This window comes from Chlorocebus sabaeus, chromosome 21, assembly GCF_047675955.1.
Source record: "Chlorocebus sabaeus isolate Y175 chromosome 21, mChlSab1.0.hap1, whole genome shotgun sequence".
NCBI lineage: Eukaryota > Metazoa > Chordata > Mammalia > Primates > Cercopithecidae > Chlorocebus > Chlorocebus sabaeus.
This window is the reverse complement of record NC_132924.1, coordinates 121,474,529-121,600,750: the sequence shown is the minus strand read 5'-3', so window position 1 is coordinate 121,600,750 and position 126,222 is coordinate 121,474,529. Positions and strand designations below refer to the sequence as shown.

Here is a 126,222-nt window from a genome sequence, read left to right as displayed (position 1 = left end):
CAAAAGCTCATTATACTTCGAAGAAAATAAATATTGAATGAATAAATTCTAGGCTTACCTTTATGTTTATAAATATCTGTAGGTATATTCTTCATTGTAAGTGTGAATTATCAAAGATATCCAGCAAGGTATATAAGGTACTCAAGTCAATATCAAAATGTCAAGCCTGAACTAAAAATTAGAAGTACTCAAGCCAAAATTGGCAAATGGGATCTAATTAAACTGAAGAGCTTCTGCACAGCAAAAGAAACTATTATCAGAGTGAACAGGCAACCTACAGAATGGGAGAAAATTGTTGCAATCTACCCATCTGACAAGGGTATAATATGCAGAATTTGCAAGGAGCTTAAACATATTTACAAGAAAAAAGAAACAACCCCATCGAAAAGTGAGCAAAGACGATGAACAGACACTTTTCAAAAGAAGACATTTACACGGCCAACAAACATATGAAAAGAAACTCAACATCACTGATCATCAGAGAAATGCAAATCAAAACCACAAGGAGGTACCATCTCACGCCAGTCAGAATGGCGATTATTAAAAAGTCAGGAAACAACAGATGCTGGAGAGGATGTGGAGAAATAGGAACGCTTTTACACTGTTGGTGGGAATGTAAATTAGTTCAACCATTGTGGAAGACAGTATGGCGGTTCCTCAAGGATCTAGAACCAGAAATACCATTTGACCCAGCCATTATTGGGTATATACCCAAAGGAATATAAATCATTCTACTATAAAGACACATGCACACGTATGTTTCTTGCAGCACTATTTACAATAGCCAAGACATGGAGCCAACCCAAATGCCCATCAATGATAGACTGGATAGAGAAAGTGTGGCACATATACACCATGGAATACTATGCAGCCATAAAAAGGAATGAGATTGTGTCCTTTGTAGGTACATGGATGAAGCTGGAAACCATCATCCTCAGCAAACTAACACAGGAACAGGAAACCAAGCACCTTATGTTCTCACTCATAAGTGGGAGTTGAACATTGAGAACACATGGATACAGAGAAGGGAGCAACTTACACCAGGGCCTGTTGGAGGTGGGGGGTGAGGGGAAGGAACTTAGAGGATGGGTCAGTAGGTACAGCAAACCACCATGGCACACGTATACCTATGTAACAAACCTGCACGTTCTGCACATGTATCCCTTTTTTTTTTTTTAGAAGACATAAAGAAAAAAAAGAATTAGAAGCACTCATAAATTATCCCAGGTACTCATTTACCAAACTAGACAACTAATTACAATTATGCTCATCAATGCATATAAAATAAGTAGTTCAACATAAAAATGAATCTATAAAAAGGTGCATCAATAATCATAAATGCAAGATATCATTACACCCCATTCTGGTAATCATCTGAGATAACTACAATTTTGAAATCTGAAATTTCACCTTGAAAGGTGAGATAAATACAGTTGAATATATTTTCAGGTGTGTCTGTTCCTAAGTGCAATGTTCAGTCTTACTGAAGAAAATGAAGGCAGAATTCAGAAAATGAAATAAAGCAGTGTTCATTTTTGTACGAAAACAGGCAGTGAAAATTTTATTGGCATTTTCCTAACCGTATGAAAGTTAGTAAAACACTTCATGCTTTAAGAAACATTTCTGTTGTTGATAAAAATTTAGGGCTTAAATGCTTATCTTTGGTAAATTACTTTTACCGTCTGATGATGATGACAGATCTCTCACAGCTTAAACCAGAACTCGTCTCTATTTACTTAGGTCTTTGATTTTATAACAAAGTGCAGGCTGAATATAAATATTCTTACATGTCCCCCTTTCTCTGGGGAAGCAAAGGAGAATGAATTATAGGGGAGAAACATGGAAGTATAAATATTACTCTGTCTAAATTATTGGGCAGTTATGCTAGTCTGTATTTTGAAAACCTAAAAAAAGTAAACATTCAAGTTTGTTCCTCAGTACATGAATTTTGAAGCAAAATGTATAGTTTTTTTTTTCCACAGAGAACCACGCATGATGTATCTGTTAAATTTTTTTATGTAGTTATTCAGAAATATTGGAGAAATAGACCAGGCAAACAAGTATAGGCAATTCTATAATTTATGTAATCATAATGTAATTATAAATATTAAGTCAGATTAGAAATATTTCAGAAACAGATTTTCTCTTTCAGTTCAAAAATATTTCTATAAGCATATATTAATGGAATATGTCATAATTGAATAAATATAGGTCCTACTTTAATGAAATTCATTTTATATACTTCCTACAGGGAGAAGTAAAAAAGAGAAGAATGAGAATCAGCGAACGGACTGAAATGAAAAGAGAGCCACACTCTAAGTGTGAAAAAATACTTTTCCACCAAGAGAAGCAAAAACCAGAAATTTCATGAAAGGAGAATTAAATGAACCCAAGAGAAGTTTCCAAATTTATTTAGTAGACCTTACTAAAAAAAAAAGAAAAAAAAGAAATGAAATGAGGTGGCTTCATTGTCTGGGGTAAATACGCAGGGTTTGTCATCTCCCAAGGAGAGGATTAACAACAGGGACATATGCGGGTGGGTTAAGGAGCGAAAAGTTTAATAGGCAGAAGAAAGGAGAGAGGGGGGCAGTTCTCTCTCTCTTTTGAGAAAGGCATCTGAAAGGGAAAAGCTGACCTGTGGTGGAACGCAGCAGGTTTTTTAGGCAAGCTTGAGGAGGTGGCGTCTGATTTACATAGGGCCCCCAGATTGGTTCGACCAGGTGTGATATTTACATAGTGGCAGGGAAGGCTGGTTGCCTCACCCTAATCTTATTATGCAAATAAACTTTCCACTTGGCCAGCGCCATCTTGTCTACTCCATACTGTACACGTGGCTGACAAAAAGAGAAGATGGAGCTGCCCTTTTGAACTTGCTTAGTCCCAGGTAGCGTTTTTCCACTGGGGCAACTGCTGGCATTCACTTGTGCAAGCTTCCAGCTTGCTTGCCTATGTTTGCAGCTCGATTTTACAGGCTGGTCTTTGTTAGAAAAGTAAATGATTTGGGGGCTGCTATTCATTAAAAGGAAAACTTTAGCAAGGACTCCCATACCCTATCTGCCTAACTTTTTAACTCCTGTATCAGAAATAATATGAATATATGATGAATTCACTTTCAGATTTTTTTTTTTTTTTTTTTTTTTTTTGAGACAGTCTGGCTCTGTCACCCAGGCTGGAGTACAGTCTTATAATCTCAGCTCACTGCAACCTCCACCTCCCGGGTTCCAGTGATCCTCCTGCCTCAGCCTCCAGAGTAGCTGGGACTACAGGTGTGCCCTACCACACTCGGCTAATTTTTGTATTTTTAGTAGAGACAGGGTTTCACCATGTTGGCCAGGCTTGTCTCGAACCCCCAGCCTCAAGCTCACCGGCCTTGGCCTCCCGAACTGCTGGGATTACAGGCATGAGCCACGGCATCTGGCCCCAGAAATGTTTTTCTGATCTTTTGCAATGCTGGGGATGGTAGTTAAACTGGTCGTGCCCTCCATACAGTGACTTACCTAGCTGGTGTAGACATCTTCCCAGCTGTTCTGATTTTGTGTTTGTTTTTATCTTTTAATTTAACTTCACTTAGCAGCAATAAAGACATTCTTCTATGTTATATTTTAGAAGTTTTATAGTTTTTCTCTTCATCTTTAGGTCTTTACTTCCTTTTGAATTGATTTTGGTATGCAATCTATTTTTGTATAGGGGTCCAGTTGCCCCAGGATTATCTGTTGAAAAATCTTTTTTTCCTGTCTGCCATTCTGTCCCTGATTGAAAACATCTTTGTAAAATTATGACTGAGACAGTGAAAGAGAGCTAACCTGACCAACTCCATCTTGGTTCTAACCTTTAGGCTGTCCTCGTTCCTTCCTGGGCATAGGCTGAACTAACTTTGGGAGGAACTTAGTTTGTAGTTTATAGTTTAAAACAGATGATAACAGCCCTTTCCCAAAACAAACCTCCTTCTTGCCTGGGGACTAGACTGCCTTTGTAGGACTAACAAATTAGCCACAAGATTAGAAATTATAGTTTAATCATCATTATGGATAATCAGAAATTACCATTTAGCTGGAGACTATAAGATTCTGACCCTCCCTAAACTGCTTTTAAGATCAGTGCTTGAGGTATTTTGCAGACTCTATACTTGATGGATCAGCTGGCACCACCCAGATTGATAAATTGGCCCACCTGATTTTGTGGGCCCCACCCAGGAACTGACTCAGTGCAAGAGGACAGCTTCAACTTCCCATGATTTCATCTCCTACCTAATCAATTAGCATTCCTGTCTCACTGACTTCCAGCTTCCCCCCACCCACCAAGTTGTCTGTAAAAACTCTGCTCCCTGAATGCTCAGTGAGACTGGTTTGAGTAATAACAAAACTCCTGTCTCCAACACAGCTGGCTCTGAGTGAATTACACTTTCTCTATTGCAATTCCCCTGTCTTGATAAATTGGCTTTATCTAGGCAATAGGCAAGGTGAACCCATTGGGCAGTTTTATTACCAATTCTCTGTAAGTATGGGGGTCTGTTTCTGCCTTCTGATCTGTTTTATTACTGTGTGTGTCTCTGAGCCAATGCCACACTAGTTTAATTCTCAAAGCTTTGTAATATGTTTGGAAAGCTGATAAAAGCAAATCTTTCCATGTTTCTTTCCTACATCTTAAAGAGTGAATTGGCTATTCTTGGACATTTGTATTTACACAAACATTTTAGAATCAGTTTGTCAGTTTTTACAAAAGCAAAAAGCTGCCGTGATTTCATTTAGAGTTACATAAAATCTATCAATCAATTTAGGGATTAAACTGGAATATTGAGTCTTAACAATTCTTGAACACAGTGCTCTGCATTTTAAAAAGTCTTTTTCAATGTCTCTCAAAACAAACTTAATTTTCTCTGTAGAGGTCTCACACATCTTTATATCTAGAAGTGTCATTGTTTTTCATATTATTATAAGTGATGTCTAAAATTTAATTTTCTGATTATTTGCTACTTATAAATTGGACTACAATTCATTTTTGTATGTTGATTTTGTGTCCAGCCAAATATATAAATTCTGTTATTAATTGTAGTAATTTATCAGTGGGTAAATTTGGACTTAAGTACATAGTTTTAGTGTAAATCATCTGGAAGTTTTCCCTTTCTTTTCAATGTCTTTTTCTTGCTTTATCATGTTAGCTAGAATGTCCAGTATAGAGTTGATTAGAAGAGTTGATAACAAGCAGCCTTGTTATGTGCTGATCCTAAAGGCTGTCAGTGTTTCAACTGTAAGCATGATATTTACTGTAAATTTTTTTGTAGATGCCCTTATCAGATTAAGGTTCATTGTATTCCTAATTTGCTATGGATTTTAAGCATAGAGATTAACTTTGGTCCAGTACAGCGGCTCTCGCCTCTAATTCCAACATGTTGGGAGGCCGAGGCAGGCAGATCACTTGAGGCCAGGAGTTGGAGACCAGCCTGGCTAACATGGTGAAACCCCATCATTACTAAAAATACAAAAATTAGCCACGTGTGGTAGCCCACACCTGTAATCCCAGCTATTTGAGAGGCTGAAGTGGGAGGATCGCTTGAACCTGGGAGGTGAAGGTTGCAGTGAGCTGAGATTGTGCCACTGCACTCCAGCCTGGGCAACAGAGTGAGACTGTCTCAAAAAGAAAAAAAAAAAAAAAAGAGAGAGAGATTGATTTTGATTTTGATCAAAGCTGTTTTTCTGTATTTATTTATGGACATTTTTCTTCTTTAACCTGTTAGTGTTTACATGAATTTTGCAATGTTAAATCAACCTTCAATTCCTGGGATAAACCCAGTTTAATTTTTATATATTTATTTTTTCTCATTTTATTTTGAGACAGAGTTTTGTTCTGTTGCCCAAGCTGGAGTGCAGTGGCATGATTACAGCTCACTGCAGCCTCGACCTCTGGGGCTCACTTGATCTTCCCACTTCAGCCTCCTGAGTAGCTGGGACTACAGGCATGAGTTACTGTGCCTGGCCATATTTACATATTTTTAATATATTAATGAATTCTGTCTGTTAACTTTGTTTTTCAGGATTTTTTAAATCTATGTTCAAGAATGAAATTGGCATCAAACTTTCCTTTCTTGCACTATCTTCACTGAGTTTTATGTTGAGGTTATGCTAGTGTCATGAAAATTTATTTAAAGACTTGGGGATTGTGCCCCCTTCCTCATTTATAAATCTCTAGAAGAGTTTGTGTAATACCACAAATATCCTTTCTTGACAATTTGTTAGAACTCATGGTTGCCGTGAGTTGGGTGCCTGGCTAATTTTTGTGTTTTTAGTAGAGGTGGGTTTTTGCCATGTTGGCCCGCCTGGTCTCGAACTTCTGACCTCAAGTGATCCGCCCACCTCGGCCTCCCGAAATGCTGGGATTACAGGCATGAGCCACCACAACCAGCCTTGGTTAGACATTAGTCTTACCAATTTACATAGTATTACCTAATCAATATTCATGGACAATCAGCTACAGATGATCTCTTTCTTTCTTCTTTGTTCTTCATACCCTTCAGACCACCTGTCTTGAGTCCCTTTCTCTCTGCCTGAGTATATCCTTTAGTAATTCACTTAGGGTCTGGAAAAAAAACCAAATTCTGATAGTTGGGTTAATTAGGATCCACCACCTGAGATGGGAATGGAATAAGGACCCTGAGTTCTAGAAGGGGCACTATTTTACTCTACTCAAAGTTGAAATCATGGTCTCTACACTTTGCATTTTCCCAGTGTCTGAGGGAGCATGGCCCTGGGAGAAGAGGAGAATGGAATGGTGGTTCAGATCTGCTTCTTGGTGTAGCTGTGGTCAGTCACTGGGGACAACAACAGGTAGGTGGATTTCTGCTCCTCTGAGATGGATCCATCACTGACTATTGAGCTTGTTTTCTCATTGGCTGAACTTAAGAAGGCTCTAGACGTGAGACAAGAGTTCAGAAATACATTGATCTGAATGAGGTGAACTTCTGAGATATGCTTTTATTTTGGAGAACAGTGTACATATTCGACTTCTATTTTCAGTGTAGAAAAAAATGTCTACCATGGTTTTTGTCACTCTTATTAAACAAAGAAAGGGTAAAATGCAGTTATGGTTATAGGTTCTCAGTTATGCCTGAGAAAACAAAAACTGAAGTAAAATTTGTCTTATCAAAAATGATGAGGAAATCTTCCCACTACCATATAGGATCAAGGGCGTGAAACAACCAAAACCAAAGAGCAGCTGGAGACCACTTGCCAGTGATTAGCACAAGGTAAGCTGCAAAGAACTTTGAATTAGGTCAGTATGAACAATAGGGCCTTATTCAAATCCTTGCCTTGGGAAGGTCAGGAACACGCGGTGAATAATTGGGATTACCTTTGTCTCACTAAGAGCCAAACCCCAGCTGTTGTAAGGCTACAAAGATATCTCATTGTCTTCCTGTATTGTCTAACCCTGAGATCCTCTGTGACATTTTAAATTGCTTATGTAGCAAAGCAAATGGAGTACAGTATTCAAACATAGTTTTGTGTTTGTAGAGAACATAAGAAGCTGAAAATATGAATGGATTCAAAGTTCATGTAGAAAAAAATGTGTCTGCTATCTTTGTGATTTGTTGCTAAGGGAATGTTTCATAGAGTATTAGTACTGGGCGAGCCCAAAGAAATAATAATATGAAGCTATGTGATATTTGGGACCCACTTATACTAAAAATTATTGTTTATTACATTTACATTATATTATTTGTTCTTTATCTGAAATCCAAATTTATCAGAGCATCCGGTATTTTTATTTGCTAAACCTGGCACCCCTATTGAAAAACCTGCTTCCCAGGCTTCGGCAATATCTCACTACGTAGAAAAAGTTAGGTTAAAGTTGAATTGTCTGCTATTTTAGAATATCTAAATATATTCAGAAGGCAAACTATTAGGAGATTTTTTTTTAAAAGCTCATTTTATATTCAAAACTTAGGAATAAGGCTCAAGGAGGCAGGCGTGTCCTTCCAATGTCACTTTGGAGCATTGTTGAACAGGTCTATCTGAAAATTATTTAAATATTTAGGGCAATGTTCTTGTTTGTCTTACGATCTATTAATGATTAAAGCACCCACGTCTGTGAAGTTACATGTTATTGTGAGTTATTTGTCTGGCAGTGATGCAAATCAATTCTGTCTAGTAGAAAAGATAACCTAAAAGGTTATAATTACTACTTTAGTGTGTTGCAGGACAGTAACCCGTTTTATATAACCTAGAGCTCTTATGCTAATATTTTTTTCATTTTTTAAAATAAAATCTTTAGAACTTTGGAACAGTTTTTTTGTAAATCTAAAACAGTTTTAGATTTACAAAATTTGTGACGATAGTACATGACAAAGCAAGAATATCGCCATCTTGGACAAGCACTATCATTTTAAGTTTACCTTGATCAAAAACTGCCTAAATCCAAAGGGGATCAGCCTAATGGCTAAGGTCAGCATGACTGTAAACCACAAATGACATCTCTGACCAGAAACATTCCAAATCCCTCCCTGACCAGAGATGTGTGCCTGCCCTGAGACAACCTTCCCACTGGCCAGAAAGATGTCAGCCCCAAAGATAACCTTCCCTCTACCCAGGGGCATTCCAACCCGCCATAAACTTCTCCCCTACACAGACACATTCCAAGCTTGTGATAAACCCCCTCACCCTAAAACCAATATATACTCTTAGTCTGTAAGAGAGAGTGGTCCTGACTGAAACTGACCAGAAGCCCCTCTCAGGTTTATTCCACAAAAATAAACCTATCTTTGACTGTTAAGCCATGTTTCATGTTTCTTTCTTCTTTCTTTAACTCTTACAGTACAGAGGGTTGCTACTTGCGTCTTCCCCACTTTTTCCTAATATTAAACTTATGTTAATATGGTGCGTTTGTCACAATTGACGAACATTGATATATTATTATTAACTAAAACCCATACTTTATTCAGATTTCCTAATGTCCTTTTTCTGTTCCAAGATCCCATCCAAGTTACTACATTATAAATAATAGTCACTATTGCAGTGGTTCACACCTGTAATCCCAGCACTTTGGGAGGCCAAGATGGGCAGAGAACCTAAGGTCAAGAGTTTGAGACCAGCTTGGACAACATGGTGAAACACTGTCTTTACTACAAATACAAAAAATTAGCCAGGTGTGGTGGCACATGCCTGTAATCCCCACTACTTGGGAGGTTGAGGCAGGAGAATTGCTTGAACCTGGAAGGTGGAGGTTGCACTGAGCCAAGATCATGCCACTGCACTCTAGCCTGGGTGACAGAGCGAGCTCTGTATATATATATATAAAAAAAATAGTAGTCACTAACATTCTTTTCTCAAATACCTATAAATACCCATTTCCTCAAATGTTCCTTGAGCCAGTTTTGCCATCTTGCTAGTTCTCTTATTAATGAGTAGAAATTTTTTTTTGACATGCATTCATTCTCTACCTTATGCATAAATTACATTTTTAACCTTTTGAAAAGTTAACTTTGGTACCTTCTTATAAGAAAGGGAGGCATGATGCCTATGGTTATGCATCATGACACTATTTTGACTTTCCAGCATAATCTAGGCTGCAGGAGAAAGACAGGATTGTGGAGCAAAATCCAGTTTCTTTTTCTTGCAGAAAAATGCAGCTGATCAGGTTGTAGGCAAGAACTAAGCTCACATAACTGAGTAGGAATGTCTGATTGTCAGAAGTCAATAACAACGGATGATTGAAGTCTTCTTAATGTCTTCATATATTTTCTAGATGTATACAAAACCATTCTATTTATGATAAAAAAATATGTAATTAAAAAATTACATCTCAAAAAGCCTTCTAGGAATGTTTTCAAGGCTCGGATTTTCAAACTGTGAAGCACCAGTAATTAGGAGGAAGAGTTAAAAGTTTATTTTAAAACTGCAGGAGAAACCAGAGTGATAATAATCTATGATTAATCTGTGATTATAACAGTTGAAAATTTGTTAGAATACCTGAACATATTTTGGCATCTGTATTTCATTAATGTTTTCTATAAAGGAAATGTTGTTTATTATTGGTAAAGCAAAATTTGTTTCTGTTAATTTTGGACTGCTAATTTTTTTCTAAAAAGTATAATTGAATGCCATTACGGCCTCTCCTATACTGTTATCCACCTCTGAGAAAGCTTAACAATTTAGATCATGAAGTCCATAGGAAAAGAATACTGTTCAATTGTTGGCAACCATCAGCATTTCATAAATAGCTCCAAAACTGAAACTGTCTTTGCAAAATTATGACTCAGACAGTGAAAGAGATCTAACTTAATCGACTTCCTCTTGCTTCTAACCTCCAAGCTGTCCTTGTTTGTTCCTGGGAATAGGCTGAATTAACTTTAGAAGAAACTTAGTTTATAGTGTAAGATAAAGATGATAACAGCCCTTTCCCAAAGCAGATCTCCTTCTTGCCTGGGGTCTAGATTGCCTTTATAGGACTAACATTAGCCACAAGATTAGAAATTATGGTTTAGGAGTCATGCAGCTGGAGACTACAAGATTCTGACCCTCCCTAAGCTGCTCCTAAGATCAGTGCTTGAGATATTTTGCAGACCCTGCACTTGATGGATCAGCTGGCACCACCAAGATTGGTAAACTGACTCATCTGATCTTATGGCCCCACCTGGGAACTGAATTAGCACAAGAAAAGAGCTTCGACTCTGATTTCATCCCTGGCCAATCAGCACTCCTGGCTCACTGGCTTCCTCCCACCCACCAAGTTGTCCTTAAAAACTCTGTTCCCCAAATGCTCGGGGAGACTAATTTGTCTCTTCTGACTGTGTTTTTTTGCTTTTAAACATGCCTTGTAATTTTTTTGATGATACCCAGTTATGATGTATCGGTACAAGGAACTGAAGTAGGAACTGGGACTTTCGGTTTTATGAACTGAGGTAGGAACTGGGACTTTCGATTTTATGAAACTCTGGCTAGAAGTTGGCTATGTTTGTTGTTTGCTTCTAGTTGGAAGTGTCAGAGGTTAAAATAATCTCTAATAATCTTATTTTTGTCTCTCCTATTGTCTTTGGGTTTCCTCAGGGACTTTTTCCTAAATAGGGTCTGAGGCTTGTAATTCTTTCATCTGCTGTCTCCTATATAGGAGCCCTGCTGATGTGATGGGAAGGTGTGGGGGAGGGGAGTTGTTCTATCTGTTTAGGATTAAGCCTTGGCCTTTCAGTGAGCCTGTGCCCCTGTGCTGTCTTCTCAGCGCCCCTTCACCCTCCCTTTCCCCTTCAGGCAAGAGAGGAAGGCGAGAGGGGGCTGGAGTTGGGTATTTCCCTTCCCTCAGGTTGATTAGACTCTGGTAAAACCCAAATGGGCTGGGCTCTGGAAAGGTAGTTTTCCTTGAGGGCAGGGTTTTGTTAAGGAGAACAGAATCTCCTGGGCATACAGTTGATTCTTGCTTAGGGGCACTGACAGCCCTCTTCCCCCTGCACAGTCAAAAATTCAAGCATAAGTTTTGACTCCTCCACAACTTAACTACTAATAGGTTACTGTTGAATGGAAGCCGGGCTGATAACATAAACAGTTGATTAACAAATATTTTGTACATTATATGTATTATATGCTATATTCTTACAATAAAGTAAGATAGAGGTGAGAAAATATTATTAAGAAAATCACTGCTGGGTACAGTGGCTGACACCTGTGATCCCAGCACTTTGGGAGACCAAGGCAGGTGGATTGCTAGATCCCAGGAGTTCAAGACCAGCCTCGGCAACATGGTGAAACCCTGTCTCTAAAAAAAATACAAAAATTAGCTGGACGTGATGATGTGTGCCTATAGTCTCAGCTACTCAGGAGGCTGAGGCAGGAGGATTGATTGAGGCTTGGAGGTCAAGGCTGCAGTGAGCTGTGATCAGCACCACTGCACTCCAGCCTGGGCAATAGAGCAAGACCCTGTCTCAATAATGATAATAATAATAATAATAATAATAATAGAAAGAAAACTGGGAGTGGATCATCATAAAAGTCTTCATCTTCTAAGTCTTCATGTTTAGCAGACCAAGGAGGGGAAACAGGATGGTGATATGGTTTGTGTACCCACCCAAATCTCATCTCAAACTGTAATCCCCAGATGTTGGAGAAGGGGCCTGGTGGGAGGTGACTGGATCATGGAGGCAGATTTCCTCCTTGCTCTTCTCGGGATAGTGAGTGAGTTCTCATGAGATCTGGTGGTTTTAAAGTGTGTCACTTCTCTCCTCACTCTTGGAAGATGTGGTTGCTTTCCCTTCACTTTCCACCATGACTGTAAATTTCCTGAGGCCTTCCAGCCATGCTTCTGTACAGCCTGTGCAACTATGTCAATTAAACCTCTTTTCTTCATAAATTACCCAGTCTCAGGTAGTTCTTTATAACAGTATGAGAACAGGCTAATAGAGAAGGGTTGGTCTTGCTGTCTCAGGAGTAGTAGAGGAGGAAGAAAATCTGTATATAAGTGAACCCTTGCAGTTCAAACCTGTGTTGTTCAAGGTCAACTGTATTTCAAATTGTTACTTTTTCCCCTCCCCTGACTGAAGTTATAAGGGACTTTTACCTGATCTTCACTGTGAGAGCCTAGAGGAACTCCTGGAGGTGAAACTCATGAAAATGTCCTCCCCACCCCGAGACTGAGCTTCCAGAGTTTTAACTCTCCTGTGAGTTCATACTGAGTCTCCAGAAGTTTATCAATTGCAGTTCGAGTGCTCCTACCAGCACTGGCTGCAGTCGAGGGCTCCTGCTCCTGGACTTCTGCTCCTGCTAAGCTGAGACTCTTAGTATTCTCTTCACTTTCCAGCTTCTGGACCAGCAGTTTGCCCTGTGATGTCTGTTCTCTGATGACTCTAAAAGGGGTTGTTGGTTTTCATTTTGTTCAGCTTTTTTTTCTTGTGAGAATGGCGGTGATGACTTCTAAGTCCTTATATGTGGAAGAAAGTAGGAAGCCCTTGTGGTTCTGTTAGGTCTGCTGTCCTGGAACTCTGTGAAATGGATTGTGGGTCCTTCACATTTGCAACCTGAATGTTTGAATGGCTTCTTTCTTTGTAATGACATGCAAAATATGATATGAATGATACAAATTAACTTTTGTTCCTCCTATTTTTTGGAACATTAGAAACAACCCCAAAGGCCACGATGCAAATGGTAAAATAACTTATAGGAAATCACACACAATTTGTATGTGGCAGGTCTAGGATTCAAATCTGGTCAGTCTGACTCCAGAGTCCAGGCAGTTAATCAGGAAGTATCGAATCTCCTAAATATAACTCAACTACCTTATCTTTTAGTTAGAGCTGGGAATATACATGTAGTGTTGTCTTGTCTGTTGTTGGTGATAACTTTGATCACTTGATTAAGGTGGTTCTACCAGATTTCTCTAGTCATTGTTTTTTGAAATATTTATTCCCATATTTGATTATATATGTATATATATGTATATATATGCATTTACACATATACATATATATAGTTTTTTTTCCTTCTGGCCCTCCTATTAAGACTCTATTGCTTTACTTCTGTATCTTTAGTTCTTTCTTTGTAGTTTAAAGCTCTATTTTTCTCTGTTGCTTTATCAAATTGTTAAATATGTCTAATCTGATCTTTCAATTTACTAATTTGTTCTTCAGTAGTAAGCATCCAACTCTTTATCACATCTATTGTTTTTGTTACTTAAAATATTATTTTTATACATAATATTTCTGGTTGATTCTGTTTTCCTTGCTTCTTATTTTTATATCATATTAGTAATATCATCACTTACAGGGCTACCACACTGTACAACAGCATCATTCTCTGGGAATGCAGTGTGACTGGTGCCTCAGGAGTTGTGCAATGAGGTAGCTCTGAGTCCCTGATATCCTTAAGCATTTTTATCATGCTTATTTACATTTCTCGGCCTACCTTTAGATGAAACATGTTGTTTCATCTGTCGTCTTTCTTTTATTGTTGTACTTAGGGAAGCAATTACTTTGGCTGAGGGTTTTTTTTTCTTCCTCTGGAATTATCAACTACTCTTTCAGGTAATATGTGTGACTCTAGTCTGTATCAAGATAAGTCATAATACAGTAGGAGTGTGGAGAGAAAGAGACTGGAAGGGTGATTTCCTCCTGTTTGGTCACTACAGTATGAACATCACTGTGGCCTAAGCTGTGCTCACCAATATCTGTAAAGAAGGGTTAGACATGATGGTCCCAAAGCATTTAGAGAGAGAGGCAAGAATGGAACATGGAAAGTTGTTCTCCAACCTGTCCTCCCACTGTTTCTTCCAATGCACTCTGCCTCCTCAGACCTCTGTCATATACATTGATTCAAGACTAAGTTCAGTGGTTTCTCTTATGTTTTTTTTTTCCTTCTGTAGCACATGTTTCTGTAACTTCTCCAGGGTTAATTTTGGGGGAGAGAGCCAGCACTTAGCTAAATATATCTGAGTTTTCCATCTTAGTAGGATATAAACTCACATATCTAGTTCAAGAAATGATTTGATAAGTTCCTAAAAAATTTCTGTATACCGTAAATAAAATGGACACAAATACTGAGATTTTGGTAGGCAGAATTTCAAAGATGTGCCCTCAAGATTTCTGTTCCCTTGTTATTCAATCAAACCCTAATCTAGGCACTGGTATGAAGGGGCTTTGCTGACGTAATTAAGGTTACTAATCAGTTGACTTTAAAATAGTGAGACTATCCTGGATTATTCAGGCTGGCCAAATGTCAGTGTATGAGCCTTAAAAGCAGAAGAGGAAGGAGGAACAGTAGGTTAGAGAGATACAACAGGAAGAAGAGGTGAAGGGAGATTAGGTTAGAGAGATACAAAACATGAGAAGGATATGACCTACCAACGTTGGCTTTGAAGATGGATGAATGGGGCTGTGAGCCAGGGAATGTGGTGGTCTTTTGAATGACTGGGAGCATGACTTCCAGCCAACAGCCAGCAAGGAAATGGAGACCTCAGTCCTACAATCACAATGAACTGAATTCAACCAACAACCTGAATGAGCTTGAAACAGATTTATTTCCAGAGCCTCCAGATAAGAGCCCCACTGGCTGACACCTTGGCTTTAGCTTTGTAATACCTGAAGCAGGAAAACCAGCTGAATTCACCCAGATTTCTGACCTACAGAATTGTGAGATAATACATTTATATTTTAAGCTGCTAAATTTGTGAAAATTTGTTATAGCAGCCATAGAAAACCAAAACAAAGATTTACATGTAATGGAGTGCCCTGGCTGAAATCTTACTTCGATGTTTTTGAAACCTTCAAGTGAGTTGGAACCCTCCCCCCCGCACCAAACAACCTAATGAAAAACAGTGTCATAGTGCAACAGGGCTTGCTCATCCCTGCCTCTTCCAGCACAAACAGAGGTGGCAGGCAGTCATAAAGATAGCTCAGCAAAGACAAATGCACAATTAAGAATAACCAAACTTTGAGATGAGCCCCATGATAAAAGAGAAAAAACAAATTCAGCCAATATAGACTTATCCCTAAAAAGCAAAATTAATGAAGCAAACAGAATAGGACTTTTCATATATCTCATATAGCCAGAGAGGTAAGAGAAAGTTTTGTGTTACGAAAATAGTATCACGTGATTATGAAACAAGGACATTTCAGTAAGGAAAATATAGTCAGTTCTGCTATAAAGTGACATATGCACTCCTAAAAAATCAAAGTACTATGTAAAATCATGTAACAAAAGCCACCAGGCTTATGGGAAAAAGGGAATAGGGCACAATACTAAAAATGTTGACCCTTAAAAATGCTCCTATCTAAAAAAAGATAGAACCCCCAAGAAAAAAATGGTGACACAGTTTTACACATGTTAACTTGTTAAGAAATATATAAATACCACAACAAATATGGCACGTTACTTTAAAAAAGACCTAAAGGTTGTGTGAGGAAGTGGGCATTGGAAAGGATGTGAGTGGTGTAAGGAGGGTTATTTGAATTAGGATGGAAAGTTGTAACACCAGCTGTGGATGGATGTGGCTTATAACACATGTGGTATACTAAGGTAGCTGGTTGATGTTTGAGATAGGTGTGTGCACATGAATTTTGTGCATTACTATGTAGGTTAGTTGGATGCATTTTTTACGGTTCAGTTTGTGTATTTTGTAGACTAAATCCCACATCAGCACGTACATCACATTATGTCTAATTGGTCTTTAATATGTCAATTGTATCAGAACAAACTCACATTTTTTAAAAAGTGTTAAAGCAGAATAACTGTAACTTAAACAAAACTCTTTAACCAGTTAATTCAAGAGTTAAGAGTTAAAACAACAACAAAATATATTTAGTAATTTGAGAGCTCAGACAATTTATAATTTTTAGACATTCATTGAAAGAATTCTTAGGGCTCCAATAAGAAGAATAATGAATCCAGGGGAAAATAGTGAGATGCAGGAAATTATTGGTGAATGAAAACAACAATAACAAAACCAAAAAGCCCCAAAACCCACAACTTTTTAAAATTAAATACGATTTTATTATTTATAAATTGAAAAAAAAATTGAACCTAACACCTAACATCCCAGACCACATCAGTATGAAAGTCACAGGAAATGAAGGTAATGGAGAAGGGCCAGGGAAGGTAGAACAAAAGCAAACTGATTCTCTTCTTGCCTGGAGGTTGGAGGTAGAGTGAAATAGAAATTAATTGACTGTAGGTTTTGCTATAGAATATTAAATTTAAGGATAACCTGAGAAAAATAGTAAAATAATACAAACTAATCAATAATGAAAAAAATAAAAAAGAACAAAGGAAAACTAATTAAAAGCAGGAAAGAAGAGTATAAAAAAAGAACGCACTCCCCACCTTTTCTTCCCAACATGGATTGGAAGCTTTCAGCATGCCTCAGCCACTTGGAAATAGCAAGATCGTGCACCAAAATCAACTCTGTGAGTTTAATTCAAGAAGAAAAATGGAAATCCATCAGAATCATGAAGGCGACCCCAGATCCTGTGGAAGAGAATGCTGGTAAACAGCCTCCATAATGGCATCCCATTGATTAAAGTTAGTGAAGCCCCCATGTGAAAGAGAGGCAGAGAGCCTCCCTCTGTGACTCACCTTTCCACCGGGGATCTGAGCAATCCAGGCTGAGGGAGAGCACTTTCATTCTTCCAAGTCCTGGAGCTGATGTGGGGACAGTGTTGTAGATGCTGAGGACAGACACCAGACAAAGCTATAGACATTTTTCCAGACCCAGGATCAAGAGCAGGACACAATTTTTAATCTGGAGGTATACAAAGTCAGCCATTGTTTGGCGACCTAACAGCATAGCCATGCAGGAATTTTAGTCTTGGACCAGAGATTGGAGAACCTCCTGTAGAGCAGGGTAGGAACCTCTACAGTCAGAACTGTGGAAAGCTCCTCAGCAGTAGGTGCTGGGATTGTACTCTCTTCCAACACAAGTCTGTGGTGGGAGGAGAGCTTCTACAGCTGTAGTTTCTCCTGGGCAGTGAGACTTGTAGCTAGGGCCAGCTTAGTGACCACCTTGGTGGTCTGTGTGTGCCATTACTGTGTGCCCCAACTGCTCCTTTGAGATCATGGTGCAGTGGGGCCCTCTTTGCTTCACTCCCAGGCAGAAATCCAGGCACTTGGAGCACCTGCTTGTCTGGATCAACCTAAGCTACACTACCCTTTATGGGCAGAAACCCTGGTACAGGGGGGCCCTCTCTGCTCCACACCCAGGCAGATCTCCAGGCATCTGGAGCACCCACTCTCCTGGATTAGGAATTTAGGCTCCCTCCATCTTTGTGCAGAGAACTTGGGGCCAAGGAAGTTTCCCAACTCCCTGCCTAGGCACACCTTTGGGCCCTTGGCGACAGCCCACTGGATTCTCAGTTAGCACTGGTGCTTGTGCCTGCCACCAGGGACTGTAGGTGGACCTGCCTGGTCTGGCTTCACCAATGTTGGCCCCCTACCCCCGCCCATGAAGGGACTGAGCAGGGAGTCAGACCATTGTGCACTCCACAAATCAGCCCATTACCTGAGGCAACAGAGAACTTCTCCCAGTAAACGAGGATCAAGTATATACCCAGTCATGTTGGCAGCAACAGGCTCTTACCTCTAAGTGCCATCTACAGCTTGTAGGTCGAACTGCATAGTCCAATATAAAACCTGCTGACAGAAATGCATAGGGCTATAGAAGCAAAGCCAAATGATCCCACCAAGCATTCTCTATAGTCACACCCACTAAAGAGTGGAGGGTGGGGGAGAAAGAAAGAAAAGAGTAGTAACAACAAAAAAATTACATCATGGGTAGGGGGAAAGAAAAAAAAACCCTACTTGCTTGAAAATAATTACAAAAATTAGAAGTGCCAGCTCCTCTAGATAAGGAATCAATATAAGAATTCTGGCACCATGAAAAATCTGAATGTAGTGACATCACCAAAGGATCACACTAGTTCTCCAGCGATGATCCCTAACTAAAATGGAAACGAAGAAATGATAGCTAATAAATTCAAAGCATGGATTACAAGGAAGCTCAATGAGACCCAAGACAAGGTTGATAATCAATATGAAGAAACTTCTAAAGCAATCCAGTAAATGATGGAAGAGGTAAATATCCTAAAAGGAAATCAGAGCTTCTTCTGGAATTGAAAAACTCACTTAAGGAATTTCAAAATACAGTGGAAAACTTTGTCAATAGACTGGACTGAGTAGAAGAATTTCAGAACTTGAAGACCAGTCTTTCAAATTAATTCAGTCAGACAAAAATAAAGAAAAAAGAATGTTAAAAAATGAACAATGTTCAAGAAATATGGGATTTTGTAAAGCAACCAAACTATAAATTATTGGCCTTCCTGAGAGAGAAGAAGAAAAAGCAAACAACCTGGAAAACACATTTGAGGGAATAATTAAAGGAAGATTTTCTCATTTTGTTAGAGAGGTTGATATCCAGATACCAGAAATTCAGAGAGCACCTGCGAGGTACTGTACAAAATGAACAGCACCAAGGCATAGTCACCAGACTGTCCAGAGACAATACTAAAGAAAAAATTCGTAAAGACAGCTAGATAAAAAGGTTAGGTCACATACAAAAGAAACCCCATCAGGCTAATAGCAAACTTCTCAGCAGAAGCTCACAAGCCAGGAGAGGTTGGGAACCTATATTCAGCATTCTTAAAGACTAGAAATTTCAAAAAAGAATTTCATATATTGCTAAACTAAGCTTCATAAATGAAGGATAAATAAAATATTTTCCAGACAAGCAAGCCCTGAGGGAATTTGTGACCACTAGGCCAGCATCACAGAGGTCCTTAAGGGAGTTGTAAATGTGAAAATGAAAGAATGGGTGGGGCATGGTGGCTCATGCCTATAATCCCAGCACTTTGGGAGGCCAAGGCAGATGAATCACTTGAGGTCAGGAGTTCAGGATCAGCCCGGCCAACACAGTAAAACCTTGTCTCTACTAAAAATACAAAAATTATCTAGGCATGGTGGTGTGTGCCTGTAGTCCCAGCTACTTGAGAGGCTGAAGCATGATAATCGTTTCAACCCACGAGGCAGAGGTTGCAGTGAGCTGAGATGGCACCACTGCACTTCAGCCTGGGTGACAGAGCAAGACTCTGTCTCCAAAAAAAAAAAAAAAAAAAAAAAGAAAAGAAAATGAAGGAATGCTACCTGTTACCACAAAAACACACTTAGGTACGTAGCCCACAGACCCTAGAAAGCAACTACATGATAGAAATTACAAAGCAAGCCAGATAACAACTTCACAATAGGATCAAAACCTCAGATATCAGTATTAACCTAGAATGTAAATGGTCTAAATGCCCCACTTAAAAGGCACCGAGTGGCAAGCTGGATAAAAAACAAGACCATCCATCCATCTGCTGTTTTCTTTTTTTTTTTTCTTTTTTTTTTCCTAGATGGAGTCTTGCTCTGTCGCCCAGGCTGGAGTGCAGTGGCGTGATCTTGGCTCACTGCAACCTCCACCTCCTGGGCTCAAGCAATTCTCCTGCCTCAGCTTCCCGAGTAGCTGAGATTACAGGTGTGCACCACCGTGCTTGGTTAATTTTTGTATTTTTAGTAGAGATGGGGTTTCACCATGTTGGCCAGGCTGCTTTCCAACTGGCTGGTCTCCAACTCCTGACTTTGTGATCTGCCCACCTTAGCCTCCCAAAGCGCTGGGATTACAGGTGTGAGCCACCAGGCCCGACCACCATCTACTGTTTTCAACAGACTCATCTCACATGTAATGACACCCATAGGCTCCAAGTAAAGGATTGGAGAAAGGTCTACCATGCAAATAGAAAACAAAAAAGAGCAGAGATCGCTATTCTTATATCAGATAAAACAGACTTTAAACCAACAACAGTAAAAAAGGACAAAAAGAAGGTCATTATATAATGATGAAGCATTCAATTCAGCAAGAAGACTTAGCTATTCTAAATATATTTGCACCCAACATTGTTGTACCCAGATTTATAAAACAACTACATCTAAACCTATGAAAAGACTTAGCCACACAATATTAGAGGGGGGCTTCAATACCTCTCTGACAGTGTTAGAAAGATCACTGAGGTAGAAAACTAACAAATAAATTCTAGACTTATTAAATTTTACACTTGACCAGTTGTACCTAATAGACATCTACAGAATACTTCACTCATAAACCACAGAACACATATTCTTCTCATCTGGGCACAGAACATACTCCAAGATTGACCACATGCTTGGTCATAAAGCAAGTCTCAATCAATTAAAAAAAACTGAAACCATACCAATTGTACACTTGAACCACAGTGGAATAAAAATAGATATCAATACCAAGGAGATATCTCAAAAGCAGAATTACATGGAAATTAAACAAATTGCTAATATTTGACTTTTGGGTAAAAACAAAATTAAACAGAAATAAAAAATTTATTTGAAATAAATGAAAACAGAGACACAACATACCAAAATCTCTGGAATGCAGCAAAAGCAGTGTTAAGAGGAAAGTTTATAGTGCTAAACGCCTAACTCAAAAAGTTAGAAACATCTCAAATTAATAACCTAACATCACACCAGTGGAGCTGGAAAGGTAAGAACAAACTAACCCCAAAGTTAGCAGAAGAAAAGAAATAACTAAAATCAGAGCACCACTGAATGAAATTGAGACCCCAAAATCCATCCAAAGAATCCATGAAACCAAAAATTAGTTTTTTCAAAGGATAAGCAAGATTGACAGACTATTAGCCAAAGAAGAAAAAAGAGAGAAGATCCACATAAGCAAAATTGGGAATGACAAAGCTGACATTACAACTGATCCCACAGAAATGTAAAAGATCCTCAGAGACTATTATGAACACCAATGTGATCACAAACTAGAAAATCTAGAGGCAATGGATTAATTCCTGCAAACATACAACCTTCCAGTTTTAGGAAGAAATTGAAGCCATGAACAAAATATTGACTTCTGAAACTGAAGCAGTAATAAAAAACCTACCAATCAAAAAATAAAAAAAATAAATAAAAAAAAAATAAAAGGCCCCAGACCACATCAATTCACAGCCCAATTCTACCAGACATACAAAGAAAAACTAGTTCCAATTCTACTGAAACTATTCCAAAAAATTGAGGAGGAGGGACTCCTCCCTAACTCATTCTACAAAACCAGCATCACCCTGATACCAAAACCTGGCAAAGACACAACAAAAAGAGAAAGCTACAGGCCAATATCTCTGATGAACATACATGGAAAGATCCTCAACAAAATACTGTAAACTGAATCTATCAAAAAGTTAATTTGTGCTGCTTAATGTCTTTAACTGGTGGGTGATTAAGAGTGGAAGTGGTCCAGATATTCTAAAATTTGCTAATTATTAGGAGAGAAATGAGAGAAGGCACAATAAGAGTTGCCTTTATGTTCTTTTATTCTGCAAATGTGTATCAAATTCTCCCTGTGTGCTAGGCACTGTGGTAGGACTTTAAGTTTGTTCTTCATTCACCATAAAAACAACTTCCTAAAAAAAGAATTAATTCATTATGATGAAGTACACTTCATTTCTGGGATGCAAGTTGGGTTCAACATATGTAAATCAAGAAATGTGATTAACCACATAAAATTAAAAATGAAAAATCCATGTGATCATCTCAGTAGATGCACAAGAAGCTTTTGATAAAGTCTAATATCCCTTCATGATGGAAATCCTCAAGAAACTAGGTATTGAAGGAATATGCCTCAAAATAATAAGAGCTGTCTATGACAAACCCACTGTCAACATCATACGAAATGGGCAAAATCTGGAAGCATTTCCCTTGAGAACTGAAACAAATCAAAGATGCCCACTCTCGCCACTCCTATTCGACACAATACTGGAAGTGCTAGCCAGAGCAATCAGGCAAGAGAAAGAAATAAAAAGCACCCAAATAGAAAGTAAGTCAAACTATCTCTCTTGGTAGATGATATGATCCTATACCTAGAAAACCCTAAAGACAGTACCAAAAGGCCCCTGGAACTGATAAACGACTTCAGCAAAGTTTCAGGATACAAAATCAATGTACAAAGATTTGTAGCATTTCTATACACCAGTAACATTTAAGCTGAGAGCCAAATCCAGAACACAATTCCATTTACAATAGCCACAAAAAATAAAATACTTAGCAATAGATCTAACCAAGGAGGTGGAAGATTTCTACAAGGAGAACTACAAAGCCCTGCTAAAAGAAATCACAGATGACACAAACAAATAGAAAAATAGACACAAACAAAATAGAAAATCCATGCTCATGGATTAGAAGAATTAATATTGTTAAAATGACCATAAGTGCCCAAAGCAGTTTACAAATTCAATATTATTCATATCAAACTACCAATGTCATTTTTCCACAAACCTAAAAGAAAACTAGTCTAAAATTCATATGGAACCAAAAAAGAGGCTGAATGGCCAAAGCAATCCTAAGCAAAAAGAACAAAGCCAGAGCTATCACATTACCCAACTTTATACTGTAAGGCTACAGTAATGAAAACAGCATGGTACTGGTACAAAAACAGACACATACACCAATGGAACAGAATAGAGAACCTAGAAATAAAGTTGCACACCTACAGCCATCTGATCTTTGGCAGCTGACAATGACAAACAATGGGGAGAGCACTCCCTGTTGAATAAATGGTGCTGGGGTAGCTGGCTATTCATATACAGAAGATTCAAACTAGACCCCTACCTTTCACTATATACAAAAATTAACTCAAGATGGATTAAAAATTTAAATGTTAGACCTCAAACTATAGGAATCCTAGAAGGAAAACTGGGAAACACCATTCTGGACATCAGCCTTGGGAAATAATTTATAGCTATGTCCTCAAAAGCAATTGCAACAAAGACAACATTTGACGAGTGAGATCTGATTAAACAGTTTCTGCACAGCAACAGAAACTATCAACAGAGTAAGTAGACACCCTACAGAATGGGAGAAAATGTTTGCCAACTACATATCCCACAAAGGCCTAATATCCAGAATCTATGAGGAACTTAAACAATTGAACAAGCAAAAAACAAAACCACATCAAAAAATGGGCAAAGAACTTGAATAGATACTTCTTAAGAGAAGACATACAAGCAGCCAACAAACATATGAAAAAAACACTCCATATCACAAATCATCAGAGAAATGCAAATCAAAACCACAGTGAGATCCACTTCACATCAATCAGAATAGCTATGATTAAAAAGTCAAAAAACAACAGATGCTGACAAGGTTGTGGAGAAAAGGGAGCCCATAGACACTGTTGGTGGGAATGTAAATTAGTTCAGCCAATGTGAAAAGTAGTTTGGAGATTTCTCAAAACCTTAAAACAGAACTACCATTTGATCCAGCAATCCCATTACTGGTTATATATCCAAAAGAAAACAAATCATTCTACCAAAGAGACACATGCACTGGTATGTTTGTTGCAGCACTATTCACAATAGCAAAGACATGAAACCAACCTAAGTGCCCATGAAAGATAATGAAATCGTGTCCTTTGAAGCAATATGGATGCAGCTGGAGGCTATTATCTGAAGTTAATTCATGAAGGAACAGAAAACCAAATACTATGTGTTCTCACTTATAAGTGGGAGCTAAACATTGGGTATGCAGAGACATAAAGATGGCAACAATAGAAACTGGGGACTACCGGAGGGGAATGGGAGTGAGCAGGGCAAGGGTTGCAAAACTAACTCTTGGGTACTGTGCTCAGTACCTGGGTGCCAGGATCATTCATACCCCAGACCTCAGCATCATGCAATATATCCAGGTGACAAACCTGCACATGTACTGGCTGAATCTAAAATAAAAGTTGGGACAAAAAAATCACTTGCTATATGAAAAAAAAAAGGTACTAAAAATAGGAAATGCAAAATAGGATTAGAAGGAGCAAAATCCTAGTAAATAACAAATCAATATATTGGTTAAAAATATGAATGCGATCATTATGCCTATGAAAGGCAAAGAGTCTCAGATAAATAAAAAATAACCATGTGGCATTTAGAAATAATACTCTTAACGAAGGTGACATAGGAAGACTGAAAATAAGGAGCAGAAAAATAATGAAAATATTACCAAGATGAAAAGTCACATAGATATATTGGTATCAGATATAATTAAAGCAAAAAAGGACAAGGAGGAATATTTCATACTGATGAGAGAGGCAATCTAACAAGAAGATATAACAATCATAAACATTTATGTACTCAATAACATAGCTTCAAAGTAGAGAAAGGAAAAAGTGATGGAACTACCAGGAGAAATTGACAGAGCCAATGAAAATATTTAATAGTGCTCTCAGAAACTGATAAATCATGCAAGCCAAACATCAATGAGTATATAGAGAATTTAAGTAATACAAACAACAAGCCTGGTCAAATAAGGTTCTCTGTACCCAGCAAACAGAGAATACACATTCTTATCAAATACAAAAAGTAGTTACAAATATTGACCATGTATTAGGCCACAAAAATAGTCAACAAATTCCAAAAATTGATATTATATATCCCATACAGCCTGAACTCAGGGGGGAAGGCTGAGTACATGGGTACAGCTGTAATGAAAGTAGTTTGCAGGTGTTGTATTCTTTAAAATCTGTTTTATATTTTATTTTAAATTTCCTTACAGTAAAATTCACTGTTTGTGATGTGCAGTTTTGTAGGTTTTGACAGTGAGGTGCCCACCATCACAGTCATGCTGAAGAACAGTTCCATCACTCCAAAAATTCTATCATGCTATCCCTTTGACGTCATCCTCTTCCCCAACTCCAATCCCTGGTAACCATTGATCTAAGCTCCCATCTAATGGAATAGTTTTGGCTTTTCCAGGATGTCATATCAAGAAAATCATAAAATATGTAGCCTTTGGATCTGACTTCTTTTCTTTAACTAAATGCATTTGAGATTCCCTGTTGTTGCATGAATAGTCTGTTCTTTGTATTGCTGAGTAGTATCTTATGAAATAGATGTGCCATAGTTTTGTTAATGAAAGACATCTTGGTTGCTTCCAGTTTTTAGTGATAATGGATAAAACTGATACAAACGTTTACCTATAGGTTCTTGTGTTAACATACATTTCTATTTCTCTTAGGATACTTTGGAGTGGGATTGTTGAGTCATATGGTAAGTGTATGCTTAACTTTATAAAAAACTACAAAACCAGACTGATATCCCAGGTGTGGTGCCATTTTGCATTTTCACTAGTAACGTTTGATTTCCAGTTGTTCTACATCCTGGTCAGCACTAGCTGTCATTTATTTCCATAGTCATTCTAGTAGGTGTGTAGTGATATCTCATGATTTTAATTTGCATTTCCCTAATGATTATACTGAATATCTTTTCATTTGCTTATTTGCCATTCATATATTTTCACGGTGAAGAGTACCTTTAGGTTTTTTGCCCATTTAAAAAAGAACTTTAGGTGTTCTCTTATTGTTGAGTTCTGAGAGAGTTCCTTTTTGGGGTACAAGTCCTCTGCGGGAAATGGATGTTTCACTCTGACGGCTGCAATTTTCTCAGAGCAGTATGAAGCAAGAGTAAGGATGAGGTAGGAAGTATAGGAAGTTTAAGGAAAAAGAAAAAAAGATAAAATAGCCTCCTGAAGCAGAAGGGAAGTGAACTGATTAGGGATGCACGCTATGATTGCCTGGTGGCATCAGGGCCCTCTTGAGCCTTGTGGTCATGTAGTTAAGCTGGGACCAGTCACCGTGGGTATTTTTTTTTTCAGCCATGATTAGTTGCACGAGTGGAGGGATGAAATAGGTGGAGGAGCAATTTTAATTAGGGCTTTAGTTTTGCCAAGTAGGTATAAGAAAACAGAAGTGGAGGAAGGGAGTTGAAGGGACATGCAAGGAATAAATTACAGTGACTGACCATGGAATCTAAGTGAAGTCAGAATGGAAGAGAACAAGGATGAGGGACAGTGAAAAGGGGTTAGGATCAATAGATTGGAGGTTCTAGCATAGCCAAAGGATTGTGGGGGTTGGGCACAAGAGGGAGGGAAACCGGGAGGCAGAAGACAGTTGTCTGAGGGAGAATGCTTGCTATCCAGGAAATGTCAAGGTTACAGTTCCCAGTAATGATTGGGGCATGGTCATAGATATGAGTGTGCCTGAGTTGGGTAGGAAATTCCAATGGGAAAAAAAATTACTGGAAGAAGACAGTTCAAGGAACTGTGAGGCCAGAGTCACTACTACAGGGTAGTAGTGAAGAGAGTGGCAGTGAGCCAAGAGCTAAGTTAAGGGAGTGACCTCAAGGTCAGTAGGTGACAGTGGCAATAGATGAAGTGGAAGGCTTATCTGATGATATGAAAGTCAAAACTTTTTTTTTTTTTTTGAGATGGAGTTTCGCTCTTGTTGCCCAGGCTTGAGTGCAATGTCATGATCTCGGCTCACCACAACCTTGACCTCCTGCCTCAGCCTCCTGAGTAGCTGGGATTACAGGCATGTGCTACCATGCCTGGCTAATTTTGTATTTTTAGTAGAGACAGGGTTTCTCCATGTTGGTCAGGCTGGTCTCAAACTCCCGACCTCAGGCAATCCACCCACCTCGGCCTCCCAAAGTGCTGGGATTACAGGCGTGAGCCCCTGCACCCAGCCAACTTTTTTTTTTTTTTTTTTAATGGAAGAGGAAGAGAGAATGATCTAGAAGCTGCTATGAAAAGGAGAAAAGCAGCTACTCTACCTCCAGGGGCACTGAATGTATGTGAGAAGAAGCTGAGCTTGGATCAAGTGATGTGGTTAGGAGAGGAAAGGAAGCTACTAGGACCCCAGAAAGCTGGCCTGGGATTGGAATCCTAGGAGGGGAAGAGGTTGACTTCTGGCTACAGAGGGACATACAGAGAGGTGTTTTTTGAAGGACTCCATGGATTTATCTAGAACTGTGCGGCTCAATGCAGCAGCCACTGGCCACATGTGGCTAACTTAAATTTAAACTCATTAAAATAAAAAGTAAATAAATAAAAGTAAAATTCAGTTCCTCCGTCATAGTAGCCACAGTACAATGCTCAGTAGCCACAGTCGTGGTCAGTGGCTCTTGTACTGAACAGTGCGGATGTAGAACATTTCCATCACTGCCAAACGTTCCGATAGCCACAGTGACATTAGGGCCATGGGCTCTGAGAGTGGCCGCACCTATCTTCTCTCATCCCTAGACCTTTCTGTAGAAATATGAAGAGCAACCACAGTGCTCAGCCATGCTGTGAGGAATTAACAGAAGGGACTGTACTGAGTTTAGAAAGAGATGGAAAGGGAAGGGCAGTGGCTCCTCCCTTGGCGGTGGCCGCCATCCTGGAGCTGCAGGAAGGGAGCTGTAGTCAAAGCGAACGGGCCGAGAAGGGAGCTGAAGAGCTCGAGTGGAGGTCAGGTTTCTGAGCCTCCTGGAGGCTGCACCTTCAGATGATCAGATATGTGGCAGGAGTGGGAAGGGGACACAGAATGAAGGGGGATCCGTTTCTCTAATCCAGCGAGTGGGGATTACACTGTGGTTTCATTTTATACCCAAAGCTGGGAAGGCCTGAGCATGCTGGTTACATAGATAGAAAAGTCATTTGTATTCATTTCTGTAGAATGTATTTATCTTTGGCTGCTCCCCAGGTGTGTGCTTCTTAAGGGGTCACGTGGGTAATGTGCGTGGTAAATAATCAGTGCTGCTTGAACATTTATGCCTCTTCCTCTCTGTCTTGTGTGTGAAGGGACACATCTGACACGCTGACCTCAGGGATATGTCGCTGCCATAAGATTTTAACCCTGATATATGAAATTTGACAATTGAGAGGCACAGAATAGAATCATGCTTAGTTTTTGAGAGTCCATAATCATTGAAGAGTAACATTATTTACTTTCACCGCCCCCAAAAGGAAAGCTCTCTGAAAATTAAATGACTAGTTTTACATTTTTAAAGTGTATATAATTGGTAAAATGGTCTCATTTCTTGCTTCCCCCAACTCAAAAGGGACAAAGTGATAAATTCATAAGTAAAAACATTTTTTTTTTTGGTGAAGATCTGGAGACTTTAATATGGGATTTATGATGGTTAAAGAGCATTACCTATCTAAGAGCAGCCTGTAATCCAGGGAGGAAGTTATGAGTTTTTGGTTCATTTTGTGGTCAACCTCATTCCTTCTAGTTTTGTCTCTGGCCTAAACTGTGAGAGAAAATAATTGGAAATGCTATGATGAAAATAATAGAACGATTCCTCTTGTTGCCATGGTGACAAGAATAAATTGAATCCATTGCTCTGAAAAATTGCCCAAAAGTGTACTTTAGCATTCCACAGTGGGTGTATTTGTTGAGAATTTTAATCTGTCAGCTTCCATCAAAATGGTGCAGCACTCAGAGAAATGTTTCACATCTATACTTTTAGCTGGGTTTTGTTATTTGTTTTATTTTTTAAAATTTTATAGATCTGGGGGTACTTGTGCAGGTTTGCTGTGTGGGTATATTACATAATGGTAAGGGTTAGGCTTCTAGTCTACCCATCACCCAATTATTGTAAAAGAAAGCAACCATCATTATATTGAAAATTTAAATAATTTTCTAAAAGCATCCTGCCAGGTACAAATCTAAAAGCAGATTACAGTTTTGTTTCCACTGTCATGGAAAATGTCATTGTCAGCACCAACCGAGTTTTGGATGATTTTTCAGGTCATTGACAATCATTGGTATGGCACAGGACTCAAAAGATCTGGTTGCGAAACCAAAGGATGTGGATTCCCAATCTCATTCAGTGTAAAACAGTCATGTAGGATTACAAGAAGAAATAAACCCTAGTGCCTCAGTTTTTCTGTTTAATTTTTGGTAATGAGCATTTTAATAATAGTGATAGTTAGCATGTACAAGATGCACCAAGCATCTTGTGGAAGTTGTCCATGCTCTTAACAGCAACTCTTAACATGTAAGTATTATCATGGTAAAGCAACTTGCTTAAGGTCACACAGCAAAGTGGAGAGCTGGGATTTAAGCCCGACTGCATCTTGGCTCTAGACTCCGTGCCTCCCGACAGTGCTGGTTGCTCCTAACTTGCAGTAACACTGTTGACTTCTAAATATCTGAGCATCTATCCTGAGCAGTATATGCAAAAGAGTTAACACTGGCCTGAAAGGCCTTTGCCAGGGTGGGGAGGGAAGCGTGTATCTAGCACTCTGTCTGTTTATTTTTTTTCTGAGGCAGAGTCTCCCTCCGTTGCCCAGGCTGGAGTGCAGTGGCATGATCTCGGCTCACTGCAATCTCCATCTCCCTGGTTCAAGCAATTCTTCTGCCTCTGCCTCCCAAGTAGCTGGGACTACAGGCCTGCACCACCATGACCAGCTAACTTTTTTGTATTTTTGGAAGAGATAGGGTTTTGTCATATTGGCCAGGCTGGTCTTGAACTCTTGACCTCAAGTGATCTGCCCACCTCAGCCTCCCAAAGTGCTGGAATTACAGGCATGAGCACTGCGTCTGGCTGCACTCTGGTTTTGATCATTTATTTTGCTGTCTTTAGGATTTTGTTTTCTCATTTTAAAAACAGTTGATCTTCTGTGAAGAAAAACTTTTGGCCGGCCGTGGTGGCTCACGCTTGTAATCCCAGCACTTTGGGGGCCCAGGCGGGTGGATCACGAGGTCAGGAGATCAAGACCATCCTGGCTAACATGGTAAAACCCCGTCTCTACTAAAAATACAAAAAATTAGCCAGGCATGGAGGTGGGCGCCTGTGGTCTCAGCTACTCGGGAGGCTGAGGCAGGAGAATGAGCTTGCAGTGAGCCGAGATTGCATCACTGCACTCCAGCCTGGGTGACAATGTGAGACTCTGTCTTAAAAAAAAAGAAAAAAGAAAAGAAAAACTTTTGGGTAAGAACCAAGAACCTGTTTCTACCTTGTGTTTCTAAGAAGTGCCCTTCCTGTGGTGTCTTCCCAAGCAACCAGGAGACAGGTGGCTATTCTGTTACCTTCTGAAGTCAAACCCCTGAATGAATGCAGAGAATCTCTGAGTACCCGCAAATCCTGATTCAAAATCCTGATTCATATGCACCTAATGTGATCCTGAGGCCTGATTCATAAGGCATGAATACTGTGTGTGTGTATTGCTGAATATGGTTAAAACTTCCTCTCCTCCCTCCCCTTATTTCTCCAAGAAACTGACTTTTTCCTCCCCATAGTCCACTTGAAATTCCAGGAAAAGGAACCGATATGCAAAGGAATTGTGGCCTGGAGAAACATAGTGTATTTAGATAATTGCATGTAAACGGATAAATAGGTGTAGGAGGAGAAGCTGAAAGACATTGTCCTAAATTTTATTCCATAAAACACTAGTTCTGTGAGACACTCTATGGAAATTGGTCCCATGATCAGTATGTTTGGGGCATACTGTGTGTTATATTCTCTGTTGTCTTAGACTGGATTTCCGGGAAACAGACTCTGAGGTGGAGACTTATGTGCAGAAGGTCTCTTGGCAAATGCTCCAGGGAGGCGTGCGTGTAAGGAAGTGAGACAGACCTACCTCAGGCCCCTGGGACTTCCACTGACCAGGCACCCTGTGCCTACTTGTGTCATGGGACGCAGGGCCCATCTCTTCCCAACTCCACACTCAGTGACCACACGCTAGTAGCTTGAAATCAGCCATGGTGCAATGATTGGCATTACAAAAATGGACATATGCTTCAAATTGGGGCCTGACTTACTGTTTTGTTGATTGCCAGGCTTAAAAAAGTGATGGAAAGGATGCTAGTAATGCATATTAAACCAAAAAAGTGTGTCACATCTGTAGCTGTGATGTTGTGAATAGCACAAAAATTGTGAACACATGCTTCTGATACTTGAAAACCCTTATCGGATTCAACAAAGAATTCACTCATGTCATTGTCTATCAGGTGAAGCTCTGATGCACGTTTTTTGCTTTCACTTTTGCCTTATTCATTAATATAAACGAAATGTCAATCAACCTTCATGTTGTGTCTACACTCAATCATCCCTGATGACCCTACGCTGACTACAGACGCAGAATTCAGCAAAAACCAATGAAAGCATTCGGTGAGAATCAATGGCTATATGGAGCTTACAGTAAACCGTATTGTGTATTTTATTATTATGTATACATTGTGTGTTACAAGTCCGTTATATCAGCACCATTTATAGTAAACTCATGTAGTTGGTGAACCTTTACCAGCACATCACTGGGGCTGGTGGAGTCTGGGTGGGAGCATCTGAGATTGCTTGAGCCAAATTGGAGAATGCTTGAGCCAAAGTCTGCTGGCAAAGACGTCCCGTGCCTCCCAGGACTGGCAGTAGCCCACTGTAGACATGGCCTCAGTGTACACATAGACAGGTTTCGGAACATGGGGCCCTGGGTCACTCATGCTCCCTGTAGTTGGAATTCTACCAGGCATATTCCACAGCCTCCACACTGATACCTGATGTGGTTGGAGCTGAGGTCTCAGATTATCCTCCAGAGAGCATTAGGGTTGGGATGGCCTTTCAGAGATGTCCCAAATTGACGCAAGAGGGTCAGGCCTTTAGATCACCAGTCACTGATACCCAAAGCACATCCTTGGTTAAGACAGTGCTCTGTGGCTAAGGACAAATCCCAGTGAGAGGCAGAGCTCCGGATGGTGGCCTGTGAATGGTCAGTGGCCGATATTCCCGGAAGCTGGAGGATAGGTTTTTCTACCCTGAGGAGGAAAGTTGGCTGGAGTACTGCAGTGTTTATTAGACCCTCTTGGAAATTCATAATGTTTATTAGCATTTAAAAGGCTCTGAAGAATCCTGCAGTTAGCTTTATCCTGCTAGCACTACCTCAATTTATTTCACCAAGAAACCATTTTGTGTGTCTGTGTCTGTAACATCCCTTTGAATTAGTATTCTACAGAACACATTCGGGAAAAGCTGGGTCAGAGAGAAAGGCAAGGTCAGACTGTAAAGGGCTGAGCCTGCCTGGCTAGGCAGTTTTGATTTTATGCTGTGGACACTGGGGAGCTATTCTGATTCGACTTGCATTTTGGAGAAAGCACTTTGGAAGTGTGTGTAGGATTGATTGGTGTGGGAGAGATGGAGGAGCAAGTCTATTTAAGAGGCTGCCACGTCTTCCAAGGGACAGATGATATGGGCCTGGATTTGGATGACAGAGAGAAGAGGCAAATCAGAGGAATGTTGAAGAGATAGAATCAATAGTGTTTAGTGATAAGTTATTTTCCCATTACCCTGTAATCTAGCTCAGTGTTATTTACATCTTCTTCTCATTTCCAAATAGGTTTCCTTCCCTTCCCTTTCCTTTTCCTTTTCCTTCCTTCTTTCCTTCCTTCCTTCCTTCCTTCCTTCCTTCCTTCCTTCCTTCCTTCCTTCCTTCCTTCCTTCCTTCCTTCCTTTTCCTTTAATTATCTTCTCCTTCTATTATTTATGTGTCCCTGAAATGGTGTATTGAACAACTTCACCTACAGAAAAGGTTTTGTATACTCATCTTTCCAGGCTCCATTTGGTTTGCATCCATTTCATCCTCTTGTGTTCTGGGATGAAAAAAATGAGGATGAACTGGGCAGCATCCTGTGACCATTTCACAGTTGTTGTTTTAGAATTTAGTGTTCTGATGGCTTTTCCAATGTGTGCGAAATTGCTTTAAGTCTATAGTACAAATAAGTAGGAAATGAGGGGGATGCAAACATATTCTCACACATTTAACGCAGGATTGATTTGTTCCTGTACACTTCAGTTTTTATTACTATTGGAAGAATATGATTTCTTTTTTTTTTTTTTTTTTTTTTTTTTTTTTGAGACGGAGTCTCGCTCTGTCGCCCAGGCTGGAGTGCAGTGGCCAGATCTCAGCTCACTGCAAGCTCCGCCTCCTGGGTTTACGCCATTCTCCTGCCTCAGCCTCCCGAGTAGCTGGGACTACAGGCGCCCGCCACCTCGCCCGGCTAGTTTTTTGTATTTTTTAGTAGAGACGGGGTTTCACCGTGTTAGCCAGGATGGTCTCGATCTCCTGGCCTTGTGATCCGCCCGTCTCGGCCTCCCAAAGTGCTGGGATTACAGACTTGAGCCACCGCGCCCGGCCGGAAGAATATGATTTCTTTGTAAGAAACTGATCTCTTTTTATCAGCTCTAGAGGAGGGAGGGGTTGACTTAGTTTCTAGACACTGTCTACCCTACTTTCTCACTTCATGTTATTTTATTGGCAAAGAATCTCTCTATTTAGGGTATTTAAAAACATGGAATCAACTCTGATGCTCTTTCTCTTTACACTTTTCGCAGGAAAAGAAGTTTAAATCAATAACTGAAATCAGTTTTCATGGTACCCAGAGATTTCACTTCCTGATAGCCAGCCTTATGTGAATTAACGTGTACAATTGAAGGTAATTCTAGTGGAGATAATGAATTAATCTCCAGAAAGGGAGCTTCCCTTCTTTTGGGGTACTGAGGGCACTCACAGAAAATAACAGACCAGGGTTTTTTCTTCACCTCTAGAATTGCAATTATTTTAATTTTATTTATTTATTTATTTTGAGAGAGTTTTGCTCTTGTCACTCCAGTGCAATGGCACGATCTCCCTCACTGCAACCTCTGCCTCCCAGATTCAAGAGATTCTTCTGCCTCAGCCTCCCCCAGTAGCTGGGATAACAGGCTTGTGTTATCCCACACACCCGGCTGATTTTTGTATGTTTAGTAGAGACAGGGTTTCACCATGTTGGCCAGGCTGGCCTTGAACTGCTGACCTCAGGTGATCCATCCACCTCAGCCTTGCAAAGTGCTGGGATTACAGGTATGAGCCACCGTGCCCAGCCACGGTGAATTTAAAAATTCAGTAGAATTTTTAAATAGTTGGACCAGAGAAGAAGCATTTTTTCAAACATGCCGACAGAATCAATTTTGGATTTTTAATTTGGGGAATTTTCTCAGATCTGGAAAAGTTATTGTAAATCAAGGTTGAAGTCAAGTTGGTTTACATATTTGACATATTTATCTTTTGGAAAACACAATTTAGGACTTTATGTTCACGTCTTTGTTTTCATACTGACAAAGGGGCTGTTTCCAAGACCTCAGTACCCCACACATTGCAGGGGTGTTGCTGGGCTGTCTTTCGCTGCATTGTGAGAGGCCTCTTTAGGGAGCATGGAGAGCTGTTGGGCCTTGAAAAAGCCCAGCCAGCTGCTAAAAAGCTCAGCTGAGACATCACTGGAGAGGCTGTGCCTGAGCAGCCAAAGGCTACTTGCTGAGCAGAAGCTTCTGGACGCCGACCAGCTGGACGCTGACCACACAGAAGAGAAGTGGTCATTAGGGTCCTCAGCCTCCCTGGACCAACCAGCTCTGGTGCTGAGTGGGCAGGAGGCAGCCTGTGGGAACTGAGAACTGCTGAGGTGATGCTGAGAACTGTTGCTGAAGAAGGGACAATGGAAACCCTTGCCCATGATTCTGTCTCCAGACGGCAGACCCAGAATTCTAGGTTTGATTACCAGCACCATAGATGGAATGGTCACAGGCCTTCTATGCATCTGTACTGGCCCAGTAGGAAAACTAAGCTTGGCCCTGGCTGCACCCTGCAACCTCAGCACCCAGGAATCTGCTACTCTGAGCTCAGTCACCAGACTTGGTACTCGGGGCGTGAATCTTTTTGAGACAGGATTCCTAAAAAGGGATCCTCTTCTAGGAGTTCCAGAGCAATTATTTGTAACACATAGAATGGACAAAAGATTAGAATCCAGAATACATAAAAAAGATTCTTACCAATCTGTAAGAAAAAAAAAATTTTTTTAATAAATGAAAAAATCAATCACTAAGAAAAAGACATTAAAAAACAGGCAAAAGACATGAATGAACATGTCACAGAAGAAAAAACATAAATGGCCAATAAGTTTATGAAAAAATGTTCCACCTCGTTAACAAGAGGGAAAATATAAATTTTAAACCAACTGGCCTGGCGAGGTGGCTCATGCCTGTAATCTCAGTGCTTTGGGAGACCGAGATGGGAGGATCACTTGAGGCCAGGAATTGAAGGTTGCAGTGAGCTATGGAGATGCCACTGCACTCCAGCCTGGATGGCAGAGCAAGACCCTGTCTCAAACAATAAAATAAAACAAAACCCACTCAATTGGCAAAAAATAAAGTAAAATAATACAAAGTGTTGCTGAGGCTGTGAAGCAGAGGCCTCTCCCACAATGCTGTTAGGAGCATGAATAGGCATAACTGCATCAGAAGACAATTTCACATCAATGAACAAAGTTGAATCTTCTAGCACCTCTGCAATTACACTGAGGAATGTATTACAAGGACTATAATTGGCAGGAATATGCATAGTATCATTAGTTATAACAGTAAAAATATAAAACAACCCAATATGTCCATTAACAGTGGTGGATAGGTACATTTCGGCCTATTCATACAGCAGAATACTATGCACAGTGAAAACGGAGAAAGTACACTTCCAAGAATCAATACTGGTGAATCTTAAAAACAAAGTAAAAACAACAACAAAAGAGCAAGTCATAGTAGAACGCATCCAGTATGGTTCAATTTACATGGAGTCGAAAAACAGACGAAAGTCAATAATGTGTTGCTTAGAGATATGGGGTAGAATTGAAAGGAAAGTAAAAGATTAAATCATGTGAAAATCAGATAGTGGCTACCTATGGTGGAAGATGGAGAGTGAGGGGGTGTGATGGACATGCGTTCGAAGAGAGTGTCCCCATCATTGATGGATGGTGGTCCATTACCTAAGCTGGGTAGTGGCTATGTAGGTGTTTGCTTTATTATTATTTAAACTATATATTAGACTATACATTATTTAAACTATATATGTCTGTATGCAATTACTCTGCATGATATATTTTATAATTTTTAAAGAAAAGGGAAGAAGGAGGAGGAGGAAGAAAGGAAGATGATGACTATGATGACAAAGGAGACAGCAAGTAATGCTTTGGGTCCCCGTGTGAGGCACATTCAGCACTGTGTGAATGGTTATCTGGGGGAAGTCATAGGTATGTCCTCACCATTTCTATAGTCTCTGATCTCCAAATGTATCCTTGATCAGATTGGATCTTTGTGGTGCTTCACCGAGACTACACACCTGTCCAAACTGTAGGTTCGGGGATGGCTTCCTAGAGAAGCTAATGCTTGAGTTGAAGCCTAAGGGCACAGAGACATATATGATGATATATAGCATGATTGTCATTCATTTAACAAATATTTATTGAGGTTCTATTGATAAAAAAAGGAACAGGGAGATAGAAAGTTGTATCTAAAAACAGTGTCGTGAGTTTGCATCAGTGAAGAAACTGATGTTAGAAAGATATCATTTTTAGTTGTAATAGGATCAGGAGAATCTTAGAGTCATAGAAGTTCATAGCTGAGAAGAGAAAGAAGAAACAGCTACTGAGCATTACTAGAGTTGGGCATTGTGTTAGGTGTTTTAGCTCTGCAGGTGGGTGAAAAGGGCATTCTGGGTGAACAGAAGGCCTCTGCAAAGGACAGAGGAGGGAATGACAGGGTATATTGAAAAAATGGTGAGTAATATGGCTTGAGTGGAATACACTAACGAGTTAGCATTTATTGCAGGGGTTGGACAATTTTTTTTTGGTAAAGGGCCAGATGGTAAATATTTTAGGCTTTGTGGACAATACGGTCTCTATTGCAATGACTTAACTCTGCTGCTATAGCAGGAGAGAAGCCATAGATCATACAGGTGTGGCTGTGTTCCAATAAAACTTTACTTATAAAAACAGGTGGTGGGCTGAATTTGGTCCACAGACCAGAGTTTACAAACCCCTGGTTTATTGAATGCTTTGTTATGTGACCAGCTTGGGCTAAGCACTTCATATGCATGATCTCAATTCTGAAAACAATCATGGAAGCAGGGCACTATTTATTACCATTGCCTTCTATTTACAGACATAGAGGCCAAGGCTCAGAGAAGTGAAGGTCACATAGAGGTAGGATTTGAGTCAGAGAGTCTTACCCCCATGGTTCACTCTTAATCACTGTGCTGTCCTGGTAATTAGAGGGATGGGTTACAGAGGACGGGCTGTCGCAGAGATTCCTGATGTCAGACGAAGAGTCATCTTGGTTAGATAATGGAGGGCCATGGAGGGTTATGAAAGAGACTGACATAATCAGGGTTCTCCCACTCCCTGTTCTTCCCGGCCTTGTTCTCCCTCACTGGGGTGTGACCTGTAGAGCTGCTCTCACTCAGGCTCTCACAAGCAGAACATCAAAGACAGAGTCTAAGATCATTTGGGATCAGCCTTGCCAAGAGGGCAGCATGGCATGGAGGGAGTGGTCCAATGCCATGGGGAGGGGGGCGACTGTTGAGTGCAGGCTGGGCCTCTTCCTTGACAGACTGGGAGCACATGGCCTGCAGTAGAAGCTGAATGGCTTCAGGGGAACGTTAGGGACCGGTTTTCTGTGCTGGCCACAGAAAAAAGTCCTTGTTGACTCCTGGGTGTCTTGTTCAAATTGGGGAGCTGGTGCTGACACCGTCAGCAGCCTGCCCTGTGGCAGCCTTCTCGCTTCAAAGCAGTCTGTCAAGCTCACTTTTCCACTTTCTAAGCCTTCCCAAACACAAGGATCGTGCCACTTCTGTGTGGAGAGATGACACGATTTTAATTTCACCAGGAGGCAGTCACTTGCTCATTTCCCCCTGACCCGGCGGATGAGAACGGATGAGAAAGGGTCCACACAACCATGTTCGAAAATGGGCCAGACAGAGGATGGGAACCAATCCCTAGTTGTGTCATATCCTAATTCACACCATCATGGCTGGAAAGGGCGTTTCAGGGCCAGATCTTGATCTTTATGCTATATTGTAGATCAGCGTCCTCTGAAGTATGCTCCATAGGAGCATAAGAGCCCTACTCTTACAATATGCTCTTTATTTATTTATTTATTTATTTATTGAGACAGAGTTTTGCTCTTGTTGCCCAGGCTGGAGTGCAGTGGCTCGATCTTGGCTCATTGCAACCTCTGCCTCCCAGGTTCACGCCATTCTCCTGCCTCAGCCTCCCAAGTAGCTGGGATTACAGGCACGCGCCACCACACCCAGCTAATCTTGTATTTTTAGTAGAGACAGGGTTTCGTCATGTTGGCCAGGCTTGTCTCAAACTCCTGATCTCAGATGATCCACCCGCCTCAGCTTCCCAAAGTGCAGGGCTTACAGGCATGAGCCCCTGCACCCGGCCTACGATATACTTTTTAAAAAGAGTTCCAGAATGGATACATTTGGAAATCCCCAAGTGCTCCACCCCATCTCTTGGAGCTACATGATACACGAGAGCACTTTAAAGGCTCGGACACGTTTTTATTTTACTTTTTATATTTTAAGACAGAGTCTCAATCTGTCGCCCAGGCTGGAGTGCAGTGGCGTGATCTCAGCTCATTGGAACCTCTACTTCCCGGTTCAAGCGATTCTCCTGCCTCAGTCTCCCGAGTAGCTGGGATTACAGGCATGCACCATCATGCCTGGCTAATTTTTGTATTTTAGTAGAGATGGGGTTTTGCCATGTTGGCCAGACTGGTCTTGAACTCCTGCCTGTCTTGGCCTCCCAACGTGCTGGGATTACTGGTGTAAGCCACCGTGCCCGGCTGGCACATTTTATAATAAAGAATCATAAACCCATCCTTTAACTTGGCAGTCCTAAATGTAGTTTACCAAACAAAACCCTTGCTTCCAGTAATACCTGTAAAAATCCTGTAGTGCTAGTGTTCCCTAGGTCTCATTTTGGAAAATAATGTTGCCGGTAATTACAGGTGATTAGGGTCAAGGTTTTTCTTTTTCTTTTTCTTTTTTAAGTGGGATCACTGGATAATCTGTGATTTAGAAAAATAACCCAGGCAGCAGGTTAAAAGCTGAGTTAAAGAGAGTTAGACTCAGGTTAGGTAAAAGGATCTAACTAAAGTCAAGAAAACTAGTCCAAGAAAAATGATGGCACAAAGTATTGATAGTGATCATGAGGGTGGAAAGGGATGGATTTTTGTCTCAACACTTTTCTGAGATGGGATTGAAAGACTGTGTGATGGATTGAACATGTAAGGCGAAGGAGAGGCAAAGATCAAGGTTGTCCCTGCATTTTCCAGCATGGTTGACCAGATGGATGGCTATGCTGTTAACCAGGACTGGAAACACAGAGGGAGAACTTGCAACATGGTTGCCTTTTAAAACAGCAAGTGTCAGAGCTGGTTCTACCCCGTGTGAGTCCATACAGTTGATGTCACAGAGCAAGTATAGGCAAGAGCAGCACTGCCCCCCAGGCTCTGGCAGAGATGGACAGTTTCTATATCTGACAGGCTCCTCTGCTGCGCTCCAGCTTCCCTGTTCAGTTTCTGTCTTCAGCTCCGGGTGTGAAACCTAGCAGGGTACATTGGCTGGGAAGTAAACAAGTCTCTTTCCCGTCAAAATGCTTAATTACAGCAATACATTATGACACAATTGGCCAGCCTGGTCTCTCGGAAAGGCTCACAAACAAGAACGATTGTTTTTGAGTGGGAGTTTCCAAGCTATTTGTCAGAGACTTTAGGGAAGTCAAAGTGGCGATAGTTTGTCAGAAGCAGCAATTAAAAATTGCCTCTGGATGTGTGTGAGACTGAAAGATATTTAAAAGCAGCGTAAATACTAGACTGTTATCCCCTCAGTATTGGAAGAAATTGTAACAAAAATTACAGCATTGTCCTATGTTGCAAACAAATGAAAACTGAAAAGTATGAAGAAAAGTACCGCATGACATAAAACATCAAAATGTGAAGACTGTGGTTTCCTGGGAAGGTCACGAGAGAGGTCAGTTTATTAATATTATGACCTTATGTTCTACTGACAGGAAATTAAGGTTCATTTCTAGAACCACCATTCTGTAATTTATAACTGCTTCCGCAAAGTTCTTCTGTAGTCCACATTCTACCACATCAATTTAGACACCGTTAACTTAGTTACATGTTCATATTTTAGCTTCACATTTATTGAGGGTCAATGTTAGAAAGAGCTACAGGAAGAACATTTCTACATCTTCTGCAAAACTCTTGACGATACTTTTTTGGGGACTTTGTTTCTCCATAGAAGGATTCACACACTCAAGTTTTAAAAGAATTTGGCACAAGAGAAAAGAAAATTGTTGTTTCCATTTCTTGTTGTATTTCTTTTTTTGTTTGTTTTAGCTGTGTAGAAAATGACAGTAAATGTAACAATAAATCGTGTAGATGCTCTGTTTCCTATATCACCACTGCCTTGTGTGAGTTCCATGAAACACAGCTCTGCAAGGTACTCTGTGCTTGAATACAATTGGGAAATACTGGTGTACAACATTTCTCTTGGAGATTCATGAACGTATTAGTATACTAAAGGCTCAGAGAGTCTGGAGAAAAGATCCCTATGTTATTTTTAATTTAATGTTATTTTTATTTTTTGATGGAATCTCACTCTATTGCCCAGGCTGGAGTGCAGTGGCATGATCTCGGCTCACTGCAACCTCTGCCTCCCAAATTCAAGCGATTCTTCTGCCTCAGCCTCCAGAGTAGCTGAGACTACAGGCGCATACCACCATGCCTGGCTAATTTTTGTATTTTTAGTAGAGACGAAGTTTTACCATGTTGGCCAGGCTGGTCACAAACTTCTGACCTCTGGTGTTCCACCTGCCTCGGCCTCCCAAGGTGCTGGGATTACAGGTGTGAGCCACTGCGTCCAGCCAGAAACCTATGCTATTCTACCTCAGTTTTCCCTCCTCTCTATTTAAGGATATGAGCCTTTTAAAAATAGGTAACATCTATTTGGAACTAGATTTTCATATGATACTTTACTGTGGTAAAATATACATAACACAAAATGTACCATTTAAATCATTTTAAATATACAGTTCAATGACATTAGGAACATTAACATGGTTGTACAACTATACCACCATCCGTCTCCAGAACAGTTTTCATCTTCCCAAACTTCTCATTAAAGAGTAACTCCCTATTTCCCCCTCCTCCCAGTTCCTGGCAACCATCACTATTCTACTTCTCTAGAATACACTTTGGGGAACTACACGTCCAATAGATTGATATATTTATACTGTGGTTTGAATGCGTCCCGCAAGTTCATGTGTTGGAAACTTAGTTCCCATTGCGACAGTGTTGACTGTTAGGACCCTTAAGACATGAGCAGGTCATGAAAGCTCTGCCCTCATGATGGATTAATGCTATTATCAAGTATTACTGAGGGAGACGGTTAGTTATTGCCGGAATGGATTCCTGATAAAAGGCATGAATTCAGCCCCTTCCTTTCTCTTGCACATATTCTCTCGCTCTTTTGCATTCTGCCATGAGATGATGCAGCACAAAGGCCCTCACCAGACACAGTTGCCATGCTCTTGTACTTCCAGCCTCCAGAACTGTGAGCCAAGTAAACTTCTATTGTTTCTAAATTACCCAGTCTCAGGTATTCTGTTATAGCAACACAAAATGTCCTAAAACCAATTTGTGTTGGCCTCCTTTAATGAGGTTTTGATTTTAAATTTTTACTTTAATTACCTTTTTATGTTTTCACTATTTTGTTAGCTGCCTGAAGTGCTTAAACTGTTTTTAAAGACAAGTAGCTTATCGACTATCAGTAAATATCTTATAACTAGAGATTCACAATGCATATTAGCATAGTAAAGACTCTGAGAAGAGAGGCTTAATAAGAAATTGGAAGTGTAACACCCTATGAACATTTGTATAGCTTAATTGTGAATAATAAAATCTCATGATTGCAAGGGAACTCCAAAGTTCTGTATTTGCATCATATTGAACCATTTGTAGTCAACCATGAACATGTTCTCTCGTCACTCTGAATGCATATGCTGTTCCCCAGGCTTCAGATGACACCTTCATTCCCTCATGCAAGCAGAGTTAAGTACTCATTTCTTTCTCCATGTTTGTAAATAACCCAATTTACACTTCTCTTATGCTGTATTTTAGTTTATTATATTTGTTCACATGGCTATGTCCCCACTAGACTCTGAGGCAGAGGATATTTTGTTTAACTCCATGTGTTGCAGCTAGCAGATGATAGATACTCAATAAATGTTTATTAAATGAACTAATCTAGTGCAACCATCCATTCAATGCTGTGAATAGTTTCTAGGACATTCCTGCATAGGCGTCTAATCTGTGGCTGAATACCAATATCAGAAAACCCTGCCACCTGAGACAACTCATTAATCTATTGACAATCCTGACTGTTCAAGAAGTTATTTCTATAAAGAATGATCTGTCTTAAGATAGGAATCAGCACCATTACAATTGTAAGCTTATGAAAGGTGTATTTTTTTTTTTTTTTTTTTTTACTGTTTTGTCCACTATTGTATCCCTGGCATCTAGGACAGACCTTAACACATAGTAGGCGCTCAAGAAATATTTGTTAAGAGAATAATAAATGCTATCATACTTTCTACTATTCCGTTTTAACACTGCTGTAAAGATACTACCTGAGACTGGGTAATTTATAAAGGAAAGAGGTTTAGTTGACTCACAATTCCACATGGCTAGGGAGTCCTCAGGAAACTTACACTCATGGTGGAAGGTGAAGGAGAAGCAAATATACCTTCTTCATAAGGCAGCAGCAAAGGAAGAATTGCCAAATACTTACAAAACCATCAGATCTTGTGAAAACTCACTCATTTTCAGGAGAAAAACATGGGGGAACAGCCCCTATGATTCAATAACCTCCCACCGGGTCCCTCCCCTTGACACATGGGGGTGACATTTCGAGATGAGATTTGAGTGGGGACACAGAGCCAAACTGTATCATATTTTGTATTAAAATAAGACGTGAGGTAATCTTTTATAACTTATTTAGCACTTTAGTAGTGTTTTAGTGAATACATAAGAATAAGAAATATCTTAATTATTAGGAGGAAATAAAATTATTATTTATAACTGGTAACATTTTATAGCTAGAAAAATCCAATACAATGAACTGACAGACAATGCAAAATTAGAAAGTTTAGCAAAGTTGCTTGTTACAAAACGTATGTCTACAAAATATATCTTCTCACATTCTAAAAACAGAAAGCCAATTAGTTGACATAATTAAAAAATCCTACTTGTAATAGCAGCAAAAACATGAAATAATTGGAAATAATCTTCAGAAGAATGCAGTATCAATGTGAAGAATGTAACAATGATAGTAGGATAATTTGTTAAGTATTCACAAAAACAATTGAGTTGGATCTCCACCTTATACCCTACACCAAAATAAATTTTATATTGTTTAATTAATGTAAATGATGGTAAATCAGGGTAAATGTATGATGAAACTCTTGAAGAACCAGAGAAAAATATGTGTAAATATTTACGAGATCTTATCAGATCTGGACTAGTATATATGTTAGTCCAGAAGACTGTTCTAAGCATATATGTTTTTCCCCATAAGGAGGAAGACCAGTGAATTTGATTACATTAAAACAAAAAACTTTTGTGTCAGAAAGTATCATAGAAATATATATATTTTTAAAAACACCTTTATTGAGGTATAATTGATATACAAAAAACCTGGATATATTTAATATATAAATTCCAACAAGTTTGGAGCACCATCAGCAGTATCAGAGGTAAATGAAGAACTGGCTAAAACATTTGGAACATAAATGACACAGGAATTCAGTCCTCATCATAAACTTTTATGAAATCAATAATAGGTAAAATCTCTAATAGGAGAATGAATTAACACTTGAATGAGTAAGTTACAAATGAACGAAATACGGTGGTCAACAATATTATGAAAACATGCCCCACCTCATTCGGAATAAAAAGAAATTTAAATCAAACTAAAACAATGAGATACTATTCTTTCCTAGAAAATTGTCAAATTTTATAAAAAAAAAGAAGCAGCATCCAGGTTGATGAAGATGCAGTGACGTGGAAGCATGCCCCACAGTTGCAGACCCATAACAACCTGGTGCTGCCTTTAAGTAAGGCAACTGGGTGACAGGTGCCCAGATCTTACAAATGTTTCATCTTGTAATCCTTTGACCCAGTATCTTTTTTCTTTCCTTTTCTTTCTTTCTTTCTTTCTTTCTTTCTTTCTTTCTTTCTTTCTTTCTTTCTTTCTTTCTTTCTTTCTTTCTTTCTTTCTTTCTTTCTTTCTTTCTTTCTTTCTTCTTTCTTTCTCTCTCTCTCTCTCCTTCCTTCCTTCCTTCCTTCCTTCCTCCTGCCTGCTTGCTTTCTTTCTTTCTTTCTTTCTTTCTTTCTTTCTTTCTTTCTTTCTTTTCTTTCTTTCTTCCTTCCTTCCTTCCTTCCTTCCTTCCTTCCTTCCTTCCTTCCTTTCTTTCTCTCTCTCTCTCTCTCTCTCTCCTTCCTTCCTTCCTTCCTTCCTTCCTCCTGCCTGCTTGCTTGCTTGCTTTCTTTCTTTCTTTCTTTCTTTCTTTCTTTCTTTCTTTCTTTCTTTTCTTCTTTTTCTTCTTCCTCTTTTTTTTTTTTTTTTTTTAGAGCTGTGGTCTTCCTCTGTTGCCCAGGCTGGAGTACAGTGCCATGATCATGGCTCACTGCAGCCTTGACCTCCTAGGCTCAAGCAATCCTCCCTCCTCAGCCTCCTGAGTAGCTGAGACTACAGATACGCACTACTATGCCCAGCTAATTTTAAAAAAATTTTTGTAGGGATAGGGTCTTGTTATGTTGCCTAGGCTGGTCTTGAACTCCTGGCCTGAAGTGATCCTGCTGCCTCGACCTCTCAAAGTGCTGGGATACAGCCACCATGCCTGGCCTAACCCAGTAACTTTATTCCTAGTAATTTTTCTCATGGACATGGTGATGTTCACACAAAACATTCATTCTATAATTATTTGTAAAAATGAGAAACTAAAAACAATAATATAGATGTATTCATAAGGAGTATTTTGCAACCATTTGAAATAATATTTTAAAAGAACATTGAAGGATCTGAAAAATATTCATTATATATTATTGAAATGAATAAAGCAGGGTACATATTTAAGCATACCATATGATCCCAACTTTGCAATCTACATACACATGTGTAATGTGTATATATATATGTGTGAATGTGCATGAAGAAAAAAAGACTGGAAGGAAATACTAATGTACCTCTGGGTGATAGAATAATGGATGATGGGTGGATGATTTTTTAAATTATTAAATCATAAACACATACAGCTGGCCCTCTGTATCCTGAGGTTTCACACTGGCAGTTTTTTTTTATTTTGATTTTTTTGAGACAGAGTCTCAATCTGTTGCCCAGGGCAGAGTACAGTGGTGCGTTCTTGGCTCACTGCAACCTCCACGTTCCGGGTTAAAGTGATTCTCATGGCTTAGCCTTCCGAGTAGCTGGGATTACAGGCACGAGCCACCACACCTGGCTAGTTTTTTGTATTTTTTTTTTTTTAGTAGAGACGGGGTTTCATTATGTTGGCCTGGCTGGTCTCGAACTCCTGAGCTCAAATGATCCACCTGCTTTGGCCTCCCAAGTTGCTGGGATTACAGGTGTGAGTAACTGTGCCTAGCAAGCAGGCAGTTTTTAAAATCTGAGGTTGTCTGAGTCTGTGGGATTTGGAACTCGTGGATATGGAAGTCTGACTGGGGGATTTGAGCATTCGCGGATTTGGGTATCTGGGTGACGTCCCAGAACCAATCAGGAGAGATGACTGTATATAATAAAACTTTAAATATCTTTAAAACACTCCCCTACTTCAGTTATTGCCACAGTCCCATCCTGTATGGTGTCTCTGGGCCCAGCTTACACATTACTGCCCTTTCTCATTACAGTTTTACAATGGCTGAACCCCAGAAGGTCTGCAGGCAATAAGGCATCACATAGAGAGCCTTGTCTCATGGCCCCTGTTCCTTTAAATCCTTGCCTGTCATTCAGATTAGAGATGGATGCTGGTCACCTCCTGCTCAGAATGACGGCTCCTGCATACTCAGTAGCGTATCTTACCCACCATCTCTTTGCACATTTAAAGGGGACAGTCGTGCTGTATCTGATCTATCCACAGATGTAAATGTCCTCCCTTCCTCATGGCTTCTCTTATGTGCAAACTAGCAGCTCTTCCCCATCATTTAGGGCTTGCGGCCATGGCTTGTGGATCACAATGGATGCTATTAGGTTGGTGCAAAACTAATTGTGGTTTTCGTCATTAAAAGTAATTAAAAGTGACCGGGCACGGTGGCTTATGCTTATAATCCCAGCACTTTGGGAGGCCAAGGCAGGCAGGTCACGAGACCAGGAGTTCGAGACCCGCCTGACCAACATGGTGAAACCCCATCTCCACTAAAAATACAAAAATTAGCCAGGCATGGTGGCATGCGCTTGGAGTCCCAGCAACTCAGGAGGCTGAGTTCAAGGAGAATCACTTGAATCCGGAAGGTGAAGGTTGCAGTGAGCTGAGATGGCGCCATTGCACTGTAGCCTGGGAGGCAGAGTGAGATTCCGTCTCAAAAAAAAAAAAAAAAAAAAAAAAGTAATGAAAAGTAACCGCGATTACTTTTGCACCAACCTAATATTATTGCCAGAATCTGCAGTAAGACTCCTATTCTCCATCTCAATTTCGATATGGAAGGATGAAGGCCTAAAGTTACATTCACTTGTGGTAGGGGGCATTACTGGGTATAAGGACTTTTTATTTGTAGGTATTAACATTTTCCCTAGTGGTAGGAAAGAGGTAGGGACAAGTATTGCCCGAGTAGGTTGTATCCAGGTTGATGAAGACGCAGTGACATGGGAAGCGCGCAGTGACATGGGAAGCGCGCAGTGACATGGGAAGCGTGCCCCACGGTTGCAGATCCATAGCCTGGTGCCATCTTTCAGAAAGGCAATTGGGTGGCAGGCAGTTGCCTTACTGAAAGGCGAACACCTGTGAGGGTTGGGGTTGTGGAACCCAAGCTGGGAAGGGCTTGGAAATTGTTTGGTTTTCTTGCCTAAGGAAATTAGCTGAGGACCTGAAGCTTCCTTCTAACTGAAAAGAGGACTCCAGTGACAGACAAGTCCACCAAGAGGGTGAAATAGGCATCTGAAAATGAAACAAAGAGCTTAAGCCAGTCCAGGCAATGCATGGTGAAAGGTAGAATGTTTGGCAAATGGCATCAGTGGTTACATGTTTCTAACCAGACTAGGTACTGATGGATGAAATTCATTGTCATCCAGACCAGCTTGGCAGTTGACCCTCTGAGCCGCATCTTCCAAAGCTGGTACAGGAAAATAAATGTTATAGGACCCCCCCCCCAAAAAAAAGGCTCTCAGTTGCTGCACAAAAGGGTGAAAATTCTTTTTTTTTGAGACCAACTCTCGCTCTGTTGCCCAGGCTGGAGTGCAGTGGCATGATCTCGGCTCACTGCAAGCTCCACCTCCTGGGTTCACGCCATTCTCCTGCCTCAGCCTCCTGAGTAGCTGGGACTACAGGCACCCGCCACCACGCCTGGCTAATTTTTTGTATTTTGTAGTAGAGACGGGGTTTCACCGTGTTAGCCAGGATGGTCTCAATCTCCTAACCTCATGATCTACCCGCCTCGGCCTCCCAAAGTGCTGGGATTACAGGCGTGAGCCACTGTGCCCAGCCTAACAGGGTGAAAATTCTTAACACTGATGAATGGTATGCTTGAAAGTGGTTAATGTAAATTTTTACCACAATTTAAAAAACTATGCATCTGTTAATATAAAAATGTAAACAACTGATATAAAATGCCAAGTAATTAGAAATACAGTCGCATAAAGAAACTTTAAAGAAAAGTTACTTGAATTAGTTTCTTCCTTTCAAGGTGGTTATGTAAATTTTTTGAAATAAAAATTTGATCGATTAAAAAAATGATTTTGTGTTGGAATAAACTTTGAAAGGTCTAGGTTAAGCCAAGAGAAGCATATTTCTTTATTGCTGGATTTTTATACACTGATGTAAAATTTAAACTTCTAGAGGGAGTTAGAGTATGCCATGTTTCCCAAACTTATCTGACCATGGAACATTGTTTTTGTAGAATATCTCTGAAGATGCTTCTGTATTAGAGATTGGACTGAGGGCGAAAAGTACGAGGAAACAAAACCATCTGGGCATACTTCCATCTTTGACTAAAGATGAATTTCCTGTGGAGAAGTATGTGCTTTGCAAAATCATCTGTTTCTTTGCTTTCACATAGTCATTGAAAAGTTTTTCTTTTCCCATTTAGTCTTTTTTTCTCTTTTCCTTTTTTTTTTTTTTTTTTGATACAGAGTCTTGCTCTGTTGCCCAGGCTGGAGTGCAGTGGCAGGATCTCAGTTCACTGCAACCTCCGTCTCCTGGGTTCAAGTTATTCTCACGCCTTGGCCTCTTGAGTAGCTGGGATTACAGGTGCACGCCACTATGCCCAGCTGATTGTTGTATTTTTAGTAGCGATGGGGTCTCACCATGTTGGCCAGGCTGGTCTGAAACCCCTGACCTCAGGTGATCCATCCGTCTTGATGGCTTAAAGTGCTGGGATTACAGGCGTGAGCCACCATGCCCAGTCCCTTTCAGTCTTGTAGTTGATGTTCCTTTTGAAAAGTTTTATTTCTCAGTTGACTAAGGGAAAAAGAATTTTTCAGAACTCATGTTAAGAAAGCTAGGGACACAGAGTGCCCTAGAATTGTGACTCTCAAATTCCAACATCTGTAGGGCTCATCTGGGGAGACCCTCACCCTCAGAGAGATTTTGACTTCATGGATTAATGGGAGGAAAAAGAAACTGCATTTTTAATAACAAGTGATGAAATCTGTGTGCCCATGCACTGGGGTTAAGCACAAAGATGACTGTCATTGTCTCACGTGTAGGATTAGCAAGAGCCAGCTGGGCTGGGGTAGAGAGATTGAGAAAGTCAGCTAGGGGAAAGAAAATGGCGGATACTTAGAATCAGTGCCTGCTGAGTGATTGGAGCCTGAAGCAAAGGAAAAACTAGTACAGGTTCTGTCTTTATTTAAAATCATGATATTTTGTGCATAGCATTTTATTTTTCTGCATTAAACTATTATTTATCTCAATTACTGAGATTTGTGGCACTCCCTTAAATTTTGGGTATGCAGTGCCTTACCCAGTCCTGACCCTAGAATTTCTAATTTTCCCAGAAATTTCCAAGAATAGTCTGCTTGTGTGACGTGAGTTTGCCCCACTCGAGTTGAATTCCCTTATGGGTCCTTTTGCCTCTTTAGAATCTGTGAGCATTTCTTGCTTTGTTGCAGACCTCACTTGAAGAAAGCACAGACGTTCTGCTCAGCAGCGTCTGAGAACTCAACCTGTGTCCTTCAGACTCCAAACCACTGCTCGTGTTCTTCTCTTATGCGTGATGGAGCGTGTTGCTCACCCGCAGCTGCTGGGTCAGGTTCTGGATGCTTCTGTATGCTTCTTCTACTCTCTTACTTCTCCTTGTTCTTGAATGAGTTCATAAGGAACATCTTGGTTTTTCATTTCAGTTTCTGAGCACTGTTTTCACTACAATTACAGTCATTCTTTTGGATAATTCACTGTGTACCAGGCAGGTCCCTTCCAGGGAATATTGCTTATTCTCACAATGATCTTATCTATTTCCAGAGGAGAAGCTGGATGGAGGGGCTGACCACGCAGCGCAAGGAACCTGTTGGTCGGCTCATGTCAGTTAGCATTACTTAACAGGAGGCAGTTTGCCTCTGATATCTTTCTGCATAGTTTACACATCATTCTTTGTTAAAGTTGAATTTTTCAAAATTGCTGTTATGTCATATCCTCCATGCACAAGAATGGATCAATGATTCAAAAGGGATTAAAATAAAAATTGTTGATGAAAAAAGTCAAACTTTGTAAAATATTTGAAGAAATTTATTCCGAGCCAAATGTGAGGACCATGACCCATGACACAGCCCCAGGAGGTCCTGTGAACATATGCCCAAGGTGTTTGGGTTACAGTTTGATTTTATACATTTTAAGGGGACAGAGTAGTTACAGTCCGACATGAATCAATATGAGGTAGGAGACCAGCAGGTCTGACAGGATGAAGTAAAGAAACTGGCAACAACCAGCAGGTGGCGCCCAACTGAAGTGAAGCAGGAACCAGCAGGCGGCCCTGAAGGCAACCACTCATTGCCCTTGCTACTCATTAGCATAAGACACTCCCACTAGCATCATGACTGTTTACAAATGCCAGGGCAATGACCCAGAAGTTACCGCCCCTTTTCTAGAGATTTCTGAATAATCCACCCCTTAATTTGCATGTAATTAAAAGTGGGTATAAATTCAGCTGCCAACAGCCCATGCTCTGCTGACTCTGAGCCCACTGCCTAGGAGTTAGACCTCATCCACAAAGAGCAGCTCTGGTTCAATGAAAGATTGCTGCCTAACAGTACCATCTCCCCCTTGAATTCTTTCCTGGGAGAAGCCAAGAACCCTGCTGGGCTAAGCCCCAGTTTCTGAGCTCACCTGCCTGCCCACATCAAATACATGTAAAGTTTACAATGGTTTGGCCTGGACAGATGGGACATCTTGACATAGGGACTTCCAGGTCATGGGTGCTTCAAAGATTTCCTGATTGGCAATTGATTGACAGAGTTAAATTACTATCTAAATGCCTGGAGTCAACAAAAAGGAGTGTCTGTGTTAAGATAAGGGGCTGTAGAGACCAAGGTTCTTATTATGTAGATGAAGTCTCATAGATGGGTACCTTTAGTGGCAATAGATGGCAAATGTTTCCTATGTAGACCTTAAAAAGTTGCTGGACTCTCAGCTAATCTCCTCAGGATCAGAAAAAGACCAGAGAGGGATCAAGATTCTGTACAGAATGTAAATTCCCCCCACAAGAGACAGCTTTGCAGGGCCACTTCAAAATATGTCAGAGAAATGTATTTTGGGGTAAAGTATCTTGATTTCTTTTAGGACCTGCTATCTGTCTTGTGATGCTATACTAGAATCAGGTTGGCATTTTGTATCTTACGGCTACAGAGGGTCTGTTTTGTCAATCTTAAGATTTCTGTTTTGATGTTAATGCTGGTCAATTGTGCCTGAACTCCAAAGGGAGGAAGGTATCATGAGGCATGCCCTACCTCTCCTTCCCATCATGGCCTGAATTAGTTTTTCAGGTTTACTTTGAAATCCCCTCGGCTAAGAGGAGGAGTCCATTCAGTCAGATGAGGGGCTTAGAATTATAGTTTTGGTTTACAAAATGTAAACATCTGAAGTGAATGTGCAACTGCAGAATGCAGATCTGTATGAACTGGAAAAACCGTATCTGGGAGGGGAATGATGATCAAAATCAGCCTAACAAGATAATTACAGCTGGGAAATGCAGTAAAAAAAAAATACCAAAAAAACCCCTCTGTTTTACTGGGCCATTTGCAAACTACTCTCAGTTTATTTTCTTCCAAAACTTTTTTCCTTTTTGAGATGAAGTCTGGCTCTGTAGCCCAGGCTGGAGTGCAGTGGCACGATCTCAGCTCACTGCAACCTCTGCCTCCTGGGTTCAAGCGATTCTCCTGCCTCAGCCTCCTAAGTAGCTGAGATTACAGGCGTGTGCCACCACACCTGGCCTTTTTTTTTTTTTGAAACAGAGCTTCTGTTGCCCAGGCTGGAGTGCAGTGACACCATCTTGGCTCACTGCAACCTCCACCTTTCGGGTTCAAGTGATTCTCTTGCCTTAGCTTCCCCAGTAACTAGGACTACAGGTGTGCCCCACCACATCTAGCTAATTTTTGTATTTTTAGTAAAGATGTGATTTCACCATGTTGGCCAGGCTGGTCTTGAACTCCTGACCTCAAGTGATCCACCCTCCCCGGCCTCCCAAAGTGCTGGGATTACGGGCTTGAGCCACTGCACCCAGCCAAAACTTTTCAGGTTAGTAACATGAAACTGTTAATCTGTTCACATCATTTTCTAACAATATATAGCGACCACCTTAATAAACCAAGTTTTTCTTTTCATGACCCCTTCAAAGACAAAATAAGTCTTCCAGCATGAAACAAACAAATTTCATTACTAAAGGTGGAGATGAGACCAAAACTCCTCAAAGTTCATTCAGAGTTTACCCAGTAATACTTTCCATAGCAAGAATACTGTTAGTTACACAGTTGTGGGAGAACTTACAAAACCAGCTGCAAAAGTGAGTGCCACATAGTTCTGAGCTCAGAGAGAAAAACAGAATAAGCTACTGGCTAAATTCCTAAATCATATGACTCCGTAGGATGTCACATCATTTATATGGCATAAAATATGGAAAAGCACATCAATAGTTTTGCTTTGTAGCAGTATAAGTTTGCTGCATATTAAGTATGAGTCAGTTCTTGAAAAAGACAGAGAACAGGAGAAGCACTTGATGGCAGTTTGTTCTTCTTATCATTGAAAATTCACGCTACAGAAGAAGTTTCTGAAGTCGTGTTATTGGTGACTTTGTGTGCCGTGATACAGACTAGACAATGTGCACTGGGGCAGTGTTCATGGAACAACAGCTATGTGTGCGCCCAGAGAGGCTCACCGAAGTGGCAACCCAAATGTCAAAATCAGCTTAAAAAGAGAATTGCTCTATTCTCAGAAAACAGTTGGCAGTCAGTGATATGCCTCTGACCTTTAGCACTGAAGGAAGGAATTTTAAAAAACATGACTGTGTAATCAATGTGACTGTGTATGCTTCTCAGCATGCATCTTTGCAACATGCCGGAAGAAGAAATGGGCAGAGATGACAAAACACTGTTTTTCCATGCTCAAGTCCACTGGCTCTTGAGAGGGAAGACCCCAAGGGTAAGGGTCCTAGGTGGGGTTTAAAATGAGGGATAAGACAAAACCTTTCCTTCATTCATGATGCATTTGTTTTTCTTTGTCAGAAAAAGAAACTGAGATGATGTATCATGAAGCACGTTTATGTAGCATGTTCAAATGCTGAATACACAAAAATTACTTTCCAGAGCTGATACAATGAAAGAGTGGATAAATACGGTGGATGAAAACATTTTTCCTTCCCTTTGAAAGTGATATACTCATTAACTTAGCATTGATGCAGAACAGAAATTAGTCTTCAGTGGAAATTTCTCCATAATTTCTAGGTCCTTTTTCAATTTGCATATCCAAAATTACTTTGTATCAATGTCAACATTATGTTCGTGATATTGTACTGAAAATTTGCAGGATGTTATTGTTGGGGGAAACTGGGTAAAGGATATGTGGGAATTTCTTAGTTTTTACCATGACATATGAATCTATAATTATCTTAAAATTAAAAGTTTAATTTAGAAAAGTTTAATCAAACAACAACAAAAGCATAACGCTATGATGAAAACCCTGTCTGTAATCTTTGTACAGTTCTAAGGAGGCTTCATCAGGATAAACTGCTCCAAGTGGAATTGCTGGATCAACTCATATACAGATTTTTGCATCTATGTTCATGAGGGATATTGGTCTACAGTTTTTTTTTTACATGTAATCTCGGTCAGGTTTTGGTATCGGAGTTATGCCGACCTCATTAAAAAAAGTGAGGAAGATTTTTATCACCCTTCATGTAATTTATCCTCTTCCACTATAGGAACTTGTTAATTTCCATATTCCTTCTAAAGTGTCCCACTTCTGAGAAGGTAATTCTGATAATTGTTAGTGTGATGATGAAATACAATACATTTTCCTTTATCCTACCTTTTCCGAAACATAAATGCTGTTTTACTTGTTCTCCCTCTGTGTTTCTAATCATAGCACGTTGTAGTATTGTGATATAGTTTATAGAAAAGGGACAATTTCATCTTGAACTTTTAACATTGCCCGTCTGGATTTGGCTTCATTTTGACTTCGAGTTTGGTCATTTCTAGCATGATCAACTTTGTCTAACAAACAGCAAAATTCATTGTCACCTTTCTTGTACTCAGGAGAGTTTCAAAGCTTGAAATCATTTCATCTTTCACACATATTTCTGTTTTTCCCTCCTCTCTCCTTCTCTGCTACTGCAGAGGGTGGGAGTAGCATAAACCCTCACAGATGCACTTTTTCACATTTCCAGTTTGCATTGTGATCATAGATTTTTCAACCAAAAACGATTCCAAACTTTTAAAATATGTTCTTCAATACCGTTGTCATTTCTGTATGCTTCTCTTCTATTTTTGTAAATTGGTGAGACAACTTTTAAAGAAATGTCTTCACGGTTATAGTTCTCTTTGTAAGCAGCTAAGAGAAACAAACAGATTATCTCTCATTTTCTCTTTGAGAGTCCTGTGGGCTAAAGCTCACGACTGTGTTTTCATGCTCCAGGCGGCACACGATCTTTCCTTGAGCTGAGCTTTATCTGTGTTTATGACTTTCATAATTGCTTCAAGAATCTGAATAACCACTTTCCTTCTTCTTTTCATCTTTGGCCCCTTTTCTCTCCCCTCTGGCTCTCTGCTGGCCTCCTTCCTCCTCTCTTCTCCTTGTGGGTCTTCAGCTTGGTCTACAGTGGCCTGCTCTTCTCATTCTTTTTGGTTTTTATTTGCATGAATTTCACTAGACCCTTCTGTTGGCACAGTATAGCCATTTTCGCCCCGAGTTTTACTTTTAGAACCCTTTGCTCATTATTTTATTTTTATTTTTATTTGAGACAAGGTCTCACCCTGTCACCCAGGCTGGAGTGCAGTGGTGCAATCATGGCTTACTGCAGCCTCAACCTACCTGGGCTCAGGTGATCCTACCACCTCTGCCCCCAAGTAGCTGGGACTACAGGCACACACCACCATGCCCAGCTAATTTTTGTATTTTTTGTAGAGACAGAGTCTTGCTTTGTTGCCCAGGCTGGTCTTGAGCTCCTGGGCTCAAGCCATCCTCCCACCTTGGCCTCCCAAAGTACTGGGATTATAGGTGTGAGCCGTGGCACCCAGCCCCTTTGCTCATTCTTAACTATTTAATTGATTTCCTTCTGTTTCCCATCTAATTCCATTATTTTTCCCATCTCATTGTTATCTCTCTTAGAAACACCTCATTGTTCTTTTACATCCTCAGCCACATCCTTGCCTTCTTCTGGATCCCTAAGGCTGCCACAGCAGTGTTTTATGATGTGATGCCTTCTTGCTGTGTCTAGATAATTTTTTTCCCTTCCTTCATCTATTTTGTTTTTAAACCTATTTTGTGACAGGCACTGCTAATATAAAGGTTGTGCTCTTAACACTTCTGTAGGTAAATAAAAGGCATTGTTCTCCTTACCTGAAACATTTCTGACCAGCTCCTGCATATGAGATCATATTTTTAGCTATATTCCTAGTATGTTTTGAGCAGCTCTCATATGGTTCCGATCCTTTACTAAAAATAAACAGCATCCTGTATGTGGCTAGCCAGCCCCTCCCCTTGCCAGCATGCCTTACTACACTTTCTGGATGTCCAATATTAAGTCTGTTGGCTACTTTTACTGGAATGGCTAATTTCTCACCACCTCTTTTTGATCAAGCCTCAAACTCTCCCAAATTCACCAATTCAGTCCTAAAATGAATAGTCTCACCTGCTAAGTAAAATTCTTTTTGCCATCCTTTAAATCGTAATATATTTCCCAAAGTAAATCCAATTTCTCTGCTAGTCAGATCAATGACTGCTGACATGTCCCTTGAGTTAATCTCAACTTAACTACTAACCGGGGCTCCACTCATCTGCCAGGTGGCTGCTTTCATCCTTCATGAATGATTCTCCCTTTGGGGGCATTTTTTCCTCCCGCCTCAGGGAAGCAGAGCAGGTTGGGACTTTGTGGTGTTTGCCTTTGCATTTCTAGTGCCTGGAATAACCTTGGGCACGTGGTGGGCCATGAGTGAACATGTGCTGACTCAGTGAATGGGTGAACCTCCTCGAGTCACTGGTGGTTCTGAGGCTTCTGTATCACTTTGAAGTCTTTAAGGAGGACAAAATAGACAAAGAATCAGGCTCTACTGGTTGCTTTCACTAGCTTCAGGTGGCTTATGCACTCAGCCCTGTTTCCTGTGTCTGGAGAACCTTCCCCCCTCTTTTTTTGGTTGCTGGTGCCTACCTGCTTCTCCCAAGCTTGCTCTTGTTCATCCTTTAGGTCTTGGCTTAAATGTCAGTATCAGGTCATCCGGGCCATCGTTTTGGACATCCCAGACTTGGCCCCGACCTCCTTTTGTGTGCTCCGGTTTCCCACGCACTTCCTTTTGATGGCACCTCACTTTTGCTGTTATTGCCTAACATCTGTTTTTCCCACTCATCCTAAAATTCCATGGGGTCAGGAACTGGGGCGGTGCTTCACGCCACACTATTCCTGGTGCATGTGGGAGACAAGAAGTATTTGCTGAATTAATCAGTAATCATAGGACTAATACAAAAATATGTCCTTCTGGCCCATCAACAGATGAAAGGACAAAGAAAATGTAATTTATTTTTATTATTTATTTATTTTTTGGGGACAGAGTCTTACTCTGCCACTCAGGCTGGAGTGCAGTGGCGCAATCTCAGCTCACTGCAACCTTTGCCTCCCAGGTTCAAGCGATTCTCGTGCCTCAGCCTCCGGAGTAGCTGGGATTACAGGGGTGTGTCACCACACCCGGCTAATTTTTGTATTTTTAGTAAAGACTGGGTTTTGCCATGTTGGCCAGGCTGTTCTTGAACTCCTGATCTCAAGTGATCTGCCTGCCCTGGCCTCCCAAAGTGCTGGGATTACAGTCACCGTGCCTGGCCAAAAATGTGGTTTATATAGATGATGGGATGTTATTCAGCCATGAAAAGAATGAAATCCTGTCGTTTGCAGTGATGTGGATCGAACTGGAGGCCATTATGTTAATTGAAATAAACCAGGCACAGAAAGATAAATATCACATTCTCACTTATATATAGGAGTTAAAAAAGTGGATATCATGATGGTACAGAGAAGATTGGTGTCTACCAGAGCCTGGAAAGGGGAGAGAGATGGGGAGACGAAGGGGGAAAAAAGGATATAAGTGTATTTATTACCACAGAACTAGTCACTTAAAGTTAGTAAAGATGGTCAATTTAAAAAACAAAATGTCCTTCTGGTACTTGGGATGATATACTTACGCTTGTGAACTCTGAAAATCTGAGACAGGTCTCAGTTAATTTAGAACGTTTATATTGCCGAGGTTGAGGACATGCACCCGTGACACAGCCTCAGGAGGTCCTGACGACACGTGCCCAAGGTGGTCGGGGCACAACTTGGTTTTATAGATTTTAGGGAGACATGAAACATCAATCAATATATGTAAGATGTACATTGGTTCCGTCCAGAAAGAAGGGACAACTCAAAGCAGGGAGGGAGCTACCAGGTCACAGGTAGCTGAGAGACAAATGGTTGCATTCTTTTGAGTTTCTGAATAGCCTTTTCAAAGGAGGCAATCAGATAGCCATCTATCGGTGAGCAGAGGGATACAATGGGAGGCAGGTTTGCCCTAAGCAGTTCCCAGCTTGACTTTTCCCTTTAGCTTAGTGATTTGGGGGTCCGAGGATTTATTTTTCTTTCACAGCTATATTTTATGAAAGGGGACCCAGGAGTTGGATCTTAGAACAAGGGAGGTGTATTAGTCCGTTTTCACACTGCTGATAAAGACATACCCAAGACTGGGCAATTTACAAAATAAAGAGATTTAACTGGACTTACAGTTCCATGTGACTGGGGAAACCTCACAATTATGGCAGAAAGCAAGGAGGAGCAAGTCTCATCTTACATGGATGGCAGCAGGCAAAGAGAATGAGAAAGATGCAAAAGTGGAAACCCCTGATAAAACCATCCTATCTCGGAACATATCTCAAAATAATAAGAACTATTTATAACAAACCCATAGCCAATATCATACTGAATGGGCAAAAGCTGGAAGCATTCCCTTTGAAAACCAGCACAAAACAAGGATGCCCTCTCTCACCACTCCTATTCAACATAGTATTGGAAGTTCTGGCCAGGGCAATCAGGCAAGAGAAAGAAATAAAGGGTATTCAAATAGGAAGAGAGGAAGTCAAATTGTCTCTGTTTGCAGATGACATGATTGTATAGTTAGAAAATCCCATTGTCTTAGACCCAAAACTCCTTAAGCTGGTAAACAACTTCAGCAAAATCTCAGGGTATAAAATCAATGTGCAAAAATCACAAGCAGAGAGCCAAATCATGAGTGAACTCCCGTTCACAATTGCTACAAAGAAAATAAAATACCTAAGAATATAACTTACAAGGGATGTGAAGGACCTCTTCAAGGAGAACTACAAACCACTGCTCAAGGAGATAAGAGACAACACAAACAAATGGAAAAAAAATTCCACGCTCTTGGATAGGCAGAATCAATATTGTGAAAATGGCTATACTGCCCAAAGTAATTTACAGATTCAATGCTATTCCCATCAAGCTACCATTGACTTTCTTCACAGAACTAGAAAAAACTACTTTAAATTTCATATGGAACCAAAAATATATCCCATATACCCAAGACAATCCTAAGTAAAAAGAACAAAGCTGGAGTCATCATGCTACCTGACTTCAAAGTATACTACAAGGCTACAGTAACCAAAACAGCATGGTACTAGTACCAAAACAGATATATAGACCAATGGAACAGAACAGAGGCCTCAGAAATAACACCACACACCTACAACCATCTGATCTTCAACAAACCTGACAAAAACAAGCAATGGGGAAAGGATTCCCTATTTAATAAACGGTGCTGGGAAAACTGGCTAGCTATATGCAGAAAACAGAAACTGGACCCCTTCCTTATACCTTATACAAAAATTAACTCAAGATGGATTAAAGACTTACATGTAAAACCTAAAACCATAAAAACCATAGAAGAAAACCTAGGCAATACCATTCAGGACATAGGCATGGGCAAAGACTTCATGACTAAAACACCAAAGCAATAGCAACAAAAGCTAAAATTGACAAATGGGATCTAGTTAAACTAAAGAGCTTCTGCTCAGCAAAAGAAACTATCATCAGAGTGAACAGGCAACCTACAGAATGGGAGAAAATTTTTGCAATCTATCCATCTGACAAAGGTCTAATATCCAGAATCTACAAGGAACTTAAACAAATTTACAAGACAAAAACAAACAGCCCCATTGAAAAGTGGGCAAAGGATATGAACAGACACTTTTCAAATGAAGACATTTATGTGGCCAACAAACATATGAAAAAAAGCTCATCAACATCACTGGTCATTAGAGAAATGCAAATCAAACCCACACTGAGATACCATCTCATGCCAGTTAGAATGGCGATCACTAAGAAGTCTGGAAACAACAGATGCTGGCGAGATTGTGGAGAAATAGGAAGGCTTTTACACTGTTGGTGGGAGTATAAATTAGTTCAACCATTTTAGAAGATAGTGTGGCAATTCCTCAAGGATCTAGAACCAGAAATACCATTTGACACAGCAATCCCATTACTGGGTATATACCCAAAGGATTAGAAATCATTCTACTATAAAGACACATGCACACATATGTTTATTGAAGCACTATTTACAATAGCAAAGACTTGGAACCAACCCAAATGCTCAGCAATTATGGACTGGATAAGGAAAATGTGGCACATATATACCGTGGAATACTATGCAGTCATAAAAAAGAATGAGTTCATGTCCTTTGCAGGGTCATGGATGAAACTGGAAACCATCATCCTCAGCAAACTAACACAGAAACAGACAACCAAACACCGCATGTTCTCACTAACAAGTGGGAGTTGAACAATGAGAACACATGGACCCAACGAGGAGAACATCACACACTGGGGCCTGTCAGGTGGTAGGGGGAAAGGGGAGGGAGAGCATTAGGAAAAATACCTAATGCATGCAGGACTTAAAACCTAGATGATGATGCAGCATACCACCATAGCACATGTATAGCTATGTAACAAACCTGCACGTTTAGCACATGTATCCCAGAACTTAAAGTAAAATTTAAAAAAGAAAAAAAAACACTAGATCTTTGAGATATTTATTCACTACCACGAGAACAGTATGGGGGAAACTGCCCCCATGATTCAATTATCTCCCACAGGGTCCCTCCCACAACACATGGGAATTGTGGAAGTATAATTCAAGATGAGATTTTGGTGGGTACACACAGCCAAACCATCCAAGGAGGCAACCTGGTACTGTTGTATCTTGTGACTGTTGGAGAACATTGTTGAGAGGACCATAGTTATCAGCATGAGAAGAGAAGCAAATTGACTATGAAAAGCAATGACTACAGTCTTAAGGCTGGCCTGAAGTCCATAATAATGCTATAAGACAGAAGTTGGCAAACTCTTTATATTAAAGACCAGATGATTAATATTTTAGGCTTTGTGAGTCACTGTTGTAAGTATGCAACTCAGCCATTTTAGCACCAATGCAGCCATAGACCACGTGTAAATGAATGCATATGGATGTGTATAAATAAAACTTTATTTATAGAAACAGGCAGTAGGCTGGGTTTAGTCAACCTCCGTTATAAAGGGATATTAAAATCAAGTGTGCTGAAAAATTATGAGAAACAGAGGTGTCACATATATAGAGTTTTTAAACATATATATTATTTATATAAAGCAGGAAATACTGATCAGACCATAATAAAAGTGACTCACATTACAATTTAAGCCAAAATACAAGTAACAATCACAAATTGATCTTGTCCTGCAAACCTTCAGAACTATCTCGTTGTTTGGGGTTAAAACTTTATGCAATGTGTGCTGTAAATTATGATGCTTAAATGCTTTATGTGTGCGATACACACATACAGGGTGACTATGTCTTTGTTGTATAAACAAAGCCTGGCAAACTTGCCTCTTGAATGACTGAACACACAAGGCATTTTCCAAACAGCATGGGCACACCATGATGCCAAATGTCCTTATTTCTACATTTGTGATGAAATCAAGTAGGTAGGCAGTAAAGAGTTAAGTTGTTTAGTGAGTGGCTTCTTTGACAAGCAGGAAAGGAGATTCAGTGTGGGCCATCTTTATATTCTGTATGTGCTGCTTTTAGAAAGCAAAAATAGTGTTGGTCCACTAGTGACTCACCACCATAAAACTGTTGAATAAATGAATGGATGAGATAGAGAAGAGTGGGCAGTTTCGACAGCCCTTGTGAAAGAGAACTGGTAGAGCCTGGAGCTAAATGCATGTGGAGTGGGCAGGTGAAGCCTGCTGTCTGCTCTGTTGGGTAAAGGGTGACCAGGTGTAGATTTCAGGGAAAGGAGCAGGTTTTAGAAAGAAGGATGATGAGCCCCATTTTGTAGAAAATGTTGAGATGCTTATGAGATGTCTATTAGAGAATTTGCTGTATGAGTCAGAGGCTCAGGCAAATTGGCTGACTGAAGCCAATTTGATTTTAATATCCCTTTATAACAGAGGTTGACTAAACCTAGTTTGCTGTCTGTTTTTATAAATAAAGTTTTATTTATACACAGCCATATGTATTCATTTACAATTAATTTTGGGAACTGCTTTTCTCTGCTTTAGCAGAGAAAACAATGGAGTCAGCTTGTGTTGCAGGAAAGGGAAAGGAAAGGAAGAGACCATAAGGGCTCCACTCTATGGAAACACCATTTATGAGGATGGACTTGGCTGGAACAAGAATAAGACTCCTGATGCTCGAACGGGAACCACGAAGATGAGTGCTATGTAGGGCCCCCAAGGCCAAGCTAGGACCGAGTGCTCAAATGGTACCATGAACTGAGGCCGGTGGTCCTTCTCTACCCCTTTCTTTAAAGTCCCTTTAGCTTTAACTTTTGCTTTGTAGCTTTCAGGATGTGATTTGACCTGTTGGGTAGACTAGATCTCCAGTCTAGGCTATGATTCATCACTTTGAGGAATGTGTTTGTGAGCAGAGAAGAAAAGCATTTGACCACATCTTTAGAGATGATGATAGGAATGTAGTGATTAGCATGTGGGGAGGGTCGCACTGTTGGACGTGATGCTGATAAGCAGCCCAGTCTTGCTGTTGAGGGTGTGATGCTGCTGAAGGGTGAGTCTGTCCCCAGAAGACCTGAGGAAAACACCCCAAATGAGGTTCTTGGTGAATTTGGAGGTTATCATGGCATAGGCATGATGCTCACCCACCGGTCTCTGAATCTCTTTCTCTTCCTACTTAGACTCTTCCTTGTTTCATCTGCACACTGCAGGTGCCTCTCTTTACAACCCACTTTAGGGTTTAATGACAGCTCTTCCACCCTCTTTGAGTGGTCTGGGGAAAAAGGTGAACAATGAGAATGCTTTCTTTCTTGCCAGGGGCCTTCAGTGATAACCTCATGGAAGGAGAGAGTGGCAATAATGTACCATAGCAGCACCAATTTCTTTGTTATACTTGCAGGATTGTTAGACAGAGAAAGTATTATTTCAGACTGTGTGTATCCTCAGTTACTCAAACAGGTTGGGTAACTTGTAAACAACAGAAATTTACTTCTCACAGTTCTAGAGGCTGGGAAGTCCAAGATCAAGGTGTCTGCAGCATCTGGGGAGGGTCTGCTTCCTTATACATGGTGCCTTCTTGCTGTGTTCTCTCACATGGCAAAAGGCGCCAACAAGCTCCTCTGAGCCTCTTTTATGAGAGCCCTAATCCTACTTCGGAGGGTTCTGTACTCATGATCTAATCACCTCCCAAAGTCCCTACCTCTTAATATTATCAGATTGGGTGTTAGGTTTGAACATATGAATCTGGGGAGACACAAATGTTCAGAACACAGAAAGTATATGCAAGTTCTGTACTGTGTCTTTCTAGAGAGTAAGATAAAAAATTAGGAAGAGGAAATTTTTTTTTTAAACAGTCAAAAACAAAAGTGAGACAAAGACTTCTAACCCTTTGTCCTAATGGTATATGTCTTAAGGGCATCCGCCAGCCTCTGCTGATAAGAATTTCAGTCAAAGGCTACATAGCGGCATAGGGGATATGGAACAACAACGCTTTGGGTTCATACAAGTTGGGAGTCAGTTTAGAAACCTCAGAGTAAGGCTGGATCTCTAACGTCCAAATTCTCTGTGAAAAGGTAAACTAGAAGAAAGAAAAGGCCCCAAAAAAGTAGACCACAAGGAAACTTGTTTGTTTTAACCTTGGTTCTGGGTTTAGGGGCTAAAACACAAAAGGCTACATTGAGAATTTACCATAAACTAGTTCATGTGTGGGTGTGAGTCTTGAATTCACACTGCCTGTGTGATGAAATTACCCAAATTGAAAATTTAGTTTAAATTAGTTCTGACTTGTAATGTTTCCAGTCATCTAAAAAAGAAAACATGAATCTATTCTGGAGTAATATCCTCAAGTGAGTCTCAGAGAGGTTTGGCAAAGTTCCAGGGGAAATGGGTTCAAAAAACAAAACACACACATTCCAACAGAAACAACAAGCAACAGAATCAGACCTGAAGAGCCTTTTAATATTGGAAATGTCTGATATATAAGATAAAATAAGTATGTTTAATACATATGAAGGAATAACACAGAAATTGAAAATATGATTAAAGGGTAATAGGCTGTCAAAGGTGACCAGGGAGACATAAAGAAGAATCGATGATAAAATTTAGGATGATGTCCCTGCCCAAATCTCACTGAAATGCAATCCCTAGTGTTGGAGGTGGAACCTGGTGGGATCATGGGGACAGATTTCTCATGAACGGTTTAGCACCATCCCTTGCAGTACTGTCCTCGAAGTAGTGAGGAGTTCTCATGAGATCTGTTTGTTTAAAAGGATGTGGCACCTCCCCCTTTGCTTTCTCACGCCTGCTTTTGCCAGGTGACATGCTTGCTCCCCCTTCATCTTCCGCCATGATTGGAAGCTTCCAGAGGCTTCCCTGGAAGCAGATGCTTCCTGTATAGCCAGGAGAAGCATGAGCCAATTTAATCTCTTTTCTTAGAAAATACCCAATGTCAGGTTTTTTTTTTTTTTATAGCAATACAAGAATGGCCTAATATGGATGATAAGGTGGCGTGGTGTTTGAATCTACCCAAATTTCCTTATAGAAACAAAAAGAGCCACGACAATAGCAAAACTAGAGATTAACACCTACAACAAAACTAGGTGGCAATATGGCAAGGTAACCCTATAAACCACCAAACATGACTGTATGGGAACACACCAACGGTGACAGACTCAAGTATTAATGACACGTGTATCAGAGGGAGCGGAGATACAGCAACTGAGCTTTGAGAACCTTGAGAGCAGGAGAATCTTAAAAATATCAGAGACTCCCATCACCTGTGATTTTATTTAAATTTATTATTATTTGTATGTTTTTCCTTAAAATTTGTTTTCTTATATATAGAAGCATTATTTACCAGAAATGGTTTTATTAATACCTTCCCTTTTCCATTTCTTATGCTTCTAATTGATTTCTATTTCTAATTGCGTTGGCTAATACTTCCAACACAGTGTTAAGGGGTAGTGGAGACTGTGGGCATCCTTGTGTTATTCTAAACTTTAGTGGAACAACTTTTAGTGTATCTTTACTAAGATAATGGCATTGGGGCTTTGGTATGTATTTGATCAACATAAGAAAACATGTGTTTTTAACACAAATAGTGGAATTCTAAAGCTTTTCTGCATCTAGGGAGATGAGTGTGTAGGTTTTCTTTTTGGGTCTACCGATATCGTAGATTATATTAATGGAATTTCTAACATTAAACCACCTTTGTTTTCCTGGGATGAACCCCTCTTTGTTTTGGTATGTTATTTAAAAATGTACTTTGAGTTTTGTTTGTTAATATTTTAGTAAAGATTTTTGTAGCTATATTCCTTAAGTGAGATTAGTTGTTGATCTTCTTCTTTTGGTGAAAACATTATCCATGTTATATTCACTCTACTAATGACTACCAGTGACTGCCAAAACCATTGGTGAAAGTTGATAGGCAGCTTCATGATGCGTGGCTTAAACAATCCACTAATCAATCCTACCTAAACACGTCTTAAGAAGTGTTTTTTTTTTTTTTTTGCCAAAAATTTGAACCTGAATTTAATCTGGTTTACAGCAATTATAAAGGATTCAGGAACCTGTTAAACAACACCATACGGATTTAATGAGCAAAATCTAGAATGCGTACAGCTATAAGACAAGTAGTCCAGTTTTTTCAAGAACTAGATTGTAAGGATAAACAGGAGGGAGAAGCTGGGGATTACGAGACATTTAAAAGACATATTAGCTAAATGCAAGGTGTCAGGGTTGTTTACATCCTGATTCACACAATCAAAGGTTTGAAAAAAATCTCGCACAAGGGCCAAGCACGGTGACTCACGCTTGTAATCCCAGCACTTTGGGAGGCCAAGGCGGCCAGATCACTTGGGGTCAGGCATTCGAGACCAGCTTGGCCAACATGGTGAAACTCCATCTGTACCAAAAATACAAAAATTAACCGGGCATGGTGACGGGCGCCTGTAATCCCAGCTATTCAGGAGGCTGAGGCAGGAAGAATTGCTTGAAACCGGGAGGCGGAGGTTGCAGTGAGCCAAGATTGGGCCACTGCACTCCAACCTGGCGAAAGAGCGAGACTACGTCTTAAAAAAACAAAAACTAAAACAAAACAAAGAAACAAACAAATAAGAAAAACTTGCACAAGGTAGTTCGGGAAATTTGAACACTGAGTCTGTATTTGATGATATTAAGTAATTATTACCTTTTAGGTCTGATAATGGCATTTTGTTTTTTAAAACTCTTTATCATTTGTAGATACATATTGAGATAGTTATAGATGAAATCATACAGTGTCTGAAATTTGCCTCAAAATAACGCAAGATGGAGCAGATATGAGTGAGCACATCTCTGATGCAAATTTGACCATGATTTTCTTCATTTTTGAAGCTGGGCCATGGGTACTTGGGGTCCATTATATTATTATGTTTTATATATATTTGAAAAAAACTAAATATGATAATAAACAAATAACATGCATTTACTTTCAGTATAGTATATATCACATTACATTTTGATTATTGTGCATATAACCTCCTTCCCAACTTAAATCATTAGTCCTACCCCTACTCCAACAAAACAGGAAGCAGAAAGCCTAAAAGTTAATGAGCTGAGCTTTTGCCTTAGGAAGTAGAAATCAAAACAGTAAAATGAATTAAAAAATAATAAGGGAAGGAAAAAATGAAGATATGACAGCAGAAATTAAAGAAATAAACATGTAATACAGAGCAGCATAAAGCCAAAACTTGGTTATTCGATATCATTAATAAAATTAGCAAACCTCTTGGCTGGGCGCGGTGGCTTACTCCTGTAATCCCAGCACTTTGGGAGGCTGAGGCGGGCGGATCACCTGAGGTCAGGGGTTCGAGACCAGCCTGGCCAACATGGCGAAACCCTGTTTCTACTAAAAATACAAAAATTAGCTGGGTGTGGTAGTGGGCGCCTGTAGTCCCAGCTACTCGGGAGGCTGAGGCAGGAGAATCACTTGAACCCAGCAGGCAGAGCAATGCACGGAGATCATTGCACTCCAGCCTGAGTGACAGAGCGAGACTCTGTCTCCATAAATAAACAAATAAATAAATAATCAAACCTCAAACAAGGTTAATTGAAGAAAAATCAGAGAAGGCACAAATACACAATACCTGTACTAAAACGGGAGGTGTAACTACAGAAGCAGCTGGTTACAAAGATAAGAGAATATCACAAACAACTTTTGCTAACATACTTGAAAACTCAGAGTAAATGGACATGGACCTAGAAGAATATGTATCCAATGAATTTAAGATGAAGGAACTTGAATCAGTAAGTAGTTAATAATTTGCCTGCAAGAGAAACACCACACCAAACAGAGGTGTTCTAACAAAACTTTAAAGAAGAAATATTTTACTTGTAAAGAAACTCTCCTAAAAAATAGAAAGAAAACAATAACTCATTTTTCTGAGGCTAATATAATTTTAAAACCAAAACTGCAAGGACAGTATGAAAGAGAAAAATGAGTCATTGATTTAGAACTCAATTCTAAATAAAATTTTAGTATACCTAATCCAGCAATGTAGCAATCATGTACAGATACATGCATTCACAAATGTAAACATAAACAAATTATTAAGCCCAGTTATGCAAGGTTGGTTGAATGTTTGGCAATATAAAAATTTTACTCATTACATCAAAATATTAAAAAGAAATGATATATGATCATCTCAATATATAAAAATGCATTTGAGAAAATTCAATATCTATTTGGATTAGAAGACTCAACATAGTAAAGATGTCAATTCTCAGGTGGCTGTGGTGGCTCACTCCTATAATCCCAGCACTTTGGGAAGGTGAGATGGGTGGATTACAAGGTCAGGAGATCGAGACCAGCCTGGTCAACATGGTGGAACCCCGTCTCTACTAAAAGTACAAAAATTAGCTGGGTGTGGTAGGGTGTACCTGTAATCCCAGCTGCTCAGGAGGCTGAGGCAGGAGAGTCACTTGCACCAGGGAGTCGGATGTTGCAGTGAGCTGAGATTGCGCCACTGCATTCCAGCGTGGTGACAGAATGAGACTCCATCTCAAAAAAAAAAAAAAAAAAAAAAAACAACAAATTGTCAATTCTCCCCAAACTGGTCTGTAAGTTTAATGCAGTTTCTATCAGAATCCCAGATAGAATCTTTGTAGATAAGCTAATGAAAAGCACAGGCCCTAAGCAATCCTGTGAAAGAAGAATAAAGTGGAAGGAAGGAATCACTGTACGCAACATTAAGGCTTACTATATTGCTATAGTAACCAAGACAGTGTGGTATTGGCAGAGGGGTAGATATATATCAATGGACCAGAACAGATAACTCACAAAAAGACCCACACAAATATGGCCAATTGATTTTTGACAAAAATACAAAGCAATTCAATGGAGGAAGGATAGTCTTTCAACAAATGGTGCTGGATCCATTTGACATTCATAGCCAAAATAAAGAGTCTCACACCTTGTGTAAGTCTCACAGCTTATGCAAACATTAACTCAAAATGGATAAAAGACTTAATGTAAAATATAAAACTATAAAAATTTTGGAAAAAAATTATAGCAGAAAATTTTTGGGAACTAGATCTAGGCAAAGAATTCTTAGACTTGACACCAAAAGCACAATCCATAAAAGGTTAAATTGATAAACTAGACCTCATCAAAATAAAAGACGATTGCAGTGTGAAAGACCCAGTGAAGAAGATGAAAAGTCTATGGACTTGGAGAAGATATTTACAGATGACATATCAGACAAAGGACTTGTATCTAGAATATATGAAGAATTCTCAAAACTCAACGGTTAAAAAGAAAAAACAAAAAAACCCAAAAACCCCAAGCAATCCAGTAAGAAAATGGGCAAAAGACATGAACAGACATTTCACTGAAGAAGATATACAGATGACAGATAAGTGCATGAAATAATCTTTGACACCATCAGCCATTGGGGAAATGCAAACTAAACCATAGTGAAATTTTACTCCACACCTATCATAATGGCTTAAAAAATAGTGATAATGCCAAATGATGGTGAGGATGTGGAGAAAGTGGATCATTTCATATATTGCTAGTAGGAATGTAAAATGGTACAGTCACTCTGGAAAACAGTTTGTCAGTTTCTTGCAATACTAAACATGTGCTCACCATATAGCCATGGACAATTGCACTCTTGGGCTTTTTTTCCCAGAAAAATGAAAACTCACATTCACACAAAAACTTTACATGCGTGTTCAAAGCAGGCTTTAATCATAACAGTCCCAAACTGGAAACAACACAAATGTCTCTTAACGCATGTATGGTAAACACACTATGGGATTAATACATCCATAGCATGGAATACTATTCAGCAATAAAAAGAAACAAACTCTTGGCCGGGCGCGGTGGCTCACACCTGTAATCCCAGCACTTTGGGAGGCCGAGACGGGCGGATCACAAGGCCAGGAGATCGAGACCATCCTGGCTAACACGGTGAAACCCCGTCTCTACTAAAAAAATACAAAAAAACTAGCCAGGCGAGGTGGCGGGCGCCTGTGGTCCCAGCTACTCGGGAGGCTGAGGCAGGAGAATGGCATGGACCTGGGAGGCGGAGCTTGCAGTGAGCCGGGATCCGACCATGCACTCCAGCCTGGGTGACAGAGCGAGACTCCGTCTCAAAAAAAAAAAAAAAAAAAAAAAAAAAAGAAACAAACTCTTGACACATGCAGCAACTGGGATAGATCACGAGGGAATTATTCTGAACAACAACAACAACAACAAAAAAGCCAATCCCCAAAGGTACATACTCTATGATTCCGTTTATATAACATTCTTGAAATGACAACGTTGTAGAGATTCAGAAGAAATTAATGATTGCCAGAGGTTGGGGCGGGGGCGGAGGGAGGTGGCGATGGCTACAGAAACACCTGGGATCCTCCCGACTGAAAGGTGTCTTGACTGTGGTAGTGGTTACGTGAATCTACGCAGGTGATAAAATTGCAGAGAATTAAATATACACACACAGAAGAGTGTTAGTAAAACTGGTGAGATCTGAATAAGATCCATGGATTGTATTCATGTCAGTTTCCTGGTTGTGCTTTTGTACTATAGTGATGCGAGATGATACCGTTGAGGGAAACCCATTGAAGGGTATATGGAATCGGAGCCTATAGTTATTTCAAAAGTTTAAAAAGTTCAATATCTACTATTAAAAAACAAAAACTAGAGTAAAACTCTTAGCCTTCCTGGATTTTAGGAGAAATTCTTTATTATGATGAAGGGCATTGACAAAAACAAACAAAAAGACAGCAAACTTCATAGTTACTGACATAGTATTAAAAGCATTTCCTTTAAAATCAGGATCAAGATAGGATATTCATGGCCAGGCACAGTGGCTCATACCTGCAATCCCAGCACTTTGGGAGGCTGAGGTGGGCGGATCACTTGAGGTCAGGAGTTCGAGACCAGCCAACATGGTGAAACCCCGTCTCTACTGAAAATACAAAATTAGCCGGTCATGGTGGCATGTGTCTGTAATCCCAGTTACTTGGGAGGCTAAGGCAGGAGAATTGCTTGAACTCAGAAGACAGAAGTTGCAGTGAACTGAGATCACACCACTGCATTCCAGCCTGGGCAACAGAGTGAAACTCTATCTCAAAAAGAAAAAAAAGGGTATTTACTATCATCACTGTGGTTCAACACTGTACTGAGGGGCCTACCAAGCCCAGTAAGATGGAAAGATGAAATGAAACGTAAGAGTCAGAAAGGAAGTAGCAGAACTGTCATTGTGAGCAATTGATATCATTGTCTATGCAGAAAATTTAAGAATCTTTATAGGCTAATGTTTTGCATAGGGGAATTTAATGGGTTGTTTCAGAAAAATCTCTCCTTATTTCTTCCTTCAGCCAACTTGATTCATAACCAACTTGCAGGTGTAAGAGTGCCACTGGTCATAGAGCCTCACTAAAAAAAAGAAACTCCTAAAATAGGAAATTAAATGAAACAAAGATCACAACCTCATCCTTTAAAGGCCCCTTAGCATATCCATCAAAAATTTCATCTGCCTCCTTATCCCCCTCTAAGTAAGTGTGGACTAGCATTTAAGACACAAAATGATTTATCATTTTTAATATTAATTATTAGACGTGATGATATTCATTATTATTATTATTATTTTTGAGATGGAATTTCGCTCTTCTTGCCGGGTTGGAGTGCAATGGCGCGATCTCGGCTCACTACAACCTCTGCCTCCCGGGTTCAAGTGATTTTCCTGCCTCAGCCTCCCAAGTAGCTGGGATTACAGGCATGCGTCACCACATCCGGCTAATTTTTTGTATTTTTAGTAGAGACAGGGGTTCTCCATGTTGGTCAGGCTGGTCTCGAACTCCCCACCTCAGGTGATCCACCTGCCTCGGCCTCCCAAAGTGCTGGGATTACAGGTGTGAGCCACCGTGCCAGGCCAATATTCACTATATTTAGAAATTCACTTGTACGCAATTTTATCTGTATTATGGTCATACAAACTGTTGTAGATTGATGCGCCTGAGAACTTAGCCTCCATTTATGACATTGTTTCTTTGGGAAAACACATTTTGAATGACAAAATGTCCTTTGGAACGCAGCCCATTTGTAGGTCAGAGACCTTGGTGAAGGCAGAAGTTAGAGTTCCTGTCTGTGTCTCTGTCTCTGAGAGAATGTGACCTTATTTGGATACAGTTTTTGCAAATGCAGTTCAATTAAGGTTCTCGAGATGAGATCATCCTGGATTATTAGGGTGGGTCTTCAATCCACTGACAATTATCACAGGAGACACAACGCGAAGAGACACAGAAGCTCATGTGAAGATGGAGGCAGAGATTAGAGTGATGCTGCCCAGGTCCAGGAATGCCTGGAGCCACCAGAAGCCGGAAGAGGCAAGGAAGGGCAGCCTCTCCTAGTAGCTTTGAAGGGACTGTGGCCCTGCCAACATCCTGATTGCAGACTTCTGATCTCCAGAATTGTGAGAGAATGAATTTCTGTGGATTCAAGTCACCACATTTGTGGTAATTGGTTTCTGCAGACCTGGGAAATGAAGACGGTGTATTCTGTGAGCTCCTCACGTAGGAGAAATGAGTGCTGCCGACTTCCACAGCCTGGATTCTGTTACCAGAGCCTTGACGGATGGACGTGTGCCAGGTGTTGAGCTAAGAGTTGCATATGTCTTCTCAATTGATCCGGATAGCAAACCTGTGTTCCACTTGGAACTACAGTAACTGGGGTTTTGAGAGATTCTGCACTTGTATGCACAAAGACACACAAGCAATCATGGCTGGGCGCAGTGGCTCATCCTTGTAATCCCAGCACTTTGGGAGGCTGAGGTGAGTGGATCACCTGAGGTCAGGAGTTCAAGACCTGCCTGACCAACATACTAAAAATACAAAAGGTAGCCAGGTACCTGTAATCCCAGTTATTCAGGAGGCTGAGGGAGGAGAATCACTTGAACCCAGGGGGCAGAGGTTGCAGTGAGCCAAGATCACACCACTGCACTCCAGCCTGGGCAACAGAGCGAGACTCTGTCTCAAAAAAAAAAAAAAAAAGACACACAGGTAATCATACTAACTACTACCTACCGCTCACTGAGTGTCTACTGTGGGCCAGATGTTCTGCTAAACTCTGCTGAAGTATCCTCATCTAAGTCTGCAGCAACTGTCTGAGGTAGTACTATTCATTTATTCCATTTGTTCCTGGCACAGATATTTATGCGTGCCTGCTGTATGCGGGCCCTGTGCTGGATGCTGGACCACAGCAGTGAACCAGATGGAGGGTAAGCCCTCCCTCATGGTGCTTGCATTTTTGTATGCTGAAAGGTTCAAGAAACAAACAAATGAATCAAAATTATGTCTGGTGGCATTAAGAGCTATTGAGAAAAACAAATCAGGGAAGGAAGGAAGATAAAATGTAGGAGTCATGGCTTGAAGACCGAGAGTAGTGAGAACCGTCTCTATTTCACAGATGAAGAGTCTGAAACTCTGAGAGGTGAAGTGACTTTCCCAAAGTGACACAGATGTAACAGCTATAAAGAATGATCTGGCAACTGTTGAATGTGGGAGGTGCTTTAAAGTCATTATTCCCAACCGTTACTATAACTCTTTCAAATAGATGATATATGCATATTATATATATTTTATACTTATATATATTTCAGCTTCACTGAAGTATAATTGACAGATACAATTTATATATTTTAAAGTGTACAGTGATGATTTGATATTGTGAAATGATTACAATCAAATTAGTATATTCATCACCTCACATAGTTACCATATATATTTCATCAAATAGGTTCTAAATATAGGTGAGGACCCTGCGACTCAGAAAGGTGAAGTGACCTGGCCAAACCCAGGTGACTTGCCCAAATCCAGGTTTCCATGCACATGCCCCTTCTACCACCATAAATCAATGCCTGTTGGCTGCCACCTCATGGCAAAAACCTGACCTGAGGATGAGCCGGGTGCCATAGGTTCCCAGGTGGTCAGTTTCTATGATAGAGCCTGTCAGTTGCAGCTGTAGATATATCAGAAGGCTCCCTCTCTCCTATCCGAAGAGATTGATAGTTAAGGCTCAGCTGGAAGCATAGAGAACCTATTTCCTTTTCTCTAGAAATCCTCCTGGTCGTACTAATTTTTATTGATTGTTAGGGGGTAAGGCTTGGGAGTAGATGGGAGTCACATTTTTATCCTATCATTTTATTCCCTAAGGAATAGTTACTATCACAAACAATTTCTTGATTACATATGATGCTAGGATTTGATTTGGAACCTATTTTTAAAAATGTTCTGTTGATGGTAATTTATTTGTTCAATAGTGTGTCTGTGCCTCAAACTGTGAGAATGTGCCATCTAGTGGCATAATGCTGAAATTACTGTTTCCTAGTAATTCAATGTTTGGTCGCAGAATTTCAGAATGTTTCTCTTTATTTAGAAACAGAATATTGTCAATCAGAGTTGTACAAAGAAACAAACCTTTGATATTAAAAAATACAAATTTGAACAGGAATTCTACATGCACAGGAAACTAGGTTGTAGGAGAATTAACAATTGAAGAATAAATTTCCAGGTGTTATTGAGCCTCTACTGATGAAATTGCCCATGCTTTTCTGAAAACATTTACATAATTGTGAGATTAAATGGAACAGAGAGGGAGGTTGTCTTCCATGTGCTGGTGGTCACAGGTCTTTGTGTGATGCAGTGGGCTCCAGAGCTAGACCACCTAGACTTGGCCTTGGGCAGGTTATTAAAATCTCCGTGCCTCAGTTTCCTTATTTGTCATGGAAGTCTTGTGAGGATAAAGCGAGACAACAGAAGCAAAGTGTTTATTTTAGCACAAAGCCTGACACACTTCAAATGCCAGTATAGGTTTCCTCTTAGGATTCCACCCCCATTTAGTGCCTACTGTTTTCTCTGTCTCTGACTATTGTCTCTGATTCTAATTCCATCTTCTATAGTGACGTCAATTCTGAGGCCTCAGCTCTTGAAGGGTCCTGTGGAGGTGCTGGGCCTGGGTGCTGTCCGCTGGCTCATGTAGGCAGGTGCAGTGCTCTGCTGAATGCTGAATGCCCCTGGCATCTAGAATATTGGGAGTCAGAATATTGGGAGTAGGTCCTAGCATCTGAAATAGCTGGAGCCTTTGATGGGTTACAGCCTCCAAGATAGACGTGTTGAACTCTGACCAACATTTCTGTGTCACATTCTATCATATTGGACCTAAGTGGCGCTACTTTATGCCTCCACTGTCTTGCTAATGAGCTACCAGAACCTGGAAAAGGTAAGGAGGATCTTCCCCAAGAAGCTTTGAAAGGAGCATGGCTCTGTCAACACCTTGATTTCAAACTTCTGGCCCCCTGAACGCTGATAGAACAAATTTCTGTTGTTTTAAGCCACCCAGTTTGTGGTAATTTGTTACGACAGTGCTAGGAAATTGATACAGGAGGTTACCAGGGTTCAGCAAATTACTTTGTAGAGGGTCCTTAAAACTGTTCTTTGCACAAATTAGAAACAGGCATATGTCAGCTGTTACTTCTTTGGGGGCAATTTAGCATAGCGGGTAACTGCTTGAGCAGTTGTCACTGACGGACCAGGCTCTGCTGGAGCCTGCGGAGACCTGGCTCTGTAACTTACCAGTTGTGTGACTTTGGGGGAAGTTCTGCAACTTCTGAAGGTCATGGTTTCCTTATGAATAAAACAGGGTACTAATAGTTGCTGCCTCCTAGGTTAATTGCAAAGATAGAGATAAAAAATGCAAGCATTCCACACACACTTGGCATTAGAATGTGAGCCCCTGATGTGGTTGGTTCAAGCATGTGCCACTGGCTTGTCCCCTTTCAGGATGGCTCACTCCCTGAGGCCACCTGGGTTCCTTATGGAATAAGGCTCTCAAGCTCCCATCCTATGGGTCCTCAAGACATGCATGAATCCTGGGTAAGCACAGTTCAGACCAAAACCAGGAACTCCATGGTATTGTTATAGGAGTTATTAAGAAATTATTTTAGGCAGATAGAGAGGAAAAGGGGTCCTTGAAAAGTTTCTTTTTTTTTTTTTTTTTTTTGAGATGGAGTCTAGCACCGTCCCCTGGGCTAGAATGCAATCTCAGCTCACTGCAACCTCCTTCTCCTGGGTTCAAGCAATTCTCCTGCCTCAGTCTCCTGAGTAGCTGGAATTACAGGCCCCCCCACCACACCTGGTGAATTTTTGTATTTTTAGTAGAGACGGGGTTTCACTGTATTAGGCAGGATGGTCTTAATCTCCTGACCTCGTGATCCGCCTGCCTTGGCCACCAAAAGTGCTGGGATTACAGGTGTGAGCCACCGTGTCTGTCTCTTTTAAAGCAGCTCCAGAAGTTTCTTGTCTAGCAGGAAAGCCTCGGTTCTTAGAGCCTGGCTGGCAACCTTTGATATGCAAATGCAAGCCATTAGAGACTGGGTCCACCCTAACATGGGGAATCTCCCCTTGTCCTCTTCCTCTGCCCCCCATATGCTTCTGGCAGCATGGCCGCCCCCATATATCCCCACGTGTGTAGAACATCATGGCACCCTGTATTTGCATATTAAAAGACTAGGGTGAGAGGGGCAGTTATTTTGTGACCATATGAATGACATGCCTGGTCAAACCAATCCTCTGAGTCCTATGCAAATCAGACACGCCTCCAAACTCCTCATATAACTGGCTGGTATCCGCAGCACTTGGGTTTCCTGTCTTGGCTTTGGAGCTCCCTCCCTTTGTCTCTGTCCAGGGGAGCTTCTTTCTTCTCCCTTCTTTCTTGCCTATTAAACTCTCCATTCCTTAAAACCACTCCACGTGTGTCTGTGTCATTTTATCTAAACCAGTGCAAGGACCAAGAACCCTGGTGTTCCTCCACTCATCTGAGCCGTGTCAGTATAAGCAAAGTGCATTTGCGTTTAAGAATGATAGGTCATTAAAAAGTTTCAGGTGTTACCATCCACATTGCAGATTGCTCCGGGAAATGCCTTGTTGAGAGCCCGGCCGGGGAACTGAGTTGTAGCCCCAGCTCCACAACCAACCTGCTGTCTGGCATTAGCCAATCAGGGCTCACTCGTGTCACCTGTGAAATGATGCTGTTGGACAAGATCCCCTCTGAGATCTCTTTACACTCGAATATCCCAGCTCTAGGAGGAAGCAAAGGTTCCAACTTTCAAGCCAGGACTCTAAAGTTGGTGCTGAAGGCAATCTCAGCTGCCTTTGAATCTTTTCTGCGTCCAAACTCCAGGTAGCAGCTGGTGACTAACTTGCTAATTATCTACTTATATTTAACAGATGCTTGTTGAGTTGCAGCCTTGAGGTTGCTCCAAGTAGTAGACCCGGCAAGTCCACGAAAGAATGATTCTGTTGTGAACAAGAACAACATCTCTTTGACCGTCTTCCCCAGTGCCTCGCCTTGAGGCACTGAGGACCAGGTGCCCTTTGGGTTTCAAGAAATAAAACGTGAGTTGAACACATGGAGGAGCCATTGTAGGGGGTGGCTCAAGCCTCAGCCCCCATGCTCTGGGGTGTAGTGGAATGAATTAAAATATTTGTCGGGGGCTTTTAGTGCTGGCTCTGCTCCTGTGCTAGTTTGGGAAGTAACTTACCTTTGAGCCTCAGCTCCTCAGGTGTTTAATGGAACTCAGATGCCCTCCTATATTTGGTAGGATTCTTTTGACTGCATGAAACAGAAAAACTGACTCAAACTGGTTAACAAGGAAATGTAGTCTGTCCTGTACGAGAGATTTCATATAGTGGTGACCTCACATCCAACCATGACAGTCTCCGCAGTTGTCTTTCATTGCATCTTTCTTAGGATCCAGGTATCCTAAGAGGCATCCGAGTGGTATAAGGACTCTTTTTCAGCAGTTTTCCTGGAGGAGAAAGGGGTTTGAGTAATCAGCATTCACCTCTGGGCAGGGAATGGAGTGGAGTTGTTACATCACTTCTACTAGGCAGTGATGTCATTAGTGGAGAGGCAGATAGCCTTGCCTTTGGTCCTAATATTCCTATTAATGATTTCGATACAGATGTAGAAGAAGTGACTGTCAAATGTGGGCTTATGAGATAAAAGTGGGAAGACAGACCTAATATTATAGAAGAAAGTCTTAATCCAAATGATTTCAATAGGCTATCATTGAACACAGTTGCTGCTCTCAGCTGTGTAGAGTTGTGGACAAACGGCCAGAAATCCGGGGAGAAGGCGGACTGCTGTGGGATGGGATGCCTGTCAGTGTGGAGCTGAGAATTAGATTATGGATGTGAACAATCTTCCCTGTGAATTTTAAAGCATCGGGTATTTCTTTCTCATGACAGGAGTTTGGATTAGATTATATCTGATGTTCCTTCTAACTCTGTATTTTTATGAATTTTCAAATAAGAGCCATTTTCACTGGCCTGATGATTTTTATAGTTGGTTCAGCAATGCTGTTGGATAACAAAATGCTGGCTAGTCACTTGCTTGGGGCACCAATACAGCGGCAGTAAAAGTAACAATAACAAAAACCACCATTACTGCCATCAAACCCATTCACAACCAAGATGAGAAACATCTAGGGAAAAGCCTTTAAAACAATTTTGACATTCCTGTGTGCTGTGTGTCATTTTGCAAAACAATAGATTTTTGTGGCTTAGTCTTATGTTTATTTTAAATCCATGTGGGGGTATTGTGATGTTTTCATGCTCAGGGGTGTTGATCCATACCTTTCCAAAACTGGTAAATGTCACAGTTATTTATCAAGATTTATCAGAATCCAGACATTTTCAAAACTGGAAAATGTTACAGCTATTTATCAATGAAATGAGAGGTTTTTTTCAATTTACTTTTTCTATATAATAATCATGTACTTTTTGGCCAGGCACGATGGTTCATGCCTGTAATCCCAGCACTTCGGGAGGTTGAGGTGGGTGGATCACCTGAGGTCAGAAGTTCAAGACCAGCCTAACCAACATGGTGAAACCCTGTTTTTACTAAAAATACAAAAATTAGCTGGTTGTGATGGCAGGTGCCTGTAATTCCAGCTACTCAGGAAGCTGAGGCAGGAGAATCGCTTGAACCCAGTAGGTGGAGGTTGCAGTGAGCCAAAATTGTACCGCTACACTCCAGTCCGGGCGACAGAGACTCCATCTCAAAAAAAAAAAGAAAAAAAAAAATCACATAATTTTTCCACATTTTGAAATGTGAGGATAGGTAAAAAAATTGTAACTCTGAAAAGGGAACTGTCTTCTACTAGGCAGTGATGTCACTAGTGGAGAGGCAGATAGCCTTGCCTGTGGTCCTAATATTCCTATTAATGATTTCGATACAGATGTAGAAGAAGTGACTGTCAAATGTGGGCTTATGAGATAAAAGTGGGAAGACAGACCTAATATTATAAAAGAAAGTCTTAATAAAATGATTTCAATAGGCTATCATGCTGAACTGAAACCAGTAAAGTGAATTTCAATAGAAATAAATGATTTAGCACTTAAATTTTACTAAATAAAGGAAAGAGAAAAAAGATCGGGTATTTTAGCTTATTCCAGTCCACCCTGAGTTAGCAGCTGGAGAAGGCTACACCAGTCACAGTCAGCATTAGAGTGGAGAGTCCAGATTCTGTATTTGGTACCACTCAGGTAACAACTGGCTGCTGTATTTTAAGAAGGGCAAACTGAAGTAATTAAGTAATAAAATAGTTATGATTGTCTCCAACATAAGCAAACTGATCTACTAAGTCCTGAATATATGTTATCTCTGATTTTCAGAGAGTCCTGGAAAAATAGATACTATTGTTCACATTTTACAGAAAAGGGAAATTAACCAGAGAGATCATCAGGCACTCTCTTCCTCCCCTCCCAACTCCTTAACCAAGGTAGGAAGTTTAATTCAAGCTTATGGGCTATTTTTATTAAGCTTGGGATGTCACCTGAAGGGCACAGGACTTGGAACAAATTCTTTCATCATACTGTAGGGCAGCAGTCCCCCATCTTTTTGGCTGGCACCAGGGACCAGTTTCATGGAAGACAGTTTTCCCACAGACAAGGGAGGGGGTTTGGTTTTGGCATGAAATTGCTCCACCTCAGATCATCAGGCATTAGTTCTATTCTCATAAGGAGCAGGCAACCTAGATGCCTCGCATGCGCAGTTCACAGTAGGGTTTGCGCTCCTATGAGAATCTAATGCTGCCACTGTTCTGAGAGGAGGCGGAGCTCAGGTGGTAATGTTCTCTCGGACGCTCCTCATCTGCTATGCAGCCCAGTTCCTAAGAGACCATGACGCTGAGGATTGGGAGCCCCTAGTGTAGGGGATCAGCATATGTCACCCCAAAATATGCCACTCTGGCATAAGGATTATTTTGAGCTGAAGACAATTGAGGAACAGCAGATGCCAAAAAAAGCACTCTCTGCTTCCCCTGCCTGATAAAAGTAGGCTTAGACTTATCTGCTTCAAGACAGCGCAAAGGAATCTATACAACAAACATTCCCAAAATAACCCGTATCTTCCGTTAGCTTCCTCTGTACATTTACCTTCCCACGGTGTGCAGTCCCTAAAAGCCTAAACCCCTTAGTGTTGTCATTTCTCTACAAATTTACTGTTCTTTGTTAAGATGCTGTAGAACCTTAAGTTCTAATCATCCCTTCCAATTATCAGTCACTACATTTTCCCCGCATGGATACACGCTGTATATATGAATACACTGTGCTTTCTTCTGGTTAGTCTATCTTTTGCCAGTTTAATTTCCGGAGCCCCAGCCAGAGAACCTAGAAGTACAGAGAAAAAAGTTTTCCTCCTCTACCTGTTTACTGGGAAGGGTGAAATGTACAACACCTGAATCAGCAAGTCATGAGAAGGCCTGGTCCCCACCCTCCCTCATCCCATGGAGAGGAGGTGTGGGGTGGGGCCTCCTCACCCTCTGTCCTTCCACGGAGAGGAATGGGGGTGGGCGAGGGGAGGAGGATGGGGGAGGGGCAGGGGCAGGGACCTTCCCACCCTCCCTCGGTTCACAGAGGGGAATTGCGGGGTACGGGCACTTACGGGCACTCTGCAGGACATGCAGTGTGGGAATCTCTGTTCTAGGGGTACATGTACCGCCTTACTGCCTTCTCCCCACTTAAAGGCAAGCAAAGGGGAATGTTGACAGAAGAATAGTAGATCTAATTTGGATTGAGATTCTACAAACCTGGAAGTGTTCTTAGTGTACTCTCACATGGTAATTCAGTCGACCTATGGTTTGTCTTATCTGTTTTGTGTTGTTATAAAGGAATAGCTGAGGCTGGGTAATTTATAAAGAAGGTGTATTTGGCTCATGGTTCTCATGTCTGGAAAAGTTCAAGGCTGGGCCTCTGCATCCGGTAAGGGCAGAAGCTGCCTCCATTTCATGGAAGAAGGTGAAGGGGAGCCGGTGTATGCAGATCACACGGCAAGACAGGAAGCAAGAGAGAGACAGAGGGGAGGTGCCAGGCTCCTTTTAGCCATTAGCTCTCATGGGAATTGATAGAACGAGAACTCACCCCCACCCACCTCCTGGAGGGGATTAATCTATTCACGAGGGATGATCCATGACCCAAACACCTCCCGTTAGGCCTCACCTCCAACACTGGATCAGACTCCAGCATTCGATTTGGAAGGGACAAACACCGAAGCTGTGGCATGGTTCCGGGTTGGAAATCATTTTCCCTCCAACATTCGAAGGCAGTGCACTCAGCGTTGCTTTTGAGAAATCTGAAGCTATGCAGATTCCTGTCTCTGGGTGACTGTGTGCCCTATTTTTTTCCCTGTCTGGAAACTTGAAGGACCTATTCTTTGGCCTTGCTGTTCTGAAACATGAGGTACCTCTATGTGGATCACTTTCATGTATTTTGCAGACCATGAGATGGACTTTCGTATCTGGAAATTCAGGTCTCTAACTTTCGGAAAATTTTCTTTCCAACTCTCTGGCTGGAAGAGTATGAGCCTGGCTGCTAACCTTCTGGGAGCTGAGTCAGGGAGGAAATCTGGGGGTGGGGAGGGTTTGCAGTGCAGAAATCAAGCTTCGCACTCAATAGGCAAACTTTTACTTACTCTGCCTGTGTTTTGAAGAGATACCTGGTGCCATCAATTCCTGAGTCTTTAGGGGATTCTCCAGTGCCACGTGGGCTGCTTTTCTGACCTTCCTGCTGCTTTTCGGCCTCCAGAATGATCTCAACTCCAGTTCTCTGTTTTTCTGTCTCTTAAAATCTTAGTCAGGTTGTGGGAGGGATTAGAGGTAAATGCATGTGTTCAGTTCCATCCATCCATCCATCCATTTATTTATTTATTTATTTGGCAGAATCTCACTCTGTTGCCCAGGCTGGAGTGCAGAGGCGTGATCTTGGCTCACTGCAACCTCTACCTCTTGGCTTCAAGCAGTTCTCCCTGCCTCAGCCTCCCGAGTAGCTGGGATTACAGGTGCATGCCACCATACCCAGATAATTTTTGTACTTTTGGTAGAGATGGGGTTTTGCCATGTTGGCTAGGCTGTTCATGAACTCCTGAACTCAGGTGATCCACCCACCTTGGCCTCCCAAAGTGCTGGAATTACAAGGATAAGCCACTGCTCTCAGCCAATTCTTCATATTTAATGGCAAATCTTTCTTTTTACATACACTAACTCATTAATCTTCCCAACTATCCTGTGGGGTAAGGACCATTATCCCAGTTTTATGGATGAAGAAACTGAGGCAGAGAAATGTCAAGTGACTTGCCCAGACACAACTAGGAACTGACACCCAGAATAGGAACCCAGGGAGTCTGACGCCAGGAGCCAAACTCTTAGTCACAATGCTATTCCCCCTATTCACAGTTTAGCAAATTATAGTACAGGGATAAGAAAGGTAGAAACTGACAAAACAGCGAGAATGGGAGGGAAGCAATGGGATGGGAGGTTTCATCAGTTTTCTTGGAAACGCACAATGAGAGGAAGAGTGTTGACTGGTGGAGTGGGGAGCGGCACCCTAGAATACTGGAGTATGGGTGAGCCATAGAGGGGGTGATCAGCCTGGTGGAAGTTAGTGCAAGCTCCTGACTTGAAGACTAAAATATGTAAGGGTGGGAGCAGGAAGCAGGGCTGATAATGGAGAGTCCAGGCTATGCGCTCAGTTCTTGGGAGGTGAAAAAAATCATGCTCTTTTTTTATGTTCTAGTGTGCCAGAAAAATGGAAAGTATTTCACCTTCTTACTGTAGAGCAGTCATTGTCCAGCATTTGTGTGCTTCAGAATTACCAGGAGCGTTGTTAAAATAGATTGCTGAGCTCCACCTGTAAGAAGTTTTAGGGGATTCAGGACATCTGGAGTGGAACCTGAGTATTTGGATTTCTTTTCTTTTTTCTTTTTTTTTTTTTTTTGAGATGGAGTTTCATGCTGTCACCCAGGCAGGGGTGCAGTGGTGTGATTTCAGCTCACTGCAACCTTGGTCTCCCGGTTCAAGTGATTCTCCTACCTCAGCCTCCCTAGTAGCTGGGATTATAGGTACATGCCACCATGCCTGACTAGATTTTGTATTTTCAGTAGAGATGGGGTTTCATTGTGTTGACCAGGCTGGTCTTGAACCCCTGACCTCATGATCCACTCGCCTCAGCCTCCCAAAGTGCTGGGATTACAAGTGAGAGCCACTGCAGCTGGCCTGGATTTCTAAGTAATTCTCAAGTAGGATGATGAGATGATGGTTTTCAACCATGGGATAATTTTAGCCCTAAGTAGACATTTGGTAATATCTGGAGAGGTTTTTGATAGTCACCACAAGAGGGATGGGGCTGTTGGCATCCAGTTGGTTGAGGATGGGGACGCTATTAAACATCCTACTGTGCACAGATCAGCCCCATAACAAACACTTAGGCCTAAGCATCAGTAGTGTCAAGGCTGAGAAGCCCCAGTCTGGAGTAAAGCCCACTTGTCAACAGGCCCTACCTTTACCTTTTCTATTACCTCATTTAAAAAAATCCGGCCAGGCTGGGCATGGTAGGTCACACCTGTAATCCCAGCACTTTGGGAGGTCGAGCCAGTGGGTGCCTTGAGCCCAGAAGTTTGAGGTCAGCATGGGCAACATGGCGAGATCCTATCTTTACAAAAAATACAAAAATTAGCCATGTGTGGTGGGGTGTACCTGTAGTCCCAGCTACTTGGGGGACTGACATGGGAGGATCCCCTGATCACAGGTAGATTGAGGTTACTGTGAGCCATGAGCACACCACTGCATTCCAGCCTGGGCAATAGAGTGAGACCTTGTCTCAAGTAAGTAAATAAATAAATATTACAAATATGTTCATACAGTTGAGGAAGGAACATGATATGGATAAGAAATACCTATTGCTATGGTTTGGATATCGTCTGTCTCCACCAAAACTCACGTGGAAGTTTACCTGCCAGCTGGCAGTGTTGGGAGGTGGGGCCCAATGGGAGGTGTTTGGGTCATGGGGACAGATCCTTAATTAATAGATAAATGGTGTCTCTCATTGGAGTGAGTTCTCCCAGGAATGATCTGGTTCCCATGAGTTCCTTGCATGTATTCACTTCCCCTTTGGCCTTCTCTGCCATGTTTTGATGTAGCCCGGGGCCCTCACCAGAAGCTGAGTAGATACTAGGGCCATTCCCCTTGAACTTCTCAGACTGCAGAATGATGTGCTAAATAAGCCTCTTTATAAATTACTCAGTGTCAGGTTTTCTGTTATAGCAACACAAAACAGACTAAGACACCTATATTTACTGATTTAAAAACTCTTGGAGGAGGCCGGGTGTGGTGGCTCACGCCTATAATCCCAGCACTTTGGGAGGCCAAGACAGGCAGATCATTTGAGGTCAGGAATTTGAGATCAGCCTGACCAACATGGTGAAACCCTGCCTCTACCAAAAATATAAAAAATTAGCCACACGTGGTCATGCATGCCTGTAATCTCGGCTACTCAGGAGGCTGAAGCAGGGGAATTGTTTGAACCCGGGAAGCAGAGGTTGCAGTGAGCCAAGATTGTGCCACTGCACTCCAACCTGGGTGACACAGGGATACTCCATTTCAAACAAAACAAAACAAAAACAAAAAACCTTTGGAGGAATCAGAAATAATACAGGTAACTAAAGAGAATTAAAACATGTACAAAAAGGCATACCATAATAAAAAATAACTTTAGTTATCTTCAGAGAAGTTTGAGAAGATATTTGTGTGCAGAATGTCAAAAAAAAAAAAAAAAAAAAAAAAAAAGCAGAGAATGGAAGATCTCCTGGAAGTGAAAAATATAACTTCCAATTTTGAAATTCCATAGTAAGGGTGGATTGGATTTTCTGTTTCTCCCTCCAGATGTATTCTCTGTTCTTTTCTACCCTACTCTGTGCCTGGGAGACTGACTCGTACAAATTGCATTATCTGGGCTTTGTTGCTTCTGACTTCTGGTTGAGTTTGGCCAAAGAAAGGCCAGTTGATTAGAGGGCAGGAAAGCATGATCAATCTTTATTATTCTTGGATTCCGCATATGTGAATTCGCCTATTCACTAATTTATTCATCACCCCAAAGTCAGTGCTCATGGGCTTCTTTTGTCATTTACAGACAAGCACAGAGTGGCAAAAAATTTGAGTTGCTGGATACACACTTCCCAGCTGAGATGGAACCAGGCAATGCTCTTCCTTCTTGTTTAAGCTCTCACAATATAAACAAGTGTCCTTTTCTCAGTCTATTTAGTGCCATACTTTTATATTTTGTGGGTGTTTTGTTTTTGGTGATTTCAGTGTTTAAAATGCCCCAAGCGTAGTGCTGCCTATTGTTCCTAAGTGCTAGAAATCTGTGATGTGCCTTATGGAAAAAACACAGATTAGATAACCTTTGTTCAGATATGCATGATAAGGGCTGTTAGCCATGAGTTTAATGTTAATGAATTCACAACATATATTAAATAAGATGTCTTTAAACAGAAACACACATAAAACAAGTTTATGAATTAAATATTGGCAAAAATGTGATCAGACGCTTACAGGAGCCTAACCCCGTCATTCTCCTAGAAGCAGTATTTGCTGATTTAGTGTTTGTGGTGCCTTTATAGAACATAGCTACCATGAATAATGAGAATCTTCAGTACTCTGCTGAGTGTGGTTTTGGCAATGACTGGTTTTCTCTGCTGTGGCCACAATTCCTGCCAGATGGTCCCTCATTCATGGCTGCAGCTCATTTTCCAATAACTTTGCTTTTTTTCCTGACCCTTTCAGGTTTAGGGGTGATAATGACTTTGCTCTGTTGCGGATCTATGGGAACGTCACCATTCTTTGTTGTTTCTTTAGCACTGACCACAACTCTACAATTTCCTTATGACATTTTCCTCACTTACCTTTTGCATTTGCCATCTGTTTCCTTCCAGGATCTTGATGACTCAGTTGGTAGAAAATGCACTCAGCCTAGTCTCTCATAATGAAGAACAAAATGTAATGAGATTTTTTTAAGTATGAGGAAAGAAAAGTCATGTAACATGAGTCTAGGAGCTGAAATCCTGACTAACAAGAATTCCAGATAGAAGAGGCTGGAAAGTATCACTGATATAATACAAGAAAATTTCCCAGAACAGAAGGAGAACATGAATATTCAAAGTGAAAGATCTATACAAAATAAACTTTAAAAGGCCTCATTTAGATATTCAGGGAATTAAGTGTAAAGATAAGAAATCAAAAGACTTCAGGGAGGAGACAAAAAGATTACCTACAAATGAACAGGAATCATACTGATGTTTGATATGTCATCAACAGCCATTGATCTATAAGAAAATGGAATAATGCCATCAAATTTCTGAAGAGAATTGATTTCAATTCTATATCAATCTAAATCATCAAAGGTAAAAAAAAAAAAGAATAAAAATCTTTATATAATTAAAAACTCAAAATATTGACTTTACAGGCACAAAACACCTTTTCTTTGGGAGTTACTTGCAGATGTATTTCAGCAAAATGAAAAAGTGAAACAATAAATACTAACATGAGTTTTAGGAAATAGTACATTCAATCTAAAAGAAAAGTTCCCAGATAACAACTATGTAGAAGGCCTCCAGAGCAACGAGTCCATGTAAGGAGAGGAGCATGGAGACCACCAGAGGATGATCTAGAAAAAGCAAGAGGGGGGAATTTGATAGAAAATTGTATGATCAATGGCTTGGAAAAGTCTGAGAATAAGACCAAGCCATGAATGAAGGAAAAATTCCAGGAAACAACAACAACAAATTATACAAGAAAGGCACAAGTCAAAAAGAAAACCAAACTGTGGCACAATGATTTTGAATAATTGCAGTAAACTGTTAAGAGTCGAGCAGTCCTTAAATGGCAGCAACCAGTGAAACTGCTAAGTTGCTTGATTGCCATACTGTAGAGCTTCAGCCAGTAAGGAGAAAGGAACCCAGGGGGATCTGGATTATTATTCATAGCACAACAGGCTCCGTGGACTCCATGTTTGCCTCGCTCCCCTTTGCCCCCAGGTCTCATGGGGACAATGTGGATCAGGCTTAGGTGGATGTTGCACATACAGCGGGTTTGTGCACAGCTGAGTAACATGCAGATGGGAGAGCCTGATCTTCTATAGGTATAGCCATCAAAGCTGCCTCTTCTTCCAAGGAGAGATGTTGGCTTCATTACCCAGGAATATCTCAGGGGAGGAAAAGGAGGGCTGTCCAGCTATATTACCCTAGAATGTGTCTGGGAGAGGTAGCTCTTAATTGAAGGGAGGAAATCACTGTTATAAAAAATCTGCCCTCTGTCCCAGAGGGGAGACACTACCTCTAGGTTCCAAGGTTGTCTGTTATCCAAACATCCTTTAACAAAGCTATTGGTGTCCTTTGCTCAGAAGATGTTTCTAGTGCAGAAGGATCAGCATTATCTCCCAACATACACAAAGGGAGAATGCATTTGGACGTGCTGCTGGTGCAGTCTCTTGTGTGTAGCGTAGTGGAGAAGGAAGTGTGATCATAGTGTGTCTGGAATTGGTGGGTTCTTGGTCTCGCAGACTTCAAGAATGAAGCCGTGGACCCTTGCAGTGAGTGTTACAGTTCTTAAAGATGGTAGTCTGGAGTTTGTTCCTTTGGACGTTCAGATGTGTCTGGAGCTTCTTCCTTCTGGTGGGTAAGTGGTCTCGCTGTCAGGAGTGAAGCTGCAGACCTTCACGGTGAGTGTTACAGCTCTTAAAGGCAGTGCGTCTGGTGTTGTTCATTCTTCCCGGTGGGTTCGTGGTCTTGCTGGCTTCAGGAGTCAAGCTGCAGACCTTTGTGGTGAGTGTTACAGCTCATAAAGGTGGCATGGACCCAAAGAGTGAGCAGCAGCAAGATTTATTGTAAAGAGTGAAGGAACAAAGCTTCCACAGCGTGGAAAGGAACCCCAGCAGGTTGGCGCTGGCTGGCGCAGCCTGCTTTTATTCCCTTATCTGGCCCCACCCACATCCTGCTGATTGGTCCATTTTACAGAGAGCTGATTGGTCTGTTTTGACAGAATGCTGATTGGTCCATTTACAATCCCTGAGCTAGACACAGAATGTTAGAAAAGTTCTCTAAGTCTCAGCTAGGTTAGCTAGATACAGAGTACTGATTAGTGTATTTACAAACCTTGAGCTACACACAGAGTGCTGCTTGGTGTATTTACAAACCCTGAGCTAGACACAGAGTGCTGATTGGTGCATTTACAATCCCTTAGCTAGACATAAAAGCTCTCCAAGTCCCCACTAGACTCAGGAGAGCAGCTGGCTTCACCCAGTGGACTCCACTGCAGGTACTCAGCCCTGCCCTGCTGGGAGGCAGCTAAGGCCCTGCGAGAACTCGAGCGCAGCCTCGGCAGGCCGGCACTGCTGGGGGACCTGGCGCACCTTCTGCAGCTGCTGGCCCAGGTGCTAAGCCCCTCACTGCCCTGAGGGGGTGGCCCCGGCCAGCGGCTCCAAGTGCAGGCTGCGCACGCCCGGCGCCCCCACGCCCCCGCGTGCTTGCGGGAACTGGCGCTGGCCTGTGAGCGCCATGCGCCGTCCAGGTTCCTGCTTGACCCTCTCCCTCCACACTTCCCTGAAAGCAGAGGAAGTGGGCCCTGGCCTGGGCCAGCCCAGAGAGGGGCTCCCACAGTGCAGTGGCGGGCTGAAGGGCTCCTCAAGCACCACCAGAGTGGATGACGAGGCCGAGGAGGTGACGAGAGTGAGGGCTGCTGGCACATTGTCACCTCTCAATAGCACACTACTTGATTTTATAGTGATAATATTTACATAGCTGTCATCACATAAGTGGCATTTATTGGTTTTCAATTTTAGAATCAATCTAGAGACAACTCATGAAAGTCTCAGAAGTATTTTTTATAAAGGCCGTAAGTGTTGGCGGGGTGCAGTGGCTCACTCCTGTAATCCCAGCACTTTGGGAGGCTGAGGCAGGCGGATCACCTGAAGTCAGGAGTTCAAGATCAGCCTGGCCAACAAGGTGAAACCCCATCTCTACTAAAAATACAAAAATTAGCCAGGTGTGGTGATGGGTGCCTTAATCCCAGCTACTCAGGAGGCTGAGGCAGGAGAATTGCTTGAACCCAGGAGGCAGATGTTGCAGTGAGCTGAGATCACACCACTGTACTCCAGCCTGGGTGACAGAGAGAGACTCCATCTCAAAAACAAACAAACAAAAAACAACCAAAAAAACCCCATAAGTGTTGATAATATAAAAGGAAAAGCAGAGCCACGGAGACTGGGAGGTTGGGGGATGGAGTGGAGAGGCTGACACCCCCAAAGGTGGGAGCACCATCACTTTGTTCCACCGGGTCTTTGATAGGAATGGAAGCTGACACTTGCTGAATGTGACCATGGATCAACATCATCCTGAGTGCTCTCCTTGTGGCACCTTCTGACCCACAAACTTATTCACAACAAGCCTGTGAAGCAGGCACCAGTATTAACTCCACCTTGCAGGGGAGGAAACCAATGTACCCAGAGATTAAGTGTACTGCTCTAGGTCACATGGATGGAGATATAATGGGTTTACTGTGATATTTGACACTACACTTCAGAGGTGACTGTGGGAAGAAATGAGATTAGAGGCAGCTGAATCTGGGTGGGTAGGACACCACGAGAAAGGTGAGTGGTGGAGCTGGAGAGTGCAGGAACAGGAGGCTGGGCACAGCGAGTGAGCTGCCCAAGGTGACTGGGCAGAGGGCTTCGTGAAAAAGGAAGGCATTCTGAAAGGTGTGGGCTGTGGAGCGTTGTGAGAGGAAGGATAGATAAGACTTTCCCATTTCACCTGAAGCTACTTTTCTGATCCGCACCTTCCAGATGGATTGGAAGTGAATGATAGAGACAGAGATAGAGGTGTACATCTATAAATAAATACCCCCGGCTTCCAACACATACACACGCAAAGCATACAGACTGCGATTCTAATTTTGGAAGAGTGGTGTCCACATTTTCCAGCCATGTATTCTTTCATCACCTGCCTTTCTGCTTTTATTCTTGTCTTTTACTCCTCAGTCATCAGTTTATATTTACATTATTTGCTTATATTTACATGATTATGTTAACTATGTTTTCATTTCTGCCTTTGAAAAACACAGTTCTTTGTTTTTTGATTTTTAATGAAGTTTAATGATGCAAAATATGTAGATTACATTGTAAATCATATATGAAAAAGGAGGAAAAAAATGGAACGTTCCAATTTCACATAATTTTTTTTTAATACATAAAAAGGGGAAAAGATTGGCCAAGTATGGTGGCTCACATTTGTAATCCCAGGACTTTTGGAGGCAGAGGTGGGCAGATTGCTTGAGCTCAGTGTGAGACCAGCTTGGGCAACATAGTGAGATCCCATCTCTATAATAAATACAAAAATTAATGGGGTGTGGTGGCATAGGCCTGTGGTCTAAGCTACTTGAGAGGTTGAGGTCTGGGAGGTCAAGACTGCAGTGAGCTAAGATCATGCCACTGTACTCCAGCCTGGGCAACAGAGAGAGGCCCTGTATGGAAAAATATATATATTATAATAAAAAGGGGAAAAGAGGAAGATTTGCTCACTGTTTTAAGTAAACTCATAACAGTTTTCTTAACAGTTATGAGCATCTTTCAAAAAAAAAAAAAAAACAGTAAATCCCATAACTACAACATCTTTATCTTTTAAAACTCCCCCTGAAGCGGCCGGGCGTGGTGGCTCACTCCTGTAATCCCAGCACTTTGGGAAGCTGAGGCAGGCGGATCACAAGGTCAGGAGATCGAGACCATCCTGGCTAACATGGTGAAACCCCGTCTCTACTAAAAATAGAAAAATTAGCCGGGCGTGATGGCGGGCGCCTGTAGTCCCAGCTACTCAGGAGGCTGGGGCAGGAGAGTGGCGTGAACCCGGGAGGTGGAGCTTGCAGTGAGCCAAGATCGCGCCACTGCACTCCAGCCTGGGCGACAGAGCCAGACTCTGTCTTAAAATAACGACAACGACATTCCCCCTGAAGCAAAACAGAATTATTTAACTATGTACGCATGTATTTGCCCTTGACTGCAGTGTTACTGAGTGTTTGACCCCTGTAGAAGAGAGGAACGTGGCCCTGTGTCCCACTTTATCCTGTTTCCAGGATGAAACTGACCCTGAAGGACATTTCCTCTTGTTTTTTCTCTTTATCTACACTGAAGGCCCACCAGCAGAAAGATGGATGCACTCACATTGCAGTGAGACCCACTGCTGATTTGGACACCCGCAGCTCTTTGTGGAGCTTAGTGAGATGCCTGGGGAGGGAGGAGGGTGCAGTGTGTGGTCCACCTTCTCTTTCACTGCTTCCGTCTTGGAACACTTTGAACTTCAGCTGTAGAAAGGGTTAATCCATTACTAGCTGTTTTCCAAAGCTCATGCAGAATGCTGTAGTGGATCAATAGGCCGGAAACACTGAAGTCTATGGTAAAAGAGAGGGAGCCAAAAGGGGCCTTAATGGAGCAAGGCTGGATGTGGTTGAAAGGAAGCAAGTTCTGAGGAAGAGGCCTGATGGCTTCAGAAAGAGAAGCGTTCTCCCCTCTCCCCATTGGCATTGCTCTTGGGCTCTCAGTAGAGTGGCTTAAACCAACCAATAGATATTACTTCTATCCATATTATATGTGATTCCAATGGCTTTATATATAGTTGTAATCATATTGATATGATCATATATACATGATAATTCTATTTATGTGAATCCCAAATTTATATCTCTAGCCCTGTGTTCTTGATTTGTATAACCAACCACCTGCTTGCCTGCAGGCATCTCAAACATAGTATGTCCACAGTGGAACTCTTGGTTTGCAGCTCCTCACTGTCTCCTGCAACTTGTGCTTCCTCCATCTCCAATCATTCAAGCCTAAAATCTTTGAGGGATCTTACATCTAGGGTATAATATAATTTAGTTAACACTTCACTTAATATTGTACTTTTAAGATGATACATATTTTTGGTTCTTATATACTTTAAATGTCATCTTTGTGCATAAAGCTTTGTTTGCATTTCTGATTATGACTCTTCTGAGTATTGAGAAAAATCAGTCTATTCCTGATTTGCTGAGCTCAGAGCAAAAGTAAAAATGTGTCTAGATATTTAAAAGTTATAAATCAAGCAAACTGATAAGTAAGATAAAATATATTCTAGCCATCTACCTTGACAAATATGCCTTCAAAATGACCTGAAATACAAGGTTTGAATTTAGAATTTTTAGGTTCCTTGGAGTTCTGCAATGGAACATGCTGGTGTGGGGAGAACGGGCCCCAGGAACTGACCTGTGGCCTGACCCCTCCTCTTCCCACCCACGGCTTTGTCTCTCACTATGAGGGGGTTGTGCGCATGCGTATTGGCACCTCGGCCTGCACACTCAAGCTCCTAGGGCTGACCACACTTTCCCTTCCCGTAAACCTTCACGCCTTGCTACCCTTTGGGTGATATGCTCAGGGCCTGGAAGCTGGCTTAGGGCTGCTTGGGCGGGGAATTCCAGAGTTCCAGGAAGCTGGAGTGTGATCTAGGGGGGTTGGTGAGGCGTTCCCTGATCTCCTCGGACTCCTTGCCTCATGGGGAGATGACAACCGGAATAGGGTGAGAAGGGAGGGGCTCCCCAAAGCGCAAGGCTCAGGGAAAGGCCCCACTTCTGCAGCTTGGAAGTCAGTATGGTGGCCGGGCGCAGTGGCTCATGTCTGTAATCCTGGCACTTTGGGAGGCCGAGGCGGGCGGATCATGAGATCAGGAGATTAAGACCATCCTGGCTAACACAGTGAAATCCTGTCTCTACTGAAAGTACAAAACATTAGCCAGGGGTGGTAGCGGGCGCCTGTAGTCCCAGCTACTTGGGAGGCTGAGGCAGGAGAATGGTGTGAACCCGGGAGACGGAGCTTGCAGTGAGCCGAGATCGCACCGCCACACTCCAGCCTGGGCGACAGAGCGAGACTCTGTCTCAAAAAATAAATAAATAAATAAATAAATAACATAAAAATTTAAAAAAAGTCAGTATGGGCAGGAAGTCCTGGCTCTAGGCATATGATCAATTTGCAAGTTGCTTTCCAGAAAGATTGGACCAGTTTACATGCCCATGTATTGAAGGACTCCAGGTATGAAGAGAGTTTCCAGTGGTCTGCTAGCCGCCTGACCTTGGGCAAGTTAAGCATCCTCTTCAGGCCTCTCAGTTTCCTCATCTATAAAACAACTTCTTTCTAGCTCTAACCTTCTCTGGGTCTCTGAAACCAAGCCCGGTGCTTTAGCCATTCATGGCCTGAGTTTCCTAAACCTCCTTTAGTCTGTGGATGGTGGTCCCCCCAGTGCTCTTACCTATAGGTATACACCATGGCTATCCGAATAACCTGCCAGACCAGGAGCCAGCACCCTGAACTACGCAGGTTTTCTTCTAGCTTCAGCAATCCATAAAAGTTTAAGAAAAACAGGCAGTTTGCTTGCAACGAGGGCAACTTTGCTTCCTCCTTTTAAGTTTTCTCTCCTTTAGCCATCTGTAATGAATATACGGCTATAAAACAAGGCAGTCACACCCTCTCTGGTTCCAGGAGCACTAAATCCTTAGTGCCTCTGTGGTTATCTAGAAGATTTTATTGCATTTCACTGCAAAGAGCTGCCCCAGGTTTATCCTTTGCTTCACCTCCCATTTTTATAACATAAAGGAGAGATTTATGTTCAAATCCAGGAACACTTTTAGCTGACTCGGAGCTGCATATGTAGTGCTTTGTAAAGAATTTTAGTTTCCTGAAGATGGCACTGTCATTTTACTTCTGTTCATCACACAGGGAAATTTACCCTCTGCCTCGTATGTGTGCACAGAGATTCATTAAAGTGAAAAATATCCGATAATAACTGTGCACCAACAGAAATGCATATCATGGAGATGTAAAATTTATTTTAAAAAATGTTAAAAGGGAACTCGTGATCAAAAGTAAAAGTTAATGGCTTTGACTTTTAAGGTGTTGTTTTTTGACACCCTCTTCCTAAAGGACACAGAGATGGATTCTGTAGAGATAAACTAAAGTTAAAATTAATCAAATGATCAGAAAAGAACATAAGGAAACCCATTTTGCTATGTTTTCAGTTCTCTTGTCTGCTACCTTAATATCATTTAGGCAAAGTCTGAATCAAATAAGTGATTTAATCAATGAGTACTTACAGCGTATTAATTCTCAAACATAGTGACTGAAATCTCAGTTCAACCTGAATGTCCTGATAATCTCTGCCCAGAAGAGTGGGTGACTCCGCCCAAACGGACCACATCCTACCTCTTCAAAGACTCAAATGACAACCCGAAGATCTGCCAGTCTGCCTTTAGACTCTGGTGGAGTTGTGATACTTAGGCTGCAAATTCCAGGGCAGAACTGACCCCTGTTCCAGTGGAAAACAGAGTGGCTGGTGGCTTCGAGCAGCTGGGTGCTTTGGAGCCTGCCCTCAACTCTCTCATACCAGGTGGGGTGGGAGCCTGCCAGAGCCCAGCCTCCGTCTTCCACCATAAAAGACCTCATGCCTGTGAAAGAAAGTGCCCTTTCCCAGTAATTTTCAAACTTATCTAGGTGACAGAACAACTTGCAAGTTTTGAGCTCCTTGGACAGGGGAGAAGAACATCATACCAATACATTAAAACTCAAGTAATTAGAGGAGTTTGTGCTTAAATGAGATAATATCTTGTCCTACATTGTAAAATAGAGAATGCAATGGTTATTTTCTGTGTCAATTTGACTGGTCTAAGGAGTGCTCAGAGAGCGGCTAAAATACTGCTTCTGGGTGTGTCTGTGAGGATGTTTCTGGAAGAGATCAGTGTGTGAATCGGTAGGTTTCTGGAAGAGATCAGCTGTGTGAATCAGAAGGTCAACTCTCACCAATGCAGGTAGGCACCATTCTATCCACCCAGGGCCTAGCTAGAACAAAAATCGTAGGGGAGCGGACTTTGTTCCTGCTGAGCTGAGACATTCATTTTCTCCTTCCCTTAGACATCCTCACTCCTGGTTGCTGGGCCTGCAACTCCATCAAGACCATTGACTGTCCCAGTTCTCAGGCCTGCGGGTTTGGACCGGAACTTCACCACTGGCTGTCCTGGGCCTCCAGCTTGCAAACGGCAGATTACGGGACTTCTCAGCTTCCATAATCACGTGAGCCAGTCCTCATAATAGATTTCTTTCTACGTATCTCTCTATATCCCATTGGTTTTGTTTCTCCAGAGAACCCAGATTAATACACACTCCTTTATAGCAGTGTCATTTCTGCTTCAATAATGAGGCAGCAGAGGCTCCCAGGAGCGGTTCCGTGGCTGGCACTCAGTGCTTTACTGTGGCTGGTGTGATCCCAAGGGAGAAAGCTGCTGTCAGCCGCCTGCACCAGGCACAGGGCGCGGGACCTGGATGGTGGGTGCCGTCTACACACGACTCCCCACACGCATGCTCGCAGTGCCTTCCCTCCGCCCCGCCCCCAGGAGCCTTCATCCCTCAGCGCGAACTGTGGTGGGAACAGGAGTCTTCTCATGTATTTTGGCATCCTCCAACAGCTAGCAAAATGCTTTTTAACTCAGGAAATATTCAAAAAACGATTCTTGAATTGGGTTGAAGGAACTCATTTAGCCCTTTGTGAACAGGCAAGATATGACAGCAGGCCTCCTAGGTGATACTGCACGCCAGAACCTGTTCTAGATTTTCTCCAAACTGTCTGGTACACAATCCTGAGATAACATCAGAATGAAAGGGAGGGATGGAAGAAAGGCTGTCTATACTCCCAGGACCAGTACCAGGAGGAGGCAAGGGGGGAACCAGGGCCAACACCCGAGGAGGAGGTGTTGGCCTTCAGGCGCTGCCTCTGCGCTGGCATGACCCTAAGCTCCAGCGCCTCCCTAGATTGGTGCCCTAGGCCCTGGTTTTGCCTGCCACACCCTGGTCCTGGCCATGTCCAGAGTGACACAGGGATGGAGAAGACTGTTGCAGAGCATGGCCTGAGTGTGTGTTCCCTTCCGGCAGCTGAGGATCACTTCCGCAGGCCTCTCCCAGGCTCTGCCGTGAACCTCTCCACAGCCTCGAGCTTCTGGGTGGTGTGCAGGGCAGGTGTGTAATCACCCCAAGGTGATGATTTGGCTCAAGTCTCCTTAAATTATTCCAGGTGCCCCTCCCCTACCCCATCAACAGCACCAAGCACTTTCCTAGAAAGCTGCTCTGGGGCAACTGCCCTTGGTTCCAGCTTCTCTAGAGAACCATGTGAAGCCGTTGGAAGGTAACCACAACCTTCATGTAAGTGAATCTTGGCAAGGATGTCAAGAGGAGTATGTGAATTGCAGGCTTCAGAAGTTAAGCAGGGTTGAGTGTGGGGGCTCACGCCTGTAAACCCAGTACTTTGGGAGGTCGATGTGGGTGGATCACATGAGGTCAGGAGTTCGAGACCAGTGTGGCCAACATGGTGAAATTGTCTCTACTAACAATATAAAAATTAGCTGGGCGTAGTGGTGGGTGCCTGTAATGTCAGCTACTTTGCCAGCTGAGGCAGGAGAACTGCTTGAGTCTGGGAGGTGGAGGTTACAGTGAGCCAAGATCCCGCTGTTGCACTCCAGTCTGGGCAACAAGAGCGAAACTCCGTCTCAAAAAAAAAAAAAAAAAAAGGAAAGTTAAGAAGCAGCATGTAAAGTCATTACTAGTGAATTTACAGCAGGCCCCAGTTTCTGCATGGCAGGGGTAATGGGGAGCAGACAGGAGAGGGTGGGAAGGGGCATAGGAAGATAGAGAAAGTGCCTCTGCTCCTGCCCTGGAGGCATAGACTGAAAAGTTATCGCCATATTTTAATAAAGATCTTTATTTACGAGTTCCCTAAATGTTACACCTTTTCTTAGCTGTTTATCATCAATAGAGCCTTCAAACCCCATAGGTAAATTTCTATGGTACTTGTAACTACTTTTGCACGAAGGGAATTCTGTGTACCCAGTGCTTTGGGGTCTCCCTAAGTCATGTTTAACAAGTTTAATGTAATTTCTCAAAGCAAATCTGAATCTTACATCTGAATTATTGAACATCTTGCTGATTGAGCATTTTCTACAAGCTTCGTTTCCCGCCAAACACCCCGGGAGACATGCTGCTAACCCGCAGTGCCTGCCACGTTAAGTGAGACAAACAGGGCAGCTATTCAAATAATATTAAATATTAACGGTGACATTCTCCATGGCTGTATCTGTCATAGATCATGTGGGTTACATCTGTCATCTCGAATCCCTTCAGACTGCAAGAGCTCCAGAAATGTTATCTGTTCACAAAGCCACGTGACGCTGGATGGCAGCTTCCTTTGGATGTGTCCTGAAGCTGCGGAGAGCAGGGAGGATCCCGCTTGTCTCCAGATGGCTTGGGGTTTGTTACAGATTGGAGGAAGCCCTGGGGCGAGGGGGAAGGTTGAATAATTACTAGTGTCTGGAATTACACGAATGCCCTGGGGACAGGCTGGAACAGGCAGCTTTGCTTCTCCTAGATGCCCCACTGCAGAGCCCCACATCAACCCTTGGATCCAAGTCAGCCAGGCGAGTTTGGCTTTATACAGATGAAAGCAACATGCAAGTGGAATCTTTTTGCTTTGCGGGTAGAACTGGGAATGGGGATTTTGCGCACGAAGGGTCTCAGCATTTGTGATCAGGAAAACTCGAATTTGCTGCCCTAGCTGGAAGAACCAAAGTTTACCTGTCAGGCTTCATCAGTCTTTCATCAGGACAAGAACGTCTCCTCTGATCTGGCTGTGCCGGGGCTTCCTTGTTAGAAGACAGCATCATCCCATCCGTGTGCCAGCTGTTCCTTCCGCCCTAGCCAGGGGCTTCCCTCTTCTGCGGCTTCATTACAGCCCATCCAGAAGTGGGGTGGGGGGACCTCTGTTTCCTTGTGTGTGTGTGTATTCCGTCTTCTTTACTTCTTTACCATTTTCTTTTCTGCCAGAAATCAGAGTAGTGCAATATGAGATTTTTGGGATGCAATTCTCCTTGGTAAGTTGAAGTTCATGCACCCTGATGAACGTCCCCCCATGCCTGGGCGTGAGGCTAATGACCAGATGGTTGGCAGGATGCTGGAGGCCAAAGGTTTATTACATTCCAAGTAGCTCTCATCCATTCAGTGCCTACGTATGTGGTCCAGTGTTCTTCTTTTTACTTATTGCTTCGTTTTAACTCTCACATCAACACTATTAAGACAAGGCAAGATCACCTCCATTTCTTAGGGGAGGAAACAGAGACTTGGAAAGTGTAAGTAACCCTCCTGAAGACATACTATTGAGAAAACGATGACTCTAAATTTAGACTCAGTTTCAACTGGCTGTCAGGGTCGGGCCCTTTCTCCTACATTGTGCTACTTTCACTTTTAGATCAAACTTCAAGTTTTAAAAAAGGAGGAGAGTTTGCCTGAAAATGACCCAATCACTCTCTTAATAAACAAATTGGTTGAATTTGCAAAATGGTCAAATGCCCAAGCTGATTCCAAATACTCAATGCAAGCTTGGGCTGGACTCTCGGCTGCTCAAGAGGGAATTCAGTGTTCTCCAGGCCCAGCTGGCCTGGGTCTCAGGGCTGCCGTCCAAATTGTCAGACTTTCCTTTTCTGTCAGCATTGGAGGCCAGAATTTCTCCGCGTCAGCATGACCAATGTTTTAGACTGGCTACGTCTTTGCTATGGGGGGGCTGCCTGTGCATTGGTGGATGATGAGCTACATCCCTGGCTTCTATCCACCCGATGACAGTAGGACCCTCTCTTGAAGTCATGACAATCAAGAATATGCCAGCTATTGCCAAATGTCCTCTGGGGGCAAAGTTGCCTGAGTTGGGAACCACTGACTTGAAACTACCCTCTGCAGGTTTTATCCAAAAGCTCATCCTTGACTGGCTGCTTCCATGTTCCCATTCTTTCCCCCCACCTCCCTACTGACCCGGGAGCATGCCCTTAGCAGGTTATGTGCATGCAAATCCTCATCTGAGCGTCTACTTCCAGGGACTCAGTACAAGATGTGCTTTTGTTGCAAATGGGTGAAAGTCCACAAGAGTATGAATGGTTCTAGAAGTTAAGCTACTTAACTTCCCTGAGTACCGGTTTAATCATTTGTAAAAGGGAGGTCCCTTCAGTTCTAATACTTGGTCATATATAAAGACCACAGAGTGTCAGAGCCTGAGTAGTCTTATTGTCTCCAGGATTTGCTGCCAGGGAAATAGCAGAGAGAAATCCCTGTAAACAAATGTTTGTTGACTGAATGATGGAGTAGCAGCTGAGGAGACCTCAGAAGCTGTAATTTTTTTTTTTTTTTTTTTTTTTTTTTCAAGACAGAGTCTTGCTTTGTCACCCAGACTGGAGTGCAGTGGTGTAGTCTGGGCTCACTGCAACCTCTGCCTCCCAGGATCAAGTGGTTCTCCTGCCTTAGCCTCCCAAGTAGCTGGGATTATAGGCACATGCCACCACGCCCTGCTAATTTCTGTATTTTTAGCAGAGACAGGGTTTCACCATGTTGGCCAGGCTGGTCTCGAACTCCTGACCTTGTGATCCACCCGCCTTGGCCTCCCAAAGGGCTGGGATTACAGGCATGAGCCACTGCGCCCAGCCAGAAGCGATAATTTAAGAGGAATGTGTTGAGAACTGGGTCTGAGGCTCTTCTATGCAAACTGAGTAACTGCAGTTAACACAGAAGGATTGTGCAATTTTGAAGTAAAGGGGCAGGAACTATAGGAATACACCTGTCGTGGAACATGTTGGGTTTATTTGTTGCAAAGAGGGAGCACACCATGGAGAACTGTGGGGCACCTCAGAGAGTGCTGGGAAGGACTTAATACAGGATTCGGGCTATATTTGGTAGTTCTGGGGCTTATCCAAGGAAGCAGAGCTTTACTCTGGACCGAATGTTGTCAGGAAGCAAATTTTGTGATTAGATTTTTTAACAGACAGTATCTGCAAGGCATTGGAAGGAATAACAGAGTGATTGTGTGCTGGTGTTCTGTGTAATCGCCTGTTTAACAGAAAGAGACTGCTCCCAGCTACGTGTACAACACCATGGAGAATTGTAGGGTTCCTCAGTAAGAGAGTGCTAGGACAGACTTAATACAGGCTTTAGGCTGTATTTGGTGGTTCTGAGGCTGTTCCAAGGAAGCAGAGATTTGCTCTGGACAGGCCGGCTCCCAGTTGTCAAGGGCCTCTTCCGTTTCTCAAAATCTGCCACATTGCTCTTCTCTTTGGGAAATTAAAATTGACGGTAAGGTGGTAGAGAAATTTGGGGGAACTAAAAACTACAAAAAATGTTAATTTTGGGGAATATTTAAAGTGCATATTGGCCGGGCACGGTGGCTCAAGCCTGTAATCCCAGCACTTTGGGAGGCCAAGACGGGTGGATCACGAGGTCAGGAGATCGAGACTATCCTGGCTAATACGGTGAAACCCCGTCTCTACTAAAAAATACAAAAAAAACTAGCCGGGCGAGGTGGCGGCGCCTGTAGTCCCAGCTACTCGGGAGGCTGAGGCAGGAGAATGGCGTAAACCCGGGAGGCGGAGCTTACAGGGAGCTGAGATTCGGCCACTGCACTCCAGCCTGGGTGACAGAGCGAGACTCCGTCTCAAAAAAAAAAAAAAAAAAAAAAAAAAAAGTGCATATTATTGTTTGTTTAACATGATTATAAATTGTTATATTACATTTTGTGAGTTGCTGTTAAACATAGTTGAACAATAGGAAAGATTTTGACCTTACATTTGTGGTTCGTGTGCGCCTTTTGGGGCCTGGAAAGCTTCAAGAGTGACGTTTTCTTTCCTTTGCTTTTTGTACATACACCCCCGACAGATACGCACATGCACCGTCATCCCGCCCACCACACACACATGCGCCCTCATCCCGCCCACCACACACACATGCGCCGTCATCCCGCCCACCACACACACATGTGCCGTCATCCCGCCCACCACACACATGCACCAGAAAAAAAATGAAAGTCATTCCCGTGGGCTTTGTCTTCAATGATCTTTGTCTCCCGGAAGGGATTAGTTTTCCATTTGAATTCCTTTGTAATTTCCTGCTGTTGATGACACTGAGGCGATGTTAACAGGAGCAGGAGTGACAGCAGCACTTGTGGGACTGAGTAGCGGGAGATGCGGTGAGAGATGTCCCAGCAGTTCCGGGACGTGGGCTAACTGAGAGGAGCCGGGGTGTTTGGGTTGAGCGCTCAAACTGGCTCTTTTGCCTCTGATCTGAGGATACACAAGAGACCCAGCTCCATCATTAAAAATTTTTGTGATTTAAATTTTTTTTTTTTTTTTTTTTTTCTGAGACGGAATCTTGCTCTGTCGCCCAGGCTGGAGTGCAGTGGCACCATCTTGGCTCACTGCAACCTCTGCTGCCCTGGTTCAAGCAATTCCCCTACCTCAGCCTCCTGAGTAGCTGGGATTACAGGCGCACGCCACCATGTCTGGCTAATTTTTTTTGTACTTTTAGTAGAGATGGGGTTTCACCATGTTAGCCAGACTGGTCTTGAACTCCTGACCTCAGGCAATCCGCCCGCCTCGGCCTCCCACAGTGTTGGGATTATAGGCGTGAGCCACCGTGCCTGACCTAAAATAAATTTTAATTGTGCAAATAAACAAACTTGTCAAAAAGTCCAAACTGCAGCCACAGACCCTGCAATGCTTTCTCCAAGATAAACCCTCCAGGGATTGGTTGAGGCAGGATTTCACCTGGCCAGTTCTGATGCGGCTCCACCTGGAAGCTTCTAAAGAAATAGTAAAGTGTTTAAGGGACAGGGTTCTGCCTCATGATGCTCTACCCCTGGTGAAATGTCCAAAGTTGTTCCTGTTCTTCTTATTAAACTAAGCCTAATGACAGGAACCTGAAGTATTGAAACTTGGGCTTTCTGAAGTCTGTGGAGATGAAAATTGACTTCCTGGGAGGGTGTGGTGGTTCATGTCTGTAATCCCAGCAATTTGGGAGGCCGAGGGGGGTGGATCACCTGAGGTCAGGAGTTTAAAAGACCAGCCTGGCCACGGTGGCGAAACCCTGTCTCTACTAAAAGTACAAAAATTAGCTGGGCGTGGTGGCGCATGCCTGTAATCCTAGCTGCTCGGGAGGCTGAGGAAGGAGAATCACTTGAATCCAGGAGGGGGAGGTTGCAGTGAGACGAGATCACTCCACTGTACTCCAGCCTGGGTGACAAAGTATGATTTGCATGGTCTCAAAAAAAAAAAAAATTGGCTTAATTTTTTCCCTTGATGAGGAAGGTGTTCAGATCAAGTCTGTGGCTCTGAGATCTAAATAATGACAGTGGTAGCTTTAGAATCGATTCCACCTACCGTCGATGTGAACTAATAACACCTTTTGTGCTTCTGTTGCCGCTTCTGTTCTGCAGCCCTTCTTCCCGCAGCCGTTATTGATCTGCCCCTGACCTTGCTGTGCACTGGGCCCTGCGCAGCGGTCGGTGCTGGTGTGCATTTTACCCTGTCTCCCTGTGTTGATGTGAGATTTCCATGACGGGTTGGATTTGTTTGCTCGGGCTGCCATAACAAAGGACCACAGACTGGGGGGTTTGAACAGCAGAAGTTTACTTGCTCACAGTCCTGGAGGCTGGAAGTTTAAGGTCAAGGTGCCGGTGGTGTCGGTTTCTCCTGAGGCCTCTCTCTTTTGCCAGCAGGTGGCCGCCTGCTCCCCATATCCTCACGTGGTCTTCCCTCTGTGTGTGTCTGCGTCCTAACGTTCCCTTCTCATAAAGACACGAGTTATGTTGGATGAGGACCCATCCTGATGACCTCATTTTACCTAAATTCCCTCCCCATCTCCAAATAGAGTCACGGCTGAGGTACTGGGGATGAGGGCTTCAACGTATGAATTTTGGAGTGGGGGTCACACTTCAGCCTGTAACACTGGTCTTTCTTGCAACGATCCTCCCTGAGGATTCCATTTAAACACATGGGATCTGCCGGTCAGAACAACTGGGTTCAAATTCTGATACCACCACTTGCTGGAAGCGGGACCGTGGGAAATTGTGCCTGTTTCTTTATAAACAGTAGCATTAGGGATACTGAGCTAATAGGGGCGCTGAGAGGGTCAGCTGAAGCCATGCCTTCAAGGTTGCAGCACAGTGCCTGGAACGTACGAAGCAGTGCAATGAAGATTGATTTGAGGGCCTTCACTCGGGAGGCGGAGCTTGCAGTGAGCCGAGATCACGCCATTCCACTCTAGCCTGGGAGACAGAACAAGACTCCTTCTGAAAATAAATAAATAAATAAATAAATAAATAAATAAATAAAATAAAAATAAATAAAAATAAAAATAATGTATTATTATTAATTAATTAATTATCTCACTCCATCACCCAGGCTAGAGTGCAGTGGCACAATTTTGGCCTCCTGGATTCAAGTGATTCTCATGCCTCAGCTTCCCGAGTGGCTGGAATTACAGACGTGCATCACTATACCTGGCTCATTTTTAAATTTTTATTTATTTGTTTTTGAGACGGAGTCTTGCTTTGTTGCCCAGGCTGGAGTGCAGTGGCATGATCTCGGCTCACTGCAAGCTCCACCTCCCAGGTTCATGCCATTCTCCTGCCTCAGCCTTCTGAGTAGCTGGGGCTACAGGTGCCTGCCGTCATGCCCGGCTAATTTTTTGTATTTTTAGTAGAGATGGGGTTTCACCGTGTTAGCCAGGATGGTCTCAATCTTCTGACTTCATGATCCGCCCACCTTGGCCCTCCAAAGTGCTAGGATTACAGGCGAGAGCCACTATGCCTGGCCTAATTTTTTATATTTTTAGTAGAGATGGGGTTTTGCCATGTTGGCCAGGCTGGTCTTGAACTCCTGACCTCAAGTGATCTGCCTGCCTCGGCCTCCCAAAGTGCTGGGATTACAGGCACGAGCCACCGTTCCTGGTCCAGGAGTTTATTTTTACTACAAATAATGACTAATATTTGTAGTCACTTGGAAAGTCTCTTTATATGTATTGATGGATTTAATTCTTCCCATTTGCCAGTTAAGAAAACAGAGACTCATGAGGTTGAGCAATTATCTCAGGCCACATAGCTCATAAAAAGTAGCCAGAACGCAGAGTCCTTGACAACCACATTCATCTCTGATTCCTAAGCTCCCCTTACAACAACAGGCACTCAACATCTGGGTGAATAAACTCTCCCACTAACAGACAGCCGTGGGTTCCTGGGCCCGCCTCTCTCTCAGTCCTCTCCTTTATCAGAGCTGAATGCATCTGATCACTCTGCACTGCGGTGTCAAATTGGCTGTTCTCCCTTTTTTTTATAGGAGTCCTCTTTCATTCAGTCCCAATTATGGGAAATGAAATTTTTACAGCCATGGAAGGGAAGATGAAGGGACGAAATGGAAAAGACTTTAGATCACAAAGCATTTTGGATACCCTGTAGTTCTGCAGCGTCTGTCTTTAGGGAAGCTCTAGTGCCTAGTCTCTAATTTAGTCTTCTGTGTGGCCGTGGTCTTCAAGTTGGCGTCTGTGGAGACAAAGAGGGAGGTCTTGCTGTGCCTGAGCCTCTGGGACGTGTTACCACCCATGCCGACCTGCTCTCTGAGGCTTTCTGGCGGCACCGCACAGCCCTGGGACTGGAAATGTGGCTCTCACTGAAGCTGCCCAGAGAGAGGGTCTCTCGATGAAGATCCTCCTCTATCAGCTGGGGCAGCCGGAAAGACAGGCTGGGGATTCCCTTCACACAGGATTTCATCTGCTTGGTGGCTCCAGAAAAATGCAAGTGTGCGTGTTCATCCACTTGACAAAGGGTAACTTAACGTCGGTGTCCTGTGGATTCTAACTGAAAGGGTTTGGGCAAAAGAAAGAGAAGAAGGTGGGACTGCGAATGAGTTGAAAACACCATTCTGGAGGCAACAGCGTGAAACAGAAGGGAAGGAAAATGTATGACCATATACATTTCAGTAGGAGTTTATAACCTTTAATGAACATTATCTCGAAGTTAGTCTCTAGACATAGGACTAAAAATAAAATTATGCTGAACTGTGTGCCTAGAGAATGGTAAATGGAAATAAGGTTCTTGAAAGGAATGACGTAGGTCCAGGGAAAGGTCATGTTGAATAATCAAGGTCGGTGAAGGTCAAAATCACAAAGAAGGACCCTGTATTTACTCCTGTACTGGTGGCAGCTTCCGTGGAAACCTTTGGCCATCGCTTTGCCTCTCCAAGCATTCGGGAAAGACCATCTGGTGCCATATTGTCTTCTGGGGACAACTGGTGGCCTGGGGAGGGCTGCATCATGCTCCTACCCCTGTCAGATCTGGGCAGAGGACAGACAAAAGTTCTCTGGCGTTTTCCACAGTGAGAGTCAGGGAAGTTCATCTAAGGAATTGGAACCAAGGTTAGAAACTTCTCTGGAGATATTCTAGTTTTGTTTGCTAGCTCAGCAGCTGCGTAATGACACTCCCACCAGCAGGGCACGTAGTTCACTTCAAATCACAAATGGTAGGGCCTTAGGATTTTTCACTGTCAGTTAATTATCAGAAATTGATTTGTTGCTATCTAGATACAGCCATTTGTCCAAATCACTAGGATAAGATTCCCAAGAAAGCCTGAAATCAGATAGCTTTCTCCCCCTTATTTTAAAATAAACACAAATAAAATTATTCTGCTACAGGTGGTGGGTTTCTCTTCTCCCAGCATATGTGACTTGACAAATTGTGTGAAAATAGTTTTCAGAAATTCAATTTCTGTTTCAGGGGCACCAAATGTTTAAAGAAATGGCAGCGTCAGATGCTGTATGGGGTAGGGTTGCTGAAATTCAGGGCTCTGGCCAGGGTCAATGGGACTTGGTGGGTATGAGTGTAGTAGGGTGGGGGGTAGCTGGCTGCCCAAAGGGATGTGATGAACTTCAGCTTGACTGAGTCTAGTTTAAGTTCCAAGGGATTCAATCTGGTGTTTGTAAAACGCTCATTTCCTAGATCCTGAGTGTCCCGTCCTTTTGGAGCAGGACTGCAGCTGGCTGCGTGGGGATGGAAGGAGGCTCCCTGCAGGGGACAGTGTGACCATACGCAGGCAGGACTCAACATCGCAGCCAGGCAGACTGAAAGGCAGAACCAGCCTCAGATGCCACGATTAAGTCCATGGGGCCAGAGTAGGGTGGTGCAGACGGCTTCACACTCACACCCTGGAGACAGACCTCAGTGAAAAGAGTAGTTGGCCTTAGGGTTATGGGCCCCTGTAATTTGAGCTGTCTTCACCTTTCTCATGAATCCAGTATATCCCACAATTAAGCATCTCTTAACTTCCTTCCTTTCTTTCCTTTCTCTTTTTTTTCTTGAGGGAGTCCTGCTCTGTCGCCCAGGCTGGGGTACAGTGGTGCAATCTTGGCTCACTGCAACCCCTAACTCCCAGGTTCTAAGTGATATTCCTGCCTTAGCCTCCCGAGTAGCTGGGATTACAGGTGTACACTACCATACCTGGAGGTATCTATATCTATATATCTATATCTATATATCTATATCTATATCTATATCTATATCTATATCTATATCTATCTGTTTGGTATTTTCTTAGTAGAGGCAAGGTTTCACCATGTTTGCCAGGCTGGCCTCGAACTCCTCACCTCAGGTGATCTACCCGCCTTGGCCTCCTAAAGTGCTGAGATTACAGGCGTGAGCCACCGGGACCAGCCCAATTTGTTTCTTTTGTGAGTCATTTTACAAAGCTTTGTTAACGGGCACCCTGATTGCCTATGGGACACATCCTCTGAGATGACTAATAACACCTCACATTTCAGAAAGCCAACAGAACTCGAGTTTCCCACTGCAATCAGTGATACCATATTCAAAACGGAGTATGAATCTTAGATTCTTATCCTTGTTTCACACCTTATATTCGATCCATTAGCAGGTCCTGCTGCCTTTACCGACAAGATATATCCTAAATCTGGCTGCTTCGACCACTTCTGCTACAGCTTCATTTCAAGTCACTGCCATCTCTCCCTGCAACTACTGGAATAGCCCTTTAACTAGTGTTGTTTCATCTACTTCTGTTTTACTTAAAAGCTAAATATGTTTTTGTCACTCCCTTGTTCAAAATCCTCCGATGGCTTTCTACAAACATTTACACAAAATCCAGAATCTTCACCAGGAGACCCAAATGTGACCAGGCTCCTGGCTGCCCCGTGGCTTCATTTCCTCACTCACTCACCTGTCCCTCCAGTTTGCCTAAGTAAGCTGGCTCCTGCCCTACGGTTCCCTCTGCCTAGACCACTTGCCTGGCTTCCTCACGTTACTCAGATCCCTGTTTAAATACCTCCTTCCTCCTCCAAGAGGCCTTTACAGGGCCACCCGATCTAAACCAGCACCTTCCTCCTTTTTCTCCCTCTATTTTTTCTTTTTTTTTTCTTTGTGAGACAGGGTCTGCCTCTGTTACCCAGGCTAGAGTGCAGTGGCATGATCTTGGCTCACTGCCACCTCCACCTCCCAGGCCCACGTGATTCACCCACTTCAGCCTCCCAAGTAGGTGGGACTATAGGTGCTCACCACCACGCCTGGCTAATTTTTGTATTGCCCGGCTGTTTTTTGTAGAGATGGGGTTCTGCCACGTTGCCCAGGCTGGTCTCGAACTCCTGAGCTCAAGCGATCTGCCCACCTTGGCCTTTCAAAGTGCTGGGATTACAGGCGTGCACCACTGTGCCTGGCTTCTCTTTTTCTCTTTACACTGCTTTCTTCTTTATGGCACACATTACTTCTGGTGTTATATTATACATTTAGGTGTTTGTTATTTGTTTGCTTCCCTTAGATGACAAGTTCCACAAGGTCAAAAAATGGTTTGTCTTTTTCACTGCTGTATGTCCGGGGCCTAGAGGAGAGCCTGACATGCAGTACAGGCTCAATATATATTCATTGAATGTACTGACCTCTTTAAAGTTCAGTTGGCATCTGTATCATCCATACCCAGTGTGGCCTCCTCAGGTTGTCAAGGTAAGTATTGCTTTCTCCCCGACAGGTAGGGTACTTACTGTCTCACTAATTCTATCAAAATTGGCACAAATCGATGATTTAAAAAATTATAACAAAGTGGAATGCCATTGATGGTGATTAGACCCAATCACAGTTTTCCCCATAAATTCTTCCAGGAACAGGGATGGCTAAGTGGTTGCTTGGAGTGGGAACTCTAGGTGGGTACAGGAAGCTCAGGTTCAACTTTGCAAAGGTATTATAATTAACTTTGAGCCAGGTCTGTGGAAGACATGAATGTGTCCTCTTGCCACAACCCTCCCCTGCCCATCTTTAGCCATTCCAACGCCCATTCACTCAACCCTGCCCTCTCACCTAATCTAGAGTGGGAAGAGCATATTCTGTCAGTTTTTTAATCCAAATGTGCCTTCTGAGGTTTGTTTTATTCCTCATCTTTCTTGCCTTCCAGTTGCCTGGCATCTCTTACTGCAGGGGACATCCTTTCCCTGGGTGTAACTTCAGGATTCTCTTCATCACATCATGGTCTTTGTGGGCATGAGCTCTTTGGGAAGGAGTAACTGTTGTAAAATCTACACCCTAGAAATCTCAAATCCCCACCCTTCTCCTGGGAGAATTTGGAATTTCAGATCTAAATTCATTTCAGGAATTTTGTGGTTGCCCTTCCCCAATACATTACATCTTGCATTTTCCAAAAAGTGAGTAGAAACAGAGTAGTGCCCTAAGAGCAATTCCTCTAATAATTGTGAGGATTAGGGCTTAGCGGCTAAGACCGAATGGGGGAGGCAGATGACCTTGGTTTCTGGAGGGGAAATGAAAGTCAGACATTGCAAAGCACTGAGCTGAGTGGCTTTGAACACAAAGCAGAATTTATCGATCCAGTGAAATAATAGGAAAATATTTCATCTTCTGGACCTCTGCCTCGATAGCCTGCTAACATTTTATAAACCCAAATCAAGTACTGTAGTTAAAATGCCATAATTTGCTGCTCTTGAAACCAAGTACATTGTATTTTGATATTTTACATTAGGAAATCATGTCTTACTGGTACTATTCTTATTTTATATCTTTAAAACATGTAGTTATTATTTTTTGTTATTGTTGTTGGATTTAACAGATTTGAAAATGTATATGTAAAAGCTGATCAGTAAGGTCTGTTCCAGAGTTAACAGCATCATGCCAATATCAATTTCCTGCTTTCTACAATATACTAACTAGCGTTATGTAAGCAATCTTTGTGAGAACTCCTGGCACTATTTTTGCAACTTCTTGTGAGTCTTATACTAATTCAAAATAAAAATGCACTGTTTTGGTTTTTTTTTTTTTTTTTTTTTTTTGGGACGGAGTCTCACTCTGTCGCCCAGGCTGGAGTGCAATGGTGTGATCTTGGCTCACTGCAAGCTCCGCAAACTCCGCCTCCCGGATTCACGCCATTCTCCTGCCTCAGCCTCCTGAGTAGCTGGGACTACAGGCACCTGCCACCATGTCCGACTAATTTTTTGTATTTGTGTGATCCATCTTCCTCGGCCTCCCAAAGTGCTGGTATTACAGGCGTGAGCCACTGCGCGTGGCCAAAAATGCACTTTTAAAATGTGAGTTTACATATTCATACGACCTTTGAAGCAGGAGAAGGCTATGGGTTACATTGTGTGCCCTGCCCCCTCCCAATTCATATGTTTAAGCCCTGACCCCCAGTACCTTCAAACATGACCTTATTTGGAAATAGAGTTGTTACAGATGTAATTGATTAAGATGAAGTCATGGGAGTGGGTCCTTGTCCAATATAACTGATGTCCTTATAAAAGGGGAAGAGCCAGCCATGGTGGCTCACACCTGTAGTCCCAGCACTTTGGGAGGATGAAGTGGGTGAATCACTAGAGGCCAGGGGTTCAAGACTAGCCTGGCCAACATGGTGAAACCCTGTCTTTACTAAAAACACAAAAATTAGCCAGGTGTGGTTGTGGTGGCTCACACCTGTAGTACCAGCTATTCAGGAGGCTGAGGCAGGAGAATCGCTTGAACCCGGAAGGTGGAGGTTGCAGTGAGCTGAGTTTGTGCCATAGCACACCAGCAGGGGCAATAGAGTAAGAGTCTGTCTTAAAAAAAAAAGGTTGGGGGCAGTATCAACACAGTCACGTGTACAGGGAAAACGCCATGTGAGGATGAGGATGGAGACTGAGGTGATGCTTCAGAATCAATGGTTTACGGCCAGCAAACCATTGGAAGAGGAGAGAGGCCCGGACAGATTCTTCCTCACAGCTCTCAGAAGGAACCAGCCCTGCCAACACCTTGATCTTGGACATCCCAGATTCCAGAACTGTGAGACAGTAAGTTCATCTTTGTTCTGGCACACCCAGGAAGCAGACACAGATGGTGTTCTCTGTGTTGTTCTCCCCTCTTCCACGGTGGCCTCTAAACCTCCATGGACGGCCGGGCGCGGTGGCTCACGCCTGTGATCCCAGCACCTTGGGAGGCTGAGGTGGGCGGATCACTTGAGGTCAGGAATTCGAGACCAGCCTGGCCAACATGGCGAAACCCTGTCTCTACTAAAAATACAAAAGTTAGCCATGCGTGGTAGCACGTGCCTGTAATCCCAGCTACTCGGGAGGCTGAGGCAGGGGAATCGCTTGAATCTGGGAAACGGAGGTTGCAGTGATCTGAGATTGTGCCACTGCACTCCAGCCTGGATGACAGCGCGAGACTCCATCTCAAAAAAAATAAATAAAAATAAATAAAACTCCATGGACTGCTGAGCACTGTGCAGACACCACTGCACAAATCTGTTTGATTATGTAGGAGTACATACGAATGAGTGCAGGGTTTCCCCAGCCTCAGATGAGACAATAACACTCCACACCCTTTAGCTGCAGTATGTGGTGGACAGGAGTTTGACATCTTGTGAATTGGTGAGTGTAAAGTTTGAGGCCAAGGCTTACGTATTGACTGTGACCTGTGCCAGAGAGGTCTGCATGGGCTCTCTTTCGATCTAACATCATATCTAGATTTTTTTTTCCATGTTGCTCTGCTTCTGTTTTATTCACCTATTGCCATCAGTTTTATTTTTATTTATTTTTTCTTTTTTTGAGATGGTGTCTTACTCTGTCACCCAGACTGGAGTGCAGTGGTGTGATCTCGGCTCACTGCAAACTCTACCTCCTGGGTTCAAGGGATTCTCCTGCCTTAGCCTCCTAAGTAGCTAGGACTACAGGTGCTCGCCACCACAGCCAGCTAATTTTTGTGTTTTTAGTAGAGATGGAGTTTTATCATGCATTCCAGCCTGAGCAACGTAGTGAGACCCCGTCTCTTTAAAAAATAAGTAATAAATAAAAATATAAAAAGTAAAAAAATTGAACCTCACATAAAGCACATAAGCTTTGTAGCCAGCATCAGGAAGCCTTAAGAACTGAGATAATTGCCGCTACCAAATGTCAGTTGACGCCGATATCAAGCTTTGAATGATGAGTCTGTAAATCTGTAAATCTATGCACAGTCACAAATATGTAATTATTTCTGTTTTTATTTAGTGTACATTTCATAGAACTTTATTTTGGAATTATGGAGCTGGAAGCAATATCAGAGGTATTTTACAGAGAGGGATTTGGGGTGCTAAGTGACCACACGTGTCACAGGGCTTCCGAAGGTAACGTGCTAGGCAACCCAGGAGCCTGAGCTGCTCCCTGGGATGTTCTGCCCCATGAGAGGCTGTTTCTCACAACACTTGATTGACATTAACCAAATATAACACACACACACGTGTGTGTATATATACATGTATATGTGTGTATTATATATACGTATGTGTGTATGTACATATATACATATATGTGTATATATACATATGTGTGTATATGTACATATATGTGTGTATATGTATGTGTGTATATATACGTATATGTGTGTATATGTATATGTGTGTGTATATGGATATATGTGTGTGTGTATATATACATATATATATATATATCCCATACCTTTTCCTGGATTTATCAGAAAAGCATGAAAAATACTTTTTATGATATCCAAATTCGTTTAGCCTTAAGAAACGAATAGAGATTTAAAGGAAAAATTCCCAAAAGTCTATCTTTTTGATGGACTTCCTTTTTGGCCCAGTTATTTTGCATTTAGGTCATGACTTTGGAGAAAAGTTATCCCAAACCCAGCCTGTGGAGGGATGTGCTCTGTTTTCGGATGTAAACCGTGGGTGTATTGCTCGGGGTTCTCTAGAGGAACAGAATCCATAGGATGCATACACAGAGACAGAAATGTATTCTCAGAAATTGGCCCACACAGTTAAGAGAGCCTGCAAGTCCCTGGATCTGCAGGGAAGTGGCAGCTGGAGACCCAGGAAGAACTGATGTTTCAGTTCTAGTCCAAAGGCAGGAAAAAAGCTGCAGTCCCAATTAGAAGGCAGTCAAGCAGGAGTAATTTCTTTCTTACTCAGCTCTTCTGTTCTATTCAGGCCTTTGACTGATTGGATGGTGCCCACCACATTGGGGAGGGCAATCTGCTTCACTCAGCCCCAGTTCGAATGTTGATCTCATCCTGAAACACCCTTGCTGGTAACCCCGGAATCATGTCTGACTGAATGTTTAGACATCCTGTGGCTCAGGCAACTTGACACATAACGTTAACCATGACCGTGCCCAAGGCTGGACTAGCCCAGGTGCAATTAGAAGCACATTTTTTCTTCTTTCTGTCTCTCCTTATACCCCAGAGGAGGCTGCCTTCACTCTCCCAACTCCCAGGCTTGCAGAAGCACGCACACCTGTGCAAGGTTCTCAGGCTCTACAGCGTCCTCATATGTATATATGTCTGCCCATTTGAAAATTATTGTAATAGGATTTTCTATTGAAAATAGCAGAACCACCTCTGAAGGAGCTTGGGTTTGAGAGTGTCCAGATCATTCTTAAATGGGACTCTGGAGAAGGGCCAGAGGCAAGAGCTGGGTGCAGGCCACCCAAGGGAAGAGTGGACAACTCTGTAGGACCAGAATCCTGCAGTGCCCATTATGGGAACTGACTTGGTGGACTAAAAGAAAAACTTTATTCTGTAAGAAAACGGTTATGAGCTTGTATTTTTCTTCCACAATGGAAAGCCAAAAACAAATTGTTTTCATTGTACTTAGATCTATCTATCTATCTATCTTCTATCTATCCACCTATCATCTATATCTATTTAAATATGTTACATAAAAATTTGCCATATTAACCACTTTTAAGTGTAAAATTCAGTGGCATTAAGTACATTCACAATGTTGTATAACCATCACCACAATCTATTTCCATTTTTTTTTAAATCACTCCAAACAGAAGCTGTACCCATTAAGCAGTCAGTCCTCATTCCTGCCCCGCTACATCCACCCTGGCCCTTGGTAACCTCTGTTCTACTTTATGTCTCTATGAATTTGCCAATCTAGCTATTTCATGTGAGTAGAATCATACAATATTTGTTTTCCGGTGTGTTTCTAGCTTATTTCACTTAGCATAGTCTTTTGAGATTCCTCCAGAATTAAGAACATTTCCAAAATTAACATTCAGAGTTCATAGAAAATCCTACTATAATAATTTTCAAAGAAGTTATTGTGTGCTGCCCTGATGCTATCGAACATTTACTCTGAGCACTTACTATGTGCCAGGCACTGTGCTGAGAAGGACACATCCACTGTTTTAAAAATCCTTTCCAGAACAACACAAAAAGGATGTTACCAGAATTATGCTAATATTACAGGTTGAGGATTAATGAGATTAAGTCAAATGGTTGAGAGTGTTAAGCCAGTCAACTGGCTCTGGGTTCCAATTCCTACCTCTTAAGCTCCACTGCTTCTCGGATTACTTCTTGGATTACTGTTTCCTTTCTGTCTTTCCTCATTGCACCTCTGTTTGACCTCTTAAATTAGCACCTACTATAGGCTCCTGAGTAATAGAGTCACTTAGGGTGTGTCCTGTCTGCCTGTCAGGATGAGCTTCTAGAGAGAAGAGGCTCATCACTCATTTTTAGCTCCAGCGCCATGCACTGTGCTTGCCACATAGCAGGCACTCAATAAATATTTGCAGAATTGAATTGAAGCATCTTAGTATACTGAGTACCATGGAATTGGGGTTTGGACAAAGACTCTAATTTATTTAATCACGGCTGTTGTTCTAAACTACAATGCAGCCTGTTGGCTTGTTTCCCGGAAATTGACTTAATCACCCCACCTGCTGTATGGTGTCTTCAGTGCTGCCTCCAGAGGATTTTAGGAAGAAAAGTTAGAACCGGAGATCCTTGTTGTTGCCTCAAAGCTGGTTGTGGGGCTGTGATTGCTGTTCATGGGTCCTTCTTCTGGCTTTTCCTTTCTTTCTTTTTTTTTTGTTTTTGAGATGGTGTCTCACTCTCTCACCCAGACTGGGATGCAGTGGCGCAATCTTGGCTCATTGCAACTTCCTCATCCCAGGTTCAAGTGATTCTTCTGCCTCAGCCCCCTGAGTAGCTTGAACTACAGGAGCATGCCACCACACCCAGCAAATTTTTCATTTTTAGTAGAGACGGGGTTTCACCATGTTGGCCAAGCTGGTCTCAAACTTCTGACCTCAGGTGATCCACCTGCTTTGGCTTCCCAAAGTGCTGGGATTACAGGCATGAGCTACCACGTCAGGCCCCTTCTTCTGGCTTTTAAGAATAGACTTGGGCTGGGTGCGGCGGCTCATGCTGTAATCCAAGCATTTTGGGAGGCTGAGGCAGGCGGATCGCGAGGTCAGGAGTTTGAGACCAGCTTGGCCAATATGGTGAAACCCCGTCTCTACTAAAAATACAAAAATTAGCCGGGTGTGGTGGGGCATGCCTGTAGTCCCAGAGACTTGGAAGGCTGAGGCAAGAGAATCGCTTGAACCCAGGAGGCAGAGGTTGCAGTGGGCCAAGATTGCACCATTGCACTACAGCCTGATGACAGAGTGAGACTCCGTCTAAAAAAATTAAAAAAACAAAGAATAGACTTGAGTAGGAGTCCAAGCAAATATAATTAAAAGCACATTTTTCATGTTTATGTCTTTCCTGTAACCCAAAGAGGAGAGTTGCACAAAGGCCTCCCTGTTTCTGACAAGCATGGATGATAGATTCAACTCGGCTGTGAGTGTTTTCATGAGAATATGACGGAATTGCATCACACGGCAATGCACACACCCACACAAAGAGCCATGAGTGACAGACAACACCATGGGGGAGGGATTATGAGAGGGAGGGACTGAGAGTCTGTGAAAGGTGACAGCATTTACCTCTGTGTTCTCAGCGCTTAAGCCATGGAGAAAGTTATGCAGGAAGAACAAAGACGAGGGAATAGGATGGAGGGCAGGAGTAAACTGTGAAATACTTTTTATTTAAGATGAAGACATGGAAGTTATTAAAAAATGGCCCAACAGATTCACTGGGATGCCTGGTTTTATGAATAAATATATCTCAGGGCTTTCTCGACAGTTACTGTCCACAGGATGCCAGTTCTTCTCTTTTTCGATCCAGGTTAGTGTAAAGAGGATGGAGGCATTTAATATGATGTATTGAGAATTGAAACCCAGGGACCAATATGCATGCTGGAGTTACTTCTGCAGCTATTTTCCAGATGATGATGATGATGATGATGATTATTATTATTATTTGAGACAGAGTCTTGCTCTGTCGCCCGGGCCAGAGTGCAGTGGCGTGATCTTGGCTCACTGCAACCTCTGCCTCCTGGGTTCAGGCGATTCTTGTGCCTCAGCCTCCCTGGTAGCTGGGACTGCAGGTGTGTGCCACCACGCCCAGCTAATTTTTGTACTTTTAGTAGAGATGGGATTTCACCACGTTGGCCAGGCTGGTCTCCAGCTTCTGGCCTCAAGTGATCCACCCATCTTGGCCTCCTGTGCTGGGATTAAGTCAGTAGTCACTGTGCCCAGTCTCCAGATTAAATTTTGATTCCAGTTGTGGGCATCTGTACTCTCCCTTCAGAGTCTGCTGCCAGGAAGCAGCAACACAGGTGAAGTTCTAGTGTTTATGTTCTTTTGTCCTTGCCCAACTCACCTGCACTCAGGCAAGGCCGAGCTATTGTCTAATCACCATGCAGATATGGGCCAATGATCAGAATATTGTCTGATGAGAGATTGACAGTGAGAGCACTTTCGATTTATTAGAAGCTGGAAAATGAAAACCCACTGAGACTCAGAAGAAGTAGAATTTCTGGTTTCTTGGCAAATGTCCATGTGTGAAATTCTCAGGTGGGAAAGCTTCCCTAGGGACCCTCAGATCAGACCACTAGGGCAGAGCTCTAGGGAAGATCGGTTGCTAATGACTATGACAGTCACAAAACAGAATTGGTCTTAATCTTTGTCAGCAGGTAGACTGATAAGGAAACAGACACATCGTGGTACAGCTTGTAACTGAGCTCCCAAGGATATGAACAAGCAGATTGTGACCTTAAAGATTTGTAGGACTTTATCCTACACCTTTAGGGTAAAGAAGGTATCTTTATTCTAAAGGTGAAAAAGTGAAACAAGGATATTCAAACCAGAAGGGCCCACTGGATGGCAAAGTGGGTGGGTAGGCATATGTATGTATGTGTATATGTATATATATGTACGTGTGTGTTTTTATGTATGTGTGTATGCACGTGCATTCATGAGTATGTATGTGCATGTGTGTGTATGTGTGTGCATGTTTATGCATGTATATGTGTGTGCATGTGGCTATGTCAGTGTTTATGTGTGTATATGTGTATGTGTCTATATTTTTACACCTGTGTGTGTATGTGTGTGTATGTGTGCATGTGTGCACATGTGTGTTTGCATATGTTTATGTGTGTGCACTATGAGTGTGTATGTGTGTGTTGTGTGTGCATGTGTGTATGAGTGTGCATATGTGTTGTGTGCATGTGTGTGTATGTGTACATGTATGTGCACATGTACGTGTGTGTATGGTGTGTATTGTGTGTGCATATGTGTGTAAATGTGAATGTGTATGTGTGCGTGTGTGTTGTGTGTGCATGTATGCATGTGTGCTCATGTGTATATGTGTGTACATGTATGTGTGCATGTGTGTATGTGTATATGTGTATGAGTGTGTGTGTTTGTGTGTGTATGTTTGTATGCGTGTGGTGTATGTTGTGTGTGCATGTGTATATATGTGAGTGTGTATGTTTGTGTATGTGTGCGTGTGTGTGTTATGTGTATGTGTGTATATAGTACATACCATGGTAATGGTGGTGGTATAGGTACTGCGATATGGATGTGTGTTTGAGGAGCAGAGTTGAGCAGATGGAGGCTTGGGAGATTGGGTGGGTGGAAGGTAAACAGACTTTTTAGCAATACTACACATGTTGAGAATTTAAATATTTGGTCAAGCAAGAAAGTCAATAGTTGTAAATCGTTCCCTTGCACAGGGACCTGTTGTGGGTTATTGCTGTCCACAGGATAAGTGGTCTGGCTATGATTCAAGTCTTGCCACCTTGAGGCCCCTCTACCCATCTCTGCTGTTTCTTGCTCAGCCTGACCCACCCTCTGCTCCCACCCAGCTGCTTTATCCTCAGGTTCTGAAATATATCCGCCTCTCATTACATGCAAGTTTCCTCGATGAAAATGCCCTTCTATTCGCACCCCAGCCTCGCCTGCTGGGTCTGCCCCAGTGAGTCCAGCTCACACCGATACAGCCCTTTTCTAATCGGGAATTCTCAAATACTGCTGGTGGGGGTGTGAATTGGTGCAAATTGGAAAAAAAATGATCAAGAATTTCCTAAATGACAGGGAGTTCTCAAAGGACTAATAAAAACATCTGAAAAAGCTGTCCACTCCCATTAGTAATCAATGAAGTGCAAATTAAAGCAAATTAAACTAATATTCAGATAGCATTTTCCACCTCTTAATTTGGCAGAAACGGAAAAATGCTAATGCACAGAATTGTCAAGGGTGTGAGGAATGTAAACTGGGAAAATATTTGGGAAGACCCTTTGGCAATGTGAAGCAAATATGCATACCACTTGATGGAGGATCCCACTTCTAGGTATTTATTATAAAGTCAAAATGATGGATAAACAAATACATCTACTTATAATTATGTTATTCTCAGCAATATTTCCATAGGGAAAATTCGGTTACTATCTAAAGCTCCAATAATAGAGATAACGTAATGTAGTAAGGCAGGTAAAGTAATAATAGTAAAGTAAGTTCGGGGATAGTCATATATTGGATATATGCCATTGAAATGATGGAAAATGTTTAGTAATACAACATACAATTATGCTCTATGTTAAGAAACACTGGTCACAAAACTTTACAATTATGATTTGGGAATATCTCCAAGATTACCTTCAGGTTCAATAGTTTGCTAGGACTCATGGAACTCAGCAAATAAGTTATACTTATGGCTACAGTTTATTTATTTTATTTTATTTTTTTGAGACAGAGTCTTTATCTGTCACCCAGGCTAGAGTGCAGTGGCATGATCTCGGCTGGTTGCAGTCTCTGCCTCCTGGGTTCAAGTGATTCTCCTGCCTCAGCCTCCCCAGTAGCTGGGATTATAGGCGTGCACCACCACACCTGGCTAAATTTTGTATTTTTAGTAGAGATGGAGTTTCACCACGTTGGCCAGGCTGGTCTCGAACTCCTGACCTCAGGTGATCTGCCTCCCCTGGCCTCCCAAAGTGTTGGGATTACAGGTGTGAGCCACCGTGCCTGGTCACACGGCTATACAAAAAATAAATTTCACTATACAGTGAAATGATATCGATTAAAATTAGTATTGCAAAAAGGTTCATAGAGCATGGTCCAGGTGAGGCCAGGCACAGAGCACTCAATCATCCACTCCCAGTGGTGTCATGAGCAAAGCTTATTTTGGGATTATAGGCGTGCACCACCATACCTGGCTAAACATCTAAATCTAAATTTTGTATTTTTAGTAGAGATGGAATTTCACCATATTGGCCAGGCTGGTCTCGAACTCCTGACCTCAGGTGATCTGCCCACCTCGGCCTCCCAAAGTGCTAGGATTACAGGTGTGAGCCACCACGTCTGGCCTACATTACTTTTTTAAGGAGTCTTTTTCTTTCTTTCTTTTGTGTGTTCTACAGGGAATGGTCCCACGGGATCTCATGGAAGGAAGCCATCTCAGCCTGCCTCCTCTCAGAAACCAGAGCCTGAGACAAGGGTTGTGTGCTGGTGTTAATTTGGGGAAGCGATTGAAGGAACAGGAGTTGGGGCAGGGGAGAGCAGGAAGAAGGAAACAGGGTAGAGAAAGCCAGTGAATGCAAGATTGCACTGTGGAGCTGGTTGGTCACTGCCTCACCATCCACAGGAACGCTTTGAAGAGCTGTGTAGACTGTATGTTGGAATGATTCTCTTGAGGAGAAGAAGATAGTCATATTTTCTTACTGACTCTCCCTCACTGATTAAAGCTGCTCCAGAGGTGTTAACTGCCTTGTGCTCTAGGTTTGCACACCTGCAGTTCAATGTTTCTGGGTGGTGGCCCACTCATTAGCCGCAGAAAAGCCCTGGGGCAGCAAGTAAGGGAAACAGGGACATCTGGGGTAGGTTCTATCAGAGTTCACGTGCACAATGGCTGAGTAAAAGGTGGGCTAAGGGCTGGGCGTGGTGGCTCACGTCTGTAATCCCAGCACTTTGGGAGGCCGAGGCAGGTGGATCACGAGGTCAGGAGATGGAGACTATCCTGGCTGACATGGTGAAACCCCATCTCTACTAAAAATTAAAAAAAAAAAAAAAAAAAAAATTAGCCAGGCATGGTGGCAGGTGCCTGTAGTCCCAGCTACTTGGGAGCCTGAGGCAGGAGAATCGCTTGAACCTGGGAGGAGGAGGTTGCAGTCAGCTGAGATTGCACCACTGCATTCCAGCCCGGCAACAGAGCAAGACTCCGTCTCAAAAAAAAAAAAAAAAAAAAGGTGGTTTGAGAACATAGGAGGCAGGACACAGAAGGGGTTAAATACAGGAAGCCCTTTGTGGGTTTACTTTGTATTCATGCTAAGAGCAGATAGATGCAGGATCTTTTTCCAGTTTCAGGCTGAGGAAGGCATTTTTGTGTATTCTTCTGAGTTAGAAGATGATCTTTGGCCTGAATCATACAAGCTAAAATCAACTGGAGTTTTCAGGGGCTAAAAGATTTTAAACGGAGATATTCTGCAACTAACAGTTATAGACTTCTTTTTGAAGCAGAATTTAATGAAGGTTTAATGAAGCAACACAAAGAGAAAGAGAAATCACCTCAACTACCTGCCCTCCTCAGCCCCGGCTGCATCTCCTACCTGTGGCACGACGGCTTCTCTGAAGCTAAGCCTATGAATAGAGGATTGTTTGGAAATGAGAAGAAAGTATAAGCTTTCTATTTAGTGATGTAACTTAGCTTTGCGTGGACCTGCTGAGAATGGAATCTCAAGACGGCACCAAGGGTAAGACCTAGGTGGGGCGTGAGGGTCTTTTTGTTTCCACACAGGGCTGAAGGATCTTCTGCTTTCTGCGCCTCCTGCAAGGCTCTTCTTCTGCCTCGAAGATCCTGGATTTAGAGACAAATTGCCAAAGGACTACTTTCTTTTTCTTTGCTTTTTTGTTTTTTTTTGAGACGGAGTCTTGCTCTGTCGCCCAGGCTGGAGTGCAATGGTGCGATCTCGGCTCACTGCACGCTCCACCTCCCAGGTTCAAGGATTCTTCTGCCTCAGTCTCCTGAGTAGCTGGCATTACAGGTGCCCACCACCACGCCTGGCTATTTTTTGTATTTTTAGTAGAGACGAGGTTTCACCATGTTGGTCAGGCTGGTGTCGAACTCCTGACTTCAGGTGATCCACCCGCCTTGGCTTCCCAAAGTGCTGCAATTATAGGCATGAGCCACTGCCCAAAGGACTACTTCCTAAGACCAGAATGCAAGAGAAGGGAATCTGTGGGCTCTCACTGTCTTAGCATCCCTGATCAAAATCCTTACATCTTCCTGTCCCTGAAAGGAGATCAGAGTCAGTTTTGGCGGTAAATTGACTTTACAAATGTGATTGATTTTGAAGTGAGAACTTGAAGCTGTATTTTAATAAATAAATTGATAATTCAACTGATTGCAGAAACGATCACAGGCAGTTTCTTAGGCTATGCAAACTATAACAAATAACATGAGTTGAATATGGGAATCACAGATAACAGAACTTTCTTCTGCCTTGGCTTCAATATAGCTTGTGTGAATAATTCTGGGAAACATTGGATTAAATGTGAAAAGGCAAGCGGTCTTGTTTTATGCAAGACCTTTCATGTGCTTCTTAGAACCTTTAATATGCTAATTTGCGTTCAGATCACTAAGACTATAAGTGGGGCCGGGCAGCGGTGGCTCACGCCTATAATCCCAACATTTTGGGAGGCAGAGGAGGGTTGATTGCTTGAGGTCAGGAGTTCAAGACCAGCTGGCCTACATGGTGAAACCTAGTCTCTATCAAAAATACAAAAATTAGCTGGGCATGGTGACATGCACCTGTAATCCCAGCTACTTGGGAGGTTGAGGCAGGAGAACCACTTGAACCCGGGAGGAGGAGGTTGCAGTGAGCCGATACCATGCCACTGCACTTCAGCCTGGGCAACAGAGTGAGACTCTGTCTCAAAAAAAAAAAAAAAGACTATAAGGGAGAGAGGGAAAGCTTCCCCCCTTCACCCTCTGAAGGTTTGCTGAAAATGAACTAACCAAAGGCAGATTATTAGGAGAAAAGGGCATATAAATGTATTTAAACGTGCACAGCACAAGGAAATTGCAGAAGAATGATAATCCAGTAACCCAGTGGGGTTCAGATACTTACATTCCTTACTTCGTATAGGAAGAGGAAATGGGGACTGCAGGGGTGAATAACTTTTAGGGGGAAAGAATGGACCCAATGCTCAGACAATGGTAAGTAAATAATTCTCTTTGGGGATTGAATGGGACCAGAGGACAAACAATGGTTTAGGACAAAGTTTGGGCTGTAGGAGTGTTATTTAATTTTCAGTCTTCCTCTGTGATAGGAGTTTTGATTTTCTCTGGTTAATAAAATTTCAGGGAAGGGATCAAAAGCAACTGTGTTCCTCTTTGGGGTTCAGTTTCTAGGTGGAGCAGGGAACTTCAGAAAACAGCTTCATTCTGTACTTTGGGAGAGACAGAGGATCAGAGAGAGGGTTGGGGGGAGTGGGGGAGATCAGAGAAAGACCTTGGTTCTGAGGCTAATTTCTGAGGCCTTTCGATTTTCAAAGTACTCAGAATGCCAAAGTGCCATATTGTGGGGTATCATGTTCTGTACCCCAACAAGATCATGTTACAATATTTAGTCTTTCTCAAGCTAAGCTGCCCTAGAACCAGTTTATTCCTTTGAGAACAACTTGTGGGTATGGGTACAAAGTCCATGCTCTCAGAAATGCAGCCAGAAAGAACCTATGTCCTTCCCATGAAGGTGAAGGGGTCTGGGCCTTTGCAGCCTTTTCATTGTTGTAATCCTCAGAATGTTTTATTAGAATCTGACAGTTGCTTTATGTTTTATTCCTCACAGGTTTGGAGGCTGGGAAGTCCAAGATCAAGCCAGTGACACATACAGTGTCTGGGGAGAGCCTGCTTCTTGGTTCACAGGCTGGCCATCTTCTCACTGTGTCCTTACATGGTGGAAGAGACAAGAAAATTCTCTGGAGTGCCACTTATAGAATCACCTTAGAGAAGGGCACTAACCCCATTCAGGAAGGCTGTGATCTCATGATCTAATCATCTTCTGATATGGTTTGGATCTGTGTCCTTGCCCAAATCTCATGTGGAATTGTAATCCCCAATGTTGGAGGTGGGACCTGTTGGAAGGTGACTGGGTCATGGGGACAGAATTCTCATGATGGTTTTATACCATCCCTGTTGGTGCTGTTCTCCTGATAGTGAGCGAGTTCTCATGAAATACGGTTGTTTAAAAGTGTGTAGCATCCCCTCTGCCTCTTGTTCCTGCTGCCAACATGTAAGACGTGCCTGCTTCCCCTTTGCCTTCCACTATGATTGTAAGTTTCCTGAGGCCTCCCTAGAATCACAAGTTGCTATGCTTCCTGTAGAACCTGCAGATTTGTGAGCAAATTAAACTTCTTTCCTTTATAAATTACCCAGTCTCAGGTTTTTGTTTATAGCAATGCAAGAATGGACTAATACACTTCCCAAAGGCCCCCCCCACTAATGCCATCTCCTTGGGGGTCAGGTTTTCAGTGTATGAATTTTGGAGGGACACAAATATTTAGAACATAGCCAGTTCTCATAACATAAACAAAGTCCTTTTTGTGTCACTTTTTTGCATCGTTGTGCTTTTTGTTGGTGATTTTACTGTTTAAAATGGCTCCCCAGCAGAGTGCTGGGTGCTGTTCAGTGTTCCTAGGCACAAAAAGGCTGTGTGACATAACTTCCAGGGAAAATACGAGTATTAGATAAGCTTTGTTTAGGCATGAGTTATAGTGCTGTTAACCATGAGTTCAATGTTGATAAATCAACAATGTACGTTAAATAAGAAATAAGGTGTCTTTATACAGAAACACACAAAAAAACAAGGTTATATCATGATTAGTTGATAAAAACGTGACCGGGTCTTGCAGGAACGTATAACTCTGTGTTTCCCCTAGGAGAATTATTTGGTAATTCAGTGTTTGTGGTGAGTTTATAACATAACCACCATGAATTGTGAGAATCAACTGTATTTGTTTTTTGAAAATTAAACACAAATGCTTTCTGATACTGTTTGATCTAAAATATTTACTTATTTGTGCCTTGTTTCTGAATCTTTCCAACTGGCATAGCAATACCTGTCCAATAAGCTTACAGGGAAATGTATGTGAAAGTTCTGTCTAAAAGTTTAAAGGCTATATAAATCCAGGGCTTATAATGCTTATTTTAATCACATGGGCCAAATAAATGATTGAATGTGACCATTATTTTACTTTCCGCTTTGATTTGTTAGCCCACGTGGTTGAGAACTGTTTGATATGAAGAATTTTATGGGGTCAGTTCAAAAGATGAATAAAGGAAATGACATTTCCAACATGCGTTAAAAACCAAAGTCCACGTGTACACAGATGACTAATTTAGAGAGCTCTGTTATGACTCAGGTTAGTGTAGTGGAGTGGAATGACATTGACTTTTAAAATAAATTTTGTCTTGGTTTGTAGAAATAATAATGAAACCGTTGTTGTAAAATTATAACTGAGAAAAGTATTACAGTGAAAGAGATCTGACCTAACCAACTCCATCTTGCTTTTAACCTCCAAGCTATCCTTGTTCATTCCTGGGCATAGGCCAAAGTAACTTTGGAAAGAACTTATAGTTTAACTTTGAAACAAAGACACTAACAGCCCCTTCCCAGAACAAATCCCCTTCCTGCCTAGGTACTAGACTGCTTTTGTAGGACTAACAAATTAGCCACAAGATTAGAAATTATGGTTTAGGAGTCATGGAGCTGGAGGCTACAAGATTTTGACCCTCCCCAAATTGCTCTTGGGGATAATGTCACTAGTATAAAACCTAAGATCAGTGTTTGAGATATTTTGCAGACCCTGCAGATCCTTGATGGATCCGCTGCCGCCACCCAGATTAATAAACTGGCTCATCTGGTCTTGTGGTCCCCACCCAGGAACTGACTCAGTACGAGAGGACAGTGTTGACTCCCTATTATTTCACCTCCAAGCCAATCAGTCAGCACTCCTGAATCACTGGCCCCTACCTATTAAATTGTCCTTAAAAACTTGGATCCCTTAGTTTTCAGGGAAACTGATTTGAGTGATAGTAAAACGCCAGTCTCCTGTACAGCTGGTTCTGCGTGAATTAAACTCTTTCTCTGTTGCAATCTTGTCTTGATAAATTGTCTGTGTCTAGGCAGTGAGCAAGAAGAACCTGTGGGATGGTTACAATAATTGCTTTTTATAGAACATTAATGGGATAATACCTGTATCAGGGAGATTGGTAAGTCGAGATTCGTTATCTTTTTAGTGCTCAAAATCCTTAAATGTTTATTGGCATACACAGGATAGAAAGAATGAAAATGGATATGCAGTAAGGAGAGTACAGATCTCTTTTAATGTGTTTCTGATACTTATTAAACCTTAATAGAGAGCAGAGCCCAGGGAGCCCTTTTCAATAGATCAAACCCTGTTGACCACAGAGAAGAAGGTAGTAGTTAATTTGCATATGGGACTCAGGGTTGAAGGTCTCTAGAGAGACCTTACCACTCTGCTTAAGATATCTGCAGTGAAAGCCAGATAAATCTCTCCTACTGAATAAGAGAGGTGTCAACCAGGTCCTATGGGAGCAAAGGGCTGTGAGGTTCCTTAAATAAAATTACCTGGTGGAAAGGAGAGCTTGACTGGGGAAAGGGGAGCTTGACTGGGGGTCCCATCTTCAACACAAGGACCTACATGTTTATAGATATAGACCAAAACTAAAATTCTAAGGCCCTTCAATCATCTGAATGGACTTCCTCCTCACCCAGGACTCTTTTAAGATTTAAACTGAGAGATTGTTTCAGGCCATAACAGGAAGTGGGGGTTGAACATGTCTCATTATACCTCTCCAGCATTAACATCAACACAGACTTTAACTCTGATAAGAAACGTTTTACAACCTATTCTGTCTGAAGCCTACTACCTGAAGGCTTCCTCTGCAAATAAGAACTTGGGTCTCCAGAACCCTTTATCTTTTTTTTTTGAGAGGTTGTCTTGCTCTGTGGCCCAGGCTAGAGTGCAGCGGCGCCATCTCGGCTCACTGCAAGTTCCGCCTCCTGGGTTCACACCATTCTCCTGCCTCAGCCTCCCGAGTAGCTGGGACTACAGGCGCCCACCACCATGCCCAGCTAATTTTGTATATTTTTAGTAGAGATGCGGTTTCACTGTGTTAGCCAGGATGGTCTCAATCTTCTGACCTCGTGATCTGTCCACCTTGGCCTCCCAAAGTGCTGGGATTATAGACGTAAGCCACGGCACCTGGCCACAACCCTTTATCTTAACCCAGACATTCTCTTCTGTTGATCCCAGGTCTTTAGACAAACTCAACCAATTGTCAACTAGAAAATGTTTAAATTTACCTGTAAGCTGGAAGCATCCCCACCCACCACCTTTGAGTTGTCCTGCCTTTCTGGACCAAACCAATATATTTCTTACATGTATGTGATTGATTTCTTATGCCTCCTGAAAATGTATAAAATCAAGCCATACCCTGACCACCTTGGGTACATCTTCTCAGGACCTCCAGAGGGCTGTGTCATGGGCCAAGGTCATTCATATTTGACTCAGAATAAATCTCTTAAAATATTTTACAGAGTTTGACTATTTTTATTGACATAGGGTACATACGGTAGAGCTGGTTTTGGCAGATCAAAGTGTGAAATTGGAAGTTGCTTGAGACCCAGTCACGCAGGAGTAGCTACTATCACTTTGGGAAGCCAAGTGTGAAGGTCATTGTGATCAGGAGAGTGAACTGGATCAGCAACACAAGGAGGACTGGAGCCTGGAGCAGAATTGCTCTGGTTAATTTTTTGGGGGCTGATTGTTTTTTTTTTTAAATAAAAATATCTGGCCAGGTGCAGTGGCTCACACCTGTAATCCCAGCACTTTGGGAGGCTGAGGTGGGCAGATCATGAGGTCAGGAGGTTGAGACCAGCCTGGCCAACATGGCGAAACCCTGTCTCTACTAAAAATACAAAAATTAGCCAGGCTTGGTGGCACAAACCTGTAATCCCAGCTACTCGGGAGGCTGAGGCAGGAGAATCGCTTGAGCCTGGGAAGTGGGGGTTGCAGTGAGCCAAGATAGCCACTGCACTCCAGCCTGGGTGACAGAC

The 126,222-nt window shown here is 42.1% G+C and overlaps 1 long non-coding RNA gene across 3 annotated transcripts; it reads left to right on the top strand.

The window, feature by feature from the left end:
• Positions 1–10,450: 10,450 nt before the first annotated feature.
• LOC119621547 (uncharacterized) lies at positions 10,451–122,508 on the top strand. 3 transcript variants are annotated; one of them, XR_012090456.1, is made up of 6 exons: positions 10,451–10,891; positions 25,524–25,555; positions 94,508–94,666; positions 103,783–109,765; positions 118,504–119,832; positions 121,930–122,508. It is a non-coding gene; the product is annotated as an uncharacterized lncRNA (long non-coding RNA). The 3 variants fall into 3 exon arrangements; XR_012090457.1 differs by lacking the exon at positions 25,524–25,555; XR_012090458.1 differs by lacking the exon at positions 103,783–109,765.
• The last annotated feature ends 3,714 nt before the right edge of the window (positions 122,509–126,222 follow it).